A 144,179-nucleotide genomic window follows, 5' to 3' on the forward strand; every position below is an offset into this window, starting at 1 on the left:
TCTTCTGCGCACCGGCAGATATTTCTGCTTCAAGTATCCCTCAGGCCCACGGAGGAGACGGAGGTGGCGGTCCAGCATCCAGACGAGGCGGTGGAGGAACGCGGCGAGTCCCGACCAGAGCCCAAGCCGAGAGTCCAAGGTCCGAGGTATCCGGAGGCCCACCCGTAACAGAAGTCCGAAGTTCGTCCGTCCGGCGTCGAAGCAGTCCAGTCCAGTCCGAGGCCTTCCGTTCTTGCTGCCCGGTGAGTACCATTGCTGGGGTAGTATCTAGACAGGGTCAATCTAAATTGACTCTGGTCCGTGGGTTGGTGGTACACAGACCCAAAACGAAGTGTCCACTTTGGTGGATGCGGGTCCTAACGTGTCTCTTTATGAGACCGGTGAGTTTCGTACTGTTTTAGCAGTACATCTAGTTTCTGTTCTAGTCAGTTCTGTTTCTCGAGAAAATTCATGTATTTTGTTTCCAGTATTCCAGGTAGTATTCTGTTCGAACTGTTATTTTAAATGTTCTTCATGTATTTTAATGTCGTGGTATGAATGTGGAGTAATTATCGTGTTCATTGTGTATTGTAATTGCGTATTGTGTCTAGGTTACAGTTCAGTCATGCCCTTATTTTCTAAACTACGTCAGTTAAAAACCAGAAAAGGTCTGCTAGAAGCAGCAGTTCCTGTCCCGCCTAGGGACAGTCCAGGTCATTTTATGTATCAAAAGCATGGCATAAGTGCCATATTATATCTAGATTTATGGGTAGAGTATACCAAACAGTTAGAGGAAAAGTATAGATGGCCTGTATCAGGCACATGGGATGCCGAGTGCATCATGCGAGTAGAAGAAGCATTATGGAAAAAGAAAGCCAGACAGTCACAGAAAGATGCCATCGAGTTATGGCGCAAAGAATCTCATAAGAGAACCGAAAAAGAAATCAGAAAGTCAGAATTAAGTAGAGAATCTTTAGAACGAGCCCAAGAAAGGGAATTAATCGAGATAGGTGAACGAGTCAAAACCGAACAGTCAGACAGACAGAGGCATGCCCTTATTAAGGGTATGTATCCTCTTCTTGCCGAGGGCTTGCCAAAAGCGACCCCGGAGGCATCCAGTAATATTCCGCCACCATTAGTTCCGACTAAGCTACGTCACAAACCGACCGCAGCTGATATTTTCATCTCGTCCTATTTGGACGACACAGTCCCGGAATATGCAAATCCTGTTCCGCCAGTCCCTGTAAATCAGGCAATTCCTGCTCCCCCAGACACCGGGGCACCCTTTGCAGTACCCGCTACGGTACCCCCGGTCCAGCCTACATTACAATTTCCCACCGCACCGGTACGACGAGTATCAGTCGACGATTCCAGTTTAGGGGCCGCAGGAGGAGGTCCTCCTGGTACCCCGCCACCACACCAACGTAGAACGTTGGCCGAGTTACATGAATGTGCGTTACAACGTACGCCCAAATTTAAGTCCGTTGCAGATATCCGACGAGCTCTTACTGAATGCCGCTATGATCCGGTTGCAGGTGATGATAGTACAGTAATATATTCCATCCGTGAAAGACGGGTGACCGGGTATTTAGACACCCTACCAGATATGAAAGGAGATCTAGACAGAATATATCGTTTCATCCGTACAGGGGATGATCCAGAAAGTATTGGCGAAGCCATGTCTCAAAGGAAAGCTGAGATCCAGCTCATGATATTAAAGTTTCTGATTAATTGTCTAATAAGAGAACAAGACTACCCGACTAAAGATCCGGCCGAAATGAGAATCCTGACAAGGTGGAGTGATAATATAGCCGAGGGTAAGCACAAGACTATCAGTAGTATAGAGAGTATGTACAAGAAAATCCGTAAAGAAATAATAAAGTTACACGAACAACGTAAAGCAGCACAAGTAAGCGAGAAAGAAAATGACTCTACCGAAGAGGTAGACGACGAGAATCCCACTAGAATAGCGTATGTAGGAAAATCTAGATTTCCAGATCGCCATTTATGCCTAGAACACAAGACAGTTTTTCATCATCCAGCACCAGAACAAGGTTCTCTAGAACAAGTATTTCAAGCTACCGATCACATTTTGAAGTCACGAATCGGTTACAGTGAGTTAAGTACTATGCATGAACAAGAACTAGTCCGATCAGCAGTCCGATGGACTACTGATTCTACCACTTTTCCAGACGAAATAGTGGCACAAATGTTTCTAAAACTGCCCCCAGCCGAGCAACGACTGGTGGGTATGTATATGATCCAGCACCTCATTACTCTGTATGAGGGTCAACATTCTGATCCAGGTCCGTTACACGATGTCCTGAACGAGTTACTCCAGTGTAGATGGAAAGGTCTAGGTACCGATTTAATTAGTGTTATTCTAGAACAACGTCACAAATATAGTACGTTTTTGAACCCGCATTTTGTTCATGTCTCACCTCCAGAAAGTAAACCGTTTTACATAGATAGACAGAACCCGCTACGAGAAGTACACCCAGTTAAGACAACAGATGGTGAAATGCAACGAGTGTTTGTTTACACCCCGATTACAAAGATGGAACTCTTAGAGATGAAGAAATTAATTCCCTGTCATGACAAAGATCCAGCAGGGTTCCACCGAGAATTAAAAGACATGCTCCGTATGGGAGAATACACGTATCCAGATATAATTAAAATGTTAAAAGTCCTGTTGCCCGCAGGGGTATACGAGAAACTCAAGGAAAAAGATTGGGAGGTGGGAGAGAAAAAGATCGATTGGGCAGTTCTAGAAGCTGAAGATAAGATACGAGTACCAGGTACCGGTCTTGGAGATAAATGTAAAGAATTACCAGAACTGTTAATACAAGTTTTGCCCAGATTATTAACCACTAAAAAGGAAGACTGGGATGCAATCTCAGCCTGTAAACAGAAACAAGACGAAGACACTAGTGATTTTTATTCTAGATTTGAAAAGTGTTTTATTATAAACAGTGGATTGAAAACGAGTAGCGAGTCATACCCTCATCTTTTTGTTACTAAATTAGTCGAGAATTCAAGTCCCCAAGTAAAGAATCGAGTTTTGAAAGTCGAAAGTACCTGGCAAGCTAATACTCCGTCCCAGATGTTACAGATGCTCCAGTACCACCAGAATAGAATCAGAGAAGAGCAAGATCATGAAAGAAAACGTATGAAAGACACGAAAATGAAAGTACTAGTTGCACAATCTGTTCCTCAAGACAGTCAGAAGAGGGGTCCGAATCAAGCAAGTTATCCTGCAGTTCCCGTTAAAGGGACATGCAATTATTGTAAACAGCCAGGTCATTATATAAACGAGTGTGCAGTTCTGAAACACAATATAGCTACTGGTAAGACTAAAGAAAGACCACGTCCGCCTAGACAAGAACAAGTTTCACAGACTTCTCAGCCACAGAATGCACAACAGACAGTTCCAGCACCGCAGCCTATCGCTGCAACACAGCATGTTACACAGCAGATGTACCAGTATGCACAGTCCGAGTATCCAGAGTATCAGCCATATTCATGAAACAGCCTAGAGAGGTAGGTAGGCTTGCCTCTCATCGAGATACCTGTAGATCAAGAAGGTCCCTATGTTCATAGTCAAGTACTAGGGAAAGACAGAAAGTTTCTGATTGATACAGGGGCAAGTAGGACGACCATCAGTCACGCCGAAGTTCCAGGGGCTCCGCTCTCAGGCTCTAGAAATGTTTCCCTTGAATTTTCAGGAAAGCCTATTGTAAACGAGATATCAAAGCCAGTTACTCTAGAAGTAGGTCCATTGTCCCGCACTACTGATCTATTACTTACGAAGTCATGTCCAGAAAATCTGTTAGGTATTAAAACACTGAAAGAATTAGGTGCAGTTATTTGCTGTTCCCCCGAGGGAATACGACTGTTTCTACGTGACTTCAAGGGTCACTATGTGTTACGAGATTTTGATCCGAGATTGTCTAATGTCCCGCAGCATCTATGGGCGCAAGGTCCAACTGATGTTGGTTATATGCAAATCATACCCCATCGTGTGACTCTCAAACCAGGTGTAGTCCTGCCACGAATCCGACAGTACAGACTGCCACCTGAGGCTGTAGCAGCCTTATCCAAAATTATTGACGAGCTCATCGCTCAAGGAGTAGTTGTAGAAACTGACTCCAATGTATGTAATTCTCCGATCATTCCAGTCATGAAACGTACTGATCCAAATGCACCCCCAGTATATCGATTAGTGATTGACCTTCGAGAACTTAATAAATGTATTATTCCCCAGTACCCAGTTGTCCCAGATATCTCTTCCCTATTGACAGCCATTGATTCCGAAGCCTCATTTTTTACAGTCATAGACCTCAAGAACGCGTTTTTCAGTGTCCCCATTCATCCAGACAGCCAGTTTCTTTTCGGATTTTGTTTAAATGGAAGGAGCTATATGTTCACACGAGCTCCTCAAGGTTTCACAGAAAGCCCTAGTATTTACAGTCAAGCACTTAAGAGACAACTAGACAACATTCACATGCCAACTGACACTGCCCTGCTCCAGTATGTCGATGATCTGCTAATCACAGCCCGTTCTGAACGTGCTTTCGAGCGAGCATCCCTTACAGTCTTGTATTTCCTTGCCGAGATGGGGCACAAGGTGACCCCTTCGAAGCTTCAATTCTGTGTACAGCAAGTGATCTACTTAGGCCACTTGCTGTCCAAGTGGGGTAGGCAGTTGACACCAGACCGTATCCAGTTAATAGCGAGTCTTCCACAGCCCAAGACACAGAAGGAGGTACGTGCTTTTATCGGCCTTACTTCTTACTGCAGACAATGGATTCCTCAGTATGCATTCCTAGCCAAGCCACTTATACAGTTAACAACACAGGAGGCAGCCGTATCGACTGTCCTCCTTTGGACATCTGAACATACACTTAGTTTCAATGAATTAAAGAAAGCTCTATGCCAAGCTCCAGTTCTAGCTACACCGAACTACAGTAAGCCTTTTACACTTTTCGTCACTGAACGTGAAGGTACAGCATTATCTGTTCTCACACAAGATCAAGCAGGACAATACAAGCCCTGTGCTTATTTTTCGAGCACACTAGATCCTGTAGCCCAGGCTCTGCCTGCGTGCCTCAAGTCAGTTGCAGCCACAGCACTAGCTATCAGACAAAGTGATTCCATAGTATTAGGACATTCCTTGACAGTACAAGTTCCACACTCTGTGGAAGTTCTTTTAAACCGAACACAGACTCAGCACTTGACAATTGCACGTTTAACAGGTTATGAATTGACACTGTTCCAGCCACACATAGAAATCAGACGCTGCAACGTTCTAAATCCTGCTACACTGTTACCATCAGTTAATTCAAATCCTGCCACACACGACTGTGTGGAAGTAGTTAACATTATGACTAAGCCAAGACAAGATCTGACAGATATTCCATTACCAGATCCCGACCTGACACTTTATGTGGATGGTTCATGTATGAGAACGAGTACAGGAGAACTAGTAGCCGCGTATGCAGTGACTACTGACACTGAAGTTATAGAAACACACCGCATTGACACCCTGTCTGCTCAAGCAGCAGAGCTAGTTGCTCTGACTCAAGCCTGCATACACGCTAAGAACCTGAAAGTTAATGTTTACACAGATTCACGTTACGCATTTGGAGTCGTACACGACTTTGGAGTGCTCTGGCAGGAGAGAGGTTTCATGACTTCTCATGGAACCAAGATTCAGCATGGTCTCCTTATTCAGGCTCTGTTAGATGCCATACACTTACCGACATCTATTGCTATCATGAAGTGCAAAGCACATACGAAAGTTACTGACATTATTTCCCAAGGTAATGATCTAGCAGATCGCACAGCCAAGCTTACAGCACGGACTCCAGACATTTCAGTTAACCCGACACAGACACATACTCCAGATCAGACTACCTGTATGACAGTTAAGGACCCCACTCAAGATGTCATAGATATTCAGTTACATGCTACTCCCGATGAAATCAAGAAATGGTCCGAACAAGGAGGGGTCCAGACAGATCAGGGATGGGTAACGAAGGGTAGAGCCACATGGTTTCTCCCCGACTCTATGGTTCAAGTCATTATCAATACCGCACATAGTCCAGCACATTTAGGAGAAAAAGCTATGTTAGACAGTATCCAGAACATTTGGTTCAACAAGCATTTACGGGCTGCAGCCAAACAGAAAGTCCGTACCTGTATGATATGTTGTCAGTTTAATCCAGGTAAAAGTGTCCCGGTGGAACAAGGTGGATTCCAGCCCCCTGACCACCCTTTTGAAGTCCTCCAGATGGATTATATTCAGATGGAGCGATGTCGAGGTTTCAAGTATGTCCTTGTAGTTGTATGCGCTTTGTCCAGGTGGACAGAAGCATATCCAGTCCCAGATTACACAGCCGCGACCACTGCCAAGCAGTTGGTTCGTGAATTCTTCCCCCGTTATGGACTCCCTAGAGTCGTATATTCTGATAACGGCCAGCCATTCTCATCCGAGCTTATGAAACACATTTCCCTGTTGTTAGGGTACCAGTGGAAGTTCCATTGTGTACGCCATCCTGAAGCAGCTGGTCTAGTAGAGAGACATAATCAGACCCTGAAAATTCGAATTGCAAAAGTATGTAAAGAGAAAGGTGTGGACTGGCTAGTAGCTCTGCAAGTTGCTCTGTTTTATATGCGCATGGTCGCACATTCCAGATCAGGTCTGTCCCCGTATGAGGTCGTATTCGGCCGCCCCCCTAACATGTGGGGTACACCTAGACCTCGAAGTATTACCGATGTTTCAAGTAATATGCTGACAGATTACCTAGCTTCCTTGATGTCTGCCCTCAACTCTTGTCGTTCACAGGTTGCCGCCGCATTTCCAGACAATACCGAGGTGGCACCGCATGACATCGTTCCCGGATGCATGGTTCTTGTCCGGAATTTTGATCGTTCAAGTCCGCTGGAGCCTCGCTGGAAGGAACCCCGACAGGTCCTCCTGGCCACCCGTACTGCCGTCAAGCTGGAAGGCAGGAAGGGCTGGGTCCACCTGTCACATGTGAAAAGATTTTTTGGACTAAAGCCTGTTTCAAAGAACATTTCCGAGGATCTTAAAGACTGCCAAAGTACTATTCTTAAGGACTGTCCCGCAAAAGACAATGATACTGAACCCTCCCTGTTAGAGAAAACTCCGCAACAGGAGTATAAGCTCAAATTAAGGTCTAGTAAAATAAGTCAGCCAGTTTGATTGTCTAAGTCCTCCCCTAGGTGAAACGGTTAGACCGGTTTCTGACATGTATATAATAGACCCCCATAGTGAGAGAGTTAGTCAAAACTCAATCCGATGTATCGTTTTTCTAAGTTTCATATTGTTTTTCAGCCTTATGATTACCTGCACATGTTATGCATTTTATTTGTATTTTCCAGTTTCTCATGTAAATAAGTCTGCTAATGCTACAGTAGAGCACACGTTTAGTGATCTGCCTCCTCATGAACTCTCATATCGTCTCGCTATGCGAAATAATTCTTTTATCCGCATGTTACATTATTCACACCAGACCAGCAATGCCACTAATTGTTGGGTGTGTGGTCGACTCCCCCCTTTCCAGACACCGAAGGGAGTTCTGCCACTCTTTCCTTATCCATTTTCACATAATGGTTCATGTGGAGCATGGTCCACGTTAACGTCATCCTCAACAGACATGTCTTTTCTTAACAGTACATGTTTCCCAGGCAAGCAAGGTCTTCCCCACAGAACAGGGTTAGATCTAGAAAATGAAGTTTATAATTTGGGTAATTATTCTTCGAATTTTATGGTCCTGAATGTTCAGTCTGATTCTACTCCAGACTTACCTGCTATATCAGTATTACCAGTTAAAGGCGAATTATGTGTCCGAAATAATGGTTCCGTACATGTAGGCCATAGTGATTGTACTACTATTGTCAAGTATAGTGACAGTAGGAAATCTATTTTCAAAGCTTCACGTCATTCTTATTTTGTTTGTGGTCAGACCGCATATGTTCGTTTGCCCCTCGATTGGGAGGGAACCTGTTACATTGCCTTCCTACTGCCACCAGTTTTTCTAGCCCCACCTGACTACCATAGGAATTCCCACCTAGTACATACTAGACACAAGAGAAATCTCCCGATTGTCGATTATACTGAAACTGCTCTAGAACAATACATAGATATCAATAAAGGTGTCTTCCCCTACTTAGGTACTGTTGTAAATAGTAAACTGATACGTAGATTAACCAGAACACTTGAAGCAGTAGTGACTGAGACTACTTCTGCTCTAGGTAACTTAACCGAAGAGCAATCCTTTATGAGAATTGTCGTGCTCCAGAATCGTCTCGTCCTTGACGTCATACTGGCCGATAGGGGCGGGGCATGTAGAGTCATCGGATCTAGTTGCTGCATTTTCATTCCTAATAACGCGCCGTCTGTTTATTCAGCCATAACCAGACTCCATAAAATTGCCCATATGTTACACCAAGATCCAGGCACCTGGACATGGTCCGGTTGGTTCTGGAATATAATTTCCGCCTGGGGATGGAAAGTATTGTCATTTCTGGGTATTGCAGTAGCGATCATATTCAGTTGCTGCCTCTGTATACAATGTGGCCCTGCGATTTGTGGCATTTGTGCTACCTCTTGTATTCCTAGTCCTAAGTCCCGTTCTAAATCCAGTTCCAAGAAAATTCGAGACGAGCAAATGATACTGTATGAAATGATAGATGGTATCATGAATATTGATGTTTCCTGATGGAAACGTAGTGACAAGGAGGGAATGTGGAAAAGTAAATTTTGCCATGTTCTGTGTCCCTACGTGTTCCCCATCTTATGTTATGTGTGCATGATTAATATGCATATGTATTCCCCATGTTTGATTAAAGACACAATTACAGTTGTGTCCATCTCTAGTATGCCAGTTTCCAGTTCTCGTGAATACTACGAATATTAGGCCTATGTAAAGTTACGTTGCCACGTTTCTCAGTGTGCACGTTATTTCATTGTAAAGTCCCCGTTTTCTAGGCCTCAAATGGGCCCGGACACCAGATTCAGCTCCTGTCTCCTGAACCCTCGCTGAGGAGCGATACAGCCCCCACCTGTATCCTCGACCCTTCACTTACTTCCTGCCTCGCAGTGCCCGGCTCGGCCTGGCTCTGCCTCTGAGTCTGCCAAGAGTATGTTATGATTCTTGTTATCAGTCCAGCCCTCCTTCTCTGCATTCCTAAGCTACTGAATCGCATCAATAGTTTCCGTCATTGTCTAGCCTTTACGTCTCCATGTGAGAGAAATACTGCATTTAATGGTCATTTAATATTCTTCATCACGCACTACATGTAGAATAATGCATGCTCCAGTCTTAGAGTCTGTTAGCCTCTCCCCTCCTGACTCTTAGTTTATATCAACATGTCCTCTAAACATTAGATACTAGATAGGGTTTAGGTACATGTCGCCCTGACTCTCCAGACTTCAGTCTCTGCTCCTAGCACAGAGTTCATAGCCCCCAGTTTCTCCTAGTAACATGTCATTGTCAGTTTGCACGCACCATTAGGTTAGAGGTCCCGGCTCCTTAGGTAGCCCCCTCCATGTTTCCGCCCCATTTATGACATATTCTGTTACGTTTACATCACATGTCTATGTACACGCCTCTTGTTACACCCACTTTCACTCTTATCTTTCGCGACTGCTATTGACCACACCCACTGCTCCGCCTATTGTATTCGCTGTAATGCAACTGTTTTAGTATATATGCTTGTGTACTGTTATTAAAGTTAGCGCGCTCATCCCATATCCAGCCCCGGCAGCTGCCGGGCCCTGTCATCCTATTCCTGTGCAGGTTGTCCTGTTCCTGTCCTTTATGCTGTATTAAACCTGCAAACTCCTACTACCTCGAATCTTGACTCTTATTTATTGAGCTATCTGTTATTGCTATGTCCAGTAAAACCTAGATCCGGTATTATTTATTTATATACCACAGAATGGCGGCACCGTCGCGCAGCGGACGCGCTTCCTCGGTGAGGCGCTAGCAGCTGAGTCATTGAGCGCTCTGCTCTGTTTTATTCTGCACCTACTTTTCAGTCCTGACGGCTGATTTTACAAATACTTGTATTTTGCTTTTAATACTGTCTGTGAGTCTAGCACTGTTTAGTGATTACTACTTGAATGTGTTTACTTTCACTCACCTGCATTACGCTGCCAAAACGCTGGTCAATAGCCCCGTTCCACCACGGCTGGTGCTGCTTGAGTGGAGGGCTTAGGGACCAATAGCTGGGCTACTTCGGGCTCCCCCTGGTGACGCATGTCCGGGGGCGGGCTACAGGCGGGCCTTCCCTGGGATATCCTTTCTTAAGGGAATGGCGGCACCGTCGCGCAGCGGACGCGCTTCCTCGGTGAGGCGCTAACAGCTGAGTCATTGAGCGCTCTGCTCTGTTTTATTCTGCACCTACTTTTCAGTCCTGACGGCTGATTTTATAAATACTTGTATTTTGCTTTTAATACTGTCTGTGAGTCTAGCACTGTTTAGTGATTACTACTTGAATGTGTTTACTTTCACTCACCTGCATTACGCTGCCAAAACGCTGGTCAATAGCCCCGTTCCACCACGGCTGGTGCCGCTTGAGTGGAGGGCTTAGGGACCAATAGCTGGGCTACTTCGGGCTCCCCCTGGTGACGCACGTCCGGGGGCGGGCTACAGTCGGGCCTTCCCTGGGATATCCTTTCTTAAGGGAATGGCGGCACCGTCGCGCAGCGGACGCGCGCAGCGGACGCGCCACGGGCGCACTGAAGGCTCGCCAAAGACGAGCCCGTCTGCGCCCGTCCGCGCCAGTTCGGGCACAGGGGCCAGGACCCCTGGTTCTGCCATGGTCTACTCTAGACAGTCTCTGCTATGTTGTAATTCACCTGCCCACGCTTTGCCAGATAGGGTAATATTGAAACTTGCTCGGGAAGGACTCCTGAGACCCAATGTTAGTCCCAAGTTTGCAACTGGTCTACCCTTATTGGACACTCCGCCAAAACAGGCTAGCAGGCAGGGGTGTAAGTTCTCTCTACTTAACACTCGCTCCCTGCAGAAGCACTGCCTCGAAGTCTTCTCCCTTTTACAGGAGGACACTGTTGATATCCTATATTACTGAATCCTGGCTGAATGATTTTTCCACCCCAGACTTAGTGGCAGCCCTCCCCCCGAATTTTTCCGCCATTTATGCCAATCGGCCTGACAATGTTATGGGGGGTGGTGTTGCATTCCTCTTTAACGACACCTTAAAGACAGAAACAATATACTCTGAGTGCATTGAAGGTGTAGATGTCCTGGCTGTGAAATTCTGCTCCCCTATGGACTGTGTGACCTTCCTGTTAGTCTACCGCCCTCCTAGCACAACTGTTAAGTTCATGGAACCATTCTTGAAGATGGTCCAGGACCTCCGCACTCGCTACGAGGGGTTGGTGGTATTAGGGGACTTCAATTTCCACTGGGAAATTACCCCGAATAATAGTCAGGCAAACCAACTGGATGAAGTCCTTACACAACTGGGACTCGCACAGGTAGTTGAGGAACCAACCCACCTGAAGGGCCACACGTTGGACCTGATCTGGTCCTCCCGTCCTCTCCTAGCTCCCCCGGTGATCTCCCCCTGTCCTTGGTCCGATCATTTCCTGATTGAAGGTCATTTCCCTCTCCTGCTAGGACAGCAAGATGTTAAATCACAGTGGAAATTTCTCCGTAGCTGGAAGCAGGTTAAAGCTGATGATTTAATAACCGCCCTATTATATACCACACATCCCATGTCATTGAGTGACGATGTGAACATTGAAATCACCTCCCTGCAAGAGTCACTTAAAGAAGCCATTGAGGTTGTTGCCCCTGTCCACAAAATCAGAATGAGAGACAAGGGTAAAGCCGCAGGATGGTTTAATAAAGATCTCAGGGATCTAAAGAAAGTTTTACGTCAGCGTGAAAGAGCTTGGCGGAAGTCCCGTGCGCCCATGGAACATGAGGCTTATACATTACAGCTCGCACTTTATAAAAGAGCTATCCGCTTGAGGAAGGCTGAGTTCTATGAAACAGCCATACAAACGGCAGCTAATCCCCAGAAGGAAGTCTTTAGAGTCCTGAAAGACTTACGTACCATCATAGAGCCAAAACCTTCTTTCGACTCCAAAGACTGTCAGGACTTTCAAGACTTCTTCATGACTAAAATCAAGAACTTGGTCACAGAAATCAACCAGATTCCTATCCTCCCGTGCTCCATTGAACCTCTTCCACCCCCACCCCCGTTCAGACTCACCTCGCAAAAGCTATCATCTCTACCAGCCCTAACTAAGGAGTGTTTAGCGACTATACTGAACCGGGTGAAATCGGGCTCGCCAGCTGACCCTTGTCCACCTCAGATTTTCAAGCTGGGCTGGCCTGGTTTGGAGGACAATGTCCTGACGCTGCTAAATCACTCCATAGACAAGGGACTGGTGCCCTCTAACTTTAAAGAGGCAAGAGTGGTTCCGTTACTTAAGAAACCTGGTGCGGACCCAAAAAACCTAAAGAACTTTAGACCAATTTCCCAGCTTCCCTTTCTCGCAATAATCTTGGAGCAGCATGTCCTATACTCTCTCACCCACTTCTTGGAAAGCAACCACCTCCTCGAGCCCAACCAGGCGGGTTTCAGAGCTCATCACAGCACGGAATTGGTAATGCTATCCGTGCTGGACGACCTGAGACTCAAGGCTGATAATAAAAGACCTTGTGCCCTGATCCTCTTGGACTTATCCGCGGCATTTGATACCGTTAATCACTGCCAGCTTCTATCACGGATAAAGGACTTGGGGATCCAGGGTACAGCCCTGGCCTGGTTGACATCCTTCCTTGAAGATAGGGCTCAACGAGTGCAGCTTGCCGACCTTGTGTCCAAGTCATCAAAATTGACCTGTGGCGTGCCCCAAGGTTCGGCTCTATCACCACTACTCTTCAATATATACCTGCAGCCACTGATTGCGTCACTAAATAGGATGGACTGCAGAGTCTACAATTATGCAGACGATACACAGATTCTGATTCAGATTGACGACACTGCTCAGGCCCATTTGAGAATGCAGAACATACTCAAATTTACAATCAGCTGGATGTCGAATAACTCCCTAAAAATAAATCCAGACAAAACTGAAGTCTTGGCAATCACTACAGCTGCCAACCCTTGGTGTGACCAGTTTTGGCCGACTGACCTAGGGCCACTTCCAGCACCAGCACCAGCAGTTAAAAGTCTTGGCATCAAAATTGATGCCCGACTATCTATGACCCAGCAGGTGTCATCTGTGGTGGGCATTTGTGTAAGTCTGATTCGCCAGCTGCGGAAACTCTCCTCATTTCTATCTTTCTCCACAATGAGGTTGGCAGTATCCGCCTTAATTCTAGCACGCCTGGATTATGGTAACTCCCTTTACTATGGCCTCCCAAACAACCTTCTGGCCCGACTACAGGTCGTAATGAACGATGCGGCCAGGCTTATCTTTAAGAAACCTAGGCATACTCGTGCTACGCCCCTACTCCGCAGCTTACACTGGCTGCCCATTGCCCAAAGAACCAAATTCAAAAGTCTCTGCATCGCACACAAAGCTATCTACGGCTCAGCCCCTAAGTACATCAAAGACCGGCTCTCTAGGTACCTACCTACTAGGTCCCTCCGGTCGGCTGAGGCATGTAACTTACTCTGCCCTCGGTACAACCTTACATCCAAGGGCGGCAGAGCCTTTTCTAGCACCGTCCCTCTGGCATGGAACCATCTTCCTGCGGAACTTAGGAAGGAAACAAACTTATTGCTGTTCAGGAAAAAGCTGAAGACGGTGCTTTTTGAGGAGGCGTGGGGACCTCTGTGATCTAGCTTTTGTACTTACCGATGTTGTGTATCCGCTGACAGCGCTTAGATACCCCTGGGTGATATAGCGCTATATAAGCTTATAACATAACATAACATAACATATGTGGTGGTGCATTGGGCCAAGTCACAGTGAATTTTGTTTTCCTAGAAATAGGGATAGGTTCTCTCTTTGTTGTAATTTTTTAAGTCTTTTGACACTTTTGTCAATTTTTTGTGATGCTCAAAGCTTTGAAAAGCAAGTATTGTGTGTTCTAGTTTCTATAGGACTGCTATAGCACCTGCTAGGCTGTCTAATTCTAGAATTGCCTTTTCTAGCTCAAGTATCTCCTCTAGTTCTTTTTTGCTGTGTTCCAATGCATTGGCAATCCTAATCACCATCCAATGGTGGGAGCACGTGGTACCAATTTGTGCAAACCCATTCTTAAATTTTTATCTTGGAGAAATATTGCTGGTATGTTAGGAACCTAAAAGCCTACTGGGATGATAGCTGCTTCCAGATATTCAGTTAGCATACGTGCATGCAGTGCCACACGTATATGTTTCTTCTTTAGCATCTCTAAGGCCGTTAATTCGGCCTTAGAGTCGGGGTCGGGGTCAGTGCTGTATCTGTAAGAGTGCAGTGACTCAGTTACAGTTGGGGTTCTTTGGGCGGGGGAGCGATGTCCTCTCCGTGTCTGCAGAGATTGCAGTCCCAATTTGCCCCACTTTATTTGCCTGTGAAATATTTTCCCTTATATGTTGTTTTGTCTTCTCTTGAATGTGGTACAGGACTGTGCCAGAAATGATCTAATTAACTGTTCTAAAAAATTTTTCAAATAAATACCCTGTCCGGCTGGACAGAGGACAAATATAGTTTACTACTATGGCCTATATTTTATTTTTAAACTTGATTCTGATAAGCTAAGGACCTTTGTCTTTCAAAACATAAACTACCCACGGTCCTCAGCCAACTGGTTGGGTCCCCTTGTTAAAATAATTTAATTTTTCGGTGGCCACATCTGTGGGGGTAGTGGTAGTAGAAACTGGAGTATTAAACAAGGAGGGACTGCTGAGTATTCTAGCAATATACTCCTCAGTATAGGTAGGAATAACAGGTGTAGACATTATCTGTATAAGTAGCCAGGATGGGATTGAGGTACTGCTTATGTTTAATGTGCCTAATGTAGAAAATATACATGGAATATTTGTAATAAGAAATAAATACAACCACTTATAAGTGGTAACCCTTGCAGTGTAGCCACTGCGCTTACACGTAGTAAGATAACAAGGGAACCCCAATCCTTGAACCTGGGGTGATATAATGTTTTGGGAAACACTGGTTACTAAGCGGGCAATGTGGTCCAAAGTAGATGCGAAAATTGCACTAGAAATAGATCAAGATGCCTCACTTAAAGTGGACATATATGGTAATTAATGACAAAGGAAGCAGCAAGGAAGTATGCTACCAGGGACAGACTCAAATTAAGTAACACATGGTATTTATTTTCAACAATATGCAAAAATAGTTCAGGTGCTCACAGAAAAGAGACAACAAGCGTGATGTGGTGACTGAGGGTGACTTTAAAATATATTCATCGCATTGGCAACATAAGGTGGAAACTCCAAATTGACACAATATAAAAAATGCAAGGAGTTCCTTGTTGTAGGGGGTCGATGGCGTTTCGATCTCAATGACTTGAGGTCATCTTCAGGACAGAGCGTATATGAGCAAGAAGAATCTATAAAAAACATTACAGTCCGTTAAGTTACGATCCCTGGGTTCATGTTCTATTATAGTACAATATTTTAATTAAGTGATGTTGTACTCCCAGTGAAAAAGTTCTGCACAAAAATGTTTTTTACCTATGTGTTTTGGTTTGGAGTGGAGGGGATGTATGAGGTGAGGAGTGGAATTATTTGGGTTTGTATTGGAATTGTTAGTTGTGAATGTGTGTGGGGTGCAATTGTGTGGAGTGGAGTGTATTTGTGTAGTGGAATTATGTGACATGATGAATAGATAGGGGTGAGGGCCATACAGAATAGATAGGAAGATATACAGGGATTGATAGAATTAGCTTTAAGTGGAAATCCTTGTGTTTCATTATCTTATATACATTGGATATGAAAGAAATCACGTTGATTACAGCAAGAAAAGCTAGTAAAGTCTATGTGAGATCTATTGACATTGTTGGAGTGTAGTGGTGCGGCATGGACTAGAGTGGAGAAGTGTGGCTCAATGGTTAGAGCAATGAATGTAGGTGGAAAGTGCACTCAATTAGCAAAAAAGCACAACCAGCGTCTTCAGAGGAAAGTGTGATTTCTGATCGTGAAACATACCTCTAGACCACCGGCAAGTCATGTGTTGAGTGATAAAAACATCGGTAAAGACAGAGAAGTGACGGCTTCCGGATCAGCATCAAGCAATTCTTTTTTAGAAAAGGGAGTGGAGCAAAGTCGACCACCAGATCCGATTACTTCCAAACAGACAGAAAAAAGACAAGAAGAGGAAAAGGAAAAGGAAAAAGAGAAAATCAAAAAAGATCTGAGGAGTCAATCGAAAGTCTCGTAATTAATACCTCATAAACACAACTAACGAGATTCGAAGAAAACGTACTCAATAAAGGGACTTCATTTGTGAGTACATGCCATACTTCAGAACTTGAAACAGAAGTGGCTTTTTTCAAATTTATGAGAATCCTCCGTTCAAGAGGGTTTGGTATTTTTCAGAAGATATATCGATGATATCTTTTTGATTTGGAAGAAATCAGAGACTTCACTATTAAGGAATATACAGACCCTGAACTTGGTTGACCCTCAAATTCAATTTACATGTAACATTGACAAACATGCAATACCTTTTCTTGATGTACTGATTGAACTAAAAGGAGGAAGAATTAGTACCCGGGTATTCAAGAAATCAACTGACAAAAATAATGCCCTGTTATACAAAAGTTTTCATCCTGCGAGTCTCATTCGAAATCTACCTGTGTCTCAGTTTTTGAGAATTAGACGAATTTCCTCTGAAATGTCAGCATGTCACGAAACACTGGAGGAACAAAAATCGAGGTATATCCAAAGAGGTTACCCTCAAGCATTGCTTGAAAAACAACTGAATAAAGTGAGTACAATGACAAGAGTTCAAATGTTAGAGAAAAAGCCCCAAAAAACTAGTAAAAGATTGGTCTTTGTATCTAAATTTTCAGCAGCGTCAAGGGACATCAAACGGATTATCTTAAAAAGATGGGACTTACTAGAGTCAGAAAGTGACTTTGGAGTCCTATTTAAAGAGAAACCACTGTTTGCCTATACTTGGGCACAGAATTTGAAGGAACTGTTAACTAAGAGAACACGATTACCCCAAAATGAAAATGAGGATATTCCTAAGGGCACAACTAAATGTTGGAATTGCATAAATTGCAATAATGTGATTACAGGAAATACACTTTCACATCCCAGAACTGGAGCAAGTATACAATTACGACATAGCACAAACTGCAATTCAGAGTACGTAGTGTACATGATCAAATGTCCCTGTGGACTTTTATATGTTGGAAAGACCGAGAGAAAGATGAAAATTAGATTATCTGAGCATAAAAGCAGAATTCGAAATAAAAACACTACTTCACCTCTAGCAATGCATTGGACAGATCAGCGTCATACAATAGCGCAACTGAAATTCCAGATTATTGAACAGGTTCCACGGAGACCAGGAATGGACAACTCGAAAATCCTCCTCCAGAGGGAAGTCTTTTGGATAAAGAAATTACAAACTTTGATGCCCTACGGGCTTAATGACAAATTGGAGATAGCTTGTTTCTTGTGATGAGTTCATGTAAAAACATATCAAGCCTGAGTTTCATGTATGACCGATCACACGCATAATACACATGCACTCAATAAAACTAATTCGACACAATCACACATATTGTACATGGTCAAATCACAAAGCTCTTCAAAGTAATGGGAATGTTTGCAGATTTATGTATATAGGTTGATTTCATGTATTGTATTACAATGTCATACGCACATATATTTGTTATTAGTGATCCACTGTAGATATGGCCTCGAGAGATTCAACAATGAAAGCCTAATGAATATGTTCATAATATCCTGTGCAGTCACATATATCAGGGTGTATGGTTTTAATTGTTGTAGAAATTGCAATGGATACGTATTGAATAGATCGTACAAATACGCAAAGTGAAAATTCTATCTCACGAAATGTGATTCTGCATTCAGATAATCGGGATTCAAATAGGTGATATTATTCAGAAGTACTGGCTCGAGTTTTTCTTAGCATGATGTGAATGTTCGTCTCGCTTGCGGTATTGCCCGTAATTTTGTAGTCTTATTTCTATATCGATGAACTTTAGACAGACTGGGTTTGAAAAAGAGGTAGGACTACGATTAGGAGACTCGTCCTTTCTACGAGCGGGTGTACATGGTCTAAGTTGGCGTTTCTTCGGTGAGCAAGCGTTTCTTGAATATAGTTTTAGAATCACGACTTTCTAGTAAATATAGAGAGGCAACAATTGTTGTATCATTATGTTTTGCAGCTAGGCGAATTCCGGTTTTGACCAGTCTTCGTGTAAGTCGGCTTCGATCAAAAAAGTGCAAGTGAGACTGTTGAACAAGCATCTATTGTACGATATGTTCCCTGAAGAGATTGTTGTAGATTTTTCCTTATACATTTTTATTAATTTTCAGGTTTTCTGCATTTTCATGTCCTCGATTCAGACTAGGTAAGCTTTTAGAGTCAGAGTGTAAAGACTCTGATATGTGTTTTTGCATTTAGCTTACGTGCAATTTAAGTGAGTTGACTCGTGATTTTGTTCACACAGTTTTTATCTTTGGAAACATGGAAATGTTGACAGACGCGCATAAGATTTGATACAGAGGTGAGGCATATGTAAAGTGGATGTTAGTGTTGTGACATTGAGTTTCCCATCGTTTACAAGGAGAGTACGATATTCTTGTGTTCGGTTAGTAAAGAGTGTCAATAAAGAATCAGGCCATAGGGCAAACATATTGTCTACATTCAGTCGCTTTTGGGTGAGAAAACTCACAAGGTACTATGCTGGTGATTAACCAGTTTTTTGAGTTCACGAAATTGATTATCATTGTCCTAATGTTTCAGTGTATTCGAGTAAGATGACCCAGCATCGTTTACATTTTTTCCTTTTTCTTTTCTTTTGGCAGAAACCCCTGACGAAGGGACACAAAAGTCCCAAAATGCATTGGGTGTTATAAGATTCTCATGTATTGAACGGTTTATTTGAATGTATATGTATTGTCAGTCGAAATATCCTATGCAGTATCAGTCAAAGGTCAAAGATTGATGTACAAATTTGTTCTACTGTATGAATTACCAAATAACATGAATTAAAATGTTTATGATGATATTTGTATTTAATTCAGTTGTTGCATGTTGGAGTCCTAGCAGCCACGGAGGGCCTAGGCGACTCACATTTTCAATGGTTAGAGCGGCAGACCCTGATGCAGAGGTCTGGCCCGGGACCAGGGTTCAATTCCCGCCTCGGCGGGTCTTGGGTTCAATTTCCTCAGACCTGATAATTCTTGCCTCAGTGCCTATTCTAATCATAGGTCCCACTCTGCAACTCTGGGAAATAGGTTGCTTAATCTCCACAACGGCCCCAGCAGTGCTGGGATGCCTGGCTTCACCTTAAGGGTGCCCAGGACTGGGAATTTCACAGGGAAAAGCCAGAAAGGGTTCCACAGCGGTATGCGTACAGCGCCAAGACACCTCAGGGTATAAGTGCGCTATACAAGTACGACTTCATTTCATTCATTTCATGGAGCGGTATTGTGTGAGATTTGTGCTGTGGAGTGGCGTTGCATTGTGTGGCATGGAGTGGTATTGAGTGGGTTGCACAGATATATGTAGATGTTGCTATTATTCGTGAGGATAAAAAAAAGGTGTTTGAACCCCAGTTGCTGAAAATAGGCTGTTTTTTTTGGGCAGCATTATCTAGTGCCTGAAAAACACATTTTTTGTTTTCTTTATTTACTGTTTCTTACATAGCGCCACACAGCTCTGAAAGGAATCAGTTGGCTTTCCTTATTGATTACATAGTAAACATTAAAAGGGACAATGCACATTTACTGTAACCATACATTGTAAATTTTTAATTAGGACTGAGAGAGATGGGATCTGCAAGAGAAGCATTAAGGGAATGAGATCATGGAGGGGGGACTACACGTGGGTGAGAGTGCAGTATGCAGGAAAGCAAGACCACGGAAGCACAAAAGCAGTATGAAGGAGAGGGTGTACAGGTGCAAGGTGGGGTGAGGGTATCACAGAAGCTGTAAAGATCACCAGACTAAAGGTGCAAAACACACATGCACTCTCCAAAAGTCCTCAATTTACAATTGTGTTTTGAAAAATTCAAGCTATTGTTTAAAAGATGTACATATAACATTACATTCTGTGGGCAATCACAAACTGCTAACTGGAAAGTGAGTTCATGTACTTAATGAATTCCACCCTAAGTGTGTTTATTTACCAACATGCCTGTGAGCTCGCGTCAGTGCTGCTGAACCTCAGGCACCCCAACCACTTGGCCAAACTTCCATCTTCGGAGCCTTTTGGTAGCACAGCAAGAGGGTTGTTAAATGTGCATATTTATGCAAGGGGGGAAATAGCAATCTCGGATGTGGCAAATCACACATCAATAAGTGCTTAAAACGACACTTTGTGACGTAGGAAATAAAACACGTTGTACATGTTCATTGCTTCCTTCATATCAGGCAGCAGGAGTATAAAATGCACGTTGTGCATAGATCCCAGGCTCGCCTAGGTACACCTAAGGTGCAGTAATTTTATAAGAGTGACTGGCAGTTTGCGTCAGCCCTCCGTCAGGAGAGTCACAAGAGGTCTCTATAACACGGAAACTCATCTTGAAACAAAGATATGCTGCTTGATAAAACATGGACTTATAGACGAATTTTCACAAAGTGCAATCACAGCCCGAAATGGAATTGTGACTGAGTAGCACCAAGAAGGCATCTCTAAAGAAATGCAGATGGCTCCACTGTCAATCTGTGGCTAGACTGTAGGCAGAAGGAGTGCAGTATGTCAGATAAACACACAGCAGTTGATTTCACACTATATGCATATGAGGCATGGAACTCAAAATATAACGATCAATAAATGCTGAGAGAGGGCCCTCTATGGGCTGTGCAGCGTGGTAGGGTGGGGACTCGAGTCAATCGAAGAGGGTGGTGTGAAATGGTGACAATGCTACAGCATAAATGGTAAGGTTAGGAAAGTATGCGCGAGTAAACAAAGGAAGTATTCGCGCAAACCGGGCTCAGCATTATGGCCGATGATCGGATTAGTGCTAATCCTAGCAGCGGGCAAGGCAGGGACACCGGTCTCTGCCGCCAGCTCTTCAGCCTTATTACGAGGTGAGGGCATTGTAAACCAGCAGTACAACCCTCCCTCTCTGTCTACCTATGTTGTGAGGCAGGTACAGGCTATAGTCAGTTGACTGATTGGAAGGGAGGAGGAGGAGAGCAGAGAGAGTGGGATGGAGGAGCAGGGGAAAAAACACAAGAGTGAAAGTAAACAAAGGATGGCACACGTGTAATGGGTGCAGCGCTGATAAAGTATGTTCGCAATAGCCACACCGTGCAGAGCAAATGAAAGGTGCAGCTGCCATGCTTAAGGATAAAGCGGGGCGTGCCACAGGAGGTGGTGGTGGGGGAAGAGCACCACAGGGGGAGATAAAGTAGCAAGAGCAGGGGCACCGAAGTCACGAGCTAGTCTTGTAGTCTGGTGAAGGGCAGCAGAAGCAAAAGAGTTCTGCCAAACAACAGATAAGCCCTTAAAGCGTAAGGAAACTATTTGGCCGGTGCTCCTCAGCCTTCAATGGAACTGACGTATCTACTGCGGGAACCAGTTAGGAGCCAGGAAGAAGAACAACAGAGGAAGTAACCAATGGCAAGCAGCAGGAGGGCTTACACTCTGTGTATTGATTACAGCAGGCCTTCCAAACAGCGCATGCGGGCTGCCTAGGCTTGACCTAAAAAGTAGCTCCTAAAAAAGGAGCAGTGGATGGACCAAGGAACTTGGTCCATGCTCTTGGCGAGGGCTAAACACAAGAGTAAATTATAAAGTTGGGGTAGTTCCTCATATCCCAGGTGGTCACCAAAGGTTGAACCAGGTGGCTGCTGCTACTGTCGCAGGAAGACACAAGCGTAGGCATGATGCATGCATGCCATGAACAAATGGGGAAATGAAATGAAATGAAATGAAAAAGAAATTTATAAAGCGCTCTGTGGCCAAGCGGCTTCCTGGCGCTGAGGAACACATCGAAATCTGCCTAACTGGTGCGAGAGAGATTAGCCCGGGAAAGCCTGAAGAAAGAAAAAAGTTTTGAGGGCTTTCCGAAAATGAGAAAAAATAGGAATGGAGCGGATAGAGAGGGGAAGAGAGTTCCAAATTTGTGGAGCACGCACAGAGAAGCGGGTGCCCCCTGTGCGGGACTTACGGAAGCGGGGAACGTGAAGAAGAGAGAGGGAAGAAGATCGGAGGGAGCGGGGAGGGGCGTGGGAGGAGATCAGAGAATTGATGAAGAGAGGAGCGGACCGGGCCTGCGCCCGAAAGGCCAGGCAGGCAAGTTTGAACTGGGACCTGAACTGAATGGGGAGCCAGTGAAGGGTTTTTAGGGCGGGAGTGATGTGAGAGAACTTGGGTAAACGAAGGACAAGACGGGCCGCCTGGTTCTGGATGGCCTGGAGACGACGGGTCTCGTAGGCAGGAATGCCTACATACAGGCCATTACCATAATCCAGGCGGGATGTGATAAGGGCAGTGATGATAACTTTAAGGGCATCAACAGAAAAAAACCGGGAGATCTTACGGATGAGGCGGAGGGAAAGAAAACAAGAGGATACTACAGAACTAATGTGCGCATGCATCGAGAGGTCATTGCTGACCTTGATGCCCAGAGTCCGGACAGAGGGAACCGGGGAAGGTGGAGGACCAAAGGAAAGGGGCCAGTGGGCCGAGGACCAGGGGTTAGAGGGGCCACCAGTGAGGACAAGCTCTGTCTTGTCAGGGTTGAGCTTCAAATGATTGAAGCTCATCCACTGAGAAATAAAGACAAGAGTTGACCTGAGCTTGGGAAGAGAGTGAGTGGGAGAGGATAGATCAAAGACGAGCTGGAGGTCATCAGCGTAATTATACACTGAGACCCCCAGCTCAAGAAGAGAGGAAATGAGGGGGCGGATATAGAGGTTGAAGAGGAGGGGGGAAAGAGAGGAACCTTGGGGTACCCCACACGTGACCGGGAGGGGAGGGGCCGAGAAAGAGGAGAGATGGACTGCCTGCGAGCGTCCCTGCAGAAAGGACGCGATCCAGGAAAGGGCAACGCCCTGAATGCCCGCTGCGCTGACACGGTCAAGAAGAATAGTATGATCAACCGTGTCAAACGCAGCGGACAGATCCTAAAGGACTAAGGCCTGAGGAAGGTTACCATCGGCCTTGCCCTTCAGTTCGTCAAGGACCGCAAGGACCACGCCCTCAGTGGAGTGGCCCGGTCGAAAGCCGGCCTGGTGGGAGGCCAAGATGTTATTCCCCTCGATGTAGGAAGAGAGACAAGATGTTACATGGCTCTCGAGAATCTTCCCTAGATAGGGGAGGAGGGAGATCGGCCTAAAGTTCGATGGAAGGGAGGGATCCAGGCCAGCTTTCTTCAGGATGGGAAGCACGATGGCAGACTTGAAAAAAGAGGGGACAGAACCCAGAGCCAGACAGGAGTTGAGGAAGGTTAGGGGGGGGGTGGGACAACTAGTGAATAAGGTTCTGAGGATGCGAGCAGGTGCGCAATCCACCGGAGAGCCGGACTTGACCTTAGCAAGGAGGTCAAGAAAAAGCTCAGGTGAGATGGGTGTGAAGTGATCAAAAACGGGGGAAGAAAGGGGGGGATGGTCCGGTATATCAGGGGGAGAAACAATCGGGATGTTGGCCTTAATGGTGGTTATTTTATTGATGAAATAGGTGTTCAAGGAGTGACAGAGGGATTGCGAAGGAGCAGGGGAAAGACCAGCACGGTCAGAAGTGGCCAGGCTACGGACCAGAGAAAAGATCTCACGAGTTTTGTTAGCCGAAAGGGCAACGCGGTCCGAGAAGTATTTGGATTTGGCTGTTAAAATAGCGGATTTGTAAATATTGAGGAGAGCCCTATATTTCAGGCGGAGAGTGGGGCAATAAGTACGGCGCCAACGACGTTCCGACCGTCTGAGCTCAAGCTTCAGAGATCTGAGGTCATCGGAAAACCACCTGTGGGCGTCGTGAGGACGGGCCGATCGAATCTTTTTAAGAGGGGCGGCCAGATCGCAAGCCGCGGAAAGCCAAGTGTGGATGGCATCCGCCTGATTCTCCACAGAGAGGTCAGTCAGAGCGGGGGCAGATAGAGAGAGAGAGGAGGAAAGATCATTGAGATCAACCTTATTCCAGCACCGAGCCCAGATGTTCTTGGGCAAAGTAGATTTCTCGGGCTGACCTAAGGGGATTGAAAAAGAGATCAAAAAATGATCAGACCACCCACAAGGGGAGATAGAAGACACCAGGGGATTGCAACGGAGAGACCAGATCTGGTCAAGAGTATGACCATGGATGTGGGTAGGGGTCAGGACGTGGGATGAAAAGTTGAGACAGCAGAGAGTAGCAGAAAAGTCTTTCGAAAGGGGGTCCTCCTGCGGGTCGCCCGGCCAGAAATTAAAATCCCCCAGCAGAATTAGCGACGAATTGTCTACAGCCAGGGTGGCCAGGAGATCCTGCAAAGAGGACACAAAAGAGGACATGTACTGAGGGGGACGGTACAGAAGAATCACCGTGAGAGGGACCGGGAGGTTGAGAGAGCGGGCCACCAGAAAATCTACATTGGCAATGCCAGGATGCGAAAGAAGCTGGAATTGCAGGGATCGACGGACTATCATCGCCACGCCGCCCCCAGGTCTTCCATCTGGGCGGTCGGCACGGAGGGCATAGTGAGTTGCAGGGAGAATGGCAAGAATATCAGGAAGTGAATGAGAGGAAAACCAAGTCTCAGTGAGGAAGAGAAAATCCGGGGGGTCCGTGTCCAGTAAATTGAAGAGAGCAGTTTGATTTTTTACGGCGGAGCGTGTGTTCAGGAGAATAGCAGAGGCATTAAGGGAGACAGGGGAAACACAAGGAGGGGGAGAAAGAGAGGAGATCGGAGAAGACAAAGGAGGCAAGGCGACACCGGGGAGGGGGGGGGAGTAGATGCCATACGAGGATAAGTGAAGAGCTATAGATGGGGAAAGAGGGATTGAGGCAGAGAAAGATGAAAGTTGGGCCGAAGAATACGCCAGACGAGGAGCAGAGTCTGTGGCCCCTGGTCCCGGTCGAGAAAGGATATAAGACCGAGGCTGGAGCAAGCAAACGGTAAGCGTATTAAATGTGACATATGTCTTAGACAAATGAAAAAAACGACAATTGATGGACAGAATGCAGAAGAATGTCATACATTCACTCCCGTACAGAGATCTGGGCCTAAATCCATTGTTATTTTGCTCACCATGTCATTCCAGTTTGTGGTGTGGTGAGCAAAAGAATGATGGATTTACCCCAGATACTTGTGACTCATGGTGAATGTTTGCATTGTCCTGCATTCCGTCCAGCAGTGGTTTCTTTGGCATATGTCGCCCTAATTGGGAAGGGTATTCCCAGACTTGGGTCCAGTGCTCACCACATCACTGGATTCAAGCTAGCCTGGCTGATGAAGGGTGATGCCCTAAAACCGGTCCTAAGATGTTTGTTTCTGGTCCAGGGAGGACATGGCTTGGCAGTTCGGGCTGGACTGTTCCCACAAAGAATAGGGTCAAGACTGATTTGCATATGGTTGGGTCCAAACTAGAGTGGTGTGGTGAGCAAAAGCATGATGGATTTAACCCAGATCCTAGTGACTGGGGGTGAATGTTTGCATTGTCCAGCAGACCGTCCATCAATTGTTTCTTTTGCATATATCTTAGACACAGCGCATGGGCAGTCTATACGAAACCTAAAAACAAAAGGCAACTGCCATTTATCCCTGGCTATTAGTGGTCTGTTGGAAGGATATGACCACCCCACTGTCTGCTCTGGAAAGGTAATGAGGAGGACATAGCAAAGAATTAAGAGTGTAATGTTTTGTAAGCTTGGTGACAGACTAACATATTGAGACTAAATCAATATTCAGTTGGTTAATATGCTAACAGAGGAATGTCTCTTCTCATTCTCCATGACATGCTGAAGCTGATGCCATCCGCACATCTTTCCATTGTAGCTGTAGTATCATAGGCCAGGGTCAGGATACTCATACAAACACTTCTACTGATACTGAAAAGAGTATACCTTTTTCTTCAAATAATGTGATAAAACTTTTGATTAATTTGTTACTAAAATCGGATAGTCTTGTCTGAAAGAAAGTACTCTTCACTAATATGCAAGTGACACAGAAGAACTACTCCTTCATCCTCAATCCATCAGCCAATAATGTGCCACAACCTAATATAAATGCATTTAGGGTCTCCTTTAAGGATTTTGGTGTAGGGCAGTGCAGTGCATTGAGGCACTTTCCTGCGCTCCCCTATGCCAAAGTGAAAAGGCAGGAATACACTCTGTAGTATACAATATGGTGCATTCCTGCCTTTTCTCCCTGCCCTGGCGCAAATTTGGCAGACTAGCGCCTATGTAGGCACCCTTACAACATGGCACTTCCCCAGGTTTATGAGACTTTGTAAATCTGAGGCTGCGTGGCCTTACTCATAATTTATAAAGGTGTTTCCATAGTCCAGTCTGGTTGTTATGAGTGCATGGGTGACTGTCTTTCTGGATTTGGGGGGATCCATTTGAAGGTTTTGTGAAGGATGTGGAGGGTGTTGAAGCAGGTGGAGGTGATGGTGTTGATCTGCCGGGTCATGGTGAGAGGAGTCGAGTATGATGCCGAAATTTTGGGCATTGTCCATGGGAGTAGGGGGATGCCGAGGGTGGTGGGCTACAAGGTGATGTCCCATGCTGAGGGGGTGGGTCCGAGGATGAGGACTTCTATCTTCTCCGAGTTGAGCTTTAGGCAGCTGCTGCTCATCCATGATGCGATGTCTTTCATTCCTTCCTGGAAGTTGAGTCTGGTGGTGTGGGGGTCCTTTGTGAGGGAGAGGATGAGCTGGGTGTTGTCGACGTAGGATGCTATGCTGAATCGATGGCGGCGAGGGTGGCCATGTAGATGTTGACGACCGTGGGGCTGAGTGATGAACCTTGGCGTACTCCGCAGTTGTTCTCTGTAGGTTTGCAGAGGAAGGGCGGGAGTGCGATTCTTTGGGTTCTGCCAATGAGAAAGGATCGGAGCCAGCCGAGGGCCGTTTCCTGTATGCCAGCGTCGTGGAGTCTGGTGGTGAGAGTGCGGTGGGAGATGGTGTTGAAGGATGCAGAGAGATCTAGTAGGATGAGTGTCGTGGTGTGGCCTTGTTCGAGCAGAGTGCGGATGTCATCTGTGGTGGTGAGGAGGGCGGTCTAGGTGCTGTGGTTGCTGCAGAACCTGTATTAGGAAGGGTCAAGGATGGAGTTCTCTTTGATGAAGTTTGTTATCTGGACATTGATGATCTTCTTAGTGACTTTGGCCGGGGAGGGAAGGAGAGAGATGGGTCGAAAGTTTTTGAGGTCTGTCTGGTCTGCGGAGTGTTTCTTGAGGAGGGGCTTGACTTTTGCGCATTTCCAGTCGTCGGGGAATGTGCCGGATTCAAAGGTGGCGTTGAGGGTGCATCATAGCTCGGGTGCTATGGCGGCGGCGGCTCTGTGGAAGATGTGCAGCGGGCAGGGGTCCTTGGGGGCTCCTGAGTGGATGGTTTTCATGGTCGTGGCGGTGTCTTCGTTGGTGAACGGAGTCCAGGCAGAGATGGTAGGCTGGCTTTCGTTGCTGGAGGGAGGAGTGGTTTCTGTGTCTGGTGTTTTAGTTAATTGAAGTTGTTGTAGAGGGACTTGATTTTCAGATGGAAGTAGGATCCGAGTTTGTAGCAGAGATCCAGGGAGGGTGTGATGTTGGTGGCTTCGATGGGGGTTTGGTGAATTCCTGAATGATGCTGAAGAGTTTCTTTGAGTTGCTGGATTCAGTGAGGATTTTGTTCTGGATGAAGGTCCCTTTGATGGATCTGATGAGTTGGTGGTATTCAGTTGTAGTGTTATTTAAGGTGGTCCAATCTTCTGCAGTTTTGCTGATCTCCATAGCTTCTCGAGATGTCTGCAGGTGCGTCTGGATGCTTAGAGGTCGGTGGTGAACCAGGTGGCCATCATGGGGCACTGTCTGTTAGGCTTGAGGAGGGGCCGAGCTTGTCAATGCAGTTGGGGATCCATTTGTATAGTTCTTTAGCTGCAGAGTTGTCATCGGTTGAGGGTAGAGTTGAGGTGCTCCTCAGTGACTTTTATCTAGTTTCTTCAGGGGGCATGATGTACGTTTGTGAGCGGTGCCTTTGTTGAAAGACAAGTGTATGCAGTGGTGATCTGTTCAGAGGGGTTGTGTGATGTGGCTGAAGTGGATGTTCTAACCACCTACCAAGATGGCAGGTGCTTAGAACATTGAGGGTGTGTCCTGCCTTGGGGGTGGGGGTGGTGACGAGCTGTTTCAATCTGATGTTGGCAAGGTTGTCCAGGAGGGTAGAGGAGTTGGGTCGCTGAGATTGTCGAGGTAGAAGTTTTGGTCACCGAGCAGCATGTAGTACATGGAGGCAAAGGCGTGGGGTGCGAGAAGGTTGGTGATGGTTGTATTGAATGTGGTTCGAGGTACGGGAGGGCTGTAGGCAAGGATGCCACATAGGGTCGTTCTGGGGCTGGTCTGTATCTGGAAGTGGAGTTGTTCCATGGGGGACAAGGCGTCATTCGTGCTGGAGGTGGTGAGTCGGCAGGAGTTCTTGTGTGCAATGGCGAGTCCTCCTCCTGGGTAGTTAGGGTAGTCCTTCCTCTGGATCTTGTATCCGCCTGGGATGGCTGTAGTGATGTTGGAGGAGGTGTTGGTCTCGGTTTCTGTAAGGAAGGAGAAGTCTGGCGAGAGGGTGACGAGGACGTCCCAGATCTCTAAGACGTGTCTGTGCAGGGAGAGCACGTTGTGTGCCGTGGGGGTGTGGAGGGTGGTGACGGTTTGGCAGCAGTGGCGGCAGGAGAACTGGCCATGGGTGGTGCTCAGTGTGGACAGCTGGCAGTCATAGTGGTGATTGGTCGTAAAACCAGGGTCCCGGGCGCTGGTCGAGGTCGGGTCGTGGACGGGAGCAGACGGGCTTGCCTTAGGCACAGCACCGGCCGCCATTCAATAGGGGAAGGAGGAGGGCAGTGCAGCTGGGAGTCGGAGCAGGAGAACAGGCGGGGGAGGGGCTGCAGCAGCGAGAAACGGGTGGGAACAGAAATTAAGGCAAAAATACGATACATGAACGAAAAAGGAACACAGAATTAAGACAAAATACAATATGAGAAAATAACAGGGGCACAGAATTTAAGATAACTACAATACCAGAGGGGAACAGGGACAGCAGTCTCGAAACACTACCTGTCTCAGAGGTAGAACGGGCACCAGCGAAGGAGGCTCAGTCAGCGGTGCAGCACAGACAGAGAGCTGGGTACCTGACCAGGAGTTCAGAGGTCCTGCTCAGGCGTCCGTGCAGCAGCCGCCATTAAATAGAGGAAGAGGAAGGGAAGTGCAGCTGGGAGGCGGGAAGCGGGAGTTTGGAGCGGGGGAACCAGTGGGGGAGGGGCAGCAGGGGCAACAGCGACAAAAACCGGGCAAGAACAGAAATGAAGGCTAAAATACAATAGGAAAACGCAAAAGGAACATAGAATTAAGGCCAAATACAGTATGAGAAAATAACAGGGGCACAGAATTTAAGACAAAATACAATATGAGAAAATAACAGGTGCACAGAATTTAAGACAACCACGATACCAGAAGGAAACAGGGAACAGCGACAGCAGCCTCAAACCACTACATATCTCAGAGGTGGAAGGGGCACCAGCGGCATGGGCTCAGTCTGCGGAGCTGCACGGGCTGAGGGCTGGGTCCCTGAGCAGGAGGTCAGAGGACCTGCTCAGGTGCCTGCGCAGCGGCCACCATTAAATAGGTGAAGGGGGAGGGAAATGCAGCTGGGAGGCAGGAGTGGGAGAACCGGCGGGAGAAGGGGCAGTGGGGGCAGCAGCAGCAAAAAACGGGCGGGAACAGAAATGAACCCCTTGAACGCTCATGACGAGCTCAGCTCATCATGAGCCACGGTGCTCGTGCACTCATGATGAGCTGAGCTCGTCATGACCATTGGAACGCATGCACGCTGGGCTAATTCGCCTGCTGTGCGAACATTCTACACCAACAGATGGGGTCATGACGAGCTGAGCTCGTCATGAGCACACGACCACCGTGGCTCATGATGAGCTGAGCTCCTCATGAGCACCTGGGCGCTGTGTGCCCCCTCGCCCCAGCACAGCGGGGGAATGAGCCCTGCATGCACAGGGTTAAGGACAACATACGATACGAGAACGAAAAAGGAACACAGAGTTGAGGCAAAATACAGTAGGAGAAAATAACGGGCACAGAATTTAAGACAAAAAACAATATGAGAAAATAACAGGAGCACAGAATTTAAGACAACTGCGTTACCAGAAGGAAACAGGGAACAGGGACAGCAGTCTTGAACCACTACCTGTCTCAGAGGTGGAAGTGTCTCAGTCAGAGCAGCTGCATGGGCGGAGAGCTGGGTCCCTGACCAGGAGGGCAGAGGTCCTTCCTCAAGATACTGTGTTATAAATACATCGCACATATTGTGCATACCTCACTATGATACAGTCTTGGCACTTTTCCTGAACTTTTTTCAACCTCAAGAACAGAGGGTAGAAAACCTGAGTCTTTACATTTTCCTAACCAACTTAAAATGACATTGCATATATACTGCTGTGCAGCTGTACTCCAACCACCAATGAACGAAACCAGCAATGAATGAATGCAGAAATCTATATCAATTTAGGCCTCCACTCGAAAAATTGGATGGGGGATAATTCAAGATACTTGGGCAATTGTGACTATTCCTAAATAAAATGCATTGATACATGACTTTAAACTAATAAATATCATATATGTTGATGCACGGAGCATAACATGCTATTTATTACCATTGTTCATCGTTGGGAGAGACTATGACTCATGAGAACAAAAAACAAAACCTGGATACAAGTGATGAAAATTGTGTGGTAAGGTTAAATCACATCGAAGAGGTCTTGTTACCGCTAGGATACTTGTTTTCAAGCATTGAGTAATAGTAATATGCAATATGCGATACAGTAAACAATTGTTCTAGTGGGAGGTTCGCTCTACTGTGGTAATAAACTCCCCTAACAGATACGTGCTAGTACAGCTATCATGTTATTGTGCCACAGTAATTTTAAATGCTATATCATAAAACCGGATTGCACCCTAATGCATTATATTAACATCTAAAAGAGAAGACTATAAAACGTAACTTAAACAATAATCGATGTGGTGCTGGGTGCAGATGGAGAAATACAGAACGCATTATAAAAACGCCGTATTGCACATCCACACCAAAAATTGAGTTGAGTCCTTCCACACACGGTACTGTATTGGGGTCTCCGCAGGAGATACTCGTAAACCTGCCGTCTAAGTCCACGGTCCGCGCTTCCACTTACACACATCACCACTCGTTAAGCACACCCACTATCTTACTGGGGCTTTACTCTTTGAGACTGCGGGAAAGACTCTCCAGAGCACCTTTAACGTGGACTTGGCTCCGTCCAGTGTCCCCTTGTGACCTCTGCGCAGTTTCTAGGCCGCTCTCTTGGCTTGACATTCCAATGAGGGCTTCCGGCCAGGATGTGCCAGCCGGAGCTGCGTGCTCGGTTCACTGCGCCCTGATAATTATGACGACAACCAGATCTCCTTTATTCTTCCAACTCCCCTTTATAATACACACATTCAAAACGCACAAGCTGGAAATGTTCTATTTTCATTTTGCATTTTTTTTCACAATGTCGTAATACATTAGATTACAATAGCACTCTCTACCAGGAACACGTAAAACTCAAAGGGGCATATTATCAAGTACGGCGTTAAAATTATCGCCACTTTAGCGGCAGAAAACTGCCGTTAAAGCGGGGATAATGGGCTTGCTAATATGTCGTAGAGAATTCCCATAGAAGCCCATGTTCACACCAGAACATAGGCTTCTATGGGAATTCCCAAGGGCATATTATCAAGCCCATTCTCTCCGCTTTAGCAGCAGTTTTCTGTCGCTAAAGCGGCGATAATTTTAACGCTGTTTCTTGATAATATGCCCCAAATTCACTTGGGAATTTTAATTTTTGCTGCCAATTTTACACAATGCCAGTATCCTTCTGATTGCTTTAGCACTTTTTTTCAGTAGCTCTAGTGTTAGATTACTTTGAGTTCATTTATTTATTTATTTATTTTCAACATTTATACAGCGCACTGTTACCCGGAGGTGTCCTGGCGCTAAATGAAAACTCCATAAGTGTTCGGGCCGATGAGATTACTGTGTAAACAGCCACGTCTTAATACCTCTCCTGAAGGCCATAAGATCTGTAGTGTTCCTCAAGACAAGAGGCAGGGCATTCCAAGCCTTAGCTGCCCCCAGCACAAAGCCCTTACCACCCCACCGAGCTTTCTTTATGCAAGGGATAGTAACCAACCGCAGCCTTTCTGATCTTAATTGTCTAGGGGGGTTGTACCATTGAAAATACTCTTTCAGGCAGGCAGGCCCAAAACCTTGAATGGCCTTAAAAACCAAACACAAGGCCTTAAAGGAGATCCGCATGCGCACTGGCAACCAGTGCAATTTTGTAAGTTCGGGCGAGATAGACGCAAACTTTGGAATGCCTGTCAGAAGTCTGGGTGCTGCATTTTGCAACACCTCCATTTTATTGAGAGGACCCTGTTGGGCATTCAACAACAGGCTGTTGCAATAATCTAACCGGGACAAAACCAGGGCAGTAATAACTGTTTTTTTTGCTGCTTTCGGGGAGGAAAGGGAGTATTTTCCGAATCATTTTAAGCAGGAAATTTAGTGAAGATGCCAAGGCATTGACCTGGGGCCTAAAGGTAAGTTGATCATCTATTAGGACCCCCAGGTTCTTCACCTTGGCCACAGGAAGAGGGGGGACACCCATCTCTTCTGGCCACCATCGAGGACTTCAGAAATCATAATTTGAGCCAAACACCATGACTTCTGTTTTTGCTATATTCAGTTTCAGGCAGTTTTCAGCCATCCACCTACCCACAGCCAGCATACATTCCTGAAATTGTAAGGCTACTCCATCTTCCCTCCCTGGTAGCACCGATACCACAATTTGTGTATCATCTGCATAGGAGGTTAGATTGAAGCCAAATGACCTGATGATCGGGGCCAGTGAGGTAACATATATATTGAACAGAGTGTAGCTTAGGGAGGAGCCCTGTGGAACACCACAGGGTAATACGAAAGATTTTGATACGTACTCACCCATTGCCACACACTGTTCTCTGTTGGTTAAGAAAGCGTTCAAGATGTCCCAAGCTTTTCCTTGCACCCCACATTCCTTCAACCGGTCCATCAGAATCCCATGATGCACCATATCGAAGACCGCGGATGGGTCCAAAAGGACCAAAGCCGCTCTTCCCCCTAGGTCAAGTACTCCTCTATTCTCCTCAGTTGATTTAATTAGGGTGGTCTCAGTACTGTGACCCGCTCTGAACCCGTGTTGGGAGGGGTCTAGAGCGTGAGTAGTCCCTAAAAACGCACTGAGTTGTAAGTTCATCATTTTTTCAATTAGTTTGGCTGGGAGTGGGAGCCTTGAGATGGGGCGATAATTGTTGGGGTCCATTATGTCCAAATTTGCCTTTTCAGCAACGGAAGGACCGACGCACGTTTCCAACATTTAGGAAATTGCCCAGTCACAAACATATTATTAAAAATAATTGTTAGTGCTGCGGCAATAGGTACAGAAGCCATCTTGGCTACCGTTGCCGGACATGGGTCATGGGGGGACCCAGATTTCAACCCTAGCAGCAGTTTTTTAGTCTCTTCCATACTCACGGGTATAAACTGCTCTAGCCTGGGTCCACCTCGATCTCCCACTTCTGCCTTCTGTCTATGGGCCAGTGGGTTACTCTTATCTGTGCCTAGAAAGGCTTTAAAATAGTTTTTACTTTGATCATGAAAAATTTGGCCAGGGCCTCACACAACTCTTGACGTGGTTGCGGACCTGCCACTTTGGGGGATGCAAGACTAGAAAGTCTTCTGAACAATTCTCTTGAAGAATTGCTGGCCCGGTTAATACGGCTAGTAAAATACTCTTGTTTCGTCTGAACAATCAGTTTCTTATATTCAAGGAGGCTGCGTTTTAGGTTCCTCTTATCAGTTTCCTTATAACCCTTACGCCATTCCCGCTCCAGCACTTTACATCCTATTTTCACCATTCTAAGGTCCTCGGTGAACCAAGGGGCCGAGGGGACTGCTCTATGCATGCGACCTCTTTTTGATGGCACTAAAATATCACACGCTTGCTCCACCCAGCTCGTATATGCCAGAGCAGCTTCCTCCACCTCTACTGGAAACTCCTCTTTAGAAGCCAATAGGAGCTCCTCCAACTCTGCCCCAACCAGCTTATTCCAGGCTCTACTGGTCTTTTCTTCTTTGGGGCCAAGCTCTAAATTAGGGTGCTTCTTAACTGTTATGTCAAACCTCACAGTAGCATGGTCAGACCATGCAACTGGCCATACCCCAACGAACACCATTGATGGATGGTTAGAAAATATACCATCCAACATATGGCCCGCGCTATGGGTGGGTCCCACCACTAATTGTTTACGGTCAGCTCCTTCCATCAAATCTAATAACGCCGTAGTCTCAGGGTCCCTAGCATCCTCCAAATAAAAATTAAAATCCCCTAACATGGTGAAGGCCTCCTCACACAGGCCTACTTCTAATATACTCCCCACCGAGGTGAGAAAAGCATTTTTTGCCCCTGGAGGTCTATACAATAGCGTTCCTTTAAAAAAGTGCAGGATAAAAAGAGTAAAGTTAAAAGCACAAGCCTCTATCAAAATGGGCTGGAAGATGGCCTTAATGGCACTATGGTATATAACCGGTAGGCCACCTCCTCTTTTTCCTTTCCTATCCTGCCTATAGCAGAGATTTCCTGGGGGAGTGGCCTTGACTACATCAGGTCCTGATGCCGCGTCCATCCATGTTTCCGTAATGAATGCTATTTGTATGTTTTTTTCTATCAGCAGCTCAGCACATTCCATGCTGTGTTTCACCAGAGACCTAGCGTTTATAGATAGACATTTAAAAATGTGCTCATCCTCCCTTTTTACCTTCACTTTCCCATTCCCCCTTTCCTGAATAGAAGTCATTAAAAATTTGGGTATAACTCTGTTGCAGACCGAGCATGCCTTGGCGCTGATAACTGGCTCGCTGTCCAAATCGAAACGGACACAGTCTATCTCCCCGCCTGCATCCCTAAGCCCCAGCAAAGATTTCACATCATACCTAAGCATGGGACCCTTATCTGCCGTAAGACATCCAGGGGTCCTGGCGCTGAGCGTGGAGCGAGCGCGGATGGGCGCAGGCGGGCTCGCCTTTGTATTGCCTTCGGCGCGCCGGCGGCGTGCCCGCTACACGCGTCCACTGTGCGTCCACGCCAGCCTGGTTTTTGTAATGCCCTGAATGCGGGAGTCTAGAGCGCTGACCTTAGTCAGTCTTAAGATGGCGGACCTCCGATGGACAGTAAGTAACTATCCCCGGCACCTGTTTTCCCTCGAAACTGGCCCTCAAAATAATTAAACACAGCAACTGGCTAAACGAATCAAAATATGCAGTTTAATGATTTGATTTGATTTGATTTGTCAATTTATAAAGCGCACGAATGCCCGAAGGCGTCTTGGCGCTATGACAGACCCTGGACTCGTTTAAAATTCGAGTTCGTAAATGTGCAAAAAATCGGCAATATTTCTAAAATTTATACATCACACAGAGCCTGTTACCAACATCTCCCGACTCAAGCCTCATGACACTAAGGCCCTGATTACAACTTACATGGAATTCCGAGATTCCCATTAGAAGGAACTACCATTACTAGCCAGTAACTCTGCATGGAATCCCACCTAGTTCGAGTTAAACCCACTTGGAATAGTGAGTAACTGTGCAAACACAGAATTAGTGTGCAGAGTTCTGCCTGGCATAAATTATTCTAAGGGAGCGAATGCATTAATTTACAAGCGCTCTGAACAGGTGGTAAATGGGAGCAGTGGCTTCTTTGCAAAGTTGAGATGGATTGTGGAGCGAGGGGTTGGATGGTAGAGGCGGTGATGAGGCATTTGGCAGCTTTTGCATCCAAAAGTTAGGGGAATATTACCAAGAAACAGCGTTAACATTATCGCCGCTTTAGCGGCATAAATCTACTGCTAAAGCGGCGATAATGGGCTTGATAATACGCCGTCGAGAATTCCCATAGAAGCCCATGTTCTCACCAGAACATTGGCTTCTATGGGAAATATGCCCCCTTGTCATTTTACCAGCCAGAATTTCCAGCAGATAAAATTGGGGGCAGGAATACCGGGTCATTTGTGATCACGTGGCGCACTATCCTGTCTGGGGATGCCACTCCACCTGGCCAGTAGTCAGTCTGGTGTATGTACAGAAACCCGAGAGAAGCTTATTTAGCCTTAAAAACTCTGGCATAGATGGAAGGCCTACCTTAGCGATTGTCATACAAACGTAGTTGGAGCGAGGCACCATCAGAATGTATCGGTGTTCATGTAAAGGCCCACTGTTTTATGCAAAAGCAAGACACCAGAAGAAATTCAATACTGATGGCTGCAATAATTCCACAATGGCTGTGAGTTGCTTCAATAGTGACAATATTTAACGCAACATTTTCTCAAAATAAAGAAAACGGCAGCGTTTAATAACAATCTTCCTTTACTTTCTATATCTGCAGGTTTATTAGATATGTGAATTTTTAACATGAAATAACACAACCAACACACTAAAAACTGTATTTGAATATTTTTTTAGAAAGTAATAAGGTGTAAGAAAATATTTTTCATAAATAACGAGAAAATAACACATTAATTGTGGACAAGATACTGAGTGATTAAAAATTCGAAATTCCTTCATGATACCCACTAGCTGGTTTTGTAGTTTTGATATGAAGTTGCATTTTAAATTACAATTGTCTTACTTTTATGGATCTGTCTTTTATCCTTGTATTCTGACGGTAAAATAGCTCAATGGAGTATTGTATTCACTGCAAAGACTTAAGTGAAGAACTTCAAGCTTACAGGCTTGCATTTATTTCTATTGACCTCTCAGGCTCCCACACTGCTTAATTTGAGCCGTGGTTTCTTGTGCCCTGCACCAGCACTGGCACTTAGTTGTCAACACTGGACCTTAATCACATCTGCTTGTGTAATTTAGAGATGAGTAGAAAAACAGTCGTGTATTAACTCAATATACATTGAAAGCAACTAATACCGGCCGCCTAAGCCATTCTTATAGCTCTGGGGGCCTCGAACAGTCTGTATTGTCTGACTTGTAGCAGTTTGATGGTTGGTAGCTGTGTAGGTGCTGTCATTGGTAGCTCTGGCAGTGGCAATGGTGGTCCAAGATGCGGTGGCCTTGATAAGAGCTCTGATACATTTTATTTTTCACAAATTAAGCACTCCAATGGTCCTTAAAAGAATTTCGTAATAATAACTAGTTTTCAAGCTCTAAATGCAACTCAGCTTGTTGTGTGCCCTGTATAAAGTGTCAACAGTGCACACAATGCAAAGCCATGGTGTGAATCTTTTTTGGCCTTGCCTTAGTTCTACAAAGGGCGTTGCCCAATACCCAAAAAAGCTTTGCCTGAATACCCGTAGCTTCCGTGGTGTAAGCAGGGGATTGAGGTCAGTGCTTTATCAAAAGGAGTTGCATTGATTTGACGGGAAGTCCAGGGAAGCTCTGCAGGTGTGAGGATTCAAAGAGGGTAAATGCTCATGCCAAAGCACATTTTGAGTCGCAATGTGCACCAGTAACACATCCAGTACTTAATTTAATCCGGTGGCTGCAGGTGACGACCACTGGCACTAATATTTTGGCCCGCCACTTACCTTTTTTCATCAGACATTGACTAAGAGCAAGAGAGTGTTACACAAACACAGGGGAAAAAATAGGAAGAGAGAAAAGGCCAGAGCACAAGTTGGGGGCGGGGGGGGGGGGGTACCTGCAGGTACATAGTACAGACCCACTTGTCTCTCCTACCAAGAACTTGGGCCCCACAGAAATATGCTGAACTTGTTCTGGTGTCATTGTCAGACACCAGGACACGTTCAGTAGAGTCTGTAGGTTGTCTGCTTTCTATTCCCAACAGCAACGTGAATGCAGTGAGGGAGCTTTTTTTCACCTCCAGTTGGGCCAAGTTAAGGGGCCTCTTTTTGTTTGAATACCCTGACTGGAGGCGGCCTGGAACCTCACACTTAAATGTAAATGCCACAGAGGGGAAACAATGGCACACAGCTTATCATCTCTTCACAGGTACTTAAGAGAGGCATGCTTTTGACTTTGTTCAGTATTTACACAAATAGCAATTTCAAAAGCTCTACTTTATTTCTGTTATAGCGCTACGCAACCCAATGCAGGGGTCAGAGCTCTTTACGTAACATAACATTATACATTGACAAGAAATCATGTACATGTGTAAATCAAAGTACAAGATGAGTTGCATGGGTCCCGGGTTAAAAGGTGCAGGAGTCACATGTCCTTGTGTTATAATACAAGAATTACAATTTAAGAACTGCAGATAACAAAAGGATCTCTGTGTTAAAAACAGTAGCCCACTTTTCTATCTACATTAAATAAAAATCTGTCATCTGCATGTCACGTGATGTGCTTTGCAGGAGACACATTAACCCACTCTGTTTCAAATCTGGAAGTTCACAAAACACAGATCTCCCCAGCAAATATGTTAACCTACAGATTTATCTCACCATTATTACTATTCTCTGAGATTTACTGGACACCTTTCCAGCAGATGCCTTCGCCCATAAAATATTAAAAAATGCAGACTTGCAACCAAATAAGCAGAATAGATCTACTGCCATGCTTCTCCTTGCTGCCAATTTAGTTGTGACAGGGTTTAAAAAAACATATATATATATATTTGTTGAGGCCCAGATTTTGCGTTGGAATTGCACAGCTTTTTTGGCACAACCCTGATGCCAAAGCTCATTTGTTAAATCTCATAATGTGCTTTAATGTGACCCTGGGTGTAGTTTGCGTAGTAGTGCTATGCCTAGCTATGCGAAGTACACTTCGCACTATGCACGCTACGCGTAGCTACGCGAACAGCGTAGTGTGGTAGGAAAAATGCTGTTCGCACTGATTGCACAGTGCCGGATGCTTGTCCTCACTGTGCAATCATTGCAAAGGGCATCTTGCACAGTGCAAGCGGTCGTTTTCTGCCGCTCAAGTAGATTTGTACTCAAGCGGCAGCTTCCTCAACAGAGACTTGTAGTTTCTCATTGCGAGCGGTCACGAGCATACGCGACCACTCGCAATGAGAAACCTGACCTCCCTTCGTTGAGAATCTTGAGGGGAGGTTTATTTCCACACTCGCGATCGGCAACTTGATGTTGTTAATCGCGAACGAGGAAAAAGTCTTGCTGGGATGTTGATTTTGCTCGCTCGTGGTCGCCAACTTGACGTTGAGGACCGTGAGCAAGCAAAAAATGGCCAATACCTGTTTTTGCACTGTGCTACATGCAATTCGCGTAGTGCATAGTAGCGCAAACTACGCACGCTCCGCAAGAGTAGCATTGTCCTACGCACAGGGTTACTTTAATGTACTAGTGATATACCTGCTAAACATGTATGAGATCTTAATATCTGATGTCACTTCTTGTGATGTCACATCCAGTGAGGGTTACTTCCTGTAATGTCACATGCAATGTCACACATCGTGACATTATGCACTGTGATGGCAGGCGTCATGATACTGCATAACCTGGTTATTCTCCCCACTTCTTTTTTTAGGACTGGTGACCTGGAAAAAAACATCAGAAAGGGAGAAGGAATGCACCTGCAGAAGAGAGATAAAAGGGTAGAGAGTGTCTGGTGGTGTTTTAAAGGGAAATTAAATGAAGTTGTAGCTGCGCATTTGGTTCGCTGACATTTGACAGGACTGGCCACAGGCTTCTGAGCAGAGCTTTGTTCACAGGCAATCATTCTTTTACAAATTAAGCACTGCACACATCTCTCTCAGGTCGCCAAAGTAATGCTCTAATACCACTGTAAATAATGAAGGTTATCACAGCAAGGGACCATTGTTAACCAAGCACATAAAACTGTGGTACTGCACAGCGGCAGGGGAGTTGTATGCTGGGACTCTTCAATCAGGAGTAATACCACAACTCTCTATTGTGGTAATGAGGGCTTTAGTAGTGCAGTACAGAAGAACCACGCATGAAAATAGACCGATGGGTTGTGTGCTATGTTGAATTCCGCCCATGGTTGCATAGTGAAACAATCGTTTGACTGATGTGCCTGTCCATATGGGCTTATTTTTTCCCTTCTCACAGTTACAGTGTCAGATAAAGAGTACAGCAGGTTACTATCTGATTTTTAATCAGTACTCCTGTGCGCATTTTAGACTTACTAATGGTGAAAGGAGACATCAATTGCATCAAAGGCAATATTGTCAGAGCGCACCTCCATTTCGCTTCTGAGCTGAGAGACAGTCAGACTGGTATCTTTGCCCAATCTTAGGCATTTCAACCCCGTGGATAAATTATTCTAGACAACATTTTCTTCTCTTCCCATAATACGCATCAATTTCGAACAGCGCCGCCATTTTGTGAACATGGCAGTGTTTCTTGAAGGATTCCTTTCCTTGCCGCGATGAATTCGGTGAGAGGCAGCCAATTTATCCCACAATGTGCATAATTTGCAGGAAGGTTAAGCTAGGCTCGGAAATATGTCAAACTACATATTTCAGCACACATTAAAATGTTGAAGAACTGAAATCTCTCGCGTGGAAACGTCCCTGCTGTGCTATATTTGTTTTTTCTGATGAGATGGTATGACAGCATTCCGCAAATCTATTGGCTGAGAAAAGAACTTTGAAAGATTGTACATCCTTTACCAGGTCAACTTTGTTCCGTTCCCTGACAACAAACATGGATTCCTGCAAAAAGTGCATTCTAAAAAGCCACCGGCAGTATTTTATTTCACAGAATTTCATTGTGAAATAAAGAACACACATATAAACAAGTCATGGCAAAGCCAACAGGTCTGGCCTTGGCTCCCTGTTTGGTATGGTTTACATGATACTTTGTTCGGTACAGAACTTTAAATGTGAGGTATTACAATTTGCTATGTTAAAGTATGATATATACGTCATACACGGGCTTCCCTTACTCCCAAGGGAACATTGGTATACAAAACATTAAAAACACAACGGTTCTCATTGGCATCAAAATTAATTAAAACAAATATCAATTTGGTCAGCCACAAACAATGACTGCAAACAATTAAAGTTATTTACAAAAACTGAAATGCAACATCACTCCAAATTACAAATGTCATTACATGTTGTGCAATATACATAGAGAAAATCATTAGACAAGTGCATGTGTCCCAAGTGAAGACGGACCACTCAAAAGCAACAGCCAAAAAAGTGCTTAGGTATGATAAGCTTTTACCTGTTACTGAGTTAGGCTTATAATGTTTGTGTGTATATTGTCGACGTTTCAACCCTGTATTGGATGTAGGTGATAGCAACCTTACTGTGCGGCCATGTCTACAGCTATAAAAAATAAAACACCATATGAAAAACCCCATGTATGACACCCAGTTTATGAATTCAAATAAGGTACGGTTGCAAGGTGGAAGTTATGTGATATGGCTGGTGCGCCTTATCATGTAATACTAACACAATACACAAGAGTAGACCTCGGATTCACTCTTAGCATCCTTAGTCCTGGTAGTGTGTCAGAGAGCATACTCAGAGAAACCTGTTAAGCAATTGACAGTACCAGCATTGAAAATAAGTAGTAAACATGCACTGAAAGAAAACTGGACACCAAATTTATAAAAATAGAGTGTATTTTTATATAAATATAGTCACCAAAACAAACTTTGTATCATACATTCAGCCAGTGTTGTGGATTTTTAAAGCGTTTAAAAATTAATGCAATAAAACTATCAAAACTGGTCCCATTGAAGTCAATGGGGAAAAAACACAGGTGAAACTCGATCACTTGCAGGGTGAGGTCAATCAAAACTTCTTGTGGATAAAGTCAAGCAGGTCCCTAGATCAAGTTCTCATGGCCATTACTTTGTTACCTTGCCCAGGGAGTCTGGATGCTGATGTGATTTCGCTGTCCTTGGTACTGAACGGGATCTGCAGGAGCTGTCACACTTGCAGCACTTGACAAAACCACACTTGGAGATGAAGTTACACTCTACCCTCAGACAGAGAGGAGGTCCTAAGCCCTGGATTCGATAGCAGGATTTCTTCTACCTTGCTCAGCAACTCCAGGTGCAGAGGTAGCTGACAGCTGTCAATCTCCGGAGCAGATTGTGCCAAAGATGCTTTACCACACACTCAACGACACAACCTTCCGAATATAGGGTCACAGCAGTAGGGTAATTGCCGGCGTTGATCAAATGTCACTGTGAGTTGCTCTCAGGCTGGGGAAGTCACTTCAGGAGTTAGTTACTGAGCTGAGGACCAACAAGCTTTGACTACGGCAAAAGTAATCCACGGGTACTTCAGTGGCTAGAAGGTGACCGGAGTGGAGTAACGGCTTGAAACTTGGTGAAAGCTTAGCTACCACTCCATGCTTGTAGGCCATCATTTCTCTTTGGGCTCACTCCTGACCGGCCCAGTGGGTTGCAATTCTAGTCAGACTAACATAGATTTTTCTGCAGCTTGCATGGGATTGGACCCACCAGTCCAGGGGAGTCTGCTTCGGTTTCTGGCATGCACTGGAGTACCTTTTGCTGGGAGCAATGAGCATTTTCCATGGACACATGTCGAACACACTGTTCCAATGTATGCTCTCCTAAGGGCACTTAAGTGTCCTATCTTCGCACCACAACAGAGTCCAAAGTCCTGTTGTCCGTGACAGCATCTTCTTTGTGCCTCTACTCAGATTCAAAGACAGAACTCAGATTTTGGTGTCAGAGGAACCCCGTAAACCCTAGTTTAGGGATGCTCAGGATGTGAGGGACAGTGGCCAATGGGCTACTGGTCCCTGTGGGAAACACACCACTGTAGTGACAACATCCTGTTGGTTTACCTCACTGTGCTATCCAGAATACTTTATTTCAGGGTCGTCCAAAATGACAGATCCCTTCCTTGGCTTTACATACCTCCTAGCCCACTCTAAAGGTGTAGCTAGACGTTTGGAGGTGTACGCCTCCTGCATACTTAATTATCCTGCCTTCCTGCAAGCAGATCTGCTTCAGGGATGGAAGAGCTTTGTCCTCGAGTGGGGGGCAGGTATATTTTCACATCAAGGGCAGCGACGCCTTTAAAGCTCACCACTTTGATTGCTGTCACACTAGCCATCATTATTATGGATTACCGTAGTAGGCAAGGGTTTGTGTGTTGGTGACAGGCTTGAACAGACAACGGGGCCTAAAGATTTGCAAGATAATCCACATTAGGCACTCTTAAGGGGGGATTTCATAGGGTTTTGATAAGTGACATTTTCTAAATATTTGTACTTTTTTCCAGTATACCTAACATTTGCCTTGCGGGAAACTTTATGGTCTGTGCAGTAGGCCTGAGTTGTTTACCATGACACACAAAAGTTGTAGGCCACAGGCCTGATCGGTTTATTTGGAAACAATATTTCAAATATAATAGGTCTGATCTGTTTATTATGAAACTATGACAAAAGCAGTGGGCCTGATTTATTTATAATGAAACACATATAATAAAGACAATAGCTTTTTAAGGATGGATTGTTATTGCACTGTGTTAAAGCCGAAAGACTTGTATTTTGTTATGTGGAATCTCGCAGATTACCTTTGACGGCAGGACTTTGGTGTTGATTACTCCCTTTGAAAAACTGTAGGGCTAGAAGATTTCCAGGTAACTACCATACAATGATATTGGCTTTAATGTATCATTGTTTTACAAATTCGTAGATTGCCAACATACTGGTTGTAAATGCAGCAGTCATGCTGGAATTTATATACATTACACTGTGTACAATACCACTGGCCTCCTAGATATATGTTTAATTTCATTTTTAGGTCAAGTATTCGAGACCTCTTGTATATACTTTATTATATACTTATATATATATATATATATATATATCAACATCAAAGTTGCCTGATGTAGAAAAGGCCCAACACTCGGTCAATATCTGCCACAAATCTTTAATGCAGGAAGTGATGCGATAGAACAGCAAAGTCCAACACAATTAATCTGCCCTCTGCCCGACGCGTTTCGTGATCTTCCTCACTTCATCTGGGGCTTCTGGCTGGATGCTGGTAACAGCGGCAATTAGCACGGCACTGCCTTTGTATAACAGTTCCCGCCCACATGGGCGTGGCCACCGCTGTGGCTTATGGTAGTTGAAGTGCCGTTGTTCTCTCAAGTGAGTTGCCGCTCTGTCCAGTCCTTCATACACACACATTAAAACCAAGTGGGTTGCGGTACTGAGCTGAAATTAGCGCACCACTTGCTTTCTCCTCCATTAAATGGCACCAAATGCCCCGAGCGGTTGCGCCGCTTGACGCCACCACAGGGCTGCCGGAAAGACAGCCGGGCGCTTCTCCGCGGCTCAGGCAGGCCGCTCAAGTATCAACATCAAAGTTGCCTGATGTAGAAAAGGCCCAACACTCGGTCAATATCTGCCACAAATCTTTAATGCAGGAAGTGATGCGATAGAACAGCAAAGTCCAACACAATTAATCTGCCCTCTGCCCGACGCGTTTCGTGATCTTCCTCACTTCATCTGGGGCTTCTGGCTGGATGCTGGTAACAGCGGCAATTAGCACGGCACTGCCTTTGTATAACAGTTCCCGCCCACATGGGCGTGGCCACCGCTGTGGCTTATGGTAGTTGAAGTGCCGTTGTTCTCTCAAGTGAGTTGCCGCTCTGTCCAGTCCTTCATACACACACATTAAAACCAAGTGGGTTGCGGTACTGAGCTGAAATTAGCGCACCACTTGCTTTCTCCTCCATTAAATGGCACCAAATGCCCCGAGCGGTTGCGCCGCTTGACGCCACCACAGGGCTGCCGGAAAGACAGCCGGGCGCTTCTCCGCGGCTCAGGCAGGCCGCTCAGTGCTAATTGCCGCTGTTACCAGCATCCAGCCAGAAGCCCCAGATGAAGTGAGGAAGATCACGAAACGCGTCGGGCAGAGGGCAGATTAATTGTGTTGGACTTTGCTGTTCTATCGCATCACTTCCTGCATTAAAGATTTGTGGCAGATATTGACCGAGTGTTGGGCCTTTTCTACATCAGGCAACTTTGATGTTGATACTTGAGCGGCCTGCCTGAGCCGCGGAGAAGCGCCCGGCTGTCTTTCCGGCAGCCCTGTGGTGGCGTCAAGCGGCGCAACCGCTCGGGGCATTTGGTGCCATTTAATGGAGGAGAAAGCAAGTGGTGCGCTAATTTCAGCTCAGTACCGCAACCCACTTGGTTTTAATGTGTGTGTATGAAGGACTGGACAGAGCGGCAACTCACTTGAGAGAACAACGGCACTTCAACTACCATAAGCCACAGCGGTGGCCACGCCCATGTGGGCGGGAACTGTTATACAAAGGCAGTGCCGTGCTAATTGCCGCTGTTACCAGCATCCAGCCAGAAGCCCCAGATGAAGTGAGGAAGATCACGAAACGCGTCGGGCAGAGGGCAGATTAATTGTGTTGGACTTTGCTGTTCTATCGCATCACTTCCTGCATTAAAGATTTGTGGCAGATATTGACCGAGTGTTGGGCCTTTTCTACATCAGGCAACTTTGATGTTGATATATATATATATATATATATATATATATATATATATATATATATATATATATATATATATATATATATATATATATATATATATATATATATATATATATATATATATATATATATATATATATATATATATATATATATCCATACCACTGCTTCTCTCCACTGAAAACAAGCAGGACACAGCTCCGGATACCAACGGGATTTATTGAGCACAGCACAAACCAGTCCTCGCAGTTCGTGAAACGCTTTGTGGCAACAGGGGATTTGTTGAGCACAGCACAAACCAGTCCTCGCAGTCCGTGAAACGCTTTGTGGCAGTTTCTAGCTGATTTCGGCCATCATCAGTGCCGGTCTCACAGGCTGGTGGTCACATCCCTGGACTCAGAGACCCCTCCCTTAAGGCAGTCTCCCGGCTCCTCCTCCTTGCGCCGGTATGGTTGTGGATCAGGGCAAAGTGCATGCTGGGTGCTGTGGTCCAACTGGGTCCAGCATACAGTGAAGCAGACCCAAAACACCAAGTGATGCCCCAAGTTCAGGGCGCTGGGCACAGCACTCGCAGACAATGTCCTGATAGAATCGTCTTATATGTGGGCTTACAGCCCGTCTATTGCTTTCATTCGTCTGTTTCAGTGTCCTTTAAAAATACTAGCTTGCTAGTGGTCAATCCTTCGTCTTGTCTCTCCTTATTTTTTTTCATTTCCTCCCACAGCAGCAGCACTGCTGTATAGTGTTGGGCCTGTCAGCCTTAGGGTGGTCTTCCCCTAACTTTTGCCCTTTTGCCTCCCATTTTTACCTTACCTTTTGTTGGACTTAGGACTCTGGGCGCCTCACCACTGCTAAACAGTGCTGAGGTGCAGGTGTGTCGCAGGGTTTCCGTTCTCCCACAGAACTGTGCATAGAGATTTGGAACCTCGGTGAATTAGGGTGACCCAAAGCTCACCTCAGTGCCCAAAACCCCTTACCAGGCTAGCTACAGTGTCTCATTGGTCATAACAAACTCCCAATGTTTAGACAAACCAGTACATGAACTTACAATACCTCAGGTCACGTGGAACACATGAGCACTCTTTCGTTATACAATCATTTCAAACCAGAACGTGGAGTAAATGAGGACACGTGCACATTTGAAATATTTATTTACTAATGCCGTTTTCTCAAACGCAGTATCTTAGATAATTATCAGAAGCAAAGTTATCAGCATAGTTACTAGTCCATAGAAAGCAAAAGGTGACAGCATGCGAACATGCTGTAATGAATAAGTGTTAACCATACCTAATTCTCACCCTCCCTAACTAGCATATTATATTCATATCTAAGAAGGTCTCTTTGGGTTTTAGCAGGGCGGGCCCATACCTCAAGATCCTAGTATGAAGAGATCACATCTGCTTCCACCAGCTCTCTCTGCATGCGAACCGCATCAAGTGTGTATGTGTGCTCTAAGCAAAGCAATATAAAACCCGCCTAAAGCCTAAATTTGGCAGAAGCTGTACTTATGTTATGTCTATGAAGGTGCCGAGATCAGACCTCATAACAATTCTGTATCGTGTTATCCTTGAAGCTTCAGCACTCTCTGTACAGACATAGTTTATTAAGCAAAGCTGGTATCAGAGCAATAACATATTATTCTCATGTAAATCATAACGGACTTCTAGGTTGAAAGCTAAATCAACAATTACGTGTCGTGTGCAGAAGCAGCAAAAGGAAAAATGGCGTTTAAACATTTAATAAGCCTATGCTAACTTAACACATTATAAAAATAAACAGTAGCTATATGACACCCCCCCATGATCCAAGCACGGACAAGATAAGATAAGATAAGATAAGGGCATCTTCATTAAAGCAGAGTTCAAGAAAGAAGAGCAATGTTATAAATTTAATAATTGATGGAAAAAAATTCCATGAACCAATTCAAAAATAAAAATGTCAATACTGTGTTCATCAGCACACAAGTCAATAGGTCTGGGAGGTGAAAAAATGCAAGGAAAAAGGTGTCATGATCAGAAACCAAGAAAGTTTTTTAAGGCAAGACCGAATATGCAAAATATGCAGCAACAGCCTCCAACATGAAATCACCGTCTTCATCCGAAAACAGTTCAGCCATCCAATTCAAAAGTGGGAAAGAACATGCGTGCTCTTCTAGTACCGGAGCCTCTATCACCATCAGAGGACAACTCGGTGGGTTTTCAAGAAAGCTCTGTGCCAAGAAATCTTGCGCTGCTGCGAGTATGTTTCAAGGACCCATTAGTCCATGCATCAATGCCAAGGCCATAATCCTATCGCCAGAACAAATCAACTCGTGAGCCACGACGGGACACATCAGCTGATTAAAATCGACGTCAGGGGAAACCGTCTTGCAGAGACACAAATCAATGGCCCAGTCAAAATCACAGCTCAGGCAATGAAATACAGGCTGGATACAGGTGAAATAGGAAAATCGAAACGATAATCCAAACGTCGTGCTTAAAGTCGCAAGCGGCAGTGTGCCATAATATTCAAGCATCCTGTTGCGAAACAGTGCCAGGAGGGGCTGCGCGGCTTCTTGCACAGAAAGGGCATCCGTATTTAATGAAACAAAAAATTACCAGAACGCCTGCCGCTAGGGCCAGTAAAACCGGGAATCCACCGAACAGACTTGAAAAAATGAAATGAAAGAAAGCAGGAATGACTCCAAATATTTTCTCAAATGAAGTCACAAGACCACTGCTAACTATTTTAAAAAAGTGCGCCAGCCCCGTCGTCGAGGACGCGTTAAAGATTGAATGAACCAGTTCACTGAAATGCAACGGTAAATCAGTATTTAAAAGGGTCTGAACCTCTGTACGGGTGTTAGCTATGTGAAGCACGAAAGTTTCTCGAGCCAAACTCAAGGCCACTTCTTTTTGGGACAATAGAGCTCTTATTCTGCTCATGCCATTGAACTCCGCTTTCAAGGTTGGGATGCGCGGCCAGATGGAAACATCCCCGTTCCCATGCGTGGGTGGGTACAGCACATTTTTTCAGCAAACTACACGTTCAGTTACTTTTACCACATAAGCAACACCTTTAATTAACCCGCAACAATCTTCATTATTTAAAAGCAAATAACTTCCGTTCTCCAGCAAGGTAAAAGTCGGGATGATTGCTGGAACTGGAGACCCTTTTAAAACACAGGCTAAGTTTGGCCGATCGTGGTTACAAGAACCGTGCAATTGTATGTGCCTACACATTAATGAGTGATCTGGTGTTTCAGTACTCTCCTCCCCATTCAGATAAACCTCCTGTTCGTCTTTCAAACATCTATAAGTAAAAGGAAGGGACCAGACTTCATGGAGAAACGCACTACCTAATGGTTCATATCGACCTATAGCAACATATCGCATACAATTCATACATTTATACAAAGCAAAAGGTAATGTTATCAAACCGTGGATAAGCCACGTTGCAGCGGTGGCCTCTGCCACAGAAAAAGGCAAGGACTCTAATCTCTCAATATGTAACATTGAAAAGGATGCATCTCGCATGGAAAGCAAGCGCTGCTTGTCAGTTAAATTAAAGGGGGCAAAGAGAGAGGAGACATTCATGTAGGTCCATGGCACCTTGCCAGACTTAAGCGTTTGTAGGGTCCACGCAAATTGCATAATAGAACGCAATTGATTCTGACCATGGTACAATACAGACACTTCATCCTGCACAATATCCACCACAGAAGACACAATATTATCCAACGTGTAAATGCGGGAAGAAAGCATGTTAATACTATTATCAACTACAGCAAGCACTTTTTCCAGATTGGCTTGATCTATAGCTCTAAGGCGTGTCACCGCCTCAATCTGTGATGTCTTCGAGATTTCATTGTAAATAGCATATATCTACCTTTTTGATCTACCACTAGCCGGGCCTTTTATGAAATCATTTAAATCAACATCATCATTCAGCTTCGCAAGATGTAATTTAACTGCAGACAATTTAGAATGTTTCAGCCAATTTTGACATAATTTGACCACTGAGTAAGTTGTGACCGAATGTTCAGTTTCAAAACGTGGATCAGGTTTGACCTGTGTAAAGCCATCAGACAAACCCAGAAAACGGTGCTGGCATGAATCAGCACTTCTGTGCCACATTAGCCAACCTTTTAGATCCATACTGGATATGTTAAAGGATGAATTCAGCAATAGGGTCTGTAAGTCCCTAATCGAAAACTGAGTATAATTACTCCAGCCAGAATATTCTTCTAACTCAGGGATGGTTGGAGTATTCAATTTTTTAGAAGTAGCCAATCCAAAGCATGTTGTCTGTGAAATAGAGGAATTCAAAAACAACATTTGATTCGGGATGAGACAAGCACGGTGCAAAGCCTCAGTGCCTTGTACCTGCCAGCTTCTAGAACCCCAAACAGATTTTAGGTCAATAGTTTCCTTCCATAATTCATAGCCGCCAACAGCCAGCTGATCAAGAAAGGACTTCGAGTACAATAATTTTGTATCTGTAAGTCTAACCTTGGACATAGGCTTCTGTGTCATTTTGAAACAAAAGGACTCGGGATTAGACTGATTGAAGTCAGTAAAATAAGTGTACTTTTTCAAAAAAGTACTTGAACTGCCTCGTTTAGGAGCGGGGCAATGCTCCCATTGCGTATAATTTACAGTATTCCTTCTGGAAGTCGTTTTATGTAAGAAGTGATTGCCAACATGTTGAAAGCAGAACAAATCACCATAATTAGCAGATTCTAAGTACAAATCTTCAGCATCAAAGGCAGCATAGTATTTCAAATCAGAAAACAAAGACTCTACGGCCTGAACATCCCAATCATCAGGACGTATGTTTTGTTTCACTACATCCCCCATGTTAACTCTAAGCACATTAGGGACATTAACAACCTCAGTAGGGCCATGAATTTGAAATCTAACGGCATCCCACACTATCCCATCAAGGACAGGCCAAGCAGTGATGTTAACAAATGTCAAGTCTCTTTTCAGTCTGTGTGCAGAATGTGATGAGGAAAGGGGGGCCAAAGTTCCATTGAGATGTCGAATGCATGTTCTTTCCTCGACATAGTGTACATTTACAATCCGGAAAAAATAAAACACAAACCCAATTGACATAAAAAGGTAAATAGAAAAAAGCACCAGCCAAATATATGTCCAAGGGGGTATCAAAAAATGTTTTTTAAATAAACTGGCATAAACTGCAAACCGTGAGGGTCTCTTGGAGGCATTGGAAACAGTGTCAAATGAAAATCTGGATTCTGTGGCCAAACGTGCTTGCAGGTCAGGTATGGATAAGTCAGTGGGGTAAGTGTAGTCTATATCATCATGGTCAGTACCAGGCAAAGTACTTAATAAAGGACTGGAAATTGCAGGCAATTCGATGGCCACTTCAGTTTCAGGATTAGAAGCAGGGGCCAAAACTGAATTTCTCACAATGGAAGGACAGGAGACTGCCGGTGTCATACTAAGAAGAATCGGCCACTCTGTGTAGCTTGACATTGTCAATGGAGATAAACCTGTTTTCCTTACGACCAGGAAGCGGCGGTAAAATGACTGTTCTTGTGCCCTTTACTCCAACGACGGGAACCGGAGCTCGATAGGAAGGACCAAATTCTTTCTTGTTATCGTTTTCTCTCGAACCAGTTCTCCAACTTGGGGTAGCCAGCCGACTACCGGGATCTGCAACGCAACATCCGATGTGGAGGGCAAATGTTCCTTCGCAAGACTGTCTCTGGTCTTTTGTAGATCCTGTAAAACAGTGCAATGTTCATCTACGTCAAAGGTTGTGGCGCAAGCCATGCAGTCTAGACCGTTAAGGTCAGGGACGTACATCTTGATGCCAAAGAGCATTTCGTATGGGGTCCGCCCACCCAGAGACCTTCTAGGGAGATTATTAAGAGCACGCTGCACGCCATTGAAGTGGGCCAGCCAGTTTCTGCCAGTGCCTATAACTCGAGCTGTCAAAGATTCCTTTAAGTCACGGTTCATTCGCTCCACTACACTATTACCCTCAGGTCTGTAGGGAGACGAAAACTTGACTTGGACCCCCATCAAAGTCATGGCATCCTTATACGCCTTAGAGGCGAAAGCCGGACCCTGATCCGAATGGAAAGTACCACAGGCAAAAACCCCTACAAAGACACGCAAATCTCTAATGACAGTCCGTGAATCAGCGCTGCGATGGGGCCAAACCCACACAAAGCGTGTGCACGAATCAACTGCTACCAAGATGTACTTATACGCAGCATCAGAGGAAAAAGGACCGCAGTGATCTAAATAAACACAACCTAGTGGTTTATTAGATATGTACAACTGTGTCTGTGGCGGACGCGCAGCAGTCGAAGGTTTAATCTGCTGGCAAATGTCACATTGAAGGACATAATCTCGCGTCTGTTTGTACAGTCCCCGCCACCAGAAACGTTGTTGTAATTGAGCTACAGTGGCCGAGACGCCCGCATGCGCAGACGCCACACCTTCATGCGCCGCTGTAATCAAGCTAGCCCTGCGATCCGAGTTGGGAATCAAACGTTCTCCAACTTCAGGAATTTTCACAAAAGGAACCTTTTCGGGACTTAAGTGGTATTGGTACTTCGAAGGGAACCCCGTAGGATGTTTACCTCCCTTCTCAGTGTCTGCAACTGCCGCCAAGATGTCATCATCAATCTTACTTTTGGACCGTGTAACTGCTGCAACTAAATATGTAGACACCGCTGATTTCGCTGCTTCATCAGCAAGCGAATAACCGACAGCGTGGACTCCCACACGCTCATGGCCGGAGTATGAATCACAAAAACGAGTGGCAACGCAGCCTTAAGCTCAGCCACTCGAACCCAGATCATCTTGTGTTTTATTGTGCTACCCTTGGAATCACGAAAATCATTCTGAATCCAAAAGAACAAGTTTTCATTGTAAGACTGGACACAGTAATAAGAATCACTCACAATAAGAGTTGTCACTCTAGGATCTGCGTACTCCAACGCTAGTAAAAGAGCACGAAGCTCTGCCAATTGTGCGGTGCAGTCCCCTAGAGTCTGCGTGTGCACGACTCTGGACTTGAACTCATCATTCACCATGGCACCCACCACAATGGCGCATGCGGAAACGTAGGCGTGTTTAGAGCCATGCGCAACCTGCGCTGAACCATCAGTGTAAATGATGCAATGGAAGTCCTCCAAAGGTCGCATAGCCAGAGGAGCAGGATGAACAAATTCATACTGCAAGTACTCTTGCGACCGTAATGAGGCGTCAAAAATAAACGTGACATCCGTGGACATCAAGGAAGCAGCCCATTGAATCCACCGAGGGTGCAAAGCTTTAGAATTCGGTACACTGGCTTTCGTAACTGCCTCCAAATGAGGACAGGGTGTAACAACCAACATGCGTTTTCCCTGTGACTGCGCACGTTCCTTAAGAATCGCCATCTGCACTGCCAATAAAACTTTCTCGACAGTGGAAAACCGCATTTCAGCCAAAGTGTACAAGTGTGACTTGTAAGCAATAGGTACTGTGTCACCTTCATTAAAAGTGAGGTACGTGAAACCCACTGTTCCAGGAATAATTCTTATCACCAGGTTGGTGAGGTTATCACGAGTCAGTAAGAATTTACAAGCGAGCAGATCAGCCTGCAAGGATTGCAAAACGGCTCAGTGCTCAGGCAGCCAGCAAGATTTGGAAAATGTTGGTTGTATCAAAGCATACAAAGGCTTGATACGCTGGGCATATTCCGGAATGTATGTCCTCCCGAAATTTAAAAAGCCCAGTAAAGACTGTAATTTTTTCAGTGTTGTAGGAGCGCGCAACTGTGCGCATTTCTCCAAGAAGTGAGGAGCCAAACCTCTACCTTCATTGTTGAGCTCATAGCCCAGGAACAACACTGTGTACTCAGCAATGTGCGATTTTGCAAAGTTAAATTTGTAACCCATGTCTGCAAAGGTACAAATTATCGAATTCACGCGACACAGATGCTCCCAAATTTCGTCGTCTGTGAGATATATGTCATCCACATACGAGCAAGCATCTGGGTCGATCCTCTCCAAAAGAGAGATCATGCGGGCGGTAAAAATACCAGGACTATTCTTATAGCCCTTTGGGAGACGCCGGAATTGTTTTTGGACCCCAGCGCATGTAAAACTGGTCCATTGGGAGCTAAAGCTATCCATTCTGTGGGCATAAAAACCGTTGGAAATGTCAAGCGTCGTTTTAAAACGCTTACGCACTAGACTATCCACTAGGGCAGAGCCGTGAGTATTCTGTACTGCACAGTTACGGCAATGCGAGTTCAAATGCCGGTAATCCAATACCAAACGATATGATCCGTCAGGCTTGGTCACAGTAAAAAGAGGGTTATTCATCGGTGACACACATGTTTCAATAACTCCCTGATATTCCAATTGTTCAAGGATTGCCGCGACGGAAGCCTTGGCTTCACGTCGAATGGGATATTGTGGCTGAGGCTGCGGCTGAGACCGCAATGGAATCTCGTTGGATGGGGACAATTTATCCCAACCACATTGGTTGCGGTACAGAGCCGGCGCTAGAGCCCTAGCCCACTCTTCTGCAAAATGCTGCGCATGCTCTTTCGAGACAGTGTTCGCGAAACTTGGGAGGATTACCTCCTCCCCTCGCGGCGCCGCGAGCACAAAAGGTGGGGGCCAGTCAGCCTCCGAAAGCAAAATGTCATAAGTAGATGAAAGATTTTCCCAAAATACCCCTCTGATGGTACGTTGTATGTCACCTTCTATTAACAGGACAATTTCATAAAGTCTATCTGGGGGAGCAAGTCTTGTATCGGCTGTTTCTATCACAACGTAAACATCAGTCGCTGTCACCCTCAGTAGTGGACGCAGGGCCTCTCTCACAATGGTAATCTCCGCCACGCTGTCCAGCAAGGTCAGAGCCCACGTCAGATTCCGAAGCCGCGTTCTCACTATCTGTGGCATATCGATGCGCTGTTAAAGCTGCGACTTTCTTTTTGGCAAACTGCGGTCTCTTCGGCGTTGAGCCGTCCTGCTGACCCGTGCCGTCTGTCTTGCGGGGCTGGTCACGTCCTTGCTGACCACCCCGTCCCCTTCCGCCTCCTCCACCACCCGTCTTCGGAGCCGATGAGTCCTGAAAGGAACGAGGAGAGTGTTGATTAGAAACCTGAAATCGATCAGGTGATTTAATCGTCGCGCGATCGCGCAAGTCATAAACTCGTTCAGTCGGCTCAGGCACCTGAGCCGCAGGAAAAGATTCTTGAGTCTGCTGTTTCTGTTTCCCCTGATTCTGTTTCTTAGGCCAATTTTGTTTTTTGGACTTGGGCTGGACATCTGCCTGAGCAGACTGCCCCTGCGGTTATTTTTTCTCTTTGTCAGAAAAATACTTTAGACCCTTACTTGTGCGAACCACTGTTTTATAAGCAGCCACTACAATCTTCGCTAACTGGCGGGGTTTTTCGGCATCGGGAATAGCTGCCAACGCATTAAACACCTGAAAGTTCACAGCGTGCACCTTGACATTAGCAAGTACGAGATCGCCAACTATTTCAAAGGAGCCACACAGGCGCATACCCAATTCAACCGCTGCTTCCGGTCTATGATCGTCCTGAACACGTTTAATGATCGTAGGCAGTACAGCCATAGACGGGGTGCCGAAACACCTCGCATAAACAGCCGCAAAAGTTCTCCCGCAGCTCTCACAGTCAACGAGTTCGGGAGCTAAATCTTTAGGTAAACTAATCGTCAAGATTCTATGTTTTTCACCAGGAGTCGTGTTAGGAAACACTGCCTCCAGTTGGTCAAATTTCTCGGCAAGCCAAAAAGGAAAGTCATCCTTATCTTCCGGACGCTTACCAAACACTGCATTGACCATAACCGGATTGAGCTTCAATCCGCTATGTTCCGCTGGAAGAGCCGGACCCCCCGGGGGTCCACCCGGGAGATGACGACCTATGTATTGCACTAATGCACGAATCACTGCAATGGAGACTACATGTAGCCTACGTACCTCCACTAGGGTACAATTGCCGTGTTGAGGATGAGGGGTAAATCCAGCCAAAACAGGCCAATTTGCGCCTGGAATGGACAAAGGACCTAACCTCGGAACGGTCAACGAATGGGGTAGGGCGCCACCAAACCAAACGCGATGCTGCCAATGATCTATAGGTACTTCCAGTGCCCTGTACGGAGTATATTCATTCGGCACAGGTGAGGGAGTGTAAGTGTGGAACACACCAGAGTTTGCGTCCACAGCCGGAAACGTCACCCACGAATAAAAGAGTTCGTAAGGGTAAGCTGCATCCGCACTCACCACTAAAACCACAGCCAAGCCTTCTAATGGGACTTGGTAATTCTGCATATGATTGCGCACCGCAATGCAACTATGCTGCGGAATGTCCACAGGCTGGGCCATGACTGCACAGGAAGTTAGAAAAACAAAGGAAACTTTGTAGCACAACTGGGTAGTAATTCAAAGAAACCGTTTTAGAAAGTTTCAAGCTTGAAAAGACCTATTTCAAAAATAGGTAGGTTTTTCTGACACCACCGTTTTCCGGAAACGATAGTGAAGGGGTTAAGGTTTGAATGATATATTACTTGAGTGTCATGATATAAGACCACCCACGGTTGGGCGCCATGTCGCAGGGTTTCTGTTCTCCCACAGAACTGTGCATAGAGATTTGGAACCTCGGTGAATTAGGGTGACCCAAAACTCACCTCAGTACCCAAAACCCCTTACCAGGCTAGCTACATTGTCTCATTGGTCATAACAAACTCCCAATGTTTAGACAAACCAGAACATGAACTTACAATACCTCAGGTCATGTGGAACACATGAGCACTCTTTCGTTATACAATCATTTCAAACCAGAACGTGGAGTAAATGAGGACACGTGCACATTTGAAATATTTATTTACTAATGCCGTTTTCTCAAACGCAGTATCTTAGATAATACAAGGAAACATATTATCAGAAGCAAAGTTATCAGCATAGTTACTAGCCAATAGAAAGCAAAAGGTGACAGCATGCTAACATGCTGTAATGAATAAGCGTTAACCACACCTAATTCTCACCCTCCCTAACTAGCATATTATATTTATATCTAAGAAGGTCTCTTTGGGTTTTAGCAGGGAGGGCCCATACCTCAAGATCCTAGTATGAAGAGATCACATCTGCTTCCACCAGCTCTCTCTGCATGCGAACCGCATCAAGTGTGTATGTGTGCTCTAAGCAAAGCAATATAAAACCCGCCTAAAGCCTAAATTTGGCAGAAGCTGTACTTAAGTTATGTCTATGAAGGTGCGGAGATCAGACCACCTAACAATTCTGTATCGTGTTATCCTTGAAGCTTCAGCACTCTCTGTACAGACATAGTTTATTAAGCAAAGCTGGTATCAGAGCAATAACATATTATTCTCATGTAAATCATAACGGACTTCTAGGTTGAAAGCTAAATCGACAATTAAGTGTCGTGTGCAGAAGCAGCAAAAGGAAAAATGGTGTTTAAACATTTAATAAGCCTATGCTAACTTAACACATTATAAAAATAAACAGTAGCTATATGACAGGTGCTCTCCCCTAAAACCTTGCGAGGCTGGCATATCTGCCACAAGCCACTGCTACCGCAGTAAGGGGGTCATTATGATGGTGGATTTTCCGCATACTCCGGGCCGGCGGAAGCCACCGCCGGCCCGGAGTATGCGGGAAATCCGCCGAGGAGGCCTGAAAGACCCACCGCCAAATCAGGATGGTTGGTGGGTCTCACAATGTGTCCGCCGCTTTTCCGCCGCGGTCGGAAGGCGACCACGGAAGAAAAGCACTAACATGGCTGGCGGTGTCTACCAGACACCGCCAGCCATATTATGTAGGGAAAGTAATGCTTTTCCACAGCGGCTTTTCCGCCGTGGAAAAGCATACGGACAATCACTTTGGGGGCCCGCAAGGGTGAAGGTTGCGTGGGGGGTGCACATGGGGGTACCTATGGTACCCCCTGCCTTTGCGTGCACGAAGCGGCAGGCACCGCGCGGTGCCTGCCGCTTTGTGCATGCAAATGCACAGCTTTCGTTTTTTACATTGCGGCGGGTGCTGCTTCAAGCAGCACCCGCCGCAATGTAAAACATACAGGATGTGACCGCCAGGGTGGCGGTCACATCCTAATTGTCATGGAGGGACCGCCGCTGCCCATGCGGACGGTCCCTCCTACTCAGGGGTGGCGGACGGACGCAAGTCCGTCCGCCATCCTAATCGGCCCCTAAGGCTTAATCCTCCATAGGCTAGCATTGGGAACCTCCCCTTATGGAATAACTTCTGACAGGGACCTAATAAGTCTATCATGTTTGGTCTTGTTGGACTCGGGGCGGGGAACCCTTTCCAATGATATATAGGGTTTGGGCACTACTACGCTAGGGATCCCACTTTTTTTAAATAGGACCTTTTCCTGCCTACACTTAGATTAGGCTCTGCAGACTCCCCCCTCCCCTCTGCATAGTGATAGCCTGCCTGGGTGGGTAGGTGGGAGTGGTGATTCACACCTTCTTCCCTGGGATGGGCTGTGATGGGCTGTCCACTGTAGCCTTAACGGCCTGTCTCTTGTCACTGTGACAGCTAGGTCACGGAAGGCAGGGAACATACCAGAACTCCCTGGACTCTTCCAGAAGCCCCTGCCCCCAGACCATTCCAGAGACTTCCACCACTTTCTAGCCCCTGGACTGTAGAATATATAAGGGAGGGACCTGGCCTCACATTCTTGTTACACCCTGGACTAAGAAAAAATTCTGCTGTAGTACAGACTGCTGCGCTGGGAGGATTGCCACTCTGCTGGAGCTGACTGTTCCTAGGAACTGCTGCCCTGTGGTGCTTGAGCTGCCCTACTGCCTGCTGATCAAGCCCTGCCAAGAGGAGACAGGAAATAACATCCCAGGAGTGTCTCCACAACATCCAGAAGGACTCCCTCTGCGCTTCTGAACAACCTCTGCACCCTGCAGCACTGGGTGTGGGAGACCACTTCTTACACCCTTAAATCATTGCAGCTGTTGGAAGACACTAACTGTGTTGCATAGCGCTGTGGGGGACTTGAAGTGCTATGCCCCTGTGATTATCATTGCCGCCTGGGGCTCTTGAGGAACTACAGAAGCGCTGTGTGCCCGTCATCTGCACGTTGTTGGAAGCAGCGCTGTTTATGCCAACTCACCGCCGCAGGCCTAAACTGAGGGAACTCTTTGAAGCTGCTCCTCAAATCATCCCCCCCGGAGCCCTGTGCGCGGGTGCATCACCGATGGGACCGCCGCTGCTCTGTGACCTTATTGCGCTGGGAGGGCTTCATTTGTACTGAGTAGCGCTGTGGCCAAGAGCACTGTGTGGCCCTGACCCGTGTACCGTCGAAGGAGGCTCTGTCTAGGTACATACTCCGCCGCTGACCTGGATTGCGCGGATATTTAAATTTGCCTCCTGTAATCACCGCCGTGGCCCGGGAGCTTCGGGAGCCCTGGACGTGTCATCCCAAGCAGCAGGAGACGTCGCGCTGGGATTGGTGTGACGTCAGCCCCAGGCCGCGCTGGGATTGGTTGCCGGAGTCCTGTACCGTTATCGGTCTGCCGCTCTCTCATTGGACTAGCTTTGAGGACTTCCCCAGCTTTGACCGGGCCAGGAAGTTACACCGAAGGCTGGAGAGTGCCCCAGAGGAAAGGGGAGCTCCCCCGATGGTGTCCGGCTCACCCACCAAACCGCAGGTAATGGACAGCGTGTAGCATTAAGCTGCTGGGTGGAGAAGGTTGGCGGGAGTGAGTGGTAGGCGGCGGGGACGGGCATCCTGTTAACGAGTGCCAGTGACTGCCCAAAAGTGTATTGCGGGGCTGCTGGAGACTGTTGGGAGGGCGGCATTTGTTTTTAACGCGGCCCGGCCGGGGGACCCTGTACTACTTTGCCACGAGCCTGCCGAGGATCACGGCCACGCCTGCTAAACCCTCCGTGCCCCACATTCCTGCATTTTGTTGTCATCATGGCTGGGAAGACGGCGTTAGGGGGACCGCGGGACCCTGTAATCCCAAAAACTGCACCACGCATTGGTCCAGAGTGACAGGTGCCCATACCCCCAAACAACTTCCAACCAAAAGGGAAAAGTGCATAGTCTACGGACCTTGAGGGACATTTACCACCTCATATTTGTGGCCAACTCCTTAGAGACTTTACTTGTGGGAAACGTCCTACTGTGCAGGGAATGTGCTGACTATTCTTGAACATGGCACAATTTCTAGAGGAGGATAAATGTACCTTCTTGATGTGAAACTGGATTTATCTGATTGCTGATTTTTGCCTGGACATTGGATTTACCTGCTTTTGGTTCCCGCACAATTTTTAGATAAAGATAATCTTATTTTTTATATAAAACTGGTGTGGTGTTCCTTTTGTGGGTATTTTTACTGTGTTACTGTTGTTGTGTGTTGCACAAATACTTTACACATTGCCTCTGAAGTTACGCCTTTGCTGCTCTGCGCTAAGCTACCAGGTCGGACTAGCGTGCATACCCCTGCCAACAAGAGACCCCAGTTCTAACATATAGTAACACTCATTTGGAGGACTATTTTATTACTTTCTTTCCTGCCCTCCTGTCCCTCACCCCTCCTGCCACTCCCCTACCTCCTCCCATGTACTACATGCCTGCCTCCAACTACCCCTCCTTGCTGTGTGTTTAGACCATAAAATTATTATTGATTTTGCCGTTCTCCTCATCTCCTTGCAGTTCCTCATCTTTTCACCCGAATTTAGAGACATGTAGTTCTTTTTGTCTTTGAAATGCTCCAAACGCACTAAAATCACAAGCTGCAGGCACTACATGTCCAATCATGCCAAGCGCTTTCTCACCGCTTATTGTCACCACCACGGCAGGGGCCGGGCATCGGTGTCTTGTTCTTTCTATGCCTCCAGCTCCTGTTACTCTCCCAATGTGGTGGGTCCGTGCAAAGCAACCCCTTCACAGAGCTGCAGCTGCCAATTAACAACAGAGAAATAAATCTTCTTCACCTCCAAGATCACAGCATTTCACAGCCTGCTCGGCATTTTCAGTTCATTGGAATAAAACTTTTGGCTAATAGGAAGAACCAGGTCTAGAAAAGGTCATTTATTTGTTTGTCTATTTATTTACATATTTATGTATAGTTTATGTAGTTTTATATAGTTTTATATAGTACGTGTTCTGACGCCGTGTCTGACAGGACCGTAGTAAGTAAGAAAAAAATACTTTATTTTAATCTGTTAAAATCATAAAAAGAGTGGAACATACCACCATCATGAAAACGACATAATTCAGATACAGAATAAAAATTGCATTAAAACTTTTTTTAGTTGTCGTAACACTCGTGGTATGCTAACAAAGAACAGCGGATTATTATAACAGCAATGTAAACATATCTATGCTTTCTGTTATAATTAAAGTGCTAATGTCAATAACAAATGGGGAGGGAGCAAAGTATGAAACTGCTTTGCATAGTTTTCTGTCCAGTTTCTTAAGTCACTTTTATTTCCTGTCCCGAACATTTACTGGTATGATCGTATTTTTGCTTAGGGCTTGTCAAAAATATGAGCTTTGAAGGAAAGGGAGTACAGAAGAAGGTCTGAAAAAGACTTAGGTTGGCAACTTTATACCCTTCATAATTCTTATTTTGGTGTTTCATTCTTTCCAAGGCTTTGTGCTGTTTCTTTCTTTTCTAGTTCTTGTGCTACTAGTGACATGAATTTGATGGTGTTGCAAGACAGTTGAACTAAAGAACCGCTGAGGCATTTTATGACGGCCGCTCTGCAAGTCCTGATTTGAATTTCTCTTAGGATTGGCCTTAAAAGTGACATCCTTTTTAGGTGTCGCCTGTAAATGTACAGGAATTTATATAGCGCAAATCACCAAGCAGTTTCTAAGCGCTTGCTTAGGGAACCCATCCTGGTATTCCCCTGTGAGATAACCCCAGCAGGGTATCCGCAAGGTGAAAACCAGGCATCCCGCCGCGAGGGGCCGTTGTGGAGATTAAGCAAGCTATTGCCCAGAGTCGCAGAGTGTGAACCCGTGAATCGAGTAGGCACCGGAGCGAGAATTGTCAAGTCCATGGACATTTTAGGACTCAAGACCCCGCCGAGCCGGGAATTGAACCCTGGTCCCGGGTTGACCTCTGTTTCCAGGTCTGCCTCCTCTAACCAGTGAGCCACACTTCTCCACCTGAGCCAGCGCATACGAATAGTGAGGCATTCTGTTTTGTGGCACATCCGGTGATCGCGCGCTCATCGCCTCGTACATAAAGTGATGCGTGTCTCACAATGGGACGCCCACGCATTCATACTTAGCCGAGGCACGCAGCCATCACCGCTGCCAGGGCAGGCGCAATGCGCTCTGATCCGCTACTAATGAGGATAAACTCAGATATCATGTCTCTTTATTAATGCACATATGAACAGAACGCATCATTTAACCTACGTAAATGGTTAAGCACAGGGATCCGAGTCTTTGGCAGGAACCTGCCCGCCACTGCGGGGGAGTTTCTAACACTGCTAACAATTTATATTTAGAATGCGTGGTACTCTTCCCGCAAACACATTTAAGCTGCTCTGATACAAACCCCTTCATAAAGCACCACTGCTCATTTCTTGATTATTTTACTTTGTTCTGTCTGTTTTGCGTGAATTGGGAAACATTGTAATTATCAAGTTTTATTGGGCACAGCTTCCTACGTCGAGATCCTCTTAGGAGCGAAACACACAAACTCTGGCTGTAGGGGCCCTATACCGCCATGCGGGTGCCTCCAAAGTCCGGGGCGGCGACTTCCGCCACCCCTTTATCAAGGGAGTGAGAGGAGAGGGAGTGACAAACCCCAGTGGCGCCCATCAAGAAAGTCTGCCGCTGAGGTAGACTCAGTGGTTGTCTGTATTTTCCGGTGCCAGTGAATATTTCTGTGCCCTAAGGACAGTACCAAAGATTTATGGGATGTTGCTTGAGATTTTGAGAAACACAGGCTCTTCTGCCCACCAACTTGACAGACTCCTCCTTCTCAACAGTCAAACTTTGAAGTATCGCTTTGCACAATACTTTGCCCATGTGTAGGCAGGTCACATAGACAGAGATACTTTGCACCAGGGCACAAGTTCTAAAACAAGCATTTGCAATGCAATAGGTCTCACATTTGCGAGAGTTTAAGCTATTGGCATTGTAAATGACAATGCCTTTTATTCATGTTTTAAAAACCAACACATAAATAAAAGGCATTGCAATTTACAATGCCAATAGCTCAAACTCTCACATCTGCGAGACCTATTGCATTGCAAATGCTTGTCTTGCTTGATTTTCTATTCTTTCAAGGGCTACTTGCGTGAACCTATCTCATGCTTTTAGTATGGACAATTCCCAGGAGTTCTTTTCAAACTTGAGAGATGTACTTTACATTGCCTCTTCTAACGCTGAGTTTCTATTGGATGAATCATATAGCTTTTTCCCCAGTCCTTGAAAGGTTTTCAGAAAAATCTTATTGTAGCAAATCAGTTTTTAATTTCCTCTGAGATACCTCTCAGTACATTTTCTATTCCTTCTTTCCATGATCCTCTGTTTTGCTGAGAGTTTACTAGTGCTGGGCTCCAGCTGAGCCCTTTCACCCCAACCCTGCCCCTGAGTTTATAGACCGATCGGTACTCTGGGGTAGTTCTTAGAAATTTACAATATTTTAGATGAGATAGTATAAAAGTATCATGGGTAGGATAAAAAGGACAGATAGAATAGAAATGCAGGTAAATTAGATTGGGGAAAAATCAAGGTGACAAGATAGTAGGGAAAGTAAATCTTTACAACAATAAACCAGAGCAGGTATACTAATAATATGCACACTTACTGTTAAATTCAGAACGCCAAATTACAAACTTCCGTCTCCAAATGAAGACAAGAGAAAAAAATTGAAATGCATGCCAATGAATGACTCACAACTATTAACAAACATTGGCATAGGCAATAGGTCTTGCCTTTGGGACCTTATATGTGTTTAGTTATTCAGCACAATATCCTTGGTGCAACAACATCAAGTGTTGCATGGCAAAACATTTATAAGGTCCCAAAGGCGAGACCTATTGGCTCTGCCAATACTTGTTATATAATGCCAGACAGATGCATAATAAATGTGATAGTGACTCTGCTCCGTTACCACAGAGGCGGCAGTCCAGGGATGGGCAGGTCTGTAGCCATTTTGGAGTGAGATCTTTATTTGAAAAGGAGTTCAGTCTCAGTAAGGTCAATTTCCGCTTGTAATGATCTCTGAATAAATCTTGCGGATAGGGTTGTGGTTTCATATGCTTATAGGTTGGCATCACAGACCATGCATGACTTTTACCGGCAAATATGGTTTTATCGCATTAAAACGATATTTTTTTAATTGATTTGTTTGCGTTTTTTTTTAAACGGGGTATGACATGGGTGTTTGCCAGACATCCTCCAGATTTAACGTTAGAAGCGCTTGTTTTAAAATTTGGAATATCGAATTTTTGTTCCTTGATTGTATTTTAACCTCCTCCCAGCAGTGGTGGGCAAGCGTGTTGTCTTCCGCAGCCCTCATTCGCCAGTAATATTTGGCCAGGACTCCTTACCTAGCCTGCGTCTGGTTCGTTAGTCCATATTCCAGAAGTATCTGCGCCTGAGAGATGTGTCGTGGGATTAGAAACAGTTTTTTAAACAGTCAGGACTAGGCTAAATTTATCATTTGAGAGTACTTGGTATTCAGCATTTCTGAGCCATATGTTATTGCTGGCAAAAAATTTGCAGCCACTACCTTTAGGAGATGGTTTGTTGAGCTGCCACTTAGGCTTTTCTGTAAACTTTTGAAGGCAAATGATAATTGTTTGATATTTGTGTGGGTATGTTCTCTGTGTTGTTTGAAACTTAAGTGGTGATCTAAAAGAACCCCCAGATATTTATATATTTCCACCTGCAATAAGATACTTGAGTTTATCGTCCAGATAAATTTGGGGCATTTTTTATGAGTGCTGGAAAAACATAAAATGTTAGATTTTTTTTAGGTTGATTATCAGTTGTTCTTTTGAAATGTATGTTGCTAGTTGAGAGATCAGGCGCTGTAGACCAAGTGGCGTTTGAGATAGTAAGACGATATCATCCGCATACTGCAGACTTGCTATTTTTGTCTTTCCCGATTTGGGTTCATCTCAATGAATGAGACTAAGATTGTTTTATAAATCAGCCGTGTAGAGGTTGAATAGGCACGGCAACAGAACGAATCCTTGCTTTAACCTGTTTTTTGTTGGAAATTTCTTGGTTAAACTCCCGCCATCCCCTTTTCTTATCTGAACCCAAGTTTGTGAATATAGGTTTATGATTGCTTCTAGGAAATTATGGGGGATTCCTCAAGCTTTCATTTTGACCCATAGCTTGGCTATTGGCACTTTATCAAAGGCTGCTTTAAGATTAACAAAACATGTGTAGAGGATGTTTGAATTGGTGATCGCTTTCTTTGCTAAGAGGGTGAATGCTGAAATATTTGTTAAAGTCCCCATGCCGGCCCTGAACCCAGTCTGTGTTTTCAAGATTAGAACCTTGCTGCTCACCCATGTCTCCAAGTCTGCCAGTAGATTTGTTGCGTAAATATTAGCCTCTACATCGATAAGGGCTATCAGTCTGTAATTGCTGGGGTCTGAGCATGTCCCTGACTTATAAATGGGTTGAAAGATGCTGCCAGTCATAGAATCAGGAATATTTCCAGTCTCTAAACTACTGGAGAACAGGGGGGTTAAATAGCGTGACCAAAACTCGCAGTTGTACCTGACATTCCGTAGACCGCTGGGGCCAGGTGCCCCATCCAATCTCATATGATTTATTGTATGCAGGATCTGCTTTTGTGTTACCTGTAAAAGTTGTACTCTTTGCGCATGTCTGATAAAGATACTACTGTCTTTCTGTACTTCTATAATTTCTTTATGGAGTTTGACATTGGATGAAGTCTTTAAGTTGGTGACGGATGCGTCCGCCAAAGTCCATTTTTCTATACTCTGACTCCCAGCCTCTGATATGTTCTTCAGACTGGGGCACGTTTTAGTCTTGTTTGTATTGTGACCAGTGCTGACTATTGTCTATACAGTTCTGAAATTGTATGTGTCATCGATATGAGTGCTCCAAGATTCTTCTGTTATGTCAGAGGTGAATTGGCGATGTTTGCCATTTAGAAGGAAGTTGATTTTTGTCCAAAACTGTTTTGAGTTTTTCTGCTTACTTGCGTGGAGCAAGTTGATCTCACAATTTTCCATGTATGTTCGTTTGGCCATCTTTATTTCATGTTTTAGTTCCCTTTTTGTCTTTTTTATAATTATGAGAGTCTGTTGCGAATGTTGGGGACCATTAGTTTGAATTAACTTTAGTTGTTTGTTCAGTCGCGCTTTTATTGCCCGTATTTTTGGCGTGTACCATGGATGTATGACATGACAACCCTGGCTTTTACCCCGCGCTGCCATTAGACACTGCTTTTACAACGCAAGTCGTTACAATGACTTGCGCTGTAGGCAATGGATAGTGGAATAGTAGGGAAGGTGTTGGAATAGAACATTTAACTATTCCTTTTCCAACAGCGTCCTCCAGCGCAAGTCGTTGTAATGACTTGTGTTGTAAAAGCAGCGTCGTAATGGCAGCGTGGAGTAAAGCCCGCGTTGTCATGGCTGCTTACAGTGTACCATGGCCCTCCTCCGGTTCTGGGAGTTTTATGATCTCTGTGGGTAGGTTTCTAATTTTTTATTGTTATTGTCTGCGAAGGACTCCCAGACCCCCGTCATATATCGCCAGCGTGGTCTGCGCCTGTAGATGTTAACAATGACCGGCATGTCTCCATTATTTTGTCAATGTTCTTTTCATCCCAGATTAACCGTTTTAGGTTGTAGAGTTGTGTCATTAATGTAAGAGGATTTGCCTGCTCTGACCCAATTGGAATGATGGTTAATGTGAAAGTTTGAGGGTAATGATCGTTTTCGACTCAATCCTGAATTTGAAAATCTGTTATGTGTGGAAATAGATCAGTCGGCTAAAGTAAAATTTATTGTTGATCCTGTTTTAGATATGACCCTTGTGAATGCTGCTGTACTATTCAAGGGGCCTCTACCATTTAACGTGTGTAGGAAAAGGTCATCAAATTTCTCTAAACATTTCTTACTCATAAGGTCTTGTCTGCTTCGCTTACCCTGTCTTGGCTGTATGAAACTCGGTGGGTTGCGCTCATGGCCTTGGATTAAGTTCATGTTAAAATCACCAGTTAATATTATGTTGGCACTTGGGTAGATGCTTTTCAGCGTATTAATTGCCACTATTAATTGCTTGATTTTTTGGGTCTTCTACTTTCCTACTGGATGAATATAGAGATTCAATATTAGTAGGTCCATTGAAGGTGAAAGATCTACTTTGGTACATTGCATCCATGAGGCGTTGAGGTCGATGATTATGTCTCGCCATGAGAGGTCCGTAGCTATATAAGTTGACAAGACCCCTGTGGCCCTTCCATACTGTGCCTCCTTTTTTGCTGGAATAATATTTTCTTTCTTTCTTGAAAAAGGAGAATGTCATGGAGTAGGATACATTCCACAAAATCTTCTTCTTCTAACTATGCACTTCTGCCAATAACATTCCAGGAGCAAATCCTAATGCCCCTTGATTTCCTAAGTGATTGGTTTGAACTGGTTCATACTTGTCCCCGCTGCTTAGGTCCTGATGTTTTTTTGGGGAAGTTCCTCGAGATCCGCTACTTCTCTTTGTGCAATTGTAATTGTTATTTGTCTAATTGGATGACCCTCTTCTTCCTTGTTGCAGGTATGATCTGGGCATTTAGTGCCTTTTAAAAGGCTCTGTTTCTGTACCGCGGGGGCTCAACCTTTTTTAGTTCTATGCCCTAATTTGAGAATTTTTCCCTGTGCTGCAAGATCAAATCTGTGATGCTATAGTAGGTACATGTTAAGATTGTAGAGTCTGGATAGGTTAGGGGAGGGTTTGGTTTAAACTCTATACTTTCCAAGTCACTAGATTTTATATGACTCATAGATGGTAATTCTTCTAGTAATTTTAGTACTGATCCCCTATTCAAGATGTCATGTGGTCCCCTTGAACTATATTGCAGGATGAGCTCTACTTTATTGCTTGTGGTTAGGCGTAGTAAGTCTCTGTGATGATTTTTTTGCCACATTGCTTGATTTGACAGTTGCAGCCCTTATTCGGTCTTGATCTGGGGGGGCAGGAGTTTGTTGGTAGTGGGAGCAATAGCATGCGGTGCCCCTAGGGAACAAGGATGAAGCAGCCTTGATTCCAGCCGTCGACTCCTCCTGTTTCCCCCCTCCTTTGCCCTGGCTGCTCTCAACTATATCCACTTGTCTACTAATTGCTGTCTCTTCTGTGTTGGCGGCTCCACCCGTTGATATTGGAGGATTTTCCTGAGAACCCAGGCTGGGTGGTTTGACATTTCCTTTCCCTGCCTGAAGATAGAATATAATGTAAATTTTCATTGATAGTTGGTTATTGCCGATGCGTTGAATTGTGCTTACTGTAGTTTTATCCTCCTTTGAAGTGGAGTTGTAGTGAATCTTTGTCCCTGTCATGGACCTAATGTTACTTTCAGAGTTTTCTCTCTCAGGTGTACCCTTGTCTTTTGTCTCGGGCTTAATTTCTTGATGGGATAAATCAATCGACCCTCCATTTTTTGTTTTACTCTTTCTCGCTTTTCACAAACGTTTTCTTTCCCTCTTTGTGAGGGGAATTGATGCAATGGATTGTTTGGGGATAACTTTTTCAGACGGGATGGATTGTTTAGGGCTTGTTGTTTACATGCATTTCTAATGCCTGATCAAAAGATGCCGCCTCTTGTACTCCAGGGTGCGCTTGTTTTGTCGGGTCTTCTAGCCTCCTTAAGTCGGTTATAGAGGGGGCACTTAAGGGCATTGTGGTTAGTGGTCCCTCTTCTGCGCTCAGGACTCCGTCAGTACCATTCCCCTGCTGACCATGTTGTTCGCCTGATGCTGCTTAAGGGTTTTGTTGGACTCTTTAGGGGATTGTTTAACGGCCGTTAGTATATGCGACATCAAGATGGGTACTGTTGCCAATTTGTCAATTATCAGGGGGCAGTGGCACGTATGGTAAGTATTTTCATTTTTATTTATTTTATTTATTTAATGCGATTTTATATAGCGCAAACCTTACCGGAAGGTGTCAGAGCGCTTTACATAAGAATCATTTGCATAACATAAGGACTAAGGATTACATGCATTACATAAAAGATAACCATAGAAAGAATTGCAAATGTACAAGTTGTAAAGTCACACAAGGAAGAGATACAAATGGATATACTCTAAGAGTCACATAGGAATGGTAGAGAGTACAAAGGTCTACTGCATATACTAGTGATTAGAGTTAGCTCTATATACATAGGGAAGGGATACGAATGGATATACTCTAAGAGACACATAGGAATGGTAGAGAGTACAAAAGTCCACTGCATATACTAGTGATTAGAGTTATCTCTATATACATAGGGAAGGGATACGAATGGATATACTCTAAGAGTCACATGGGAATGGTAGAGAGTGCAAAGGTCTACTGCATATACTAGTGATTAGAGTTATCTCTATATACATAGGGAAGGGATACGAATGGATATACTCTAAGAGTCACATAGGAATGGTAGAGAGTACAAAGGTCTACTGCATATACTAGTGATTAGAGTTGTCTCTATATACAGAAAAGCAGAGTTCCATTAAGTGGGGTCGGAGGGGGATGCAGTCACAGCACCATGGGAGGGTGAGAGGGATACACTGGTATGGAGAAAAGGCAAATCAGAAAAGGGAAGAAACATTTGAGGATCGTCAAGGGGGAAACAAGGGAAAAAGGTTAAAGGACGAGGGTATGGACAAGATGGCGGGTCAGGGTCCAGAGAAAAGCGGCCGAGAGCAGCAGCAAAATGGTGGCCAGGACAAAAGAAAAAGTAAAGAAGTCAGGAGAGTCCGTGGCATAGTTTCTTTCATTTGAGTGTGGCTGCAGGGCTGCTGCCAGCATCTGGTATCTTCACGGCCTTGCTGCTTTGTTTTGCGGAGGGGTGTGTGTGTCCCGAGGGCCACTCCGCACGGGCCCTCTCTACTGGCCCAGAATTGCCGGGGCTGCTGCAGACGTGGGGCGGCCGGGGAGCGCAGCCAGGGTTCACCTTTCTCGGCGGGGGCTGCATGGTGACCTTTTCGGAATAGTCGTCACTCTCTCCTCAACTGCTCAATATTGCCTCCATACTGAGCTCGGTAGGAGCCGTCACCTCTGCACCCGTCTCTGATGTGCTCACTCTCCACGAGCGCATCCGTAGGGCGGGGCGCAGCCTCTCCTGCAGCTGGCTGTTCACGGTGCTCTGTCTCCGAAGCGCTTGCCATGCGGGGTCGCAGTCCAGCATGCATCAGCTCCTGCTCTACCCCTCCGGTGTGATTGCTGGGGGGGTCTCTGGGATTATTTCAGGGCTTGCGATTGGCAAAGAAAGGGGGGGACACCCACCGCTTTGATATGTCTCGGCTATCCTCCGAGCTGTGTTACTCGACCCTGGGCGCTGCCATCTTGGCTCGCCTTGCGGCTGCGATCGGCTCCCCGAACTTTGCCCTATACCTGTCTTGTTGTACCTTCTTAATTTTTGAGTTCAGGTCATGCAGGTTTGCTTCTATCCCTTGCACATGGATAGCTAAGAGATTTAACAGTTCTACTTGAATATCAAGCTTGTCTGCATGATGTGTCATTGCTTTCCCTATTATATCCATTGTATTTAATAGTTGGGGCCTTGCGGAAACCGTGGGCTGGTTCATTGGTGCTTCCTGGAATGTTTGACTTTCCGGTTGTTGATTTCTTTGTGGGTTTTTGGGTGGCATAGCCGCTGCCTTTAAGATACTTGACTCAATGGTATCTTGGGGCTGGCGCCTGCTTTGTTTGATATGTTCTGTTTCTTTTGGATCTCTTGAGAGGAGGGTTGTGGGAGTTAATGAGCCAGATGGCAAGAGAAAGTTGTTGTATTTTTCCGCCCGACCCTCTTGTTCTAATGGATGCTGTTCTATTATTAGCGAAGGAAAATGGACCATTGCAAACAGGCCTGAGGCTTGAGCCTGTTGATCTTGATCTTGATTAAAATTGTCATTGTTCAAAGAGCCGCCTTCAGATCCTGAGTCTGTGTTTGCGTTTTGGGGTGATTGCGAATAAAGTTGTTGTTTAAGGAGGGAGTCCCAGCTTATGTCAGGCTCCCTATGGACTAGAGCGAGTGCTGGTTGGTGGGATGGACTTGTTGAGCTTGAGGAAATGATAGTTGCAAAGGAGGATCTGACGCTTTGAATGGTAATGGGCTGATTTGGGCTTCTAGTCCGGATAGACCGATATCAACGCTCCCTGATCTTGCCAAATTTCCAATGTCATAATTGTTGATCTTGCTGCTGCACTCTCTGTCTTTACTTGTTATTTTTTGTCTGGTGTTGCTGGGAGTGCTTTCATTGGGATCCTCAATGTTATCTCTTTCTGTGCATTTCATGTGGTCCTTAAAACTTCCTGCAGAGACTTCCTTTTCACTGCCCGCTCGGCATTTTCAGTTCATTGGAATAAAACGTTTGGCTAATAGGAATAACCAGGTCTATAAAATGTCATTTATTTGTTTGTCTATTTATTTACCTATTTATGTATAGTTTTATATAGTACGTGTTCTGACGCAGTAGCTAACAGAACCGTAGTTGCATCCACATGGAATTTAGCACTGTAGGCGCAACATGCCAGTTCCCAAATCTACTCTTCCTGTTCTAAGATTTCCCAACTGTCCTAACACCAGTAGGTATGTGCCACTCCATATTGTTAAACTATCTACATAATAGCAGCAATATCACACATACATCTGGAACACCTCTTTACTAACCGAAGGTTTACATTGTGGACTGCGGTAGATGTACCTTGGGTCCAATTCATTTTTTTTAAAATATCTGTATTGGTTTTCACATAAAATATATGAGAAATTATCAAACCATTGCAACGAAATGTGCGTAATACAGGATGCATACGTCGACACAAAAACCATGTAGGTGCTATTCAAGTAGTTAAATTGGATTCATTTTATTCCTGCAGAATCTGGCAGCACATAGTGCACACACAATCATTGTGAAATCTAGTGGTTTTCAATGAATTTCTAACAGTGTAAGTAGGCTACAATGCCCCAAATATTTCTAGCATCTCAGCAATGTGCCCTGTACTAGACTATATTATTGCTCTCAACTGCTCTTGCCACCAAGGCACACCATGCACTAACATCACACAGCAAGCCCCTCCAGGGCTAAATGACCTGTAATCACCTGGAAAGGAGCTTCTTATTCTACCTAACAGATGCATAAGCAACTGGTAAATGTCCTCCAGCAGACCACCGACTTCAAAATCGCAGTCACAGCTCACTGAACAACACTACCAGCCGAATTTCGTTGAGTACACTGCATCCCAAAATGCGATGCAGTGCACGCAACGAAATTCGTTGTATTTATTTAAATGTTTACTTACCTGTAAAACTCCGTAATCCATACATTACTACCCCCCTCCCTGCCCTCCCCTTCCCCACGTCACCGCCCGGCATTTACTCCCACTGCCAGCCGTGGCTGAACACTACCCATCACCACACAGAGCAGCACATAGTACAGAGAACATTTTGTCACAATGTGACTTAGACCATTGCCTCTCATCGGATGCCTGGAATTGCGTGCTGTATCACCCACAGATATCCTAGGATGCGATGAGGCAAGGCAATACTAATGGCTGACAATGTACTACAAAAACCAGCAGCATAGCAAGTGTCTACTTGCCCTTCCCAACCCCTCTGTTACCGAGGGCTGACTTGTAGATGTTATCGGGTGCCACTTGTGCCAGGGTGCTTTCCTGAGGTGGCTTAAGTTGTTACCATGCTATTAGATTAGTTCAACTGAGTTAAATGGAAAAGTCCTCCAGAAAACTGACAGGCCTAAACTCAGGCGGATGGTTGGACTCCAAAGGTAACTCTTTCCTCCTGCAGAGAAAGACCATGTCTATGGCAGCTGTATGTTAAGTCCGTGATATGTGTCTTATAATAAATTGTGCCTTAAAAAGTCTTAAAAATCTGCCAGATGTAGATAGGAACGTCCGACTTAGTAAAGGGTGAGCTAAGGCCCTTTGTGACTTTAAAAAGCTATACACTTTTTTTAGGTGGGGGAGCTCAAGGTTGTGTCCTCTGACTGCTGACTCTCCCTGTTCAACTTTTACATGGACCCTGTGGACGAAGTGGCCATACATCAATAAGGAGATGCCACTGTGGTGCAACCTAAACAGGTCTAATCTATCTGGCTTGACAACATTGGAACCCTATCTGAAAACAGAATTGAATGAGCTCCTCTTCATTCAAACTAAATCACAACAGGCCAGAAAGTCTCCTTCTGCACTCCAAATATTTGCCTCCAGTCGTCCAAACTGGTTTGACACCATTTTCCCAGTGGGCATCTTCCCACTCAAATAATATTAATAATTCCTATTTGTAAATTGTGAACATATCACCCCTAAGGGTTTGAAGGTGCTGGGAGCCGTCGGGGTGAATAAGTGAGCTATTGCCCAGAGTCACATGGTGCTAAGCTGAGCTGCCCCCTGCGATAGAACTGTGTCAGCCACTCTGGCTGCTCCACCACACCCCTCCCTCAAATTGCATAAGGATAATCTCTAGGATTCTACATTAACATAATACTGCATCTCAAGTCCTACCATGCCACTTCATTCCAACTTCACCTTTCAAAAAATCTAAAAACATGAGTCGCAGCACCCGGTATCCGATCAGGCTTCAAGCTCAGGTATTGTCCCATGCAGTAAGGAAATCAATAATTGAGTTAGTTATTGCTTACTTATGGTTAAATTAGAACACAATATCTTCTGAACAATATGAAGGCGATCCACCTAAATTGTCCCTGGAACCTGAAGAATAAACTCTACTTTAGTGAAGGTTCTCTTAGCACCAGAAGCAAATTACTACTCCAACGTTAACCTGGAATTAAGCCTTCTTCTGACTATGATTAAGCCTTCTACTTGAAAATTCTACAATTAGCAGACACCTAACATAAGGCCTCCTCTAAAGATCTAAAGTCTTACATTTGATCAGGTGTCCATTTTAAGGTTTAATCAGAGATAGCCTGAGAAAATCCTGGTTGGAATAGCCAACATGTCACTCTTCCACCTCGAATGGACTACTTGCTTTGGTTGCGCATTTATAGTTAAATCACTTCGCATTAACTTCATCCTGAACGACTTCCCCTGCCTCCCTGTTGAAGCCAGAATCACCTTCAGTGTTTTTGGCATAACAGTTTAAGGCTATCCAACTAAGTCTACCCTCCTACCTGGTGGATACTCATAACATCGCAAAAGGTTCACGAGTCACTAGAATTAAATCACATCTGTAACTAAAACCCTGAAATAAACCTGCTAGAAGAGCTACAATAAGCGTGCAACATTATAGCAATTCCCGTTGGCCCGTCCATCCTCCATTCATCTCAGAAATGAATTCACAGGTTTCGTTCTCTGCAAGTGCATCTATGTCTTGTATATCCCTGCCTAATGCCACTAAGCTGTTTGTTATTGTTTCTAATGTTATCTGCGCCTGTGTGACTGTGTCCATGATAGAGGGTTGCTTTCTCTGCCGGATATCCAGCCATGATTCAACTGTTCCCACATGGTCCCATTCCATGGATTTGGTTCCTAGGCTGGCTTCTACCTCTGTCCATGGTACACAAACACCATTGCTAAACATATATTACACCACATGGTATACAAGTCATCATTGCCCACACTTGCCCCCACTGATTATGTTACTACTTGCTAATTTTGACGGGCTGTGATTGCATGGGGGCCTGCTCAATGCATTTGATCTACCATCCCCAGAATCCAGTACCTCTTGGATAGTACTAGTCGTACTTGGATAGTAAGAGACGGCAGTGGATGGCAAAACATTTCCCAGAATTAGACCATGATATTGCTACTCTTGTTTTGGAAAGGGTGTAGTGGGCAACTGGTGGTTTTATGAGCGACCGGTAAAGGTGTATAGGTCAACAGGAAGTGTGATCTGTTTGAAGAGTCCGGATAGCCTGTATTTAGGACTCAGCTAGGCAGAGGTAGCGCTATCTCTTCCAGCCATGGTGTATTGAGAATATGGGCTTTAAAGTTTAATCTCCGCCTAGCACTTCTGGTTGGTTGTTTGGGCTGCCTTTTGGAAATGCCTTTAATGTGGTTGGTCAATAGTGTCCATCTGTCCCGCCTTTGGGCGCTTGGTTCCCTCCAACAGGGACATCACCGATTTTTTTCTGTTGGTTGGCCATCTCTGGCCGTCTGTTCCCTCCTCGCTTGCAGACGCACCCACTCCTTCGCATTATTGCTGCTCTCCTTCCTGGTCTACGCAGTACAACTTTTTTGTCTTATTATTTACTTTTGTGGCAATGGCGGCACAACGCACTTTACATTTCAACATCTAAAGATAAAGCTCGGCATGCCACCATTGTGCCAAAAATCAATAAATAAAAAAATAGAGGCAGGCGGACCCCACATTTCTTTTTCATTTATTTACTTTTATAGCAATGGTGGCACGCTGCACTTTACATTTAAATATATTAAGGTAAAGCCTCAAATTCTACAATTGTACATAAATAGAAAAGGAACATGGTTGCCACACTACTTTTTTTCTATTTATTGACATGCCACCATTGGTACAAAAGTCAATAAATAAAATAACAAAGGCAAGCGGATGCCACATTTTCTTTCCATTTGAAAATCCAATAGCTCTAAATTTAGCTAATGCGAGGCCTATTGCATTGCAAATGCTTGTTTGTTATTGTAGGCACTTGCAAGCCATATGTAGGCAACAGAAGATTTTCTTCGTTGTACTTTCTTCTTTTAATTTATCCAGCATGCATTGTTGAGTTTGTACGTGTGTGTTTAGTTGTGATTGTGCTTAGTAGATGAATCCAAGAATGAGTGAGTCAGTTGATGTATAGAAGCAGGGAGTGATCAACACTTGTGGAAGAATAAAAGCAGACACAGTGCTGCTTTATTAAGTCTAATGAAAAAGCGACATTACTCTTCTTTAGGAGACAACGCTATACCTCTCTGTTAAATGCAAACTACCAAGACTGCAAAATATTGCTATTGACCAAATAACTTACACTCGTTATATCTGCAGGCACTGTAAAAATCTCAGAGGAGTCCAATAAAAGTAACACGATTATGCCTATATGGAGGTGCTTGACCAGAACATAAGGAGCAGAATCACAACATGCATGAGGAGGGACAGGCAAAACAAACACAAGTGTAGAGCGCACTGTAGTTGGGCAACACTGAATGGTTATCTCAGTCTCTGCAGACCAAGCGGCGTTTGAGATAGTAAGACGATATCATCCGCATACTGCAGACTTGCTATTTTTGTCTTTCCCGATTTGGGTTCATCTCAATGAATGAGACTAAGATTGTTTTATAAATCAGCCGTGTAGAGGTTGAATAGGCACGGCAACAGAACGAATCCTTGCTTTAACCTGTTTTTTGTTGGAAATTTCTTGGTTAAACTCCCGCCATCCCCTTTTCTTATCTGAACCCAAGTTTGTGAATATAGGTTTATGATTGCTTCTAGGAAATTATGGGGGATTCCTCAAGCTTTCATTTTGACCCATAGCTTGGCTATTGGCACTTTATCAAAGGCTGCTTTAAGATTAACAAAACATGTGTAGAGGATGTTTGAATTGGTGATGCTTTCTTTGCTAAGAGGGTGAATGCTGAAATATTTGTTAAAGTCCCCATGCCGGCCCTGAACCCAGTCTGTGTTTTCAAGATTAGAACCTTGCTGCTCACCCATGTCTCCAAGTCTGCCAGTAGATTTGTTGCGTAAATATTAGCCTCTACATCGATAAGGGCTATCAGTCTGTAATTGCTGGGGTCTGAGCATGTCCCTGACTTATAAATGGGTTGAAAGATGCTGCCAGTCATAGAATCAGGAATATTTCCAGTCTCTAAACTACTGGAGAACAGGGGGGTTAAATAGCGTGACCAAAACTCGCAGTTGTACCTGACATTCCGTAGACCGCTGGGGCCAGGTGCCCCATCCAATCTCATATGATTTATTGTATGCAGGATCTGCTTTTGTGTTACCTGTAAAAGTTGTACTCTTTGCGCATGTCTGATAAAGATACTACTGTCTTTCTGTACTTCTATAATTTCTTTATGGAGTTTGACATTGGATGAAGTCTTTAAGTTGGTGACGGATGCGTCCGCCAAAGTCCATTTTTCTATACTCTGACTCCCAGCCTCTGATATGTTCTTCAGACTGGGGCACGTTTTAGTCTTGTTTGTATTGTGACCAGTGCTGACTATTGTCTATACAGTTCTGAAATTGTATGTGTCATCGATATGAGTGCTCCAAGATTCTTCTGTTATGTCAGAGGTGAATTGGCGATGTTTGCCATTTAGAAGGAAGTTGATTTTTGTCCAAAACTGTTTTGAGTTTTTCTGCTTACTTGCGTGGAGCAAGTTGATCTCACAATTTTCCATGTATGTTCGTTTGGCCATCTTTATTTCATGTTTTAGTTCCCTTTTTGTCTTTTTTATAATTATGAGAGTCTGTTGCGAATGTTGGGGACCATTAGTTTGAATTAACTTTAGTTGTTTGTTCAGTCGCGCTTTTATTGCCCGTATTTTTGGCGTGTACCATGGATGTATGACATGACAACCCTGGCTTTTACCCCGCGCTGCCATTAGACACTGCTTTTACAACGCAAGTCGTTACAATGACTTGCGCTGTAGGCAATGGATAGTGGAATAGTAGGGAAGGTGTTGGAATAGAACATTTAACTATTCCTTTTCCAACAGCGTCCTCCAGCGCAAGTCGTTGTAATGACTTGTGTTGTAAAAGCAGCGTCGTAATGGCAGCGTGGAGTAAAGCCCGCGTTGTCATGGCTGCTTACAGTGTACCATGGCCCTCCTCCGGTTCTGGGAGTTTTATGATCTCTGTGGGTAGGTTTCTAATTTTTTATTGTTATTGTCTGCGAAGGACTCCCAGACCCCCGTCATATATCGCCAGCGTGGTCTGCGCCTGTAGATGTTAACAATGACCGGCATGTCTCCATTATTTTGTCAATGTTCTTTTCATCCCAGATTAACCGTTTTAGGTTGTAGAGTTGTGTCATTAATGTAAGAGGATTTGCCTGCTCTGACCCAATTGGAATGATGGTTAATGTGAAAGTTTGAGGGTAATGATCGTTTTCGACTCAATCCTGAATTTGAAAATCTGTTATGTGTGGAAATAGATCAGTCGGCTAAAGTAAAATTTATTGTTGATCCTGTTTTAGATATGACCCTTGTGAATGCTGCTGTACTATTCAAGGGGCCTCTACCATTTAACGTGTGTAGGAAAAGGTCATCAAATTTCTCTAAACATTTCTTACTCATAAGGTCTTGTCTGCTTCGCTTACCCTGTCTTGGCTGTATGAAACTCGGTGGGTTGCGCTCATGGCCTTGGATTAAGTTCATGTTAAAATCACCAGTTAATATTATGTTGGCACTTGGGTAGATGCTTTTCAGCGTATTAATTGCCACTATTAATTGCTTGATTTTTTGGGTCTTCTACTTTCCTACTGGATGAATATAGAGATTCAATATTAGTAGGTCCATTGAAGGTGAAAGATCTACTTTGGTACATTGCATCCATGAGGCGTTGAGGTCGATGATTATGTCTCGCCATGAGAGGTCCGTAGCTATATAAGTTGACAAGACCCCTGTGGCCCTTCCATACTGTGCCTCCTTTTTTGCTGGAATAATATTTTCTTTCTTTCTTGAAAAAGGAGAATGTCATGGAGTAGGATACATTCCACAAAATCTTCTTCTTCTAACTATGCACTTCTGCCAATAACATTCCAGGAGCAAATCCTAATGCCCCTTGATTTCCTAAGTGATTGGTTTGAACTGGTTCATACTTGTCCCCGCTGCTTAGGTCCTGATGTTTTTTTGGGGAAGTTCCTCGAGATCCGCTACTTCTCTTTGTGCAATTGTAATTGTTATTTGTCTAATTGGATGACCCTCTTCTTCCTTGTTGCAGGTATGATCTGGGCATTTAGTGCCTTTTAAAAGGCTCTGTTTCTGTACCGCGGGGGCTCAACCTTTTTTAGTTCTATGCCCTAATTTGAGAATTTTTCCCTGTGCTGCAAGATCAAATCTGTGATGCTATAGTAGGTACATGTTAAGATTGTAGAGTCTGGATAGGTTAGGGGAGGGTTTGGTTTAAACTCTATACTTTCCAAGTCACTAGATTTTATATGACTCATAGATGGTAATTCTTCTAGTAATTTTAGTACTGATCCCCTATTCAAGATGTCATGTGGTCCCCTTGAACTATATTGCAGGATGAGCTCTACTTTATTGCTTGTGGTTAGGCGTAGTAAGTCTCTGTGATGATTTTTTTGCCACATTGCTTGATTTGACAGTTGCAGCCCTTATTCGGTCTTGATCTGGGGGGGCAGGAGTTTGTTGGTAGTGGGAGCAATAGCATGCGGTGCCCCTAGGGAACAAGGATGAAGCAGCCTTGATTCCAGCCGTCGACTCCTCCTGTTTCCCCCCTCCTTTGCCCTGGCTGCTCTCAACTATATCCACTTGTCTACTAATTGCTGTCTCTTCTGTGTTGGCGGCTCCACCCGTTGATATTGGAGGATTTTCCTGAGAACCCAGGCTGGGTGGTTTGACATTTCCTTTCCCTGCCTGAAGATAGAATATAATGTAAATTTTCATTGATAGTTGGTTATTGCCGATGCGTTGAATTGTGCTTACTGTAGTTTTATCCTCCTTTGAAGTGGAGTTGTAGTGAATCTTTGTCCCTGTCATGGACCTAATGTTACTTTCAGAGTTTTCTCTCTCAGGTGTACCCTTGTCTTTTGTCTCGGGCTTAATTTCTTGATGGGATAAATCAATCGACCCTCCATTTTTTGTTTTACTCTTTCTCGCTTTTCACAAACGTTTTCTTTCCCTCTTTGTGAGGGGAATTGATGCAATGGATTGTTTGGGGATAACTTTTTCAGACGGGATGGATTGTTTAGGGCTTGTTGTTTACATGCATTTCTAATGCCTGATCAAAAGATGCCGCCTCTTGTACTCCAGGGTGCGCTTGTTTTGTCGGGTCTTCTAGCCTCCTTAAGTCGGTTATAGAGGGGGCACTTAAGGGCATTGTGGTTAGTGGTCCCTCTTCTGCGCTCAGGACTCCGTCAGTACCATTCCCCTGCTGACCATGTTGTTCGCCTGATGCTGCTTAAGGGTTTTGTTGGACTCTTTAGGGGATTGTTTAACGGCCGTTAGTATATGCGACATCAAGATGGGTACTGTTGCCAATTTGTCAATTATCAGGGGGCAGTGGCACGTATGGTAAGTATTTTCATTTTTATTTATTTTATTTATTTAATGCGATTTTATATAGCGCAAACCTTACCGGAAGGTGTCAGAGCGCTTTACATAAGAATCATTTGCATAACATAAGGACTAAGGATTACATGCATTACATAAAAGATAACCATAGAAAGAATTGCAAATGTACAAGTTGTAAAGTCACACAAGGAAGAGATACAAATGGATATACTCTAAGAGTCACATAGGAATGGTAGAGAGTACAAAGGTCTACTGCATATACTAGTGATTAGAGTTAGCTCTATATACATAGGGAAGGGATACGAATGGATATACTCTAAGAGACACATAGGAATGGTAGAGAGTACAAAAGTCCACTGCATATACTAGTGATTAGAGTTATCTCTATATACATAGGGAAGGGATACGAATGGATATACTCTAAGAGTCACATGGGAATGGTAGAGAGTGCAAAGGTCTACTGCATATACTAGTGATTAGAGTTATCTCTATATACATAGGGAAGGGATACGAATGGATATACTCTAAGAGTCACATAGGAATGGTAGAGAGTACAAAGGTCTACTGCATATACTAGTGATTAGAGTTGTCTCTATATACAGAAAAGCAGAGTTCCATTAAGTGGGGTCGGAGGGGGATGCAGTCACAGCACCATGGGAGGGTGAGAGGGATACACTGGTATGGAGAAAAGGCAAATCAGAAAAGGGAAGAAACATTTGAGGATCGTCAAGGGGGAAACAAGGGAAAAAGGTTAAAGGACGAGGGTATGGACAAGATGGCGGGTCAGGGTCCAGAGAAAAGCGGCCGAGAGCAGCAGCAAAATGGTGGCCAGGACAAAAGAAAAAGTAAAGAAGTCAGGAGAGTCCGTGGCATAGTTTCTTTCATTTGAGTGTGGCTGCAGGGCTGCTGCCAGCATCTGGTATCTTCACGGCCTTGCTGCTTTGTTTTGCGGAGGGGTGTGTGTGTCCCGAGGGCCACTCCGCACGGGCCCTCTCTACTGGCCCAGAATTGCCGGGGCTGCTGCAGACGTGGGGCGGCCGGGGAGCGCAGCCAGGGTTCACCTTTCTCGGCGGGGGCTGCATGGTGACCTTTTCGGAATAGTCGTCACTCTCTCCTCAACTGCTCAATATTGCCTCCATACTGAGCTCGGTAGGAGCCGTCACCTCTGCACCCGTCTCTGATGTGCTCACTCTCCACGAGCGCATCCGTAGGGCGGGGCGCAGCCTCTCCTGCAGCTGGCTGTTCACGGTGCTCTGTCTCCGAAGCGCTTGCCATGCGGGGTCGCAGTCCAGCATGCATCAGCTCCTGCTCTACCCCTCCGGTGTGATTGCTGGGGGGGTCTCTGGGATTATTTCAGGGCTTGCGATTGGCAAAGAAAGGGGGGGACACCCACCGCTTTGATATGTCTCGGCTATCCTCCGAGCTGTGTTACTCGACCCTGGGCGCTGCCATCTTGGCTCGCCTTGCGGCTGCGATCGGCTCCCCGAACTTTGCCCTATACCTGTCTTGTTGTACCTTCTTAATTTTTGAGTTCAGGTCATGCAGGTTTGCTTCTATCCCTTGCACATGGATAGCTAAGAGATTTAACAGTTCTACTTGAATATCAAGCTTGTCTGCATGATGTGTCATTGCTTTCCCTATTATATCCATTGTATTTAATAGTTGGGGCCTTGCGGAAACCGTGGGCTGGTTCATTGGTGCTTCCTGGAATGTTTGACTTTCCGGTTGTTGATTTCTTTGTGGGTTTTTGGGTGGCATAGCCGCTGCCTTTAAGATACTTGACTCAATGGTATCTTGGGGCTGGCGCCTGCTTTGTTTGATATGTTCTGTTTCTTTTGGATCTCTTGAGAGGAGGGTTGTGGGAGTTAATGAGCCAGATGGCAAGAGAAAGTTGTTGTATTTTTCCGCCCGACCCTCTTGTTCTAATGGATGCTGTTCTATTATTAGCGAAGGAAAATGGACCATTGCAAACAGGCCTGAGGCTTGAGCCTGTTGATCTTGATCTTGATTAAAATTGTCATTGTTCAAAGAGCCGCCTTCAGATCCTGAGTCTGTGTTTGCGTTTTGGGGTGATTGCGAATAAAGTTGTTGTTTAAGGAGGGAGTCCCAGCTTATGTCAGGCTCCCTATGGACTAGAGCGAGTGCTGGTTGGTGGGATGGACTTGTTGAGCTTGAGGAAATGATAGTTGCAAAGGAGGATCTGACGCTTTGAATGGTAATGGGCTGATTTGGGCTTCTAGTCCGGATAGACCGATATCAACGCTCCCTGATCTTGCCAAATTTCCAATGTCATAATTGTTGATCTTGCTGCTGCACTCTCTGTCTTTACTTGTTATTTTTTGTCTGGTGTTGCTGGGAGTGCTTTCATTGGGATCCTCAATGTTATCTCTTTCTGTGCATTTCATGTGGTCCTTAAAACTTCCTGCAGAGACTTCCTTTTCACTGCCCGCTCGGCATTTTCAGTTCATTGGAATAAAACGTTTGGCTAATAGGAATAACCAGGTCTATAAAATGTCATTTATTTGTTTGTCTATTTATTTACCTATTTATGTATAGTTTTATATAGTACGTGTTCTGACGCAGTAGCTAACAGAACCGTAGTTGCATCCACATGGAATTTAGCACTGTAGGCGCAACATGCCAGTTCCCAAATCTACTCTTCCTGTTCTAAGATTTCCCAACTGTCCTAACACCAGTAGGTATGTGCCACTCCATATTGTTAAACTATCTACATAATAGCAGCAATATCACACATACATCTGGAACACCTCTTTACTAACCGAAGGTTTACATTGTGGACTGCGGTAGATGTACCTTGGGTCCAATTCATTTTTTTTAAAATATCTGTATTGGTTTTCACATAAAATATATGAGAAATTATCAAACCATTGCAACGAAATGTGCGTAATACAGGATGCATACGTCGACACAAAAACCATGTAGGTGCTATTCAAGTAGTTAAATTGGATTCATTTTATTCCTGCAGAATCTGGCAGCACATAGTGCACACACAATCATTGTGAAATCTAGTGGTTTTCAATGAATTTCTAACAGTGTAAGTAGGCTACAATGCCCCAAATATTTCTAGCATCTCAGCAATGTGCCCTGTACTAGACTATATTATTGCTCTCAACTGCTCTTGCCACCAAGGCACACCATGCACTAACATCACACAGCAAGCCCCTCCAGGGCTAAATGACCTGTAATCACCTGGAAAGGAGCTTCTTATTCTACCTAACAGATGCATAAGCAACTGGTAAATGTCCTCCAGCAGACCACCGACTTCAAAATCGCAGTCACAGCTCACTGAACAACACTACCAGCCGAATTTCGTTGAGTACACTGCATCCCAAAATGCGATGCAGTGCACGCAACGAAATTCGTTGTATTTATTTAAATGTTTACTTACCTGTAAAACTCCGTAATCCATACATTACTACCCCCCTCCCTGCCCTCCCCTTCCCCACGTCACCGCCCGGCATTTACTCCCACTGCCAGCCGTGGCTGAACACTACCCATCACCACACAGAGCAGCACATAGTACAGAGAACATTTTGTCACAATGTGACTTAGACCATTGCCTCTCATCGGATGCCTGGAATTGCGTGCTGTATCACCCACAGATATCCTAGGATGCGATGAGGCAAGGCAATACTAATGGCTGACAATGTACTACAAAAACCAGCAGCATAGCAAGTGTCTACTTGCCCTTCCCAACCCCTCTGTTACCGAGGGCTGACTTGTAGATGTTATCGGGTGCCACTTGTGCCAGGGTGCTTTCCTGAGGTGGCTTAAGTTGTTACCATGCTATTAGATTAGTTCAACTGAGTTAAATGGAAAAGTCCTCCAGAAAACTGACAGGCCTAAACTCAGGCGGATGGTTGGACTCCAAAGGTAACTCTTTCCTCCTGCAGAGAAAGACCATGTCTATGGCAGCTGTATGTTAAGTCCGTGATATGTGTCTTATAATAAATTGTGCCTTAAAAAGTCTTAAAAATCTGCCAGATGTAGATAGGAACGTCCGACTTAGTAAAGGGTGAGCTAAGGCCCTTTGTGACTTTAAAAAGCTATACACTTTTTTTAGGTGGGGGAGCTCAAGGTTGTGTCCTCTGACTGCTGACTCTCCCTGTTCAACTTTTACATGGACCCTGTGGACGAAGTGGCCATACATCAATAAGGAGATGCCACTGTGGTGCAACCTAAACAGGTCTAATCTATCTGGCTTGACAACATTGGAACCCTATCTGAAAACAGAATTGAATGAGCTCCTCTTCATTCAAACTAAATCACAACAGGCCAGAAAGTCTCCTTCTGCACTCCAAATATTTGCCTCCAGTCGTCCAAACTGGTTTGACACCATTTTCCCAGTGGGCATCTTCCCACTCAAATAATATTAATAATTCCTATTTGTAAATTGTGAACATATCACCCCTAAGGGTTTGAAGGTGCTGGGAGCCGTCGGGGTGAATAAGTGAGCTATTGCCCAGAGTCACATGGTGCTAAGCTGAGCTGCCCCCTGCGATAGAACTGTGTCAGCCACTCTGGCTGCTCCACCACACCCCTCCCTCAAATTGCATAAGGATAATCTCTAGGATTCTACATTAACATAATACTGCATCTCAAGTCCTACCATGCCACTTCATTCCAACTTCACCTTTCAAAAAATCTAAAAACATGAGTCGCAGCACCCGGTATCCGATCAGGCTTCAAGCTCAGGTATTGTCCCATGCAGTAAGGAAATCAATAATTGAGTTAGTTATTGCTTACTTATGGTTAAATTAGAACACAATATCTTCTGAACAATATGAAGGCGATCCACCTAAATTGTCCCTGGAACCTGAAGAATAAACTCTACTTTAGTGAAGGTTCTCTTAGCACCAGAAGCAAATTACTACTCCAACGTTAACCTGGAATTAAGCCTTCTTCTGACTATGATTAAGCCTTCTACTTGAAAATTCTACAATTAGCAGACACCTAACATAAGGCCTCCTCTAAAGATCTAAAGTCTTACATTTGATCAGGTGTCCATTTTAAGGTTTAATCAGAGATAGCCTGAGAAAATCCTGGTTGGAATAGCCAACATGTCACTCTTCCACCTCGAATGGACTACTTGCTTTGGTTGCGCATTTATAGTTAAATCACTTCGCATTAACTTCATCCTGAACGACTTCCCCTGCCTCCCTGTTGAAGCCAGAATCACCTTCAGTGTTTTTGGCATAACAGTTTAAGGCTATCCAACTAAGTCTACCCTCCTACCTGGTGGATACTCATAACATCGCAAAAGGTTCACGAGTCACTAGAATTAAATCACATCTGTAACTAAAACCCTGAAATAAACCTGCTAGAAGAGCTACAATAAGCGTGCAACATTATAGCAATTCCCGTTGGCCCGTCCATCCTCCATTCATCTCAGAAATGAATTCACAGGTTTCGTTCTCTGCAAGTGCATCTATGTCTTGTATATCCCTGCCTAATGCCACTAAGCTGTTTGTTATTGTTTCTAATGTTATCTGCGCCTGTGTGACTGTGTCCATGATAGAGGGTTGCTTTCTCTGCCGGATATCCAGCCATGATTCAACTGTTCCCACATGGTCCCATTCCATGGATTTGGTTCCTAGGCTGGCTTCTACCTCTGTCCATGGTACACAAACACCATTGCTAAACATATATTACACCACATGGTATACAAGTCATCATTGCCCACACTTGCCCCCACTGATTATGTTACTACTTGCTAATTTTGACGGGCTGTGATTGCATGGGGGCCTGCTCAATGCATTTGATCTACCATCCCCAGAATCCAGTACCTCTTGGATAGTACTAGTCGTACTTGGATAGTAAGAGACGGCAGTGGATGGCAAAACATTTCCCAGAATTAGACCATGATATTGCTACTCTTGTTTTGGAAAGGGTGTAGTGGGCAACTGGTGGTTTTATGAGCGACCGGTAAAGGTGTATAGGTCAACAGGAAGTGTGATCTGTTTGAAGAGTCCGGATAGCCTGTATTTAGGACTCAGCTAGGCAGAGGTAGCGCTATCTCTTCCAGCCATGGTGTATTGAGAATATGGGCTTTAAAGTTTAATCTCCGCCTAGCACTTCTGGTTGGTTGTTTGGGCTGCCTTTTGGAAATGCCTTTAATGTGGTTGGTCAATAGTGTCCATCTGTCCCGCCTTTGGGCGCTTGGTTCCCTCCAACAGGGACATCACCGATTTTTTTCTGTTGGTTGGCCATCTCTGGCCGTCTGTTCCCTCCTCGCTTGCAGACGCACCCACTCCTTCGCATTATTGCTGCTCTCCTTCCTGGTCTACGCAGTACAACTTTTTTGTCTTATTATTTACTTTTGTGGCAATGGCGGCACAACGCACTTTACATTTCAACATCTAAAGATAAAGCTCGGCATGCCACCATTGTGCCAAAAATCAATAAATAAAAAAATAGAGGCAGGCGGACCCCACATTTCTTTTTCATTTATTTACTTTTATAGCAATGGTGGCACGCTGCACTTTACATTTAAATATATTAAGGTAAAGCCTCAAATGCTACAATTGTACATAAATAGAAAAGGAACATGGTTGCCACACTACTTTTTTTCTATTTATTGACATGCCACCATTGGTACAAAAGTCAATAAATAAAATAACAAAGGCAAGCGGATGCCACATTTTCTTTCCATTTGAAAATCCAATAGCTCTAAATTTAGCTAATGCGAGGCCTATTGCATTGCAAATGCTTGTTTGTTATTGTAGGCACTTGCAAGCCATATGTAGGCAACAGAAGATTTTCTTCGTTGTACTTTCTTCTTTTAATTTATCCAGCATGCATTGTTGAGTTTGTACGTGTGTGTTTAGTTGTGATTGTGCTTAGTAGATGAATCCAAGAATGAGTGAGTCAGTTGATGTATAGAAGCAGGGAGTGATCAACACTTGTGGAAGAATAAAAGCAGACACAGTGCTGCTTTATTAAGTCTAATGAAAAAGCGACATTACTCTTCTTTAGGAGACAACGCTATACCTCTCTGTTAAATGCAAACTACCAAGACTGCAAAATATTGCTATTGACCAAATAACTTACACTCGTTATATCTGCAGGCACTGTAAAAATCTCAGAGGAGTCCAATAAAAGTAACACGATTATGCCTATATGGAGGTGCTTGACCAGAACATAAGGAGCAGAATCACAACATGCATGAGGAGGGACAGGCAAAACAAACACAAGTGTAGAGCGCACTGTAGTTGGGCAACACTGAATGGTTATCTCAGTCTCTGCAGCAGGCAAGATTGCATTAATGCTTTAAAAGCAACACACCTCGAAAGCTCTCAAGAAAACACTGCTGTTCTGCGATAACGAAAGTGAACGAAGTGAAAGGAGAGTCTGTAACAAATCAATACGTTATCCTATTAAAATAAAATCATGTTACAAAAGTGCACTCAAAATAAGAAGTACTGCTTCGCGTGTTTTTTGTTTTGCTAAGAAAGTAAATATTATCTCAGCACTTGATTTTTCTGTAAGGTGTGAAAATGACCGTCATACTCGGCAAGAAAGAAAAGCAGTCTATGGTGGGAGGGGCAGAGTACATCTGAGAGCAACATCAGGATAGTTATGCGTCCAAAGCACAGGCAACGAGAAACAGAGAATACTGTCGTGATGAACCAGTGAAGCAATGCAAAGTAAAAGACACGTATTTTGAAGCGCGTGCACACATGTGAATGGGAGAAATGCAGTGAGTCACAGAGGAATGGAGCCAATGATAACAGAGCCCAGGCTGATTCATTACCGACCAGATCTTGTGACACAAAAAAGGCGATCTCGCAAAAATACAGGAAGAAATACAATTTTACATCAACGAAGTGGCAAAGAGTAACAGCCCTCATAAACATAGAAAAGCAGAAGCAGATAAGCAAATAAAGAAAATGTAGTCCTGTTAATAAAAGTGCTTACTTTTAACAGCTCCTTCCAAGTCCTGCTTTGGAACACCTAAAAAATTGCTTCTCACTGTTTCCAGTTGAACCTTAAAACCGGATCATGAGCCAAAGCTGCCAAAACATCGGCACTGTCCCGGCACATCCGCGACGTCTGGTCACCCTATCATTGCCCCATGCTACATGCTGTCCTGTGGGAAATGCAAGCTTTGAATGAAACTCCAATAGACCAATAGCTAATGAAAGATGATTAGAAGCCCTAGTATGTATGAATATGTGGGGAATACAAGAGGCTGGCACAACAGCTAAAACTATCCATAGGCCAGACCTAAAAAGCAACACATTGGGACTTGAAAAGAATTAGCTTACAAGCATTCTATTGTCAAATAATTACAAAAGGCACTTATGTGACATTTACGGATTGACAATAACTTTGCTGATCTTTGTACCTTATAACTCAAAGGCTCTAATACAGAGAACAAGTGCATGTATGGATAGCATTAGTGCAGGTTTGTCGAAAAAGGCAGCTCCAGCAGAGATGCAGCAACAGGAAAGACAGAGTGCGCTCCAATGAAACGAAAACAAGTACAGTATAGGCAGCAGCAATACATGTTCCTGTCACGTACACTGAACGCTCAAAATGCCACTTGCATCAGTACAAGCATTCTTTACGAGGGACAGTTACAGCGAAGACAGCAGCAGTTCAAGCTACTCTTATGCTTTCCCGTGTTGCATGACCTCAAAGCAGGGGCATAGCTTCGGGGAGTGGGGAGGGTGTTTAGGGTGTGACAGACCCCAAATAAATGCATTCTTGGCTTGGAAGTCGGGCCTGTGGGCAGTGAGCTCAGTCTGCTATGTCAGTGTGGGTTTTTCTCGTTGGCCTGATTTCACTTAGTGCTTTTAACATGTTAATTTTTTGGATTAGGAACCTCAATATATAAAATAGCCGGTTTAGCAGAAACGTAGCAAATCTGCACCCATAAAGTACTCAACGAATGGATGCAAATTTACTACTTTTTAGAATTCACAAACACTGGCAGTAGTAGGTTTGAAAAGCTGCACGAGTCTCAGGTTTCCACCTTTACAACTGGTGAGCAAATGATTAAATGGTGATGGTAGGACTGCTTGCAAATATTCTAACCACTGTTAATCCAATAAGATAGCATTCAAACCATAATTTTCTTTCCAATATACCACACGGGACAGAGGGCCTTTTGGGGTTTGGCAGATGAAGTAAAAGGTAGACAGGGTTGCAACGGACTTTACATTCACAACTGTAAAGGATGGACGGTATATTGAATGAAAGTAAGTGAAATTGAATTAATGTTCACAGCTACAGGGGGAGCACTGTGCATAGGACCGCAAACTGGAACTTGTGCTATCCCATTGCCATAGTTTCATGGCAACAGGACACCACACACCTTCCTCCCTTAATGCGTTCACAAACAAGTCGTCTTGCTGAAACTAACCAGAACATTAAAGGATTGAAAGGGGAACCAGGCACATAGGTACAATAATGGATACACAGGAAAAGGGAAGGGAGAATAAGAGACAATAATAATGAATGCATTGCAATAAAATCTTCAAGTTTCGCAGGCAAGATTACCACTCTTACTGTCTTGGTAGTCCTGCTATTACTTACAACAAAATGTGCACCCACCTCAGCGGAATCCCCTCAAGAAGTAGGTTCTCAGAACTGTTTGGCCACCACACAGCAGGAGAAGAAGGAGTAGAAGAAGAAGAAGAAGCTGTAAGGGAATCATCTGGGGACGACTCGTCCCATTATCTAACAGCTAGGGTCTGGAAGAACCACCTCTATTATTTCTCCATAACAATATACTATTACATTTGGAAAGTTTGCTAAGATGCCAAATCTTTCCATCGCTCAAACTAGTAGAGCACTTAAACATCACCACAACTTTATAGCGTGGGGAAAAATGGCTGTCACCCTTACGTACCTTACAACACAGCTTCACACACACCCAATCCCCCTTTTTCAGGACACATTCTTTGTCTTTGTTCATCTCATTATGGTAAGTCTTATACTTGAGCGCTTACCAAATTCCTCCTAACTGTCACAGGTGACCATTTGGTCTGGTATTTTTCGGACATCCAAACAACATATTCCTTGGTGTAAGGTTCTCGCTCCCTCTAATTTTGAAGGGACTATCGTGATCAGTGGGGTAATTCTATACGCTCAAACCATTTCATCCAATTCAACTTCCCAATTCTTTCCCGCACTAATGGCATTCTGGACACTCCCCATTTTGACCCTGTAGAAACGTTCAATGGCCCGTTGCAAGCTGGATGGTAAACAGGAGTTTTCCATTCCTTATCTCCATTCCTAGACAAAAAAATCGCAAAACATTTTAGTTGTAAATTGTGGTCCGTTGTCACTCAAGAGAGATTTTGGAATGCCCCCTCTTAGGAAAACCCTCTCAAAAAATTTCACCACGCTCATGGAATCCACTACTTCCAACACTTCTAGTTCAGGCCATTTCGAGAATAAGTCAAACAGCACCACAACACTTTTTGCCACCCCTTCTTTATCCAAAATAGGACCCAAAACATAGGCAACTCAACTTCTCCCAAAGGTGGTCTAAGTATTTTCCAAGACTTGTCAGCAGATGTACATTGTTGGACTTGGCCCTTTTTGCAGGGTCATCTCTGAACTTTTTGACTTCCTCCTAGTCTTTTTTTAGGTCTCGCCTCCTATGCAGTGCACATGCGCTGCATAGTAGAGAGACCTGTAGCCATCGCCACAGCTTTGGGGCCAAAAATGGGCACGCGTTGCATTGCTTGCAATTCATCGCGTGCACATCTTGGCGATTTCCTTTCGGGAGCGTGCAGCACCATATGGTCGCACCCTCCCGCAAGGGAATCGCACAGGCTCCCTCCCCCTGCTGCCAGCAGGATTCAAGTGAATGACAGACCGGTATTGCTTTGACAGTACACCAGCAATATGGCCGCCAGAAAATGGGATAACGATTATGTTCCTCTTCGATGTCGGCAGTGTCCTTAGTTTCCCTTCCGCAGGACGTCATAGTCCGTCGCCGAGTTTGAGAGCGGAGCTTGGAGCTCTCCATCCTTGTGTGCACCCACCCAGTTGAGGCGAGAGCTGAGACTGATTGCCTGGTGAGTGAATCCACTGCTTCCTGTTCACGGGTTGTAGGTAGCAGGCACTCTGCTGGCTGCCCCCTTCTCCGTTCTGTGTTGGAGCTGCCCCTTTCTAGCATGTTGCTTTACATTTATTTTACAGCAGGGGTCACGGGTTGTAGGTAGCAGGCACTCTGCTGGCTGCCCCCTGCTCCGTTCTGTGTCAGAGCTGCCTCTTTCCAGCGTGTTGCTTAACATTTATTTTACAGCAGGGGACATGAGGTAGAACCTCGGACTCGCTGCATTCACGGGCTCCGGTGTTTTAAATCCTGCGCCTGGAGTTCATAGAGGGACCCTGCTTTGCCCCTATATCCTGGCCCCTCAGGCGTTCTCTCGGTTTCTTCGGCCCATCCCGGACTGCAACCCGAGTCTCCCCCTTCTACCTATAATACAGCCTGCTCTTTGTTTTTGTCTCTCCCTCCCCTTCTGCTGCCGGGCAATTCCGAGACTGTTATCTACTCACTCTCAGCATGCTGACTGTCTCACCTGCCTGCACCCCCCTCCGCTCCCCTGCAGCAGCGCTCACTTACTCCTTCCCTACTCACAGCCCTCCACCGGAAGACTTTTTACTCTCATAGTAAGGAGGCTTCGCTTTTACACACACAGCGCACCGAAGTTCGCTTCCCTCTGCCCCGTACTGCTTCTCCTTCACTTTCTGCCCTCCCCTCCCATCCCATCCCGCCGTTGTACCCGCTTCCAAAAACCCTCCTCTAAGGCAGGTCTGCAAGGGCACTTCACGAGCCTGCAAGGTTATTACACGTCGTGGCTGGATAGGCTTTGGTGTTGGTAGGGGGGCAGAAGGGGCTCGGAGGGGGGGAGGGGTTATTAGATACCCACTGCCATACCCACCACAGACCTGTACACACCACAACATTCCTGGAGCAGACGGGCCTCGCACACATCCCTCAGTCAGGCTAGAAATGTCGTTTTACCCATGATATAGACAAATGGCAGTGAGTGTGTTTACGCGCCTGTGTCTGTGTGTCACTTGGTCATGGTGCGGATGTCTGTGTGCCCTTGTGCACATCTTTATCCATGTGTCATTGTGTGTATGTCTCTTTACCCGTCTATCGTTGTGTGATGTATGCCCATCCATATGTTTCTGTGTCCTTGTGTGCATCTTTGTGTGAGTGTGTGTTTGTATTTGTGTGTGTGTGTATGTCTGTCTGTTTGTCTGTATCTATGTGTCTTCCATGGTTTTGATTTGACTAAATTGGTCTGGGAGCTTTACTGAGCTGTTTACGGGTGTACATGTTGTGCTGGTTTTGTGAGCCTTAACACACATTCTTTGAAGTTGTCTTCCCTCTACATCCTATGCCATTAAGGGGTGGTAGACGGGTCTCAGTGAGGCAATCTTTGCCTTTTAGGAGCTAGCTGTGCACGGCGGTGGAAGGATTTACCTTACTGGACTCCTAGCTTCCTACAGTGCGCATCTCTGAGTACCCACATGCCTTATGTGTATGTGTGTGTGTCTGCCTCTCATTGTATGTCTGTGTGCCTTTCTCTGTGTGTGTCCCTCTATAAGTGTGTCAGCCTTCGTTGTGTCTGCCTGTGTGTCCATCTCTATGTGTGTCTCAATCAGTGTCCAATGCAAAAACAACAATAGAAGGACAGAATGCTGAACAATGTGATGCATTCACCCCCAATCACAAGGATCTGGGCCTAAATCCATTGTTTTTTTTGCTCACCATGCCATTCCAGTTTACACCCAGCTATATGCAAATCAGTCTTGATTGTGTCTGTCTATGTGCCATCCGTGTGCATCTCTATCAGTGTATCCGCTTTCATTGTGTCTGCCTGTGTGTCTTTGTGTGTGTCGGCATGTGTGTTTCTCTCCATCAGTGTTTCTGCCTTCATTGTGTTTGCCTGTGTCCCAAAAGTGAGACCTATTGGCTATGCCAATGCTTGTTCTGACATGTTGTTGGTGGTTTTAGGACTCTGGGCACTTTAGCACTGCTGTCTAGTGTAAAGTGCATGTGCTCTCTCTGGTAAACATGGTAAAATTGCTCTACACCTGTTTGGTGTATTTAATTTACCTGTCAGTCCCTTGTAAAGTGGTATCTCAGAAACCCAGGGCCAGTAAATTAAATGCTGCTGGTGGGCTTGCAGTGCTGCTTGCGCTACCCACCAAAGTAGCCTTTCAAACCTGTCCCAGGCCTCTGCCATTGCAGGGCCTGTATGCGCAGTTTACTGCTGCTGTGACGTGGCACCTTAAGCGTGTGCCACGTTTGTGATCCCCTCTTTACTGTCTGCATGTCAGTCACCCTTAAGGTAGGCCCTAACTAGCCCTATGGGCAGGGTGCATTGTAGGTAAAATGTACAACATGTACCTTAAGTGTGGGACATGTCCTGGTAGTGACAAACAGCTGTTTTGGTTTCTCACTGCTGTGAGGCTGACCTCTCATAGGAATGCACTGGGGATTCACTGAAAAGTGTTTTGGTGGTAATTCCTGATATGAGGGAAGCCACGTGGTCAAGTGTGTTATGTTTGGAATAGTGATAATAAATGCTACGTAATGGTGTGCACAGATTTATGATCACTATTTTAGAAATGCCACTTTTAGAAGTTGGCATTGCTGTGTGCTATGTGTCTTTGCTTGCCTGATGTGTATTGCATGTCTGGCTCTGGAGAGACAGGGGCTGGTGAGGTGTGTGGCTCCAGAGGGGCACGGTGAGTCAGCACTAGGCTGAATAGGCAGTTCTACATTTAGAGTAGTGGGAGGAGTAGCCCCTGACCCTGAATGGGTCTGTGCCTGCCTGGTTCAATGCTGGCTCCACCCCCCTGTAGGGTGTCTGAGGACAGAGCCCAACCTGACAAAGGAAGGTGTGAGCACTGTAAATTAAATTCTCCAAAATGCCCAGATCCTGTTGAGTCTGGATCCCCAAGCCCTGTGCCATGGCAGAACAAAAACCAACCTGGTATAAATATTGGGGCTGTGACCCCTTGTAAAGTGTGCTGAGTTCAACCTGTTTGGGGCCTGGAAGGACTGCTGGGCAAGGAGGAACCGCATTGGGACCCTGCTGCTGCTTCCTGAGGGTCAATCCAACCTCTCTTCACTGGACACCTCCTACATCGTGGGAAAACCACAACCTTATTTTGAGCAACCCTTGACAGTCCTGGCCCGGACAATATTTACTTATATGAGACTTCTCGAATTGACCATTGAGGACTTTAATCCATCCTGAGCCTGGCAGGACAATTCAGTCGCCTGTCGACTCTGCAGTTACCATCGTGAATCCTGGCTTCATTTGCTGTGCTGCTGCCCATAGTTAGCTAGCGAGTGGCACCTTCTGGTGCTCCCTATTTGTAGGTCTCATGGCCTTGGATGATGCAGAGAAGTTTCAGACCTGTGCTTCTCCGCTAATACAGCTAAAACTGTTGCACGGCTAGGGAAATGTATAGACTCAATCCGGGCCGGAAGGATACAGAAAATTGAGATACAAAAAGTAACCAGCAGGCCATCAAGCAAGAGAGACCATGACAAAACTCTTCTCTAAGTTTCACACACCTGCTCTTTATTACCAGTTTGGACAGCAGTTTTTTAATGTTTTAAATCCCTTCTAGTCTTAGCAATTTGAGTGAGATTTTAATTATTTATTTTCCTTCTTATAGCATATTGAAATGATAGTATATTGTAAAGATTTTAAGCAATTGTACAATAAAGCTCAATGCAGACTATTAAAGCCTAGATACATCTACATCTTAGAAGGCACATAGACTTCTAGACACTTCTGCTTCCTGAGGGTCCCTACATGCTGGCCTGCCTGTGCCCAGTTCTGCCCCCCTAGATTTGGCCTTGGCACCTCGTGAGTGCTACATCTTGGTGACTTGAGCCCCAGAGGGAGGCCCACACCGGCCTGGGGTGTGAGGAGTGGGGTGAGTCGGGAGGCCCTGCAACACTGTGCTGCAAAGTGTCCCAATGGAATCCCTGCATGGGGATTCCCTCTTGCTGCCTGGGAGTAAAGCAGGAGCCTACGTACATTTCTGTACCTCGGAGTCCCAGCGGGAGCCCACCCCAATTTACTGTGTCTAGTGCAGAAAGGAGGAAGGAGCTGTTTCTGAGTGGTGCCCCCTTCCCTAATCCCCCACGAAGTGCCTCCGTAGCCATTAGCTTTGCCCGGCAACTGAAGGAAGGCGACCCATAAGCCAGGTGAAGGCCTCCTGACTGTGGGCGGGCCGAGCTGGAAGTAGCGCGGCCGGAGCGGCGTGCCTGATTCAAGGCGGGGCTCCCTTATTGGTGAGGAGAGCTCACGTGCAGCCTGGCCCAAGTTGGAGCCTCACAGGCTCACAGAAGAGGGAACGGAGCCTCGCGGGCACCCTGCTGAAGCCCTGCATGCAGCCTGGCCCAAGTTGGAGCCTCGCATGCTCACAGAAGAGGGACCGGAGCCTCACTGGCTCCCTGCTGAAGTCCTGCGCGTAACAGAAAAGGGACCGGGAGAAGTGAGAAGAGGCCCCGTGAGTGGGGACCTGCTGGGCACAGTCGGTGCCTGAATCCTGCCCAGAACAGCCCCGCTGAGTGAAGGGGGCTCTCAAGGCACTGTGGGTGCCAGTGCTGCTTTCAACAGCTGCACCGCAAGAGCACAGGCTGCTGTAATGACAGGGGCATGTCATTAGTTGAAGAAGAGGAAAGAGTGAGATGCACCCATGCCCCCCAGTGCATCACTCACAAGGCCTATGCTGCAGAGGCAGCTAGAGGAGCATTAGAGGCGCCTATGACCATCGGGTCCCACAGCTGCACCGCCTGATTGTGTGCAGCTGCAACATTGGGGGCATGGTTTGGGTCTCTAGAGATGCTGGCCTGTAAGCCTTGCACCCTGCTACAGTGGCAGCTTAGCACCCTGACTTTGGTGGACATAGGGCATAACGGGGAAGTCCTAGATGGGCCCCCGAGGAAATGCCAGTGGCCTGTGAAGAACCTGTGAGGCCCTAATGTGATACATAATGTGTTCATGCCTAATGTGATGCATAATGTGTGTATGCCTAATGTGATAATGCTGAGTACAATATATTACCAGTACGTACTGGTTGTTTTATATTTACCACTTGTACTTTCTAATGGCTCGGACAGTGGCCCGATTGGTCCTATCCTATATATAACCCCTGTAAATTACTACTTAGTGCCAGTTGGCACAGTGTATATTGTGTGATCAGGATCTAATGTGTTTATGATAATATGAAAGCTATTTTTATTTAACGTTGTGTGGAATCTCCTTTGTGGTGTGCCTATTGTGTCGCTGCTATGTGTGTGTTGTGTAAACACTTTACACATTGCCTCTGGATAAGCCTGACTGCTCGTGCCAAGCTACCAAGAGGGTGAGCAGGGGTTATCTTTAGCGTGTAACTCCCTTGCCCTGACTAGAGTGGTGGTTTCTGCCTGGCTTAGGCACAAGTCCTAGCCAACCAGAAATCCCATTTCTAACATACATTGAACGTAATTCGTCACAAACCTTTCCATTTCCGCATCAACTCCAGACCGCCAATAGCCTGACTTAACCCTTTGCTATGATTTAACAATGCCTAAATGTCCCTCATGAGTTAACTCCAAGATTTTCATGTGAATCCTGTTTCCTCTTATGATAACACTGGAGTCGAACACAGATTATTCCTCACTCAGCTCCCAGAAACTCTTAACCTCTTCATGACATTATACTTGTTTGACCAACCATCCCAAAATATATTCCTTGACTTTTTCCAAACATTCATCGTCGGCATACGTACATTGCCATTCCGTCAGCACAATTGCTTGCTTGACAGAATCTGATTCAACACGTACCACACTGTAGTCACCCACTCCTCCTCATTCACAATATCACCTTCCTGAATAAAAATGGGTTACCTGCTCAAATAATCCGCATTCATGTTCTTCCAGCCTGGTAGATAAACAACCTCATAAGCATAATCTAACAAATTCAGTGACATTCTCGCAATGCGCCGCTTGCTCTTCCCGCACCCTCCGTTGTCAAGACCTTCACTAACGGCTTGTGATCCGTACGTATTGTGAAGTTGATCCCCCATAAATACTGTCTAAATCTTTTAGTTGCCACACAAATGCTAACATTTCTATCTCGATCACTGACTATTTAGATTCAGGCCCAGTGAGAGATCTTGAAGCAAATAATATGGTACTGTCACTCCCATCATACGACACCTGGGACAACACAGCTTCCAACCCCTTGCCGCTTGCATCCGTGGTTAGAAATGTGTGGTACTTGACATCAAAACCTTGCAAATATCCTTTTTAATAACCAGGAATTCATTCTGCAAGTCTTCATTCCAAACAAACTCCTGATGCACCTTCAATAGCTGTCTGATACCAAACGTCTTTTCTGCAAAATCTTTAACACATTTTTAATAGAATTCTGCCAATCCAAGAAAAGCTTGTACCTCATATTTCGTAGTGGGAGCTGGAGCTTTTTCAATTGCCAAAACAGGAGGTGCATCAACCTTTGAAATACTGCTGCAGCAGATGCAAGTCCTAAAGGCATGCAAATAAATCTGAAATACCCCATCAGTGATACAAAAGCAGCTACATTTTTACTCTATGGGTGCAATTCTTTTTGGTGGTATGCCGAAGATAAATCTATGATTGAAAGCCATTTAATACCCTTAGTGAGCTCAGCAGTTCATTTATCTTGGACAAGGGAAACTTGTCCACTACTGTCCACTTGTTGAGATCCCTCAAGTCAATTTAAAGTCTGATTTTCCCATTCCCTTTCCGGGCCACGGCCAAGGGAACCAACCATTCTGAGCTCTCCACCGGTTCTATAAAAACCTTACATAACAACCTTTCCAGTTCTTCTGCGACTTCTTGCCAAACACTAAAAGCTATGTTCTGTGCCTACTGACAAACAGGTTCCTCTCCCTTTTTGAGCACGATGCAATGTACAAAGTCCTTAAGTTTGCCTACTGCCCCAGAGAATACTCCAGGATAAGTGCCTCTCGATTCTTCTACAATATTTAATGCGAGTACATCCAACTAAAGGACTTGGTCAACCCCATTGGGATTGAGAACAATCTCAAGAGCTTTCTCGTCTACTCAACCCAGGACCAAAGGTTCCACTTCTGCAACGTACAATTTGCTAATGGTACACCTGCCTTTGAATTCAAAGTTAAGCTCTCTATAACCCAACATTGGTTTCTTTTGTCCAGTAAAAATAACTGGATGTGTGTCTGACTCAGTTCAACAACCACCCAAGGTTGGTGTGAATTTCGTTTGTCATACATTTGATTTATGATGGTATATGGCAAACCTGAAACAGCCACAATGGCTATCTCGATAACCCAATCAACATTTCACACATAGGTTTAAATTAGGAGCAACCTTTCAAATGAAGAACTGGAGCATCAATGCACAATTAAGTTCCAGATTCAAGATTATCCTCATCAGATTGTTCGGAATCTGATGTGTCTGCAATTAACTTCACTGCACAACATTTTTAAATTTTCCTTCTACATACCTTGGCGAAGAGCCTATCCACACCACAATAAAGGTACTTCACTTGTAAAGCAAGATGCTCCTAGCTACCACCCCTGTAACAGCACCAATTTTTCCCCCTGGAAAATTCCTTTGATTTCCTTTTAGTTGCCTCCGCCTCTTTGCTGTAGCCTTATTGGTGACTTTACAAACTGCCCCACTGCTGCTGTTGCTCAAATCCGAACTTTCCCAACAACCCTGAAAATGAGCAGGAACAAAAGACAATGCTATCAGAATACCAATTTTGGATTGCTCTATTACATGAAATGTCGTGCTTACGGTATTGTTAAACCTGGCATCATTTGCGTGAGTCTTCCTTCCATTTTTGACGGATTGCCTCCTCTGTTTTGATATGTTTTTTGCTGGTTATATGCTTTGGGCACTGTGCCACTGTGCCACTGCTATTCAGTGCCACAGTGCAAGTGCTCCCTATGTTATTGATGTATTGATTAGTGATTCCATGATTGGGTTATTTGATTTAATTGTCAGACCCTAGTACAGTGCACCATGTGTGCCGAGGGCTTGTAAATCAAATGTTGCTGGTGGGCTTGCAGCACTGGTTGCGCCACCCACAGAAGCTGCTTGTAAAGTGTGTCTCAGGCCTGCCATTGCAAGGCCTGTGTGCAGTCTAGTACTGCCATGTCAACTTGGCAAGTGCACCCACTTGCCAGTCCCTAAACCTTCCCTTTGCTTCATATTAGACACTCCTATGGTAGTCCCAAGGGGAGGGTACATTGTAAGTGTAAGGTAGGACATGCTCTGATGTGTGTAGCACGTCCTAATAGTGAACTACAGCCATTTTCGTTTTTCACTATTGCAAGGCTACCTGTTCTCCATAGGCTAGAATGGGCAGTTAGATTATTACATGCTTATCATCCTAACTGACTCAGGGGACATGATAGAAATTCGAATTTAGTATGCCTGCACTCAGAATAATAAAATACATATTTTAGTAAAGTTGGTTTTAATATTCTGTGTTTGAAAATACCACTTTTAGAAAGTAGGTATTTTCTTGCCTAACTGTCCAGGCCTGCCTCTACTAGGTTGTGTATTCCTTGTCTGGGTTTGTGAGTGACAGGGCTGGGGGATTCCAGGAGACTGGCTGGGACAGCCCAGTGGTGACTAGAGAGATCTGCATCTAGGTGGGAGGGAGGAGTTTCACCTGGGACCTAAATAGAGCTGGGCCTTCCCTCTACAATGCTGGCTCCACCTCATGTGGGGCGACTGATGTCTACACCCTGCAGATTGAAAGGAAGGAGAGAGTCATGTAAACAAAGTGCTCAGGAACTGGTTTGGACTAGGCAGAGGCATCTCTGCCTTCAGAGAACAAAAGATTTTGGGGTATAACTATTGGGACCCTGATCCCAAGAGATTAGATCACTTCTGGAACAAGAAACCTTTTGCCAAGGAGAAGAGCCAAGGAAGCTGCAGGAGTCTGACTGCCCCTCTGCCAGTGTGCTGTTTGCTGGGTTGGCCTGCAGTGGTTGCTTCATTGCCAAGGAAAGGAGAAGGAACTTTTTAGGACTTTCATAATCTACAGAATATTCTGCAAGGGCTTGAACTGCGCTTGCCTTCTGCTGAAGTCTCAGGGACAAAAGACTTCATCTCCAGCTCCCCTCTGAACTTCCTTGCTGGGAATTCTCACCTCCAGACATTTGCGTGTGGCTGGGAGCTGGAAGCATGATGCATTGAGAGGAAGCGTGTCGCCGTCGCAGCTGAAATCGTCGCATCGCTGGAGAAGCGAACCTTCGCCGCATCTCCCTGGAAACGTGTGTTCATCGAAGCTGCCTGCTGTCGCATCACCGGAAAAGTGTGACGCCATCGAGAGAGTTGCCATAGCTTCACCGGAGAAGCGTGTCGCAGGGCCTGTCGCAGCTCCAAAGTTTAGAGTCATCGCAAGGCTGCCAGGGCGCCTACGCATCATCATAGCAGCGTCATTGCATCGTCGCATCAAGGGCGCCATCTTCTCGCATCGCAACCGGATCATCGCATCGCATCAAGGCGCCATCTTGTGCACCGCAACGGACCCGCAGGCCAAGAATCTGCGCATCACCTCCGCACCTGTAAGGATCACAACGCATCCCCGACTCTGCGCAAGTATTGAGGCACGACGCATCATTTCCCCCGGATCATGGAACTGACGCATCTCCCCTTTTGCGAGCCTTTTGTTTACTTTGCGTTACTCATCCAGGTACTTTGTTGAGAACTTTGTTGCATTTATCATCAACTTGAACTAAGTAACTTTTATCATCTTTAAAGCAATCTTAAGTGCACTATAGTGGATTTTTGTCGTTTGTGGTCTTGTGTTAAGTCTATATAAAGAATACTTATTTTTATAAAACCGGTGTTGTGTCCATCACAAATGCTTAACACACTGCCTCTGAGATAAGCCTATCTGCTCGTGCCAAGCTACCAAGGGTGTGAGCAGGGGTTATAAAGGTGTGTAATCCCTTTATCCTGACTTAGAAGTAAGGGTCCCTATTTGGACAAAGGTGAATACCATTGCCAAATAGAGACCCCAGATCTAAGAGGTTTGATATTCATAATGGCTATAAGGTGTGCAGATCACCATGATGTTCAATTTGGCACGCTTGTAAAATAACTAAAGGGTTCAAATATGTGCTTTGTGCAAGTGTGTGTCACTAAGTAATGATGCCTGGAGAATATATCTGGTAATTCGCTAAGTCTGCAAACAGGTGTGCGCATCACCGAAAGCCAATAGGTTGTTTAAAGGAGATGCACAGCACGCCGGCTACAACCTACAGTAACCAAGAAGAAGCGCCTTCTGGTGTAGGCTGCACAATGGCAGCAGCTTGTGCCTTGGCGTCAACAATGTAGGAAATCACATGAGGCGTATGCTGTGACATCACAGCACAACGCCAGCAAGCGCTGCTTGGTAACCTGGGTAGCGCGGCAAGGAACTGTTGGGCAAATTCCTTTAAATCTAGGGTGTCGGGCAATGAACAGGCTCCATCAGGGCTCAACGCTGTGCTCTCCCTGCCTGACACACCTTAGCAGAACCTCGTAGGAGCCGGAACTTCAGCACAGGAACACAGGTATGAAAAGGAGTCCCGAGAAGATAGCTCTGCTGCAGGCTCATCTGGATCATCACCAAAATGTAAAGGATGGACGGTACATCGAATGAAGGTAAGTGAAATTTTATTAATGTTCACAGCTACATGGAGAGCATAGGAACAAGTCCTATGCAGAGGACCGCAAACCCCAACTGCCCGACTCTCGCATTCCATGGAACTGTGGCTGTGTGCTACCCCATTGCCATAGTTCCATGGCAACAGGACACCACACAAACTTTACTTCAACTGCCAAATTTAGAGATGTCTGCCAGCCCATGGACATCTGAATATATTGGCAGGAACTGCTGTCATGGCAGTTCCTGTCAATGTAGGAACAGTTTGACAGACCACTATGCCAAACACAACAGCTGGGAACCAGATCTTTCCAGTCTTTTTATTTTTCAAAATCAAAACTACCAAAGCAGTAGATTATTTTTGTAAAATAAAATATCCAGTGACCCCTCTAATTGGGAGTTTTCTCCCATGGTGTGAGAATCATTTTGTTTTCTGTTAGACCATCAGATGATGTTTAACACGGTGCACAGACAAAATATCGACTCCAAAATATCGTTTGGACAGAATATCGAGTTTTAAATATCGTTTGGAGAAAATATCGACAGGACAGAATATCGACAGCCAAAATATCGTTTTTAAGGTAAGTAAAGTAATATCGACTGTAAATAATATAGAAAGTAAAAAATATCGTTTTTTATATAATATGTAATTATTTATAGTGTTTTTATGTTATAATATGTGTGAAAAGTGTCATTTTATGTTATAATTATTCTTAATTAATGATTTTTTTTTAATTATTGTGTAATTTTATTCTGTAGCGGGTTGTGGGTTTATAGGGGAACAGGGTGGGAAGTAATTTAATTATAATTAATTAAATATGTAAATTTATTAATTGGTAGTAATAATTAATTAATTGGTAATTAAATAATATATGTTAATTATTTAAAATGTAATTGGTAATTAATTTAATTTAATTTATTAATTGCTAATTATGTAAATTAAAATAATGTATTTCCTGTAGCGGGTTGTGGGTTTATAGGGGAATAGGGTGGGAAGTAATTTAATTATTATTTATTAAATATGTAAATGTATTAATTGGTAGTAATATTTAATTAATTGGTAATTAAATAATATTTGTTAATTAATTAAAATGTAATTGGTATTTAATTTAATTTAATTGATTAATTGCTAATTATGTTAAATTAAAGGGGTATTTTTAGAGTTCAGGGTCAGTTTTTAGTTTTTGGGTAAAGGGGTATTTTTAGGGTTCAGGGTCAGTTTTTAGTTTTTGGGTAAAGGGGTATTTTTAGGGTTCAGGGTCAGTTTTCAGTTTTTGGGTAAAGGGGTATTTTTAGGGTTCAGGGTCAGTTTTTAGTTTTTGTGTAAAGGGGTATTTTTAGGGTTCAGGTTCAGTTTTTAGCTTTTGGGTAAAGGGGTATTTTTAGGGTTCAGGGTCAGTTTTTAGTTTTTGGGTAAAGGGGTATTTTTAGGGTTCAGGGTCAGTTTTTAGTTTTTGGGTAAAGGGGTATTTTTAGGGTTCAGGGTCAGTTTTGGGTTTTTGGGTAAAGGGGTATTTTTAGGGTTCAGGGTCAGTTTTTAGTTTTTGGGTAAAGGGGTATTTTTAGGGTTCAGGGTCAGTTTTTAGTTTTTGGGTAAAGGGGTATTTTTAGGGTTCAGGGTCAGTTTTGGGTTTTTGGGTAAAGGGTTTTTTTAGGGTTCAGGGTCAGTTTTGGGGTACAGGGGTACAGGGGTACAGTGTAAAAATAAAGTAAAATTAAATTTACATTAATTTAATTTAATGAAATGAAATTAAATTAAATTATATTAAAATAATTTTAAATAATTTAAATTAAAAAAATTATTATATACTTACCAATACTTACGTTGTAATGGTAGTGCGTTGTAAAAGTTGCGTTGTAACGTCATATATCCACTGTTGCACTCTTTGCAGTGGGAATAGTAATTTTTACTCTTTTGTATTTGTACGTTAATAATATTGGCTATTATTTAATTAAATTTTGTTACTATATATATATATGTTTTAAGAAATATGATTAAAAAAATATAATTTTTTTACTTTCATTAATTATTTAATTATTAAAAGTTATTTTAAGTATTGTTAATTATATTTCAGTAATTAATTTTTTATATTAATGTAATTAAACATTGTTTTTATTAAAGTCGATATTTTTTACAACTATATTTTTGTTAACGATATTTTGTACTCGATATTTTTGTACTTACCTGTTTGTACATACAAACTCGATATTTTGGTTGTAGATATTTTTTCCTCGATATTTTGGGTAGTCGATATTTTGGTAGTCGATATTATTTCAGTGATCCGTTTAACACTAATGGAGTAAATGTTATATTGTCGGTGTAAAACCTGTAGTTCCCCCACTCAAAATAAGATGGGCAAACCTTGAAAAAAACAAAATACTATAATGTTACTCCATCTATATTAACGCCATAGGACACATATAGTAAACAAAAGGCAATTTTTCTCTTCCATCACTAATAGCATTGTCATTGGGGCAGTAGTGGTGTGGGCATTAATGTTTCTAAATCCATGATTTGTCACATAACAATTGCCATTCAGCAATTATATAATTTAATATGCTTAACTGAAATCCATTGTAAAGATCCCATTATAAAGATATACAATGAATTGTTAAAAGTCTTTCTGAAATATATACTGGACTCTCTGAGCCAAGCAACAGTATGGCCCCTCATCTGCCTCTCCCATAAAACCCTGAAGGTCGGCACTGCTTGTTTTGACCCTGAAGGAAACATCAACTAGCAAAATGAAAAATAAAAGCATTTTGAAACATTCTGTAGAACGATTCATTTTGTATTGTATATAGCATGGTAGGCAAGAAATGTGTTTGGCCAGTTCCTAGCACCAACACGGATCCCTCACCCACAGTGAAACTGCCCCAACCTGGCACAGATAAATGGTTCTCTGTAAGGATTACCTACTGATATCTAAAGTGGATTGACATTAAAAGAACATCGTATTATTGGAACCTAACCATGAATGAATACAATGGCACACTTAGGGGCCGATTGCCGTGTCGGTCAGAAAGCCTCCGACTGACAATTGTATTGCCCTAAACCGTTTCAGAACCTATGTTTCCAACCAAATCGGAGAAGTTTCCGACCGACTACAAAGCAGGGAAACTGTTCGGGATGTACGACTCTGTTCCGGTCGGCACTCCGAGTCCTCGAGTCGTTCGGAGTCGAATTGTACAGCTCTATGGACACCGTTTCCGACCGACCAATTACGATGTAAGATTCTGACAGCCTTTCTGAATCAGTCTGTCCGACACAAAAAGACTGTCGGAGACTGACTTTGGGGGCCCATAGCAGGCCCCCTTCACATGGAGGCCCCCAGTTGGGGCCCTTAGGGATACCCGTGGGACCCCTCTTTACAACAATGCACAGTGTGACAGGCATCAAGGGGTGCCTGCAACAGGGTGCAAGGCTTTCACAATCACCCCTTTTTTGAATGGGAATCTGTGTTGTCAGTCGGAACACAGGCTCCCACTGAAGTCAACGTGTGTCCTGACCGAAGGATGTTTGGAAACATCGCAATCAATCGGTCAGATTCCCCAAAACCGTGTCGGTCGGAAATGATTCCGAGACCGAGTTGGTTGGAAGAGTTTCCGACCTACATCGTAATCGCCCCCTTAGTATGCATTGTAATTTCAAAGATAATATATTAAAGTTTTCATTAACTAATCAGGGCAAATGAGGATAAATGAAAACAAGAAAAAACCTTTGCACATTTATTTTTCAAAATTTGAAAAATATCTTTGTGTCTTCATTTTGTTGCCCAGTCATTGATTAGAGGTCTTATGAGGGTGTTGTAACTCGATTTTAGTGTCCCAAATACACCAATGGCAATTCCAATATTCCAAAAGAGTTTGTAAAACAAGAACTTAACAGTTGCATTACAGTACAAAATATCCTTTCAGTGAATCTTGGTGCTTGCTGTATTTTTAGGAATAGGAATTCTTCTTGTTAGGATGTTGATGTGTTTCGGCACATTCAAATCCGTCCTCCTAAGGACAAAACACAGAGATGCGGCAACAAACAGACATAAAAATACATATATATAAGTATAAGTATCTTGTAACGGATCTTATTTCAAACCACAATAATCTTATCACCTGGATCCATATTGAATGCACATATACACACATAAATTCTGTCAAGTACCACAGGGGAAACTGCTATGGATTAGACTTCCAAACTTATTGAACCAATCTCACACCATGTGGGAATACGCATTCATATTTGAAGTGTCACCAGAAATAGATAACTGACGCAAATAATCAATCACCCATATCAAAACAGAACATTGGTATAAAAAGTATCCAGACATTGAGCTAATCTCACATTTTTTTCTTGTTTTTTTGTTTATTGAGGTTTTTCAAAAAAAATTCATACATCTCGACACTTTCGCTATGCATATTTTTACATTTTGTATTAAGGTGTGGATCAGTCGCAGGCTAACACATATTTGTTATCGCCAACATTCATCCATGATAATCGCCCGACAGTAGGGAGTGTCGTTTGGAAAGTGGGCCCACCCGCTATTATGTGCCATTGACAATTGCATTATTGATTTCGGGTGTGTTTGCTAACAATGGACCTGTGCAAACCCACTGCTTTTGTGTGCCAGCTCTCAATGCGTAATGTGTCCGTTCTTGACTGAGTGCGTTCCCAACAAACTAACATTAGAACCATTCCTGCTGATGCAGAACTTCAAACCTGTAACTATTGGGGTGAACTATGGGTGGGGGTGATAGAGTCACCAGATTTCGGTTTGGATTGGTCAACGGTGTGGGTGGTGGTATTGTCTCCTTAAAGTGTAATTTTACGATGACATATGTACCTCCATGCAGGGGGGGTCGGAGTGTAAAACAGTTATTATTGGGTATTTTTACATCGACTGGGGGACTTGCAGGCGTGACTCCAATGTTGGTGGAAACCTAAGTGCACTGCTCCGACCTCGGAGTGTCTGCGTTGGATTCCGTAGGGGGTGTGGGACGGGTCTGGGGTTGGGAGTTTGCTGGTGTTTCCTCAAGGGTTGTTTTGTGGGTAAAGGTGTGCAGTAGTTGTGCCCACTAAGGAGAGATGGGATGTTTGCAGGTACCTTTTACTTCCTCGTCCCGCAACACCTCCTCCTCCGCCTTCCTCCATTTTTTCAAGGCTCCTATCCAGGCTGCTATCGGGGGGGGGGGGCAGTCGGGGCCCGCCAGTACATAGCTATTCCCCTTTTCGCTGAGAGGATGGCGAGGGACATAAAGCGACACTTCACTTTTTGAGTCTTCCGTCTATTGAATATCCCAAGGGCGCACGCCTCCCAGGGGGAAATGGTTGCGATGTTGGTCTTTGCCCTAAGCGTCTGGTGGACTCGGTCCCAATACTCTTAAAGGTTAGGGCAATCCCAGACATGCGCTTAAAGTTCTCCTCAGGCACTAGACAGCCGGGGCAGGCAAAATTGGTGTCAGGGTAGAAACTATGGAGCCGGTGGGGTGTGAGGTTTGCTCTGTGAAGGATGTTGAACTGTATGTTTCGAAAATGTGCATTCCTGGAGAACTTTTTAGGATATTCCAGGGCCACATCCCATTCTCTGTCATTAAACGCTCTCCCTATTTCCGTTTACCACTTCTGACATAACAGCTGCAGTGAGGGGAGAATTAGCTACTGTATAGCTTTATAGAGCTACATAACTAGGTGGCGCCCTATCCCCATGTCCAAAATAGTGTGTATCACTGGGTGTGTCGGAGGCTCCCCTGCTGTCGGGTCCCAATATCGACTTGTTAAGAATTGTCCTGGCGGGACACCGTATTGTTCGGTCATCTGGGCGTACGTTTTAATTTAGCCGCCCTCATATAGGAATTCCATTTCCGTGACAGCCAGGTCAGTCCAGACTTGAAGAGTGCCGGGGGAGTAGTATGTATCTTCCCTGGGGAATCCTACCAGAGGGAGCAAGGGTGAGTATCAGGGCCTTTCCTTTGACATGCGGTGGATACGCAACATACAGGTGCAGGCTATGGACATCTGTAAGGGTCGTGTACGCACGGGTTTGGTGCCCGGTAGTATCCTCCTGTGGATAACAGGCAATGGCGTGCAGCCCTCCGCGGTGAAGGTTTCCCCGTGTGACGCTCTGCCGTCCAGTACGACAGCCATTGCAGCTGGGCTGTGAGGAAGTATGCCTCAAAGGAAGGCGCTCCCAACCCTCCACCCGTCGTGGAAATATGTAGTGTAGATAGCGCTACCCTGTGACGACCCCCTCCCCAGATCAGCTCGGTAAGTAGAGAGTCCAGCTCCTTAAAGAATGGCCGCGGTGGTATAGCTGGGAGGTTGGCTAAGTGATATAGCATTCGTGGGACCATGATCATCTTGGCAAGCGCCACTCACGCTATGGGGGCCAGGGGTAGCGTTTTCCAGAACCCCACAGGTGAACAGAGCCCTGCCAATGCCCTGTGGTGATTCCCTTCGTACAGGTCCTTAGGAGAGTGGTATAATCTCACTCCCAGATATTTGGGCGCCTCGGCATTCCATGCAAATGTTTGTGTTCCTACCTGTATTTCGAACGGGGCTATGTGAGAGCTTAGCGGATAAATAGTGGACTTTCCCCTGTTACCTCCGAGACTTGAAGCCTCAGTGAAGTCTTGCAGTGCCTGCCATATGGGTGTCAGATCTTGAGTAGCGTCGCGGACACATATTAAAAGGTCGTCAGCATAGAGGGATACACAGTGTGTCATGCCCGCCAACGGGATACCCCATTTCTCACCCTCCTGTCGCAGACGTAATTTCAGGGGTTCATCGCCAGGGCGAACAGGAGAGTGGACAGGGGGCATCCCTGCCTCGTTCCCCTTTCTATAGCAAACGCTGAGGAGATATACTTGCCTATCCTAACTCTTGAGGTGAGACTGGTATAAAGGAGTTTTGTGTATGCCACTAAAGTGGGTCCTGTGTTTATCCTGCCGAGGACCTCAAATAAATAGAGCCATAGTAGCATGTCAAAGGCCTTTTCAAGGACTAGTATGAGACACGCTGCCTTAGGGAATTGCGTGCTTGTCCCATCCTGTACATGGAATAGCATACGTAAGTTTTGCGAGGTAGTGCGCCTTGGGATAAATCCGCATTGGTCTGGGTGAATTAATGGTGTAAAAATTTGGGTATATCGTTCCACTAAGAGTTTCCCCAGTATCTAACAATCCGTATTGAGGACAGTTATTGGTCTGTAGGAAGAGGGTAGGGTTGGATCTCTATGCGGTTTGGGGAGTGTGACTATGACCGATTCCCTGAGGGAGCCTGGAAGCTCCCCTCTGTCAAGTGCGTCATTATACACTACTGCCATGCATGGGGTCAGTTGAGAGGATCAAGTGCTGTAGTATTCTACTGGGAAGCCATCCATTCTTGGAGCCTTATTCCACGCTGGGGCTCTAATCACTTGGGAGTCATCCGCAGGCTTGATCCCCACCTCTAACAGTTTTTTATCCACTGGTGGGACTCGGGGAGGGGTAATGGGTCTAAGAAGTTGGCGCTCACGTTGTGATCGTCTCGCACTGGGGCCCTGTAAATGCCAGAGTAATAGTCATGAAAGACAGCAGAATATCTAGTTGTAAATGCCGAAGAGCTCCAGAGTTATCTACTATTTCTGTGATTGGCTTGACCTCCATATCTTGCTTGGCTAGCCAGGTTAGGAGCGCTCCTCCCTGTTTCCCTCCCGGTGGACCTTAGCTGCATACATTCGAAAATTGTATTTACGGAGATCTTTAAGCGTCTCCACATGAAGCGTTTTCGCGCTTCCATTTGCTTCGGAGTGGCCTCATCCTTGTCCGCACGTTTCGAGAGATTCGCCAGGGTTTGTTCTGGTTTTTGTAATGATTCCGCTAATGTTCTGCGTACCCCTACTATTGACCAGAGTGCAGGATGCACAAGTGAAACTATTTGCCACACACCAATTGTACTAGAACAGCCACTAACTTCTACCCCCCAGGCCCTGCAATTCCACGGGCAGCTAAAGTCTTGATCGTAGTTCGTCAACCAGCAGCTAAATGGAAAAGAAAGACACAGCATGAAATCCCCGTTGACTTAAGATACCCAGATGTTCTTAATTTGCTGGGGGTGGGGGGTGGGGCGAAAATGGAATTAACTTTATGGGCAAACAAATATGGGCACCATTTTGGGATAAACTAACATCTGTCATTAGTAGCTTATTAAGCCCCCTCGCTCTCTCACTCTCTCTATATCCCCCTCTCTCTCTCTCTCTCTAAAGGAGAGAGTCAAATAAAGAGAGATTGCAAGCAAGAGTAAAGGAGTGAGAAAGTACAAGAGAAGTATTGTGACACCACTGTATACTCAATGATCCAAACATTAATTGTTGCATTACCAGTGAATACATATAACAATACAAGTAACCATAACAACCTTAAGCTTCTTTCATTTTAATGATTGTTTATGTGCAGGAATGGGCACCTTCCTGCAAAATAACAATCAATAGCATTTTGCTCTTTCCATGTGTGCTGCACAATGCAGCACACATGGAAACAGCATAAACAAGGAGAAATTAAACATTTCTCCTCATTTTGCCAGGGTAAGACCATGTTTTCCCTGGTCTTAATTTTGGTGCTGCCACCTATTTACGTTGCCCTAGTGAATATGGCACAGCAACAAAATCAATGGGTGTTCTAGTGGAAGCCCACCGCAACACACATTGCCCTCCACTTTCATGCTAAGTATAGCGTGAAAGGGTGCCTTATTTACAAGGCAGCATTAAGCCATGTTAAGTGGTTTAACGCTGTCTTGTAAATAAGGCGAAGACCCTATCGCCACCACAACATCCAAAACAGTGAAGCTTTGATGGCCATAGGGGCTCGTAAATATGCCCCTTAAGGGCATATTTATGAGTTTTGTGGCATTGGGCAATGATGCAAAACACCTTGCAGCACTGCCCTGAGTCATAGGAAAAGGGCAGGAGTATACTGTACTTATACAATAAACGCATTCCTGTCTTTTTCCCTTGCGCTGGTGGCATTTTGACAGTTCAGTGCCAATGCTGGTACCCTTGCACCATGGTCCATGGGTGCCTGTGCTGTAGTCATGTTTAGTTTTTGTGCAGAAAGGCGAACCTTCTGGCACAAAAACAATCCTGAGAGGCATTTTTCTCTTTCTATGTGTGCTGCAGAGTGAAGCACACAGAAAAAGAGAAAAAAACAAGGAGTAATGCATATATTTCTCCTCGTTATGCCTTTTCTGGTCAGTTGCATCTTTTTGGTGCTTTCCCAGGTCTTGTAAATCTATACAGGCTTAAAAAATCATGGAAGATGCATGGGAACACCCATGCAACACCCATGGAATGCCTACCCAGGGCAGAGTAATGCAATGCAGTGATTTGCGCTGTGTAGAGTTTCTCCATATTTTTGGAGCCACTCAAAGCCATGCGTGACTACAAAAATATGACTGAAAGTTTGCCTCAATCTTGCACCTCTTGATCGCTCTTGTGTCATGCAAGAGTGATCCAAACCGGATTATAAATATGGCCCTTGTTGTACTGTTTTACAGAAAATAAACAAACTAGTTAGCATGAGTTACTAACATTGGTCAAGTGGTTATTTGTAGTGAGTGAAGTCATAGCATGCAACAGAAAAACTGAAGGTATTCCTCTTCCATGAAGGACACTGAAAAGGCCCGGCTGCCTATTTGCCTATAAAAAATAATTCCTCCTAAGTTTGTAGCCACACAATTATTTTCACCTCCTGAAAGGAATACTTTATAGAATTAGTGCCATGTACAAGTCTTGATTCTGAGAGCTGTCGAAAGAATTCTACATTAGAAGAGGCCCTTGAGACAACCAGTCACCAGAAAAAGAGAATCTGTCAATTAAATCCTTCTAATTAACTATAACACAAAGGTCTACGGTCCTGTTTCCCTTTGTCACTGTCAACTTTTAGGCAGTCACTGACAAGAGATTATTATTTTTCGTTATGTTTCACTGCCCACACATTTTACATAATTTTACCCTGTTCTTTTCCCCTCATTTTCTCTTTCATCCTTTTGTTCATCTCGTTATAACGATGACACCAGGGTGTGGAAAGGTTACCAGGGAAAATGCCATTAGAATGCTAAGGAACTCCAAAGTCCAAGATGTTTATCACACTTTCAAGTGCTACATTTTCGAACAGAAACGAAAAACCAGTAACTAAAACATTAGGCAATGTTAATATGTTAGCAGAATAAATTGGTATATTGTAATTGTGAGAAATGTGGTTGTGTGTTGAAGGTGGGTGGACTCTATTCAAATAACAGCCCCAATTCCCATAATGGTGAATCACAAATTTCACCAAATTAGTCTGTGCTTAAGCCTTTAGTAGCTTGCCACAAAGCAGTCACGCTTAATTTAGAGGCAATGTGTAAATTATTTATGCAACACACCAACAGTAATAAAGTGAAAACATAACACAAGAAGAATCCCACACCCATTTAGAATAAATTAGTATATTTTAATAAATTATCTGACATCAAAATTACAGAAATATCAATCAAAAGAACCAGAGTTATGTTTTTGTAAAGTTTTTTGTAAAATCTAGCGTTTGAAAGATCAAAGCGCCAACATCGGGCTTCTAGTCGCACAAGACCAGGTTAAATTCCAACCGCGAAAGAGCGCATGTTGGATACAAGAAGTGATTGGGCCCGTCAGTTCTTTCCTTCAACTTGGAATACATTTTGAAAAAAACATTCTGAGAAGGTAAATTTCATCGGACAAGAATTACCATGGTCTGGATTTTGGCTATCTGGGTACCTTTAACACAACAAGGGTCAAGGACTGGTTGAGTGGTTGCACCATTTGGGCATTCAGGATGGTGGGAGACTTTTCTGTCTCTGAAGCTCTGAACAGGAGGCCAACAAACTAGCCCCTGGAGTAATGTTGGTAGTCCTTGGTTCAGGTGATGAAATAGGGCTTAAGCAGCAGGGCAGACCACTGAGCATTTAGCAAAGCAGTCCTTTCGCTGAGAGTCCTGTCACAGGTCCAGAACAGTGAGCCTGAAGGTTCTATTTTCATACCTGGTGCTTCCTTTGAAGTAAGAGACGTTTGTAGAAGTTTCTATTTTAAGTGCTTATTTTTTTCTGACTCCCCTGCTCTGACTCTAAGCTGTCCACAGGGACAATGAAGGGGTAACAAGTCATTTGCATGAAAGCAGAACACAGCCTATTCAGTTGCAAGTAGGACTGTGACCAACTCCGCACCCATCATTCTAGTTGATGGCCCCTTCAGGCACACCTGATCCCTCTATTGTGTGACTGTCTGGGACAAATAATCAAAGTCCAAATGCCAACTACACTCAGCCATGTGACCTAGGAAGGACAGGCTGCAGGCACCAAATAGCAGCAGCAGGAAAATGTTAACTTTTTATAAATGGTGTTTTCAAAATTTCAATTTTAAATCTGACCTTACCATTAAAGAGGATTTTTTATTACAGTTTCATAGATACCAAACATGAAATGCTTGACACCAAACATGAATCTTACCTGTTCCCAATCAAACGTTAGCACTTATTAAATTTAATAAGGCATGCTTATGTTATCTTATGAGACAGGTAGGGCTAAAGACCTCAACGCCCTCAAAAGATATGTTATAAAACATCTGTTGTCTTTTCCCAAGGAGCACAAGATCCTACACCTCTGTCTTTTGGGTTTCAGAGAGTTACACGGCATTAAGACTGGCCTCTTCGCTGTGACCGATAACATCAGGCTCTCTTTGAATGTAGGAATGTGAGTCCAGTTAGTGTTTCTAGATCTATCAGCAGCCTTCGACACGGTCTCCCAATCCATTTTAATTTACAGGCTACATGAAGTAGGTCTGTATGGCAGAGAACTACATTGGCTCAGGGACTTTCTTGACAATCACATACAACATGTCTGTCTTGGACCTTATAGGTCAAGACTGATGGAATCAAACAAGGGCGTTCCCCAGAGATCATGCTTAAGTCTAAATCTGTTTAACATCTATGTAGCATCTGCAGCCCAAATTGTGAAAGCCTGCGAGGTGGAGTTCTAGTCGTATTCAGATGACACTCAACCTCTCATCTCTTTTGGCCCTGTTGCAAACAAAGTAAAGGACAAATTCTCGGGTGGTATGAGGGAAATTGCTTTATGTATGAATAAGAACTGTCTCCAACCCGACAGAGAGAAGACGGAGATCATAGTATTTGGCAAAGCCAACAAGTTGGTTGACAGACTGATGGCCAGAGAAACTTGGTCCTTCCTCTGCAAGTAAGCAGATGGTGAAAAATTTTGGAATGAAAAAGATCAGTCACTCTCCGTGAAAGATCCAGTCAACGCCACATGTTGCATCTATTTGCCGCAATGAGACTTCTGAGAAAACTTTACCTTAGCTTCCGGATGCCTCTAGAAAAATCCTTGTTCAAGCTCTCATAACCCGTTGCCTGGACTATGGGAACGCTTTACTGGCAGTAGTAAACGACTCCCTGTTAACTAAGTTGCAAATAGTGCAGAATACAGCTGCATGGCTGATTTGCAATCTCCCTGCCAGCCTCGGTCCATGCAGGTAACAACAATGGGGTGGTGGGGCTGGGTAGGGGGGATGTCGAGGGACGATGCAGAGGGAAAATTAAATAGATTATTAATTTTCCCTCTCTATCGTCCCTCGAAATCCCCTCTTACCCGGCCCCACCGCCCCACCGCAGTAACATGCATGGACCGCGGCTGCTTCCTGCATTCTCCTCCTATACCCCTAGACTAAGGAAACTACACTGGCTACCCACGAGAAAGATAGTTGTCTTTAAACTCTGCTGTCTGACACATGAAGCTCTTCATGAGGCCTGTCCAGCCTATCTGTCGTCATGCCTTGACTAGTATCTGCCATCTCGGCGACTAAGATCCTCTAATCCAGCGTTTCTGTTGATCCTGCGATCTGCGCTTTGAGATTCATGGGTGCTAAATGGCACCATATCACTGGAATAAACTTCTGCTTCATCTTCATACCTGCTCAGATTTCACAAACTTTAGGAAGATGCTAAAAACCTGATTGTTTTAGATTGTGCTCTCCTTGTCATGACTAGTACAGCACTGAGATACTCCACATTTAATTTACAGGCCCTGGATATATGGAATATGATACTACAAGGGACGTATGAATACATTTAAAATGCCAATCAGATATTAGCCAATTTGACCATATTTAGGGGAGTGAGCACAAGCACTGTAGCATTGCTTATCACAGGTAAAGTGCTTACAGTCCTAATGCCAACAAAAATTAATTTCAGCAAAGGTGGAGGAAAAACGGCAAAATGTTTTGGGGAAGACCATACTAATGCTGTCAGGTCTAACAGTCAACTACAGAAAAAAAACACATGTAACTGGAAAAACTCAAAGTTTATAATGGCTAGACATAAACTTTTCACAGCAGAGAAGTCAATTATCAGTAGGTTATACAAAATGGACGATTCATCGTGTCAGACTGCACTCAGCAAGCATAATTTCCAGAATATGGCTTAATTCATTTTTTGGCAGATGATCCATCCCTCGCCGGGACAATGGAGTAAGTAACTGCAATACCCTGATGGAATTGTCGCATGCCAAATTTTGAAATGCCTGCTAGCCCAACAGACATTTCAATTGTCAACAGTAACTTTTGTCAAGGCGGTTTCTGCCAATGCATTGTAAATTTGACTGATGACTCTGTCAAACGTGATTGAGCATTATGGTGAAGTTTATTTATTTTATTAATTTATTTTAGAGGTTTTATATAGCGCTGGCTGGACCCAGAGGTATCAGAGCGCTTTACATGATAGAGCTAGTTACGGTAAGAGACAAATTACAGCATAAAAGAATAACAAAAACATCAGAGCACTTTACAAGACTGAGATACATATGTTAAAACAAAATTACAACATTTACAACATCATTATAGGATAAACAGTAGGTAAAACAGAGAATAACAAAGGGCTTTAGGTTATACATATCATGTAAACAGATACTCGGAGAAGAGTTGAAATACCTATAAGATATGGAAGAGTGAGTTTAAGGCACAGGTAGAGACCCCCAATATTTATTGAGGAGGTTAATTTTGAGATATTTTTTAAAGCTAGTGTAGGAAGGGTTGCATCGTAGGTCTTTGGGGAGGGCATTCCAGATGTAGGGGGCATTTTCGGAGAAGGAGCAGGATTGAGTGGATTTCTTTTTTAGCAGGGGTGGAACAAGGAGGAGAGCGTTAGTGCTTCTTAGGGGTTGTGTGCTGCCCGCTATGCAGAGTTTATTGGCAAGGTATGATGGTGCATTTTGATGGAGGACTTTGTGGGTGATGCATGCGTTTTTGTAGGCGGATCTGCCTTCGATGGGGAGCATTTAAGAGTTTTGAGAGCTGGGGAAATGTGTTCGAACCGTTTACAGTCGGTGATGAGCCTGGCTGCAAGGTTGAGTACAGATTTAACTGAGTTAGACAAGGAGAGAGAGCAGTAAAGGGCATTGAGGTCGGAGATCCAAGTTTGAATGGGGAGAGAGTTGTTTTTGGGGGAGAAGAGGATCATTTCAGTTTTTTGGGGGTTAAGTTTGAGATGATTAAGTTGGAACCAGGATTGGATTTTAGTGAGGGTGTTATTAAAGTGTATGATGTCAGCATGGGTTTTGATCTTATAAAGGAGATGGGTGTCATCAACATAAAGATGATAGTTGATACCAGCTTGATTTAGAATGAGAGTGAGGGGTTCCATAAAGAGGTCAAAGAGTGAGGGTGAGAGAATAGATCCCTGGGGGACTCCTAGGTTAACTGGAGTGGGTTTACATAGACAGTCTTGAATTTTAATTTATTGGGTTCGATGTTGAAGATAGGAGACAAACCATTTCTGGGTAGTACCATTGAGGCCGAAGCAATCTTTGAGCACATTAACTATGGCAGAGTGGTTAACAGTGTCAAAAACTGCGGAGAGAACAAGGAGGATAAGAAGACATGTCTCACCATTTTCAAGGGAGTGGTGGATGTCAGCAACAATATTTAGTATGGCAGTTTCAGTGCTGCAGCCCTTTCTGAAGGGGTCCAGATGGTTGAAGTTTTCAATTTGTTTGTCTAATTGGAGCAAGACACATTTTTCTAGGGCTTTAGAAAGAAGGGGAGGTTAGTGATGGGGCAGAGGTTGTTTAAGTCATTAGGATCAGCATTAGAGTTTTCTATAATGGGGGCGATTTGACCAAGTTGGAGGGAGCTAGGGACACTTCCCGTAGCAGGGGAGGTGTTGATAATTGTGGTCCAGGATGGGGCCATGATGTGCTCTAGGTCTTGGACAAGATTAGAAGGGAGGGGGTCTTTGGTATGGGAGGATGGTTTTAGTTTAGTAATAATGCTGTGGAAATACGTGCTCAGTTACAGGGAGGAAATTATGCCAGGAAGCATTGTTTTTTGGTCGTGAATATGGGAGGTTGGGTACAAGAGAGGTAGGGGTGGGAAGGTGTGGGGGGTAGTTCAAGGAGGGAATAGGAGAAAGAATGTGTGATGAGGGGTTAGGGTGAGGTGAGGTAAGGGGTGAGTATGAGGGGGGACCTAGGGGTGTCAGGAGTGTGGAGTGTGAATTAGAGGAGATGTCAGGAGAAAGTAGGGGGTTGGTTGGGATCTGCATTGGGTGGAAGGATTGATCTATTTTGGCAATTTTTTTCTGAGAAGTGGGCAATTTCTTCACATCTAGCGGTTGAGGCCGTCGGGTTAGGCAGAGCTGAGGAGGTTTGGTGTTGGATAATGTTGAACAGTTCTCTAGGTCTGTTTTTGGCCCGATCGAGTTGTGTATGGAAGAAGGATGCCTTTTCGTTAAAAATTTGTTTCTGTATGTAGATCTAACTGATCTGAGGAGTGTCAGGTTAGAGTGGGAGGGATGATGTCTCCAGGTTCTTTCCATTAGTCTTAATAAGCGTCTTTCGTTGTTAAGTTCGAGGTTAAACCAGGATTTGGAAGGGATGTTTCTCAGAGTTTTAAGGTTAGGAGGGGCCAATTGGTCTAGGACATTCGTGATCAGTAAGCTCATTTGCATTTTGTGAGAGAGGAGTGAGGAGCAGTTGAGCTGGTAGTTTGGACTCAAGTTCACCAGGAGGGATAGGTTTTAGATTTCTGGTACATTTCATAGGTTTAAATTATGTCCAGGTGAGGGGAGGTGACTTGATGGAAATGGTGAACAGTATGAGGTGGTATCAGACCAGTCAATGGGGATGATGCTGGTCAGGTAGGCTAAGTCATTGCTGGTAATGATGGCATCCAGGATGGCTCCTTTGCTGTGGATGGGGGACTGACAAAGTTGTTTGAGGTCATTGATCTCAAGAAGGTTGGTGAAGAGGGTGGTAGTGGGATCATTAGTGTCATTCAAGTGGAGTTTGAGGTCTCCTTGGAAGAGATTTTTTGAGTTGGATCATGAGGATTGTGTAATGAAGTCAGAAAGTTCATCAATAGAGGGGTGTGGATCACCAGGAGGGTGGTAGATAGTGTGTAAACGAATAGAGTGGGTGCCTAGCATTTTAAGTTCAGCTTCAAGGTATTCCAAGGTGGAGTGGCCAGAGTTGTTAATAAGGGAGAGCTGTAGTTAATTTTTGAAGATTATGGCCAGTCTACCTCCTATTCTTTCAGGTCTGTCTATTCTGAGGATAGAGTATCCGGGGGGGGGCTGAGTAGATCAAGCATGCTCGTTGAGTGTTCATTGAGCCAAGTTTCCATGAGGAACGCGATGTCAGTGGATTCACTAAGGACTGAAGTTACAACCTTTCTTCATTTTCAAGAAGAAAACCCCAATGCAGAATTTTCTTTTTGAACATGTGAAAAATGATGCCCATATTGCCATGGGAGGTTCCGTCTATGGCGAGGGAGGCATTGAGCACTTTTTAATACCACTTAAAGCCAGGTTTTTCTCCGTGGTGTTGGGTATTGAAGAATGACTTTATGTCTGCCATCTAAATAAGGTGGGAAGCCACATAGCAAAATGTCCGACGACCCTTACTACATTGGGCCATCAGAGATGTTTGTCAGCCTACAGTCAAAGAACATTTATTTTGGATGTGCGCACAATAGTCTTGGTGGGGAGGGAACGATGACGGAGTTCCCTCTCTTCCAGGTTATAAATCTGGCATCCATTGATGATAGGAGGTTATATACAAAAATGAAGTTTTAACCTTGTAATCTGTAGATCACAAGATGTATTGATGAAGGGAGTTGCCATCATTATTTTCAACATAGATATTATAATAGTCACATTCAGAGCAAATCATCATGGGAGGTGTGTGTTTGTCAAGTTGACAACAGGGATTCAAATTTTCTTTATATGGTCACTTTATGGCCCAAAGTTGTCTAACTTTGTTCCATGAATAACTCAAGGACTGTCTCTGCTTACAGGTCAGTTTTTGCTTGAAGCCCTTTTACTTGTATGTAATTTTGGATATAACACACCTGTTGTGCACAATATGCATATGCTGAATGCCAACGGAGTATACCATTTAGAGAGTGTCTGATGTCGTCAGAGACCGCAGCATTTGCAATACTGTATGTACTCATTCAACATAGCAGAATATAGGCAATATTGAAGGATTTACCACTACTTAGTTGGAAAAAGACTCCTACTTCAAGTTGAACATAAGATAGGGTTTGTGGCAGTTTCCAACGAAGAACTGTGGTCACGAACTGAACAATATAGGCAGCCTTCATTTCTATGGACATTTCAGAGGCCCATTTTAGGTACGAGGACTATTTATGTCGTACGCTTATATAAATTTGCACCAGTTGTTGGTTTCAAATGTTACATACTGTGCCTTCCAATGGCTGATCTGATCTTTAGCATTCTCTTCAATGCTCTGTCATATCACTGTAAGACTGATGAGCTCAGTGCCATTGTTTTTCAATGTACTGATTAAGGAAACACTGCACGTTTTCTGGGTGTATCGTCACTGCACCCAAAACCAGCTATTTTGTGTGGCATCTATATTGTTGCATCATCTTTCTAATGATTGTGTAAGATAGTTGCCCCGATCTCACACAATCTTTCGAAAGACCCTAAAGACCTGGTTGTTCCCTGAGAGGCTTGATTGAGTGTGATCTTGTCTGCCTGCATAGTGTTCTGCAGTTAGCGCCTTGATGCCCATGGGCTAAGTTTGCACTTTAGAAGTCATTATTTATTCATTCATTTATTCATTCATTTTGCATGGGGTCCAGTAAAATGAAACAAAGCAAAGCTTCTGAGTAGTGGGTCACTATGTCATATTACCAGCCAGAATCGATGTGCCATAAAACAACTGCACCAACGTTAGAACATTGCTGCCATATTGTTTGCAGTTGTTCCTTCGATAAAGAAGCAATAAGCTTATTCATGAGAGCCCCGCACCACTTTTGTACCACGTAAAGTAGTACATACGTGATTCAGGGCTCTCATAAACATTTATGAAGCCATACAAAGCCACCCTGTGTGGCTTTGTGTTGCCTCATAAATCATTAGTAAGGCGACGCTGCCAAAATCACTGCATCACCTGACTCTGTGCCCGGGAGGGGTTCCATGGGCATTGCAGTGTGTTTCCCACACAACACCCATGGAATTTGATGTTGTCCCAGATTTTCATAAACATGTATATCTGGGTAAGTGCCAAATCCATACGCCTCCAGAGGTGAGGTGTAACGAGGAGAAATAATTTCCTTTTTCCACTTTTTTTTTCTTCCTTACATGTGTTCTGCAGCACACCTAGAAAGAGGAAGTTGGCAAAAAAGGATTGATTTTGTGCAGGAAGGTACAAAAACAATCCTGCCTGCAATAGACCTAACCTGCTGCATAATGCATGGGTGCCTACATTGGCGCTAGGCTGCTAACATGGCACCAGCGCATGCAGAAAGGACTGGAATGCACATATTGCTTAAGTATGGTGCATTCTTCCATTTCACTTTGGCGTAAGGCATTCCAGCACAGTGTCTTGCAGGGCTGCCCTACGCTAAAATGCCATAAATGAGACTCAAAGGCCCCAGATTAATATTGTGAAATGACTTACAGTATACACACGTCAAAGAAAATAGCAGTAAGTTGTTGTGTGCATGTGTTCTACAATACAAAATCAAGGGGAGACAGAATTTTGTCTGGTGAAATTTCGCCTATCCTTAGCCAACATTCAATGTTCACATCCACCACAAACGTTTATTCCTGTCCCAGGATTATTGGGACGAGTGATAAAGATTGTTTAATAATTATAGGTTTCATGAAAGACATCAATTGGGGATGAAATGATCAATTTGCATGTTAAGAATGTGAGCATTTTACCTTTCCAATGTGATTTTGGTGAAACATTTAGGCCAATATGTATAGATCAATCAGTTATTTGGTGTTACTACAAAAGAATCCAAGAACAGTTGTTTAGACCACGGAACCCAACATTTGCTGAGATGAGAGGCACAGTTAAAAGTATTGAGTGTTCTATAAAGTTTTTTAAAACTTTGAATGAGGATAAACAGTTGCTGTTGTATCTATGGAGAGCAATGACAAATGTGAACAATTCAAGGAAAATACAATTTTGAAATCCAAATTTTTGGATAAAAAATGTGTCTAGAAAAAATCACAATACATGTTTTCATTTTTGTCTTACCAATGGCAAAGAGTGTTTTAAGTGCAACAAACACTGGACACTTTACTAATGTATGTTTGATTGGTGGGATCAAAAGGATTAGTATGGTACAGAAAGTGCTGCGAAAAAGGGTGATATGACTTTGGTATTATTAGAAGTAACTACCAAACTATCTCCAGAAAGAAACAAGATTAACTTATTTATTACACTGGGTGGTATTCAAATACTTGAGGATGCTCTTTGGGTTGGCTCAGCCTCTTCTGTTTTCCAAAAACATCCCACATCTTTGTTTGGGGAGAAAGAATATTGACTTTCAAGGATAATATCGTGGTCTTTGGAAAATCTTTGTAGGAGCAAAATCATAGATTTGAAAAGGTGCTGAAGACTTTAAAAGATAGGCTTAAGTAGACAAATGTAGGTATCTCGTGCAAGAGGTAGAACACTTGGGTCATAATATAACGGCTGAGGGAATTGACACTAAAAGATTGTCTGCTGTGTGGCATCAAACAAGTGAAGGCTCATGGTGATAAAGACTAATTACATTAATTTATGGGACTATGCAAATGATTTCCATGTTTCTCAAAGGATTGTTTACAGTTTGCTCTCCCCTTGGAAAGTTGTTAATAATAACAATAGTTGTTGCTGACTGGAAGTTCAGGTACATGCTTTCCTGTCTCTTAAACTTGTCTTTGTGGACACTCTAATTTTAAACATGTTTTTGCAGAATGGTAATAATATTGTTACTCTTGATGCCAATGGGGAAGTTTTATGGTCAGTATTGTCAAAAAGGTTGGGATGTCAAAAGAAATTGCCTTTTCGAGTGGAAACTTAACTAAGGTAAATAAGAGGTATTCCTCTATTGAGTGAGAGGCTCTGGCTTGTGCGATGACTATTGCAAAACTTACTTTTGGGGAACAAGGTTTGAAAAAACAACCAAATGGGGAAAAGGGTGTGAAAAAAACAACCAATCATAAATCATTGTTTTTTCTGTTGAATGACAATGTTGCTGGGAAGACTTCCCTGAGTTTAGTTTGTATTTTAACTAAATTGTGTACAATAACATTTTGAGATTTCTCAGATTCCTGGGTCACCTAATGTAAGAGCTGGTTGTTTATCAAGGTTTCCATGTTTCAATAGTTATGGAGAGCTGCTCTTGGAAGAATGTGCGGTGGCTTCAGTGGAAGACGTTTTGGTCATTTCTGATGACTACGTTAGTAAAAAAAGAATGGTTGAAAGTCAAATATCAGTACAAAGTATTACAGAAGGGTATGAAATTGGTAGGTCGGCCAAAAAAGCATTTTATGATTCTATCGTCACATATTTTGGAGGAAATTATAGATGAATTATCACTGGGAAATGGTATGTTGCAGGAGAATACTATTGTTCCTCAATTGGAGACTAGAAATAAAATTGTGTAATTTGCTCATAGGGACTTCTGGTAGATCTGAATACTAGGAAGGAAGTTGGATTAGAGTATTGGTTGCTTTATATGGCCAACAATGTGACAGAGATGGTAAACAATTGTAAATATTGTCAAATATCTGATAAGTGATAACGACCAGGAAAACAGTTATGGAGCAGCCGGTGTCTCCGAAAGAACCATGGCATAAAGTTGCTATGGATTTCTGGTTTCTTTTGTGTGTGCGGGTGTTGGAAAGTAATTTTTTCATCTGGGTGCAAGCTATACTGCTTTAACTTTTCCTGAACATTGTCATACTGTAAGATATTGGATTATTAGTTGAGGCGGTGCAAACCCCACTCAGTCAACAATAATAAGCCAAGGTGAACCAGAGAAGTCACCAAATCATCCTACACTTAACCCTCTTGTAGGTTGGCAAAAAGCAATCAGGCTTAATTAAGAGGCAATGTGTAAAGTATTTGTTGTATTGTATTGTATTGTAATTGCATTTATATAGGGCTTACTACCCCTGACGAGGTGTCGAAGTGCTTTTTCGGCGGGTAGCACGCTACTCCGGGACCCACAGAGGATTAGTGTTGCATTAGTATAGTGAAACATGCAAGTACATTTTAAGTGATGGATACGTTAGTCAGTTATTTGGATTTGGAGTGATAGCAGAAGGATAGAGTAGGACAAAGGTTTGTATTTATTTATCGCTCGCTTGTTGTCGCATGCTATTCAGGGAGCCTCTAAAGGATTAGTGGTGAATTAATATGGTGAAATATGAGGTAATTTCAGTGGTGGATATTAGTCTGTTTCTTGGAGTGAGAAGGATAGCGGATGGATAAAAGGGGAAGAAAGATTTTCATTCATATAGCACTTGTTACCCCTGATGGGTGTTGAAGTGCTTTTCTGGGGAGTAGCACGGCTCTCCGGAACCCATAAAGGATTAGTGCTGAAAATTAGTATAGTATAAATATGAAGTAATTTGAGTAGTAGATATATTATTCAGTTATTTGGGCAGTACATTAGTATAGTGGAATATGGAATTTGAGAAGTGAACATGTTAGTCTGTTAATTTTTATTGAAAAAGAATAGTGGAGTCTTAACAGTAGGAAGTGGCTTTTGGATGAGTAAAAAGGAGTTTTTGGAGGGAAGGAGTCAGAGGGGAGAGTTTAGAAATGTTTGTTTTAGGGGATCGGTGTAGTAAAAAGAGGTGTCAGATGATGCAAGGAGGGGTAGAGCAGGAGAGAGTCTAGAAAAGGTTATTTTGGCGATCATAGTAGTGGTATAGGGTTGGGATAAATGAGAGAGTGGATGTAGAGGATATATTGATAGATCTATAGGATGAGAGATAGGATAGTGCATAAGAAGGAGTAGTAGAAAGAAGTTTGAGATGAGTAAGAAGATTGGGCTAGAAGATATATTGAGCGAATTATAGGCTGAGAAATAGGCTAGTGCATTGGAAATGTTAACTTAGAAGAAAGTGATAAATATATAGATCCATAAGTACATTGAAAGTATATAGATACATAAAAGAAGTAAGTATATTTAGATGAAACATATTGATAGAGGCATAGGATGAGAAATAGGGTAGTGCATTGGATATGCTTTTTCAGGAGAAAAGTAACAGACACACAGATCCAAGTACATGGAAGGTACATAGATGTACAATGGAAGCATGTAAATGTAGACCAAAAATGATTTTTATTTCTTGATGAATATTATTATTATTATTATTATTTATTTTATTTTTTTCTTCTCCTAACAACATAATTGTTTTACATGTTCTATAAAGTTTTACACAAAGATAGGTACATATCTATAGTGAAAACAAATGCTTATATACAGAGGGATATGCTGTAAATTTCTATTTCCGTATGGTGCTTATGTGGGGAAGAGCCAGATCTTGAGTAGTTTTCTGAAGATACAGGTGGTTGTCGGTGGATCTTATGTTGGGGGGTAAAGAGTTCCATAGTTTGGCTGCTTGAACAGAGAAGGATGTGTCAACCATGGTTTTTTTTCTTGTATGGTGGGATTTTGAGGCGAGATGCTCCTTTAGAGCGTAGGTTCCTTTGTTGAATGTGTTTGGTGATTTTATTCCTGATGAAGAGTCGTCCTATTCCATGTATTGCTTTGTGGGTAATACAAAGCAGCTTTAACGTGGATCTTCTGGCAACCGGTAACCAATGTAGGCTTTCAAGGCAGGGGAGATGTGGTCTCGTGGTTTGATATGCAAGAGTATACTGGCAGGCGAGTTCTGAATCCGTTGTAGTCTTTTCATGGTCGTTAAAGGTGATCCGTGGTAGAGGCTCTTGGTGTAATCGAGTTTGGATAGAACAAGGGAGATGGGAGCTTGGACCTTGTGTGGAAATCCCAAATGAGGGAAAATTTGTTGCAGCATTTTTATAGTAGCAAAGCTTGATCTTGCTAGTTTAATCACTTGGACATTCATCGACAGCTTGGAGTCCATGGTCATTCCGAGGTTTCTTACTTCCTTCGATACTTTAGGCAGTGATCCCAGTTCATCAGGCCATGCGGCAAGCGGGTTGCAATTTTTCTAATCGCCACACGTGAGTATTTCAGTTTTTGAAGCATTCAATTTGAGATGGCTCCAAGTCATCCACTGATCCACGGCTCTAAGACAGCCTAAAATTGGTGATTTTCCAATGTCTTTGGGGCATTCCAGTTGAACGAGTATTTGCGTGTCATCTGCATAGTTGTAGCGCGTGAAGTGAAATTTATTGATAAGTACTGGTAAAGACTTCATGTAGATGTTGAAAAGCATGGGCAAGATGATAGAACCTTGAGGGACCGCATCTTTTGTGAAGTACGGTTTGGACGAGAAAGGTGGGGTGTGGATGATATTAGTTCTGTTTCGAAGGTAGGATACAGTCTAGAGCAGTTCCCTCTATGCCGGCTTCATAAAGTCTTTGTTTCAGAGTGTCATGGTCAACTGTGTCAAAGGCAGTTGAGAGGTCCAAGAGGAGTAGCGCAGCAACCCCGTTGCGGTCAACTGTATTCTTTAGGTCATCCCAGATGGCAAGGAGGGCAGATTCAGTGCCTCTTCCCGGACGGAATCCTGTTTGGAAATCTGAAAGTATGTCATTCTCTTCAATGAATTGTGACATCTGGGCGAACGCTGCTCTTTCTATCAGTTTGCCCAGGAAAGGTCCATTTGTAATGGGTCTGTAGTTGTCGGGGTTCAGTGGGTCCAAGTTTGTTTTCTTCAGTAAAGGGCGTATGTATGACTTTTTGAGTTCTTCTGGAAATATTCCAATAGTTAAGGAATCATTGATGATTCTTCTTACTGGAATGGCAGCAGAGGTTGTTAAAAGAATTGTCTTGAAAGTTTGTGGCGGACAGGGGTCTGAAGGGCTGCCGGTAGACCTGCTTGCTTTGACCAGGTCCATAAATTTATCTTGTGAGATGTGTTGGAAGGAACGGAGAGGCTTGATTAGAGCGTTCTTGGATAGTTGTCATGTTCAAGGGTTAGTGCTGGTGCTTTGTTTCTGTTGTAAGTACGAGTCCAACATGTCTGCTTTGTCTGTGTAATGATTTGCCAGTTTGTCTATGAAATCTTGAGTAACAGGATGAGTTCCTTCTAGGCAATTTGGTTTTCGAAATTCATTGAGTATTTTATAGAATTCTTTATTTGCACATTTAGCATTTTTAATTCTGTCTGAATAGTACCTTTTCTTAGCTTTTTTGATAGCCGACTTATATAATCTGTTAATTTTTTGTAGGTGAAGTTTGTCTTGTTTGGCATTTGTTTTGAGCCAGGTACGTTGCAGCTTTCTAATTTTTTGTTTTATGTCTTTTATTTCTATGTTTCTCCAAGGCGCTTTTTTCCTTTTGTTCTGTTGTGTGGTTTTGGGTGGTATCAGGATGTCAAAAGCTTCCTGTAGCCACTCATATAGATTCTGAACAGAATTGATGGTTTCCAGATTTATACTGGATGTTAGTTGTCATGGAGCACATATATAGTAATGAACTGAAATAGAACACAAGAAAAATTGTAAACCAATCTAGAACAATAGAGTACATTTTAATAAATAAAGTGATACCAATATGACAAAAATCCAATCAGTAGAACCGGAGATATATGCAATTTCTAGATTTTTTGTGAAAATGATACCACAAAGTGCAAAGTGCAACTCTTGTAAATGTAAATGTAAATGTAATTTGCACTTGTATAGCGCCTATTACCCATGGGTCTCTAAGCGCTGTACGAATACCGCTGTGGAACCCTTCCTGGCCTGTTCCTGTGAGGTGTCCACTCCTGGGCACCTCCAAGGTGAAGCCAGGCATCCTAGCGTTGTTAGGGCCGGTGTGGAGATTAAGCAAGCTATTGCCCAGAGTTGCAGAGTGGACCCCATGATTAGAGTAGGCACCGAGGTGAGAATTATCGGGTGCGAGGACATTGAGCCCAAGACCCTGCCGCGACAGGGATTGAACCCTGGTCCCGGGCCAGACCTCTGCCTCAGGGTCTGCCGCTCTAATCGGTGAGACAACTCTTGGTCTCCTGGTTGTGGTAGACCAGGAAAAAAGTCATAGCGTAAGTAGGATACAGAGACTAGGTTATTCCAACTGAAGAGTTACCTTCTAAATCCGGCATGAAGAGTTCTATTAGTGGGGGAGGAGGCAGCAAGGAGCAGGTAAAGTGTCATGGGTGGTCGTTACTGTAGCACAAAGACCAAGCCAGGCATCGCAGGAAATCTTCACTGTATCACAAAGAGTTAGTCATGCACCACAGACAGTTGATGCTGATGCTTTGCTTTGGCTGTCGTTGCTGTAGCTCATGTTGCCACTGCAGCACAGTTATCATTTGCAGACTGTAGCACTGTCTCGCCGGAGCTTCAAGTTGGTGTTTGTCGCGAGCATCAGAGTCTTGGCCTGAATGGGTCTGTTTATAGTCGCGAGGAGCCAAACTTCAAGATTTCCACATTTTCTTTGGGAAAGAGTACACTCTGATGCCAGCCAAGGATCTAGGACCTGGTGAGGTACTCCATCAGGGGTCAGCAAGGCTCTGGCAGACCCAGTTGCAAATCCAAGCAGGTCAAATTGCAACAAGTTAGTTGGCCAGCTGCACAGATTCCTCTGGTGCTTTTTGTGTCCCTATAGCTCCCACAGGAGGTAAGCTAACTGACATTTGGAGTAACACAGTTTAGCCTGGGATAAAGTGAACAGGTTCAGACTTACCTCTCAGACAGCAAGGCATTCCTCAATCAGCAGGGAGTAGCTCTGGCGGATGTATGTCATGACAATGCGGACTTTTCCCCACGCTGCCATTACGACGCATCCATTACAACGCAAGTCGTTACAACGACTTGCGCTGTAGGCGCTGGATTGTGGAATAGTTAAATTTCTATTCCAACTCCAGCCCATGTAACAGGAGGGAAGGTGTTGGAATAGAAAATAAAACTATTCCTTTACCAAGAGCGCCCTCCAGCGCAAATCGTTGTAACGACTTGCGTTGTGATGGCAGCGTTGTAATGGCAGCGCGGGGTAAAGCCTGCGTTGTCATGGCTGTTTACCGCTCTGGCAGCAGGGCAGACCTTCTTTTGTAATGTCCATAAGTCCAAGAGGGTTCTAAAGAGTGACTCGGGACATGCACCGGCATACATCATGGCCGCATAGTAGGAGCCTCCCAAGGAGCTCCCGGTTTGGGGATTACCAATTTGGTATACATATCCCTGTTTAAACCCTCTCACTGGCCCTCCCCTGGACAAAACTGCGTACCGTGGCCGAAACACACCGATGGAGCCGATTTGACTTTCAACTCACCTGCTGGATCTACCTCCGCAGCTGCTCATGTCCGTGCTTGCCCTCTCCAGCTGCCGGAACCAGTTCCGTTGTGGTGGGGCTGATTTTCAACATAGCGAGCCCGTGGCTCTGCTGCTGCTGGCTCTCCTTATCCGGCGCTGCCCGCCTCCAGAGTTTTCGGGACCCCCTGGTGCCTGTGGGTCATCCTCCAGGCAGGAGACTTTTGCAGGGACTCTCCCGCTGCACGAAGGATATGGTGCCTTCCTCCTGTCTGCGGCCAGCGATCTCCGGCAATGGGAGACTGAGGAAAGTTCGCCAGCTGCATCAGGTTAGGAGATCCTTCTCCTCCGCACTGAAGGTCTGTCAGATGCCTTTGAGGGGACTGGGGGTACTAGATCCATATTGCTGTTGACGCCATTTTGCGTGCGACCAACGCTGATGCCCTATGACCTACCTGGAGCCCCGGTGGCCAGGCAGCGGTCTCCGCCCTCACTTTAGGATTCTCCTCCGTGCCGTTTGATTGCTTATGAGGCAGGATGCAGACGCTTTGCTAGGCATCTCAACCCTGGTGCTTGAGCTCAGTATCTCAGTCAGTCACAGCTCTCTCCCTGACTTTAAAATGGTGGCAATATGAGGACATTGTAACCACTATACTTTTATTTTCTATGATGGCACTTCAATGGCATCGTGAATAGTTTTTCTACACTCTTTCTCTATCACGATTTGCAATCCTGGTAAAAATCTCAAGCAATCCTGAGCAAAAGTCTAAAATGGGTACCGGCTGTTTCTAACTCCAAGGTTAGAATCCCTTGTCTGACCCCAAGATGGCTGTCACAGTTTTCCCTACCACCGGACTCCGACCAGGCCTTGAACACATCCCCCATGGGCCTAAATGGCAGCCCCAGCTTCTTCTCTGGTTTGTTTTTACTCCCTCCCCCCACCTCTTTCTTTTACCTCTATCCTCTAGTGGGGACATGCTCTTCCACTATTTGACGCTATTACTGTAGCCCATGTATCTATTCAAAACAGTTTTTCCCGAATGTTGAGACCTGAGCAACATGGCTGATGCCCGGCGGAGTTGCTAGGCAGCTAAGGAGGAGCTAAGGAGGAGATTGGCCCTGGTTTACCCCTCGACCGTCACCAACCCAGCCGGACATTGGACACAGTTCTTCCTCATCTCCCTGCTATGGCTCCTTCCTCCCCTCCTTTCCTACAAATTCTCTCAACCTCATTGTTTGTGTACAGTACCTTACTACGCTATTGTAACTGATGTAACTTGTGACGCAATGCTCCTCTGGTATAGCGCTCTGATACCTCCGGGTCTAGCCAGCGCTGTATAAACCTTTTTAGATGTACCTTGTAATGCAACGATCCTCTGGTTAAGCGCTCTGATACCTCCGGGTCTAGCCAGCGCTATATTAACTTCTCAAATCAAACAAACTCAAAACTGGTTTTCCTGAACGCTGAGACCTGAGCAACATGGCTGATGCCTGGCGGAGCTGCTAGAAAGCTAATGAGGAGATTGGCCCTGGTTTACCCCTTGACCGTCACCTACCCAGCCGGACATTGGGCACAGTTCCTCCTCGTCTCCCCGCTATTACTACTTCCTTCCCTCCCTCCTGCAATCTCTTGCAACATTGTTTATGTGTTCTGTACCTTACTATACTCTTGTAACTGATGTCACTTTTAACGCAACAATCCTAAAGGTAAAGCGCTCTGATACCCTCTTGGGTCACGTTTGTGCTATATAAAACTTTATAAATAAATATCTTGTGCCAGCCTTCATGTGACGGAATTCCCTGGCCGACACCCACATCTGGTTTTGGAAAGTTCTTTCTTTTTCCCTGTCAAGGCTCCAAACTGTCGGGGTGACAAAAGGAATGGCAGGGCTAGTTTAAGATTTTATTGTGTATGCAGGAGGCAAAGCCTTTCAAATGTAAGCAGAGCTGGGTATATCCCCTCCCAGTCATCCTGCCAGGATGCCCCTTCCTACCACCACTAGGTCCTCCTTTGTGTTACTGTCTGAAAGCAACACAAAAGCCCCAACACCTGCACCATTCGTAGTCATGTGACCCAGGGCACTGACAGAAGGCACACATGGTTAGGGCAAAAAAATGCTAACTTTTTCAAAGTGGCATTTTCAGATTTCTAACTTTCAATCCAACTTTATCATTAAAGGGTGTTTATTTGGGTGTTAAAAATATACTCCTATCGGCTTTCACACCAAAGTTATCACTTATTAAATGTAATAGGGTAGCTCAGTGTTAGTTTAAGCGAGAACTAGGTCTTACAACTGTGAAAAATGACTTTAGGACTTATTCACTGTCAAGACATGTAAAACTTAAGTAAACATGTCCTACTTTTTAAATATAATGACATATGAGCTTTTAAGGCCTACATTATGGGTGAATTAGAAGCATTAAAACAGAAGGTTTAATCCCGACAAAAGGTTGATTTTGCCAGGGTGAAATGTCAGTTTACAGTAGCACTACAGGATAAAGTGGCAGGCCAGTAGTTTGTTTTAAAAGACTACTTTAGCGAGAGGCACAATGAGTGCTGCAGGCCCACTTGTTGCATTTAATTTACAGGCACTGGGTACAAGTAGTACAATTTACTCTGGATTATCAAGTATAATAAATGTGTTAATTAGGTATAGTCTGATTTTCCATGTTTGAAAGATAGAGCACAAGTAGTTTAGGACTGGTTAGCAGTGGTAAAGTGCACAGAGTCTTAAAGTCAATAAAAATACATTCGGCAAAACAGGAGGCATGAAGTCAAAATATTTGAGGGACTACCCCCCCAAGGATGTCAGGTCTAACACCTACATAAAATAAATGAAACGACAGTGGACCAAACATTAATCAAATGTACTGCCACAGGTAAACATAACATATCCATTCATCCTTCACTTTTTTACCTGTACAAGGATGATAGCTTAGGTAACCTTTACAGATATTATTGAAGTTAGAACAGTTTAAGCCGCAGGAAGCGGAAGACACTTTTTGAAGTTTACCTGTCTAGTAACAGTCATTCTGATTTGATTTATTTGCATTTTAGATTTTGAGTATGTTGAGAATCAAACAATGGTTGCAATATTAAAAATTGCATTTAATTTTTCATCTGTTAGACCTGTCAACCTAAGAGCTTCCACAAAACCTTTTGCCTTCACCCTGCATATTTTGCTGATCTTGTTTTTTCTGGCATTAGGGCTCTATGCACTTTACCAATGCTAACCAATGCTAAAGTGCTTGTGCTCTCTCCCTAAAACATTGTGGAATTGGCCTATACCCAACTGGCATATTTAATTTACTTGTAAGTCCCTACTAAACTGGCGATACATGTGCTCAGGGCCTGTAAATTAAATGGTACGAGTGAGCCTGCAGCAATGATCGTGCCACCCACTTAAGTAGCCCTATAACCATGTCTCGGGTCTGCCATTGCAGACTGCATGTGGAGTTGTAAACTGCTATTTCGACCTAGCCAAACAAACCGTTTGCCAGGCCCAAACCCTTTTTTTAATTCATGTGAGTCACCCCTAGGTTAGGCCCTGGACAACCCAGAGGGCAGTGTGCAGTGCATTTAAAAAGTTGGACACGTGCTTTTAAGTTTTATGTGTTGTGATAGTGAAAAACTCTTTTCACTACAGCCAAGCATTCCTCTCCCATAGGATAACATTGGAGTTGCCTTAATACATGTATTAAGCTGTAACTTCTAAAGAGAAACAGGTGGTACCCAATTCATGATTGGTGTTTTTGAAATTGTAAATTTCAATTTTGAAAATGCCACTTTTAGAAAGTTGGCATTTTCCTGCCCTAGCCATTTAGTATCTGCAACCTGTCTTTGGGTCACATGACTGTGTGTAGCTGACAGTTGGGATTTGTGTATTCCTCCTAGACAGCCACACACAATAGAGAAATGAGGTGTGCCTGGATGGGTCATCACTGACATGGTGGGATGGTGGAGCTGGGCACTGTCCTACGTGCACTTGGATAGGCTGTGCCCTGCCTCTACATAAAGGGATGCATACCTCCTGTAGTTAGTCTGTATCCAGATCAGGGGAGCGAGGAGACATGCACTTCAAAGGGAAAACTCTAGAAGCTTCTCTCACTTCAAAGAAGGTACCTGGAATAAATATTGGACTTCAGGCACCAAATTGTCAGTAACTTTTGAACCTGTGGAGACTCTGCCAGGAAGAGGGACTGCTTTGCAGCTGAAAGGACTGCCATTCTTTGGCGCTGCTGCTCTGCTGAACTACTGGCTTGCTGGACTGCTGCCTTACTGGGCAGCTGTCTGAGTCAGAAATATTAGATCACACCTGAACCCAGGGCTTCCAGAGTGACTCAAAGAGCTGGTTTGCTCGCCTCCTGTTCCAAAGGAACATAACAGGCTCTAACCGCCTAAATCAGCACCCATATCCAGCTGGACTAAGCCCCTGACCCCCAAGTAATGCCCCTCTATGGACCCTTTGTGTGGCCTTAGTGGAGCTGAATAGAACATTTTGGGCTCTCCATGACCAGGAATGGGCTAATTGATGCTAAAATATTGTTGCTCACACTTCCCACCAACCCAAAGTTCTGTCATCCTAACCCTTAATGCTACAGCATCAACTGATTGCACGGAGGGTCTACCACAAAGCTCTGGCCTGACTGTTCGCAACAACAAGATCTTCATGCCACAGCAATGAGCATTCACACTTCCAGGCCTGCTCTTTGCGCTTCAGCGACAACTTTCCATGACACTTCCCTGCTCTTCGCGGCCCCATCCACTGCAACTGAGGTGTGGCGCAGTAGCCAGCGCTGGAAAATAGGGGCATACGGTTCAATCCCTGGCACTGGTGGCAGGTCAGCCTAGCACCATGTGACTCTGGGGAAAAGCTCCCTTAATCTTCCTGATGGCCCCCAGAGCCTTGACGCCTTTGGGTAATTGCTTGCTCTTTACAAATACTAGATTAATGGGACTTTATGCTCTGTTAGGACTTAACATTTCAGTGGGACTAGAATGGTCCCTCTATCCAACCAGTGCCTGAACTCGTGACTTTCTCCCGGTCTTGCACGACAAGAAAGCCGCAAGTGGCACTTTGGGGTTTTTGTCACTATTTTTACTTATATCTTCAAAATTGAAGATACTGGTCCTACAGATTGAATTTTTTTTGTGTTCGTCTTGATTTACTTATTGGATTTTTCCATATTGTCTAAATTGGTGTGGGATCTATCTTGTGTTTTGTTTTCACTTTATTACTATTTAACATTCTACATAAATACTTTACAAATTGCCTCTAAGTTAAGTCTTACTGCTCTGTGCCAAGCCAAGAGGGATGAGCACATGTTAATTGGGGGTAAGGGTAATGGAAGTATGGGTGATGTAGTATTGGTTGTGGTGATAGTTGTACTGGTTTCAATGCTATTATTGGTATTAGAGATTAATTGTTTGGTCTTAGTCTGGTACTTGTGATGGCATAGGTGGTGGTTTTGCAATCTCGGTGGTATTTGTCATAGTGGTAATAGTGGGTATATTGACTGTGGAATTACTGACGGTGGTGGTGATATTAGTTGTATTTGTGATTTTATTGTTGGTGCTATTTGTGTAGTGGTGTGATACTGTTGGTGGACTGTGTATGGAAGTGGATAATCTGAGTCACTACAAGGAATAAGACAACAACTGTGTCAGGGTAAAACTGTTTCAGCAAATTAAACATGGGCTTATACTCCTGCTAACTTTGGCCCAGAGCAGACTTGCTAAACCTAGGAAACTATGTAAAGGACTAAGCATTAAAAAAGTCGAAACACAAGACAAGAATATCCGACAACCAATTTACAAAAAAAGATAAAAATATAATGGGTAAAACTATCCCACAGTGCACTATGCAGAGTAAAATCGAAGACAGCAGAGTCTATCTGTCCTTGGAGTTAGCTCGTGTGGCAGCCAGGGGAGTATTTATGAGCCATCCCTTCCGCCTCAGCTACATAAAACTAGTTCTTGGACCAGCTTCTCCTCTTACTGGGCTTGTGACAAACTGTCCACAGAGAGTCTAGTTGACAAAGGTCTTCTCTTCCCTATGTCTCTCTTTTCACTTATCTATGAAAGGGCAGCCCTCAACCTTGTACCTTTAAAGTTTACTTAGGGGATCATTAGGATGGCGGACGAACTTCCGAACATATATGCATAATATTATTACCGATCACCGTATGATCGTTTCAATAACAGTCTCAACTAACATATACAATGTGATCAATTGTTAAACAAATGAAAATAAGTACATGAAAAAACATAGTTAGGATCGTGCTACTGTGTGCAACAATCTAATGCAAATATGGCGTAAATAACCAGCCCAGCCCAATGCATTTCGGGATCTGTTTCATCCCTTCTTCAGGGGCCACTGTAAAAATAATAAACAGGTACTCATGTTACAATGCTGTTGTTGCATAGACAAAAATATATATTTACAAGGGGAGAACATGTTCAGGAAAGGTTCAATGAGCCCTGAATAGCCTTTATAAACTAGCACATGGAAAGAAACTAGGATTAAAAACCAAAATTGTGAAGACGCAATCATGCTTCTCGTGAAAAAATCCAAAGAAAAAAAATTTGAGTGCTTGTGTATAAAGGAATGAACGAACAGAATGGTGATAGTGTGCTCAAATGATACCTTAAGCCAACCTCACGTGTAAAAGTCAGATGTGACAAAATGCCGCACAACCTGAGAAAGCCATAAAAAAAAAAACATGATGGTGCACATGCCCCATGTCCATAAACAACACTCACTGGTTACTGAAAGCCGATAACCAAACTGTACAGCTGTGTGACTGCTGCTCAAGCTCAAGATCTGGTAGAAAATTGGCATGTTCAGTACCCTATCTATATACAATCAATATAGACTCTGCACTCTGTAATAGACAAATGAACAAATCATCATTACCTCACAACTGAAGTAAATTCAGCCCAATGGTAAAGAATGTCACAGGAAACACCAGAGTGTCTACCTACAACAAATGATGCTGATGTTACAAGACAATATCCACTATTGTGACCAACATCCCTTCAACCCTGCACTTCTTCTTTTCGTTAAAGTAGAAACTCTTATTTTACCTCGAATTCCTGAGATTGTGGTGAACATGCAGAAACTACTATCCGATATGTGCGAGTACTCTTTTTTCTTCCAGCTTGTAGTTTTTGAAGAATTTAATGAGAGCTCCGTGTTACAAGCAGACCCCCCAGGATATAGCGGCATGGATTAGCAAATTTAGCGGCACAAAAATGGAAATTTTGCAGCATTTTATTTGGCCATTTTTCCTACAACAAAGGGCTCAATAGCGTGGAGAGTGAGTAGCTGTCAAGCAGGGCATAGATCGGAGATTAGCAGAATGCCAAAAGGGTAAATAATGATAAGCCCTTAACAGTACAGTTAACATATCTCTCAATGCGCCTCCTGCAGAAAATTCCAGCCTGTAATTGCTAGCGTCTAGGATGCAATTATATTGGGTCGCATTAAATAAGGAGAATTAAATTCATCCGATTTTGTACAACTGCCGGCTGAACCTCGGGGCTGCAGAGCACGGTATTCTTATTTCATGTGTTACTCTTTTAAGAAAATAAGGCATCTATTTTAATGTTGGAGCCGGGCTCTCTTGTCTTTGTCTCTCTTTCTGTCTCTCTCTTTTTTCTTTGTCTTTCTCTCTCATTCTCTCTCTCGTTCTTTCTCTCTCTGTCTCTCTCTACCTCCCTTTCTTTCTTTTTTTTTTTTTTTATTTACTTGTTAGGCGCTGCTGCCACCCAAAGGGTATCCTGGCGCTGAGACTGCGTCTATCCTACAGGCATACTACCATTACATTTCTCTCTCTCTCTCTCTTTCTCTCTCTCTCTCTCTCTTTCTCTCTGTCTCTCTCTACCTCCCTCTTTCTTTCTCTATTTCTCTTTCTCTCTCTCTCTCTCGCTCTCTTTCTCTCTCTCTCTCTCTCTCTCTCTTGCCTGCGGAGGTAAATCCATGGAGCTGGAGACAGAGGCTGCAGCCCTGGACCAGTGACCCATCCATCACCCGCCCTTCCTTACACTCTTTCTGCCTCCCAATTCTCCCTCTCTTAGTTGTGTTTTGCCGCTTTTAGCTCCTCTATCTTCCTTCCTGTTTCACTCTTTCCACTGTCCCATTCAGCTTTCTGTTTCTCATGCCCCCCCTTTCTGTGCCTCATTCACTCATCCTCTCTCTCTCTCTCACAGACACACACACACATCTTTCTCTCCTTATCGATATCTCTCTCATCAGCCCAGTCTCTTCTCCCCTGTCCCTCTCTCTTTTCATCTTCGGATCTCTCTAGCACCCTGCCTCTCTAGTTCTCTCTTGTCGCCCTCTCTCCCTTCCTCGCCCTCTCTTCTATCTCTAGCTCTCATACTTTCGTTCTTCCAGACACTGTCTTTCTTCCCCTTCCTCTCTCGCCCTCTTTCTCGTGCATTCATCCTCCCTCTTTCTCTCCTGCTAACTCCTCTCTACTTTTCTCCACCTTTCACTTTCATTCGCCCAGTTTCTCTCACCCCCTACTACCCTTTCCTTCTTTCCCACCTCTATGACTTATTTGCTCACTCCCCCTCTCTTTCACCCCTTCTTTCTCGTCTCACCTGCCCCATACCCTCAGTTTTAATTCTTGCTCCCCCTCTTTACCTTTGCGCTCCACCTTTTACCTTTACTCTCCCATTTTCTTTCACTCCTACCCTTTCCTTCTAAACCCACCACTCTCCCTTGGTTTCACCCCTTTCCTCTACTCACACATGTGCCCCCAGCCACTCTCCCTTGCTTTCACCCCTTTCCTCTACTCACACATGTGCCCCCAGCCACTCTCCCTTGCTTTCACCCCTTTCCTCTCCTCACACTTGTGCCCCCGTCACTCCCCCTTGCTTTCATCCCTTTCCTCTCCTCACACATGTACCCCCAGCCACTCTCCCTTTCTTTCACCCCTTTCTTCTCCTCACACGTGCCTCCACCCCCTCTTTCCCTCTCCCTCCGGTCTGTGGTCCTCCGTGCAGGCAGCCGATGGTAACTGCCGCTCGCATCCTCCGGAGAGAAACCCCGGGATCTCGCAGAACGACAAAGATCTGACACTAGAGCACGAAAAAAGAAAAGCCCGAAATCAACCAGCTCTAAAAATGAACCGGAGGAGGAGAGGGGGCGCTTCTCCCCAAATGAAGGGCAGAAACTATCAGCACGCGAGGGGGCCTGGCTGCCCCCCGCCTCCGTGCCCTGTTTGTATGTCTGAGGTATGTTTGTGCCGAGGCTCACACAGTGTGAAACTGGATGAGCTGCGATGTGATAGCCAGGAGGATGAACATTCAAGCTGCAGCACAGAGAAGGAGGTGACAAGAACGGATATTCAGAGCGCGCATCACTCTGTTCCAGCAGAGAGATGAAGAGATCTGTGAGCAGTATAGGCTGGACTCTGCCACCATTATGGTCTTGATTGCTGAGCTGAAACCCATGCTTTCAACACCCAACATGCAGGACCCAAACCATCCAACCACATGTGCAGGTCCTGTGTTCACTGTACTTACTGGCATATGGGAGTTTCCAGGGGGTGATAGCAGCAGCAGGAGGGGTCTCCCAGAGTTGCCAATCGTGCTCCGTCCATGCATTCTTGGAGGCAATGGTACAGAGGCTACATCATCACAACCAATTTGCCAACACACAACAGGCATTACAGCAAACATAACAGGACTTATATCAGATTGCCCAATTTCACCATGTCATTGGCTGCATATATGGGACCCATGTAGCCCTCTCACCCCCTCAAACAATGAGTATGTATTCTAGAACCACAAATCATATTCTATCAATATACAGGTCATCTGCAATGCTAAACATATCATAACAGATATAGTTGTAAAACACCCTGCCAGTACACATGACTCCTTTATATTCAGACAGAGTTGGATATACACTCGTCTCACTGGTGGTGAATTTGGAGAGGGCTACCTGCTAGGTAAATGCATGTCTAGCACTCTAACATACAGCTAAGGTCAGAAGTGAGAGGCCAGTGATTAACTGAATATCTTTCATCCTGTAGGTGACAGTGCATGTGCTGTAAGAGATTTCATACTCACACCATACCTCAATCCAGCAAATTAAAGGGAGCGAAGATACAATCGCACATACAAATCAACGTGCTGTGTAATTGAGTAGACATTTGGGATACTGAGGAGCAGGTTCCCCTGCCTCCATAAAAGCAGAGGAGCACTACAATACAGCCCAGAGACCTGCTGCAAGATTGCGGCTACTTGATCCATGCTCCACAACATTGCAACTAGAAAAGGCATAGCAGTTGAACTCACCGATACAGATTCAGATTCGGATGAGGGCCCAGGTCCACGTTGCAGACCAGCAGGTGGTGTAGGGTTAGCTGTGGCCCAACAGAGATGTGATGAGATTACGCAAAACTATTTCTAGGTGGGTAATGATGACACAATGCAAATGTTGATTTGTGTGTGACTGTGTTTTATTTTTCCTTTAGCTGCAGGATAAAAATTAGTCACACAGCCCAAAAACACATGGTGGCACAGTGTCTTGTACATGTCATGTCCACAGTGCATGGATGAAGGCTAAACAAAAGACCACATGCCATGGATTAATTCACCCATTGGCACTTGCTGTGGTAACAGTTTTTTTTTTGCGTGCACGTCCTGCTGTTGCACACTCAGAGTGCTGACTGCTCAACTCTTGAGGCATTCGATGGTGTTCCCTTCCTCACACTGCATCGTCTATGTTTGAGAATTGGTGGAGGGATGCTGCTTCTGCTTGACATCTCCTCACGATCCCATCCATGGTAGCTGTCTGCAGCTGGTCTACTGCATCTGTCACCTGCACCAACCCTTTGGCCACATCCTGGCTGCAGTCTTTCGTTTCAACCTGTATGCTAACTGACTGGCGTGACAGCACGGACGTGGCATTAGACAGGCAGTTGACTGCTTTGCTATAAGTGTCCAGACGGGTGTAGAGACATTTTTTACCCCTGCGTCTGGATGCCTGGTCTCTTTTCATGGTGGTGACAGAGCTCGGGTTCACCTGCTCAGGATTTTACCATACTCACCTGGGCCCATACACACTTACACACTTTGAACAGGTAAACCTATGCTTTAAACCAGTAGCATTTACTTTTAGCACCTATACCTTTGGCTTACCAATCCTTGTCACTGGTACCTAGAGTCCTAAGGGATCAAGGGAGTTAGCAAGAAAATAGGTAGTCAATAACATTTGCATTCATAAATAACCACAGACTCGGAAAAGATTTAAACGCTTTATCTAAATATTTTTTTAACAATCTGAGTCCATACTAAATTAGTCAGAGTTTGTTCAATTAAGAAGAGTATAATCAAAGCAATATGATGCGGAAATATCATGAAACTTTCTTTAAGCATTGAAACATTGGAAGAGTAAGAAAAGGGAATCGGCACAATGACATACCCTTACAACTTTTCTAATTACCTAGAATGGTGTGAAGACCAACCCTGGCCACAGGCTGGGGTAAAGGACAGGACCCCCGATAGTGCAGGTGCCAACAGGATAGAACAGGTGCAGACCGGAAATCGGGATAGGTACGGACCAAATTGGATCAGGACAGGACAACCGCAGGTCAGGACGGGCACCCACAGCTAAAGTGCAACGTCAGCGTCACACCCCTCTCTGCAGCTAACGGTCGGACCCCAATTGGGCTTTCGAACTCCTCTCCCACAGAACCCCAATTGGGTTATCAAACTCCTTCCCAGAACCCCGATTGGGTTATCGAATCTTCTGACAGAGTGCTCCGCCAGCACCTCTGCTCCTGAATCTTCTGACAGAGTGCTCCGCCAGCAGCTCTGCTCTCGATCACTTATTGAGTGCATTGGGTCAGTGACAGGTCAGCTATTCGGACAAGTCGGACAATCTAACTAGCTAAGCCTACCTTAGGTACACCATTTTCCAGGGCAGTGTACCACCCCCCAATGTTGCAAATGTGTGAATTCCCCCAATTTGATTGGTCAAAAGACGAGGAGAGGTCATCACACCATTCCAGTTATGAGGCCATGCTCTTCAATATTTAGATCAATGTTCCCGCCCAATATTTTATTTTCCCATGCATTTTTATTCCACCCGACAATGGATATTTCAATAGCAATACAATGTATAAGTTAACATCCTCTTGAAAGTTCAGGAGGTCGAGTTCTCTTAAACATCTTCTAGAAAGTCAGGAGTTGGCAGGAACTCAATGCCATGGCTTGCACACTAGGGTGAATTCTGCGCACGCCCAGTTTCAGGACCCAAGATGGAGCAACATTGTTCTCGATTGGTCAGAACAAGAGCTAATAGCAAAGTCAAAGAAAATAGTTTTAGAACAAAGAATAAATGAATGCACTGTATACCACTTATCTCTTCTCTATTCCCATTACTATATTTTAACTACAGCATTAGGGATTATGCAGAACAAACAACTTAGTAAAAGCTGCAATGCAAGCGTTAGTGTATGAGAACCTAGAACAGCCATTTTTAGTTTTGACAATCCCTCGGTGGGGAGCTGCACGTGCCGCTGAGAGGAGAGTGGAGCGTGACTCGTGGGAGCAGCACACGCCGGGGAGCAGAGGCTGCTAACAGTGGGAGGAGGCAGCCGCGGAAAGCCGTCCCTTCTCCGCGCATGTGAATGTGAATGTTTTTAACAAGGCCTGTAAATCAGGTCTGCCCAGTTCGTGGTCAGTAATAGTGCCCATCTTTAAAAAGGGCAATAGAGGGGACTCTAGTTGTTATTCCGCCGTAAAGGTGCTCGGTAGGGTGGTACTCAGTAAACTCATGGGTTGGCTATCCGAAACCAAAACCCTATCAAAACTGCAACATGGATTCAGGAAAGACAGGGGCACAATTGATCAATGCCTCAATTTAAATCTTTTAATCGGGAAGTATATAGTCCCCAAGAAGGGTACATTTTATCTGGCATTTATGGACCTTTCCTCGGCCTTTGACCGAGTGAATAGGTCCAAACTTTGGGTTATGCCCCTGAAATTAGGTGTTGACAGAAATATTGTGCACTTCCTAGCCGATAATCATAGGGATTTTCCTGCCACTGTGAGATATGATAATAGGGGTAATAGCACCGGGGGAATACGTATTGTAAATGGTGTTAGGCAGGGGTACATCTTGGCCCCATTACTCTTCACCCTTTATATTAACAACCTGGACCAAGTCCTAGATGAAGCTTGTAAAGACATCCCACGTGTAGGAGGGCGCCTGATTCCGGCACTCCTCTATGTGGATGATGCCGCCCTCCTAGCACGAACGGCGGTAGGACTACAACTTCTTTTTAATTCCTTTGCCGTTTTTATGAAATCCTTAGACCTTAGCGTCAATTTTACTAAATCCAATGTCATAACTGGTCACAAACCGAAAAGGGTTCAAATTTTCCATTGTGAGGGCAATGTGCTTACCAGGGTCCCTACCTTTCCCTATCTGGTTATCATTTTTGACGATCAAGGTACATGGACCACGCAAATACACGCCAACAGAAACATTCTGGCCAGATCTACATCAGATGTTTTGGGCTTTGTGTGTAGACTAGGGGCCAGACCAATGCAAGCCCTTCTAAAAATATATGGTGCAAAATGTATTTCCCTCGCAATGAATGGTGCAGACATTTGGGGTATTAGAAATACAAAGGAAATTCAATTTGTTGAGAACAAGTTTTTTAAAAACCTTCTATCTGTGCCGCAATCCACGTCTGGCTATATTGTCCATCAGGAGTTTGAAGCTGGCTTTTTGGAGGATTTAATTGCTATTGCACCTCTCCTGAAGTGGATTTGTACATGGTTAAACCCCGAATTAGATTTGAATCGTGAAGTATTAAGAGACTGTTTGGCTCTTGATAAAGCGAACCGTATCCCCTGGCTGAGTTATGTCCCGGGTTGGAAAAAGGTGGAGCACCTAGGGGCATGTTCCTGTGATGATTTTTCTACCCGGAATACTATGCACTTTATTTTTTTTTGTGAGACATTTTTATACTTACGGAAGCGTTTTATTCTCCCTATTTTAAAAGATCAAGGCTTTTTGCAAGTTAAGCCAGCTTTTCTCTATTCACAGCTGCTATCTATTGTGTGGGAGACCTTTAGTATAGCCAGCTTTCTGACTTCAACAGTTAGATTGAGGAAGAATATTAAGAAAAAGGCAACTTATTTTCTTGATTTAGTTTGCATTACCTAAATTTAATTATGGTTTTAAATGGATTTGCGGTCTTAAAGAAAGTATCCAAATGAATTATGTACCAGTTTTGATACTCACTCCAGGTCAAAAAAATCTTTTTATTGTGACTCATGGTTTTATTATCAATTTTTTATGTATTGTATAGTATGCTTTTATGGTTTTAAACTAACCGAATAAAGTACTTTTGACTGACTGACTAGTTCTAGTGCGCAGAAGCAAAGTTTTCCCACCAAGCAGTAAGTACGTCATCTCACGTGAGTGTGACAGACCCATGCGCAGAAAGGTTGGTACTCAGTAAACTCATGGGTTGGCTATCCGAAACCAAAACCCTATCAAAACTGCAACATGGATTCAGGAAAGACAGGGGCACAATTGATCAATGCCTCAATTTAAATCTTTTGATCGGGAAGTATATAGTCCCCAAGAAGGGTACATTTTATCTGGCATTTATGGACCTTTCCTCGGCCTTTGACCGAGTGAATAGGTCCAAACTTTGGGTTATGCCCCTGAAATTAGGTGTTGACAGAAATATTGTGCACTTCCTAGCCGATAATCATAGGGATTTAACTGCCACTGTGAGATATGATAATAGGGGTAATAGCACCGGGGGAATACGTATTGTAAATGGTGTTAGGCAGGGGTACATCTTGGCCCCTTTACTCTTCACCCTTTATATTAACAACCTGGACCAAGTCCTAGATGAAGCTTGTAAAGACATCCCACGTGTAGGAGGGCGCCTGATTCCGGCACTCCTCTATGCGGATGATGCCGCCCTCCTAGCACGAACGGCGGTAGGACTACAACTTCTTTTGAATTCCTTTGCCGTTTTTATGAAATCCTTAGACCTTAGCGTAAATTTTACTAAATCCAATGTCATGATAACTGGTCACAAACCGAAAAGGGTTAAAACTTTCCATTGTGAGGGCAATGTGCTTACCAGGGTCCGTACCTTTCCCTATCTGGTTATCATTTTTGACGATCAAGGTACATGGACCACGCAAATACAAGCCAAAAGAAACATTCTGGCCAGATCTACATCAGCTGTTTTGGGCTTTGTGTGTAGACTAGGGGCCAAACCAATGCAAGCCGTTCTAAAAATATATGGTGCGGAATGTATTTCCCTCGCAATGTATGGTGCAGACATTTGGGGTATTAGAAATACTAAGGAAATTCAATTTGTTGAGAACAAGTTTTTTAAAAACCTTCTATCTGTGCCGCAATCCACGTCTGGCTATATTGTCCATCAGGAGTTTGAAGCTGGCTTTTTGGAGGATTTTAATTGCTATTGCACCTCTCCTGAAGTGGATTTGTACATGGTTAAACCCCGAATTAGATTTGAA

Source organism: Lissotriton helveticus, chromosome 3_1, assembly GCF_964261635.1.
Source record: "Lissotriton helveticus chromosome 3_1, aLisHel1.1, whole genome shotgun sequence".
NCBI classification, from domain to species: domain Eukaryota; kingdom Metazoa; phylum Chordata; class Amphibia; order Caudata; family Salamandridae; genus Lissotriton; species Lissotriton helveticus.